The sequence below is a fragment of the Eretmochelys imbricata genome, chromosome 23 (genome assembly GCF_965152235.1).
Source record: "Eretmochelys imbricata isolate rEreImb1 chromosome 23, rEreImb1.hap1, whole genome shotgun sequence".
Classification (NCBI taxonomy): domain Eukaryota; kingdom Metazoa; phylum Chordata; order Testudines; family Cheloniidae; genus Eretmochelys; species Eretmochelys imbricata.
The window spans coordinates 2,429,178-2,570,264 of record NC_135594.1 but is presented as its reverse complement, the minus strand read 5'-3'; the positions used below and the strand labels follow the sequence as shown (position 1 = coordinate 2,570,264).

The 141,087-nt window shown below is 55.9% G+C and overlaps 2 protein-coding genes across 10 annotated transcripts in view; both read right to left on the bottom strand.

Annotated features, from left to right (window-relative positions):
- Positions 1 to 43,700: 43,700 nt before the first annotated feature.
- Positions 43,701 to 98,413, bottom strand: SLC8A2 (solute carrier family 8 member A2). Of its 9 annotated transcripts, none has more exons than XM_077840279.1 (7): positions 96,588 to 98,413; positions 55,263 to 55,366; positions 54,070 to 54,087; positions 47,715 to 47,839; positions 46,724 to 46,823; positions 46,140 to 46,415; positions 43,701 to 44,077 (listed from the first exon to the last, which is right to left on the bottom strand). In XM_077840279.1, the coding sequence occupies exons 1-7, from the start codon at positions 98,378 to 98,380 to the stop codon at positions 43,701 to 43,703; spliced, it is 2,793 nt and encodes a 930-aa protein (XP_077696405.1). In that variant the 5' UTR covers positions 98,381 to 98,413. The 9 variants fall into 9 exon arrangements, with proteins under 9 accessions (XP_077696405.1, XP_077696407.1, XP_077696406.1 ...); XM_077840281.1 differs by lacking the exon at positions 54,070 to 54,087 and adding an exon at positions 49,742 to 49,763 and having other exon boundaries at positions 47,715 to 47,877; positions 55,227 to 55,366; positions 96,588 to 98,164; XM_077840280.1 differs by lacking the exon at positions 54,070 to 54,087 and adding an exon at positions 53,482 to 53,512 and having other exon boundaries at positions 47,715 to 47,891; positions 55,247 to 55,366; positions 96,588 to 98,164.
- A 26,679-nt stretch (positions 98,414 to 125,092) lies between these two features.
- The window catches only part of KPTN (kaptin, actin binding protein), a 16,585-nt gene continuing 590 nt past the window's right edge, over positions 125,093 to 141,087 (bottom strand). The window contains exons 2-12 of the mRNA XM_077840537.1: positions 139,380 to 139,462; positions 138,251 to 138,335; positions 135,188 to 135,242; positions 134,053 to 134,128; positions 132,945 to 133,018; positions 132,324 to 132,433; positions 131,082 to 131,177; positions 130,512 to 130,578; positions 129,886 to 130,021; positions 127,744 to 127,953; positions 125,093 to 125,730 (exon numbers count right to left, since the gene is read on the bottom strand). Coding sequence (XP_077696663.1) covers positions 125,599 to 125,730; positions 127,744 to 127,953; positions 129,886 to 130,021; positions 130,512 to 130,578; positions 131,082 to 131,177; positions 132,324 to 132,433; positions 132,945 to 133,018; positions 134,053 to 134,128; positions 135,188 to 135,242; positions 138,251 to 138,335; positions 139,380 to 139,462 — 1,124 coding nt within the window. The 3' untranslated portion in view covers positions 125,093 to 125,598. The remainder of the gene's footprint in view (positions 125,731 to 127,743; positions 127,954 to 129,885; positions 130,022 to 130,511; positions 130,579 to 131,081; positions 131,178 to 132,323; positions 132,434 to 132,944; positions 133,019 to 134,052; positions 134,129 to 135,187; positions 135,243 to 138,250; positions 138,336 to 139,379; positions 139,463 to 141,087) is intronic.

Genomic DNA, 141,087 nt, shown 5'->3' with positions numbered 1-141,087 from the left:
TTTTCAATTAAAATCTGACGTTTGCCAGCTCGCTTGCCAGCGCTGCCAAATTAATGTGTGCAGAAACAGTGATTTTTTATTTTTTTTGAAAGGAAGAATAGGAAATTCAAAAAGGATGGATGGATGAATACAGAGATAGAGAGGAGTGTGCATTGGGATGGATGGATGGATAGATAGATAGATACCATTTCAAATAAAATGGATTTATACTGGCAGATCCACTAGAAATTAAATAGCCAGATCCCATTAAAAATAAAATGGATAGATAGACCGACGGATCCACCAGAAATTAGATGGGCAGATCCTAATAGAAATAAAATGAATAGATAAATCCCACTTGGAATCAGATAGACAGTGAGGCCAACCAGAAATTAGGTGGGTAGGTAGGTAGATAGAATAGATTTAGGAGAAAGTTTTCTATTTCTCAGGTCTGCAGCTTTGTGCCTTTATAATTTAAGGAGAAGAAAATCTCATTAGAACTGTGTTGAAACCAACCTTTTTGTAAATGTGTTAACTTTGTGCCATCCAGAATGAGGGTGTTTGGGGAAGTTTGGTTTATCTGTTAGATTGATTTGGGAAGGGTGGGGGGTGGTTGTTTTGAGTCTTGATTGAGTTTTATAAATTCTATCCCATTTGTCTTTAAAGATATCGCCACCTTCTCGCTAAAATCCAAAGCTTATAAACCCTCCCAGACTTCTATCCGCTGTGTTTCTACAGATACCATTTTATGTTTCTATAGCAGCTTTGCATTTGTGGATCTCAAAGTAATTTAGCAATGTGGCAAATAACATACACGCCGTATATTAAATATCTATTTGCCATGATATATCCTCATGTCTGTGTGCCTGCAGAGACACATATGCAGTTAATTCAGGGATAATGCCACTGATAAATTAAGCAAACATGGGCTAAAGAAATTTATCTGCAATTTGAGTTTATCCATTGGTTGTTTGAAATAACATTGGTTAAAGCAATTTTCCCCTTGGCTGATGCAAAAACGACGCTAAGAGCTGGAAGTTGACCTCCTTTTTTAAAAAAATCAAATCTCTAGAGGAAAGTTCTTTGGGTATTTTAAGTATTAGATTCCAAAGCAAGCCACTGGTATCGGATCTAAAGTTCAAAGGCCTATGTCCTTGGTATGGTAAATAGATCATGTGGACGCAACAATGTGATAATCTCCTTCCTTCTCGAAAAGGAAAGGGGAAAGGAATGAAAATGATGATTAGGGTGAAATTTCAGGATCAAATGCATTTTCCAGAGTGGCCCTTTAGGACAGATTTGTTCTTAGTGTGTCTTGTTCAGTTGTTTGTTTCTAAACCCTCTAAAAGCCTTTAAACACAAATATTTGCTAGATACAGATTAAAAACTGAGAAAATAGGCCCCTGGGTTTTGCTAACTTGCCCAGAGCAGCCCTGGGAAGTTTGGAGAACATTTCTTTTTTAATGTCCAAAAAGCGGGTTTTGAAAACAATATTTCAGAATCCTCATTACAGGAAAAAGCACCCCAAGATTTCACACACACACACACAAACCTTCTGCTTTCAGGATTTCCCACCGAACACAACAGACCTGTTTGTCTTCAGCTTGCAAACAAATCGGCCGGCGTGCAAAAGATTTGCCAAGCACACAGTGCAGAATCCAACTGCAATTAACGAGGACTCTGCAAACCGGTGCCACCGTTTCTGGTTTGAGTCCTTCTGACTGTGTGGGCTCTTTGCCAAAGTTGGATCGTGTGTGTGTGTGTGGGGGGGGTTGTTTTGTTTTGTTTCAAACAAAGTTTGGATCCTCTTGTAAAAGTGACTGATTTTAAAGACAGACTCAGGGAATCCTTTTTAATGAGGATTTAAAACCCCTCCACTGTGGCTTCCAGAGCAAGAACAGGGCATGTGGAGGGTGAAACAGACAGGCCAGTTTTAGACTATTTAAAGAAGACAGTTGCATTTTTCTACCTCCCCTTCCTTAAAAAACAAATGAACAAACAAGGTGGGTTTTAAAGCAATCTGGCGGGGGGGGAGAAAGGGATGAGAGAAGCAAAGGAGAACAGAAGGTGCTTATGCAAATAATTCATTGGAACAAAAGGGACACACACACACCCCCGCACCCCCAACGCCTGTAATAAAAGGCTGGAGATTTTCAAACAGGCGGGAATGGGGGTGGGGAAGGGTGGATGGGTGAGAGAGACACCGAGAGAGCTCTCCCCAGCCCCTTCCGTTCTGGCGAACCCACAGAGATCTGCTCACTCTGGCAAGAGGCCGGTTTTCAGGGGTTGGGTTTAGTTGCTGGGTGCTGGCTGGCCTCAGTGCTACCCAGGAGGGTGGACAAGATGACCCGCTTCCAGCCTTCAAGTCTATCTTTCTTCTCCGCCGGTTGGCTTTAACTGCCTCCCTATTTTAAAGGCCGTGCGTGTGCGTTTCCAGCACAGGGAGGGGGCTGGATTCAGAAGTTGGGGGATATTTTCCACGCCGGGGCTTGGGAAACTCAGACATGATTTGGAGCCGGGAAAAAATAAACTTCCGAAAATAAATCAGTCACGCCTGTTGCTTCATATGCTCTGCGTCTTTCCGTGCCAGGTGGGGCCCAGGCGGAGAGGTTGTTCTCCAGGGGTAACAGCGACCCGATTAACTGCATGGTGCTTAGAGGGTTAGGACGTTTAACGCAGCACAGACGTAGCTGACCTCTGGCCCTGGCTGGGATCAGAGCTGCAGCAGCAATCCTTTGCAAAACCCTCCAATTTGTTTTGAATCCTGCATCTCTTCCTAGCGTTTTCCAGCCACCCCCCACCCAGGGTTACCCGTGGTTGTGTTTATTATTGTAGGGTTAGCTAGATTACTTTGCTCTGAAGAGGAAGGACAGAGGTTGAGGCCTTGACGGCCTGCTTTGTTTTCCTATTTATCTAAGGCACCATCCCGGTTGAGGTCATTGTGAGGTCAGATCTGGCCGTGTAAAGATCAGCAGATCTGCAAAGATGCCCCCTTCTAAAGCTCTAATCTCCCCCACAACACCCCCCACCCACCACCGCATGCTGCCTGGAAGCATTGAGGGGAAGACGAAGGATTCAACAGTTCTGTTCGGGAATGTAGATCTGCCATCTTTCGGTCGAAACCCCGCAAATCACCACCAAGGAGACCCCCATCCAGGTGAAACATACAAACTGCCCGCTCTGTCTGTGAAACAATTTCCCGGCTTGTTTGCTCTTCATCCACCCTGGCTAAGCTGCTGACACACACTCCCCCCGCCCCCGTGCAATCATTTACATCGGTGCAAAAATACAATGTGTGCCCAGAACAGACTGGGGAGAGCTTGGCTGTGGGGAGAAAGGAAAGCCCTGGGTGCATGGCAATGGAGAATCGAGTTTGTTGTAATTAACCACCGCAACCCACCAAGGGTCAAGGTGGATTTCCCATCACTGGCCGTTTGTCAATCAAGTTTGGGTGGTTTTTTATTCTATCTGTTGTAGGGCACAAGGCGTTACTTTGGGGCAGGCTTCTGGCCTGGCCGACAGCAGATCCTTCTGCCTTTGGAAGCCGGGAAGTTAAGTTTTCCAGAAACTGAGGGGGGGAGAACTTGGCTCATTTGTGTCTCTGTACTCTGAGTGTGTGTGTGCGGTGTTTTAAAAAAATGTTTAGCGGCTGTTCACACACACACACGCAACCCCTAGACAATGTTCACACACACACACAACCTCGAAACAATGTGTTCATACACACCCAATAACTTTAGACAGCGTGCACGTAAACACACACACACGCAACCCCTAGACAATGTTCACACACACACACACACACATTTATCTCACTGTAGCCTGACACCAGTCAGCTTTTGGGACACACCCACTCCGCTTGCTTCAAGTTTATTGTGCTTCATAAAATTTGCAAGAGAAGCTTCAGCATATTACATTACTCAGCTCCCAGCGTTTGTTCAGCGGGGCAGTCGGGGAGGCGGGGGTTGATCTCCAAAGAGGAAGATCCATTACACTTCAGTATTTCCCTCCTGCTTCTTTGGTGTGGTTTTTACTTATTTATCCCTTCATATGTCCAGTGTTGGAATGTATAGATCTTTCCAATGCCTTGGGGAGGGGGGTTTATGTTTCATGCCTGATGAGCTGCTCAATAAAGGTGCTTTTCATGTCACATCCTGAAAGGCAGGCAGGCAGAAAAGAGTGAGAAAAAGAGAAAGACAAAAGGAGGGTAAAAAAAATGAAAGAAAGAATAGAGTGAGAAACTGAAGGAAAGAAAGAGAAAGAAAGCGAGAAAATGAAAGAAAAAAATAGTTAGAAAAGGGAAGACTAGAGTGAAAGAAAAAATATGAAAAAAGAAATAGAATGAGAAAATGGAAGAGACAAAAGTAGAAAATAAAATAAAAACACAGTGAAAGAAAAAAGAAAATTAAAAAGAGAGAAAATGAAAGAAAGAAAAGACTCAATTGGGAAATGAAAGAAAAAGAGTGAGTGAAAGAAACAGCAGAGTGAGAGAGAGAAAGAAAGATCAAAAACAGAGTAAGAAAATGAAAGAGGGAAAAACCTGAGAGAGAGAAGACGAACAGACTGAGAAAAAGAAGAGAGAAAAACAAAGCCCATGAGAAAAAGAAAGTAAAAGTGAGTGGGGAAAAAGTAAAAGTGAATGTGAAAAAGAGAGAAAAACAGAAACGGATAGCAAGAACAAGAAAAGAAAGAAAGGAAAAGGTGAGTGAGCAAACGAAAGAAGCCAAGAGAGAAAGAAAGGAAGGAAAAAACCCACCCCCACCCCCCAGCCTCTCCGGGGGCCAGTCCCAAGGCTGTGGAGCGGGCTCAGGGAGCTACTGGGGGGAGAACTGGCTCTTACGGAAGGGGCGGCCCGTGGGCGGGGTGCGCCGGTCCGGCTGGCTCAAGGGGGGGCCTACCACAGTCCCAGCCTGCAGGCCGGGGGCTCTAGTCACACCCAGTGTTGGGGTTCTCAGGGACTGGGGCTTGTTGTTTTGAAATGGGATTCGCTGGACTTTTGGCTTATTGTGAAAGTGGGGAGGCTTATTTACCGCCTGAAAGTTGGCAACTGTGCCCCTGGGTGTCTTTTCTGCCCAGCTCTTTTTCTTGCTCTGTTTCCAAGTCAGGGGGAAGTTTCCGGGTAATGGAGGGATAATTGCAGCTTCTCTGCCAGGCCAAGGCAATTAGCAGCGATTGTGGCTCACACCGGGAAAGATTGGGGGGGGGCTCGTTTTGGAAGATAAAATGCCTTAACACTCAATTAATTCCTCAGATCCGGGGCTGATAAAGCAGTGGGAAGTTACAGCCAGGCGATTAAATAAACAAGTGCAGGAGCTTTGGGTTCTGGGGGCAGAGAGAGCAGGTGGGGAGGGGAGTGGGAGGCAGGAGAGACTGGGGGCAAAAGAAGAGCAGGAGAAAAGAGACTTTGGGGAAGTTGACTAGAAGTGCAGAATACAGGACCGGTAGCGAGTGCCCACAGGGGCGGCAGAAGGGCTGAGGGATAAATCCAGAGCAAAGAGAAGAGGGATCTTTCCCAGGAAACAATATATTCAGGCACTGGGTTCAAAACAAGTGTTTTCTTTTAAGCAGGTTTAAAATAGTCATAATAAATAACAATTAATTCATTAATAATTCCAGGATCCTTGCAACTGGCTTTTGCTTCTTCCTCGGAGGCCCCTGCAGTCAGAGAAGAATAAAAAATAAAAGCCAGCAGGAGAGAGAGAGAGAGGGAGGGATTGAAAAAGAAATAAATAAGTCAGCGCTAAATGATGGACCTGTAAAGAACTTAAAGCCCAGGGAGGTGATCTGGAGGAGCAGGAAGAAAAGCAGGCTTTGAAGGCTGCTTACCCAGAACAAGCTTCTTCCACAGCAGCACAGAAGGGCAGAGTTAGCTGGAGGTCTCTGAGCTCTCGGTTATTGGGATTCCTCTTGGAATCCGGGGGGCTGGTTTTTTGGCTAGAAACTGGAGGTCCTGCTCCTGGCCTAAAGTCGGTGGAAAGCCACGCTGGGCTCTTTGGGGGAGACGGATGAGTTCCCTCTTTGCCTGACCACAAAAGAACAGCCCTAAGTCTCTTTTTATCTGGGCTAAGTTTACTTGAAAGATTTAGAAAGTAGATTGAATTTGATCCAGTGAAGAAAGAAAGACAGAAAATATACTTCCAAGACTATCCACAGTGCGCGTTAGAGCCGGGCTGGCCATTGTAACGAGAAAAGCACAATAGGAACTGCCAAAGCGCTCTTAGGAAGCCTGGGATTTGTTAAGGTGATCAAAATTTTCTTTTCTTCTTCACAGCCTGGATTTATTTTACAAAACACACACAGTCCATTTAGTTTCTCTGCTGGGACCCATAAAGTTAATTCAACTAGAAACAGATTTTTTTTAAAAAATCCTCGCACTGTTAATGGCAAACTAATTGCCCCGGATAATATTTTGATCAACAACTCCCCTCTTCTGGCTCGCAATCTGTAGGCGAGTCAAAATAAACTTTAAACAGCAAAACAGTCTTAACGTGTGAGGACGAGGGGCCTTGTAGCTATCCAATTATGAAACGAAAAGCCATGCACAATTCAGATTGATTCAGCCGGGTGGAAGTTTATCAGTAAAAGTAAAAGCAAAAGGGAAACGGATTTACTTTAAAAAAAGAATATCCTCCGCCCTGGCTGCTTTCGTCTGGTGTTTCCGTGGTGGTTTGGGGTTGGCTGCCCAGCGGGTCTGTTAAATGTTGATCAGATTTGTTTGTTTAGAAAGTCGATCAGTGTCAGCTACTTCAGACAAATAAACTCTCATGAGGATGGAGAGAGATTTGGGGGGAAACAGGGGAAAATAATACAGAGCAAGAAATTTCACGACTGAAAAGATCGCAGCCTTGCTCCGAATGAAATATTCTACAACCTGACCGGTCAACCGCCCCCCTCCTTTGGATCCAGAAGGACGCAAGCAGGCCGCAGAGACCCCCCCCCCAATAAAGCGAATATCCTACAGTGCTGTGTTAAATGTAAACTACTAAAAAAAGGGGGGGGGTTAAAAAAAGATTTGAGGAGGGAAGGAACCTGTTTCTGTGCTTGCTCCGTTTACATTGAGGTGGCTAAAAGCAGCCCTTGTCTTGTGCGCAGGGACGTTTCAAAGCCGCATTAAGTCGGGGTTCAGTTGTAAACTTTGGGCAGAAGCCCCCCAGCTTCTTAGCGCCGCGGTTCCAGGGCGCGGCCAGCGATCGGTCACCCGCAGGGCGCTTTCTGCCTAGAGGAGAGGGCGGGGGGGCACGTTTTATAAAAATAAGTTGGCCCAAGACCTCACAGTCACGGGGCCAACGGGGTATAACTAGGGTGGCAGAATTTGATTTTTTGGGGTGCGGTCTCGACACAAAAGATTGATTATTTGTAAGCATTTATTTTAGATTTGTATCTACTTAAATTTTCACAGCTGCCGGAGATTCGGGGGGGGGGGGGTCAGACAATTATTTAATTGCGGTAGAGGCTGAGGCTGGAAAGGTGAGAGCTTGATCAGCCGTTAAAACGCAAACAGTCCACGTCGTGTGTCAAACTAGGCAAAGTAACCAGCCTTAAATCAACCACCCCTGCCCGGTGTCAGGGTCCGTTTGCTGCCCCGCTTTGGGACCTGCCTCCTTCAGCACTTGGACCCGAATATGTTTTCAAGCCGCGTTTTTCTTTCTTTGCCTCGCTGTTGCCGATGGACTCGCCCTTCGCCGGGGTCTGTGCGTCTCCGGGGACACTGACGTTCCCCGGCACAAAAGTCTAACCCTTCCCAGCCGGGCTACAATCTAACGGAGGGGACGAGCTGTAGGTAACCGCCTGGGGATCAGGGTTTCGGCTCAGCTCACCCAACGGTAATTTAGTCCCTTCCCAACTTGCAAAAGCTCCCTTTGCTGCTGGTGCTTTGGGGCAGGAGACGATCCCCCGGAATGGTTTTGGTTAATACGTTTTTTTTTTTTTTTTTTAAATCCGGATTAATAATAGAAAGCGACAACGAGCCCGAAACGGACACACGTGCAGTGAGAGAAAGGAGTCGGAGTGGATGGGGCTGGAGCGGGCTGGTGGGAGAGACATTTACTAGTTGTGTGGATTGTCCCACGCATATATTGTACTACACACCAAGAGCCCGATCCTGTGTGCATCTAGTGTGTGAAGACGTGTGTAGGCTATAGGCATGTATGTACACGTCTGTGTGATGTGTCTGTAACATGGTGCAAACAGAGGACTGCCCCCTTTTTCTTTTTCTTTCTTTTCTTTCTCCATACACCTCCTCAGTCTATCGATTTATCTATCCCCATACACCCTGTCTGTCGGTCTATCCCCATAGACCCCCTCGCTCTATTTATCTGTCCCCATACACCCAGTCTGTCGGTCTATCCCCATAGACCCCCTCGATCTATTTATCTAGCCCCATACACCCAGTCTGTCGGTCTATCCCCATAGACCCCCTCGCTCTATTTACCTATCCCCATACACCCTGTCTGTCGGTCTATCGCCGTAGACCCCCTCTCTCTATTTATCTATCCCCATACACCCAGTCTGTCTGTCTATCCCCATAGACCCCCTCGATCTATTTATCTATCCCCAAACACCCAGTCTGTCTGTCTATTCCCATAGACCCCCTCGATCTATTTATCTATCCCCATACACCCAGTCTGTCTGTCTATTCCCATAGACCCCCTCGATCTATTTGTCTATCCCCATACACCCTGTCTGTCGGTCTATCCCCATAGACCCCCTCACTCTATTTATCTATCCCCATACACCCTGTCTGTCGGTCTATCCCCATAGACCCCCTCGCTCTATTTATCTGTCCCCATACACTCAGTCTGTCTGTCTATCCCCATAGACCCCCTCGATCTATTTATCTATCCCCATACACCCTGTCTGTCTGTCTATTCCCATAGACCCCCTCGATCTATTTATCTATCCCCATACACCCTGTCTGTCTGTCTATCTATCCTAGGCAATGGTGTTACAAGCCCTGCTTATAATATGGCCCAATCAGATAGAGAATGATAGAAGTGGGTATATGGGGTTAGATGGATGGATAGATTAGATAGAGTGTGTGTAAATGTAATGTACATTGTGTGTGTTTGTTGTGTGACACTGTACAAGAAAAAGTACCCAGTCGCGTGTATGCATCTAGTATATACATAGTGTGTATGGCTGTATTTGATTAAAGGGCTCAATCTAATAAATAGATGGATAGTGTTTGTGTAAATGCAGTGTACATTATACGTGTCTGTGTACGTACACTGTGGGTGTGTGTTGCTAGACAAGTAAAAGTACCCAGTGCTGTGTGTTCATCTATTATATACGTGTATATATGATTGTGACGTGTGTACCTATAGACATACCTGACTATACTCTGAGGGTCCTTTGTATGTGTAGATAGATGGGTGAGTTTGGGGCTGTGGAGAGAGTTGGTATGAATGTGGCGTACAGTGTGTGTGTGTTTATAATGAATATACATGTGTATAATCTTACACAAATATAGATGCATATTCTGCACACACGAGTGCGCTGCGTGTGACATGCATACACATAAGATGGTTGAAATACGTCTGTCGTTCTGCGATACGTGATGCATATGTTTGTGAGTTGCTGTATTTATCCTGTGTCTGTTACACACATTCACACCACGCTGGGGTGGTCTATTGCATGCGGCTCTGTGGCGTTCCTCTTGCAGTCGTGGGCTGGGGTACAGGCTCCTGAGAGCCTTCGGTCTTTTCTCATTGGTAGTCAGGGGCGGGGGGAGTTTGATTTTTTTTTTTTTAAATTACAAATACCCCCTATGTCTGCCCGCTCTGCGAAAATTTCCATTATTTTCGTGGTAGCATCGGGAGGCCAGGTTTTATTGTATTAAAAATAAATACAACTTGATTTATCCAGAGGGAGGGAAAAATCTTGCCACCAGATTTCTGAATGATTAAAATCATCCAGGGCAATAAAATTTGATCAAAGGTGGGGGGAAGAACTCCTGAAGGAGATTCCCCTCAAAAACCAGAATAGCCACACTGCTCTTGGTTTGTTTTGTGTCTATACTATGGGGCTAGGCCGGCATAAACTATGGTGACGGCCCGGTAATGTAGACATGGCCTTTGACAGAGATGCAGTCCAAAGTATTGGAATGGGGTATAACTGGTCAGGGAGGGGCTAATGAGAGGTCAATCAGCCCCAGCCGGCTATACCTCGGGAAGGTGTCAAACCAGGAGGGGGAAGTTAAAAGCCCAGCTCCGTTACGGTAGCCAGAGAGGAGGAGGGGTTCTTTGGAGTTAGTTCTGTGATGGAAGATCCGGCTGGGGCCAAGGTATCCTGGGGGTGGGCAAGCCTGGAGCAGGAACTTTCATTCCCTGTAACCAGCTTGATTCCCCTTTGTGGGTGGCTCTGCGGAAGAATCAGCCTGTACGAAACTCCTAGCTGCTGGAAGCAGCCCAGGGATACAGCAGAGGGTCTCAACAAACAGCCCAGGGTCTAGGCCATGTGGAGTTAAGACCCCATAGATAAGGGCTGGAAGGTCCCAAAGCCAGGCCGAAGCTCTGGCGTGGCGCTGCCAGGGTGTTGGTGAGCGTGACTCAGTTTACCCCCGAAGGAGCAGGACTAAAAGGGGCTGGCGGGCTTGGTCACAGGAAGAGCCAGCCAGACCTGCCAAAGGAGAAGAAGCTGCTGCACCACACCCAGCCCCGAGGGGGCGCCCTGGCAAGGCCTGTAAGCCCTGCACTAAACTACTCCTGGGGGAATTCTGTGCCACTGCGCATGCGCAGAATTCATGTCCCCCACAGATTTCTTTGCTTCCCCACAGAAAAATGACTTTCTAACAGGGAAGCAAAGGGAAGCTGCAAGAGAAGTGGCACACCATTCCCTAACTGCACAGGTACGTCGTTTCAGGCACCCGGAGCAGCCAGCGGAGAGGTAAATCACCGCAGGGCTGGGGACACCCCTGCTAGTGGCTCCTACCCTGAGCAGGGATAACAGCTGCTAATCCCGGCTGGGCTGGAGACAGAAGAGGATGGGACTTCCTCTCCCCCTGCAAGGACCCAGAAACTTCCCCCAGCTGCAGGAAGCTCAGAATCCTCCCCCGCTTCCTGTCCCATCGCTCCTCAGCAGTGCGGCGAGGGGTCGCTGTATGGGGAGCTGCTCCCCCATCCGCCCAGCCCCTGTGCTTTCGGACCTCCCATACCCAGACACCCCTGCCAAGCCTCACCCGGTACACCCAGAACCCCCTGGCCCTCCATACCTGAACCCCACCCCACTGAACCTCAACCCTTGCATCTGGAGCCCCCTGTTCCCAGACCCCCTGCCTCCGACCGCTGCACGGAGACCACCCCCCACTGAGCTCTCTGCACTCAAACCCCCACTCTGATGAGCTCCACACCCCTGCACCACTCTGAGCCCTCACATCCAGACCCCACACCACTGACCCCCAATTAGTTCCACTCAGACCCCCACCCCACCAAGCCCCACTCCCCCAGGACCCAGACCCCCTCTGCTGAGGGCCAACAACCTTCACCTGGAAGCCCCTGCAGAGTCCCATTGCTCCTCCACCTGGAACCCCGCCCCCCAATGAGCCTCTGTGCATCCAGATCCCCCCACACCGGGACCCCCACACACACTGAGCTGCCTGCACCCAGATTGTCGCACGCAGAATCCTCTCACCCCACACCTGGATCCTCCCCACACTTCGATCCTGCCTGGGGGAACCTGCCTGCCCCACACCTGGTGCACCCGGCACAGAGGGGCAGGGCCCCAGGGTGTTTCTGGGGCAGGCCCAGGCCTTGTGCTGTGTCAGGGTTGGGTGCAGCCTCACCACTGAGTCCATGTCCCCGGGATGGGAAGGTTGCAGGGTGATCTCCCACCTTTGTGCACTGCCGTGTGGAGTCTCTGCATTTATTTATTGACAAATAAAACTTGCAGAATTTTAAAATATTGTGCACAGAATTTTTTTATTTTATTTTTTGGCGCAGAATGCCCTCAGGAGTAACTAAACTCAACAACTGACAGTGTTGGATTTCCTCTCTCTCTGCTTCACAGGGCTAATAAATGCATTCAAGGGTTGTGAAGCACACAGATGCCAAGGACTGGTCCATGTGGGGGCTGGCAGGAAAACTAATCTGAATTAACTAAAGGTTCAACTGCGTGGGAACCCCCTGTGTGGACACCCTCATTCAGAATTCCAGGGGCCCTGATTCGGGTTGAGTGCTGTAGACAGAGATCTGTTAAAACTGACCTGCATGAGCTCTATGGAGTGTGTGTTTCTTCCATGCGGGTGAGGTGAGGCTGGGCATGTCCCCTATTTCAGAGGGGAACTGCTTTACGGCTGGGCTGTGGAACTTGTGCCAAAGCAACCCCCACCCCACCCCTGGGTTTCTTGTCTACACTTAAAAGTTAATTTGGATTAAGGCCGTGTGTGAAGTCAAAGCCCACTAGCTAGGCCTGAGCATCTCATGTGTTGATACGCTTATTGTGGAATAGTGCAACCTCCAAAGAGAGCTCCTGAAATTGACCTAAGCTGCAAGAACATAAAAGTGACTCCAATTTTGCAGGATCTTTGAACAACCGCCGCTCCCCGCCCCCCCCCCCCGCCTTTGGTGAACTTTCTTTGAACCTCCTCCTCCTTGCTTTCTCTTTTTGTGAGCATGGACCGTGGGAGGCATGTCTGTCCTGCTAAGGTAAGGCAAAGAAGCCTTGATGGGAGCAGGAAGGTGTTTCCTTACAATCGGCTACTCCACAAAGGAACCTGAGAAGCCTTTTCCTTAAACATCTGTCTGATGCTCACCTCAGAGCAAAAGCCCCCCGGCTGTTTTATACCTTGTACTGCCCAATGTAACAGGAGTGCGGGGAAACGAAGTGGGATACACCTTTACCTGTCCTTTTTCAGCCAGAAGCCTGTAATCCAGCCTTCTGTCCTCCTCGTCTCCCATTGTTGGCTTGCTAACGAATAGACTAGGGCTGTCGATTAATCGCAGCTAACTCATGCGATTAACTCAAAAAAATGAATCACGATTAATCGCCTTGTTAATGGAATACCAATTGAAATGTATTAAATTTTTTTGGATGTTTTTCTACATTTTCAAATATATCGATTTCTATTGCAACACAGAATACAAAGTGGACACTGCTCACTTTATATCATTATTTTTGTTACAGATATTTGCCCTGTAAAACTGATACACAAAAGAAACGGTATTTTCCCCTTCAACTCATACAAGTGCTGTAGAGCAATCTGGTTAGCGTGAAAGTGTAACTGACAAATGCAGATTTTTGTTGTTGTTCCCTAACTGCACTCAAAACCAAAACCATGTAAAACTTTAGAGCCTACGAGTCCACTCAGTCTTACTTCTTGTTCAGCCAGTCGCTCAGACAAACAAGTTTGTTTACATTGACGGGAGATAACGCTGCCCGCCTCTTGTTTACAATATCAGCTGGAAGTGAGAACAGGCGTTCGCCTGGCACTGTGGTAGCCGGCATTGCAAGGTATTTACGTGCCAGAGATGCTAAATATGCCTATACCCCTTCATGCTTCAGCGACCATTCCGGAGGACATGCATCCATGCTGATGATGCTCCTTTAAAAAAAAAAGAAGTGTTAATTAAATTTGTGACTGAACTCCTTAAGGGAGAATTGTATGTCTCCCGCTCTGCTTTACCCGCATTCTGCCATAGATTTCATGTTCTAGCCGTCTCGGGTGATGACCCCGCAGATGTTGTTCATTTTAAGACCACTGTCACTGCAGATTTGACAAAACGCAAGGAAGGTACCGATGTGAGATTTCTAAGGATAGCTACAGCACTCGACCCAAGGTTTAAGAATCTGAAGTGCCGTCCAGAATCGGAGAGGGAGGAGGTGTGGAGCATGCTGCCAGATGTCTTAAAAGAGCAACACTCCAATGCGGAAACTACAGAACCCAAACCACCAAAAGAGAAAATCAACCTTCTGCTGGGGGCACCTGACACAGATGATGAAAATGAACATGCGTGGTGCCTCACTGCTTTGGATCCTTATCGAGCAGAACCCGTCATCAGCATGGACGCAGGTCCCCTGGAGTGGTGGTTGAAGCATGAAGGGACATATGAATCTTTAGGGCATCTGACACATAAATATCTTGTGACACTGGAGACAAGAGTGCCAGGCAAACGCCTGTTCTCACTTGCAGGTGACATTGTAAACAAGAAGCGGGCAGTCTTATCTCCCGTCAGTGTAAACAAACTTGTTTGTCTGAGCGATTGGCTGAACAAGAAGTAGGACTGAGTGGACTTGCAGGCTTTAAAGTTTTACGTTTTATTTTTCAATGCAGTTTTTTGTACATAATTCTCCATTTGTAAGTTAAACTTTCATGATAAATTGCACTACAGGACTTGTGTGAATTGAAAAATACTATTTCTTTTGTTTTTTACAGTGCAAAAATTTGTCATCAAAAATAAATCGGAAGTGAGCCCTGGACACTGTACATTCTGTGTTGTAATTGAAATCGATATACTTGAAAATGTAGAAAACATCCAAAAATATGTAAATCAATGGCATTCTCTTATTGGTTAACAGAGCGGTTAGTCAAACAGCCCTAGAACAGACATCTCACATCCCAGCGGCATCGCTTCAACCGGCCGCCCTGAGTCTGGCCGTGTAGACGTTCCCTGGGAGTCAGGACTTCTGGGTTCTGATCTATAGGTGGGAGTGTGTGTATATACGTGTTGCAGTCCTGGAAAAATGCTTCCCCCCCAACACAAAAAAAATGTTTTTTACCCATTTCCATGACGCATTGTGCTTTCCACAGACCGGCCCTTTCCTGGTGGAGAAACGCCCCTTTGGGACTTTCCCGACGGGTTCCCCCTTGGCAGCGGCTCCCGGCGCGTTTGGCGGGTGGCTCGGGGCCGGTGCGCGGTGGCGGGCGCTCCTTGCGCGGGGCGGAGGTTAACGCCCGAAGAACCGGAGAGGCAGATGAGCCCCTAGCTTTGAAAAGGCCCCGGAGCCCGCTGGCGGTCAGCGCCTCTTGAAGGGCTGCCAAGCCCTTCGCGCAGACCTGGCTCGCTCCGCTTTGGCCGGGGCGCGGGGAAGAGGCCGGCCGGGCTCATGAGGGACACTGAGGGGCTGAGGCTCGTTCACGGTTCCCCTTTATCACCAAATGAGCAACATCTGCCAGCGGGCCTCGCGCGGCGCCGGTTCAGGGCTGACTTGGCCTTTTCACACGAGTCGGGAGACGCCGGTTCGCGTCCTTCCTCCCCTTCCTTCTCTGGAGGGACAGCCCAGGGCTGGGGAACCAGCTGAGGATCTGGGCCGGGTGCGTTTTTTAACGGATCATTTAAAGCAACGAAGTTCGTGTGAGGCCAGTGTCGTGCTGTCCTGGTTTCCCCCGGCCGGGGCTTTCACGCAGTGTTTCTCCCCTGGCTTTACACCATCGGGGTTTACACCGTCGGGGGATGGATCTGTCCCTCAGTAGCCAGAGTTTCTGTTTGAAAAGAGTCCCAGATCTGGTGGCGGATGGCTGGGGCCGGTCCTCTGTTGCCCCGCACCTTGCACGGTCAGGATGGAAAATGCTCCCTTTCCACCTGCCGATTCCCCTTTCCCTCCGGTGTGAAACAGGAGTCGCCGGGCAGAAGTCAGAGCCCGGCGCGCCGCTGGGAAGCCAGAGTGAGCGAGAGCCGAAGTGCGGCCTTGATTCGGTAGCCCGCTCACGCCCATTTTGGACCTGGTGTAAACTGCACAAGGCGTGAGCCAATGGAGAATCGGGCCCCTTCCGTGGAATTACTCCTGACTTGCGTTAGTGCCAGAGGTGACCTAGAGCCCCCAGCTCTCTAAACAGGGTAGCCCCGGGCTGCAAACACCTGGTACCCGAACAGGAGTGAAGTTATTCGGGCCCAGGCCTTCAAAGGGTCTAGGCGCCGGATTCCTCTGGGAATCAATTCCTGGTTGCACCTCCCAGGGAGATCCGAATCTGGCCCATTGAGTTAAAGGTAGGGGTGTGTCTCCAAAGATCTTTTTTCAAACTCAGTGAATTTAGGGCCAGATTAACGCCATTGATCGCGGATTTAGGACCACGCTCTGTGCTGGTGTAAATCCGGAGTAACCCTGGCCGTCTTCAGTGACGGCGTCTCGCCGCAAAATGCACCCATCAGGGTAGAGCCCGGAGAGATCATGAGCCAGGTTACTCCAGATAAGGATCTCGGGCCCTCGGATCGGAAGCCAGGTCTGGGTCCCAGGGTCGAGGTAGGGCTGAGATCCCCCCGATGAGCTTCCCGACCCCCCTGCTTCGCTCCTGGCTTCCCTTCCATCTGGAGTTTGGGCTGGTCCCACCTTCGCTGTTCAAACAGCTTTAAGGTCCCCGTGGCCGGAGCCTGAGGCGAGAAAGGTGAAGCAGGGACCGATTCCCCGCGGCCCCCGCTCCCTTCCCACGGGGGCAAAGCCTCTTCATTGCTCAGCACTAGACTCAGCCTGATTCCCCAGCACTGCCTTCTTCCAACCCCGGCCCACCCTACACGCTGGCAATCAAGGGCCTGAGCCCAACACAGCGGGGCCAGGATCTGTAGTCAGCCCCCAAGGCCCGACCTGCAAACCCATCTGGGGCTTCCCGGTTGATTGCAGGGCGCAGGCGAGCAAGACGCTCTGGTTGGATTCATAAACAGCAGCGCTTGTCACCCGTAGGTCTCCAAGCCCTTTACGAAGGAGGTCGGAGTCATTACCCAGATGGGGGAAACTGAGGCGCAGAGCGAGAGGAAGCAACTATGCCCAAGGTCACTCATTCGGCAGAATCAGGAATAGAACCCAGGCGTCCGGAGCCACAGTCTGCTCATTAGACCGCACTGCGGCTGACTCTGCGCGGCTGGACCCCTGGATTTCTGGGGGGCGGGGGGGAGGGGGCGTCGGCAGGGGGCGAGGGGGTCTGGTGATCGCTCTGCCGCTGGGGGTGCTCGGCTCACTCTAGGGGGAGCCGGGGGGCGAGGGGCCGGCACAGAGGCGCTGCGTGCGGCTGTCTCTACGCCCGGTCCCGGCGGGGTTTGCCGCAGCCTGGGTCTTGCCCTGACGCGGCTACGCCTCCGTCCGAGGGCAGCTGGTTGATCCCGGCGGGAATTGCGGGGTCAGCGGTTTCTTTAAACCCACCGCCCCCCAAAAAAATATTAAGTAAACTTTCGGCATGTCCACTTCTCCACTGATAATAATAATCAAAGAAGCCCTGCCAATCGCCCGGCGCTCCGCGCTCCCGGGGACCGCTCCGCTTGACGGATGTCCCCCTGGCTCTATCAATAACGCACCGGGTTATCCATCACCCGGATTGATTTATTACCGGCTAAGCGGCGGGGAAATGAGATACCGGCTGCTCTGCGGAGCTGAGAGGCGAGATCCGGGGGCCTGATTCGGAGCTCCTGGGCGCGCATCACCCGGGCGTGCGATCCAACGGCCTTACTCCGGATTCGGGCTGCGTCCACACGAGGCACCAAGTATATGAGTCCCCTGAGGGTGCGCGCCCCAGTTCTCATCACGAGTGTAAACAGCCGTGGTACCAATCAGAGACACCTGTGTGGGAGAAACAGGCCCAGGGAGATTTGAACTGGGATTTAAGGACGATCAATATGTCCCTGACGCCCAGAGGCTCCCAGGGTTGGTAACTGGAGATTAGCTGCCTGCAGGTGAGGGGCTGGCTGCTTTGGCGAGCAGAGTGATTAGTCTCAAATAAAGTCCCGTTTACTCTGGATCCGCAAGGGGAGCGGATCCGGAAGCGCTGTGGGCTGCAGAATAACTGAATCCACCCTGACTCTTCCCGTCCATTCCCCAGCACAGAGAAGGCCGGGGGGGGGGGGTGTCCTGCTTTGATTCTATGATTCTCAGAGTCCTGTGGGAACCGATGCAGAAAGTTGGAACTCCTGGGTTCTCTTCCTTGCGCCAGAGAGGGAGTGGGGTCCAGTGGTTAGATCAGGGATTGGCGTGCAGGACTCCTGGGTTCTCTTCCTTGCGCCAGAGAGGGAGTGGGGTCCAGTGGTTAGATCAGGGATTGGCGTGCAGGACTCCTGGGTTCTCTTCCTTGCACCAGAGAGGGAGTGGGGTCTAGTGGTTAGATCAGGGTTTGGAGTGCTGGACTCCTGGGTTCTCTTCCTTGCGCCAGAGAGGGAGTGGGGTCCAGTGGTTAGATCAGGGATTGGAGTGCAGGACTCCTGGGTTCTCTTCCTTGCACCAGAGAGGGAGTGGGATCCAGTGGTTAGATCAGGGATTGGAGTGCAGGACTTCTGGGTTTTGTTACCAGATGTGTGCAGGGGGGTTGTCTCTTGGTGGGGGTGGGGTCAGGATTCCTGGGTTCTCTTCCAAGTTCTGGGCAGGGGTATGATCTACTGGCTAGAGAGGGGGACTGGGAAGCTCAGGACCCTGGGTCCAGTCATGGCCTCCTAGTGTGACTGTCAGCAAGTTGTTCCCCACCTTCACTGTGCCTCAGTTTCCCTGCCAAGGGTCATTCTCTTTGTCTCCCTTTTCCAGCCATCTCCCCTGGCACGCCACAAACCCTCTCCAGCTCCGCAACGGAGATGCACACGCCCCAGCTTACTTCGAAGTCTGGGTCTGTCCCAGGGAGCGTCTAGCAGCCACCATTTCATTAAAGGCCTCCCGAACAGACTCCTATTAAGCTTGACAGGCCGGTTGACAAATCGCCCAGGCTGGGCCCGTTCCCTGCTCAATGACATCATGGCCTTGTGGCTGCAGCTGCCAAGCCCCGGGAATGGAGGCCAGGCCGCTGGGCTGCGTTTAACCCATGCCACCCCCCTGTGGGGTGTGCGGCTGAGCCTGTGGGCCCTGAGTCTAATCCCTTAGTATTAGGGGTATATTACAGTAGCACCAAGGAGCCCAGCTCATGGACCAGGACCCCCTGGTGCAAGGGGTTGTACAAACACAGAGCCAGCCCTTTGCCTCACATCCCCTGCCCGCGCCTCTCCACTGCCCAAGCTCCTAGATAGTCATTACCAGCTTCCCAATGTGTCTGTGGACAAAGCAGGGAGGGGCCCTGATCTCGGTCAGGGTCTGTGTAGCACCCAGCACTCCGGGGCCCTGATCTCGGTCGGGATCTGGGGCCTTGATCTCAGATGGGTTCTCTGCAGCTCCTGGCACAAAGAGGCCCCGAGAGAGATCAGGGCCCCAAATTGCTACTGTAATAGGCTGAAACTCTGGCCAGTGAATCTATCTCATTAACCCTCTGATCTCTGGGGAGTTGCAAGCCTGCCGCACCTCCAAATCTCTCTCCCGCTGCTTAGGGCTGGAGGTTTATGAAGGCCCAACCATGCCTTGTGGCCCCCTGCCCTCCCCCCCCCAAATAAATACCCTTTTATTTCCTGGGCCTGCGGAACTGGTTGCATCAAGATATTAGGGAAGCGAAAAAGCTCAGCACTGACCAAGGGACTCAGTGGTTTCACGGCTAATAAGGGCGACAGCTGCAGGGACGCTAGGGAGGGTAGCAACGTAGACGGGATCTGAACCCTTCTTCTTTGGGGGAGGGGCCCAGCGCTTACTGACGGGACTGGGTCAGGGAGTCGGGGGTTATCAGGCTAGCTGGGGACCACTGGTCTGAGCTGGGGGGGGGGGAAGAGAAGTGGGGCGGGGGGGATATCAGCCTAGAAATGTCTCCCTGTGGGGCTGTTAGTGCAGAATTCAGAGGGGCTCATGCTTTCCTCTGAAACCAGTGGTGTCGGCCACCAACTCACACTCCCCTCCCGGAGCCGGGGAGAGAACTCAGGAGTCCTGATTCCCACACCCCACCTCTGACCTCTAGACCCCACTCCCCTCCCCTGGGCCCCTTGACGAGTCACTTCCCTCACTGGGTCCCTCGGTTTTCCTGCTACCTTTTGTTGGTTTAGACCTGAACGCTTTCTGTAGACCCATGTGCCAACCATGAGGAAACTCCACTGAAGTGGAGTAAAGCTACCAAAATTCTACCCTGATGTGAATCAGGAGTAGCTCTATGAAATCAATGGGGTTTGCATGGTGTAAATCAGGACTGAATCTGCTGAAGTCAGTGGTCTAAATGAGTAGGTATGCTACCAAAGATAAGGGGGTAACGTTGATGTAAATTAATGAGGTCACACTGGTGTAAATCAAGAGTTACACCATTTACTTCAGAAGACAGACACCAATGTCACCTCCACTGACTGAAGTGGAGTGACTCCTGATTGATTCCAGCGTCACCACCACTGGCTGAAGTGGAGTGACTCCTGATTGACTCCAGCGTCACCACCACTGGCTGAAGTGGAGTGACTCTTGATTTACACTACTTACTTCAGAGGAGTGTGAATCAGGAGTCACTCCACTTCAGTCAATGAAGTTACACCAAGGTCAAACTAAGGAGAGATCTTTGTCAGGTGTGGAAATTCCTGGCCCCTTTCTCCCCCTACCCCTGCCCTGGTGTCTGCCCCACTTCTCCCTCCGACCCCCCAAGATAAGCCAGCAGCCGCAACAGAAAGCTGCACATTCCTCCAGAGACGCGGGGACAGGGCCCCGACTTTAAAATTCATGTGAACCACCCGCCTGCTCCCTCCCTGGCTTTGATTAATGATCAGAGCAGGGAGAGAACACAATAAATATCGTAGGTGAGTGGAAAACACTGGGGCATGAAGGAAGCCTGAGTTAACCCTTCCCCGGCTGGGCTGAAAGCTGCAGGAGCCTCGTTGGTTCACTTGGGGGTGGGGAGAGCCTTGGTTCCCGCCCCCCGAGGTAAACTGAGGCCGGATGCGACACCTTGTGCCGCTGTTTACATTAGATGGAGCGATGGCCTTTTTCACTCCCATATTGCACTGCAGCAAATGGCGGGGGGGGGGGGGGTCTAACCATTGTCCTGGGACCCTACACAGCACCAGACTAGAAACCCCGAGTCCTCAGTCCGGTGCCTTTAAACCAGGCTTTGTCCCCAGGCAGGGTGAGCCCCGGGTCTGGCGCGGGGGAGGCTGCGATCTCCGGGCATGGCTGGCAGGTTCCGAGCTGCAGGGTGTTCTCCGACCCCCCCACCCCGGCGCCCGCGTTTGCCCCGCACCAGCCTGCAGCGAGTTAGAAAAACAGGGGTCTTCCCCCCTCTCGATAAACAGTGGCTTACAAATCAAAGGTGGGCGTGGAGTGAAAGGCAGCTACAGCCCGGCTGGACTCTCTCAAGGGGAAGGGCAGACCCCAGGGGTTTGAAAAACATTTGTGGGGACACACACACACCCCAGCTCTGGTTGTGGGGAGGTCTCTCTCGGGGGAAGAAGCACAGCTGGGACAGCTAGAACCCAGGAGACCTGAACCCAGTTTGCTGATCTAACCACTAGACCCCACTCCCCTCCCGGAGCTGGGGATAGAACCCAGGAGTCCTGGCTCCCAGCAACCCCCCCGCTCTAACCACTAGACCCCACTCCCCACCCAGACCAGGAGAGAGCGACACAGGCAGGGTCTCCCGGGCCATCCAGAGGAGGAGGGGTGAGGCTGGGGGGAGCAGTGGGGCTGTCTGTGGCAGGTCCCAGCCTCGCCCCCCGAAAGGGTTAAACTAGGATTTAATCAACGGCGGCTAATTAATCCCCTGGCTGACATCAGAGCGCGGGCTTCACGGCCGGGGAGGGGGGATCTAATTCACTCCGCTGATTTCTCCGGGGAGCGGGGGGGGCGGCTGCAGCCGCAGGACCGGAGACAACCCACATCAATCACCGCGCCCGGGAAGGGGGCGAGGCGCGCGGGGGCTGCGCGGGTGCGGATCTTGGCGCGCGCGGGCAGGTCTCCCTCCCCACCCCCATCCCCGTAGGTCGCCTATGGGGGGCCACCCCCTCCATCTGCCTGGGCCTGACACCCGCGGGCCCTGGCTTGTTGGGCCTCCTTCCCCATTGCCCTGCCCAGCTGGGTCTGCCAGCCCCAGGGGGCTCGGGGCAGGCGCGCCAAGGGGGTGCAGCCTGCCCCCTGGCTTCCCAAGGCCCCCCACAGTGGGGAAACCAGGACTCCTGGGGTCTCCTCCCAGCTCTGCCCGGGCACTGGGCTCTGGAGGGAAGAGCGGTGGGGTCGGGAGTCGGGACTCCTGGGTTCTTTGCCAGGGACTCCGCCTGACCTTGGCCTGGTAGGTGCCTCAGTTTCCCAATCTGTACAATGGGGGTGTGGTGTGTGCAGTGCTGGGGGGGTTCTTTATTTTCCCTCCACCTGGCTTCATCCCAGCAGGGCTGCTCTCCCTTCCTCAACAGCCGGTCCTTTCATCCCCCCACCCCCAGGCCCTAGCTGTCCTGTCCCCCCAAACTCTGCCCTTGGGAGCTGGCTTGGCCCTGGGAGAAATGGCTTCCTGGGCCAGGCAGGATTGGGCAGAAGGAGCAGAGGGAACTGGGGTGCTTGTTTCCCCATGTGAGCGGAGGCGATTGGAATGGGGAAGCTGGGGAGATCTAGGGGCTGGGGTCAGTTTCAGACTCCATCTACCACCCCACACCACCCCACCCCCCCTTCATTCCTGCCTCCTTCTATTAGGAAGATTTATGGGAACCTTTTGATCTGCGGAGAGCAGTCCCTGGAGATAAAGCACCAGTTTCCCATCCATCACGTTGGGGGGCTGTCACGGCTGGGGGGGGGGCTGGCAGACGCGGGGGTGTGTGTGTGGAGAAGCGTGCTCCTAGCCATTCTGCCTTGGAAGGGTTAAGTAAATACACTTTATTCCTCCTCTACGGCTGCGTTCAATCCCCCCCCCCCACCTCTCTGCCACAGCCTGGAGACCCCGAGCTGGGACCCATCCATCATGTGGGCCGAGCCGAGAGCCGGCCGGGCGTGTGTAAATAAACCAAGGCAGCGCATGGGAACGGGGGGAGAAGCAGGAGGTTTCCATGGGGAAAGGAGCGGGGCAGGGCCAGTGTCCGAAGTGGGACCGAGAGATGTGGATGAGAGAGAGAATAAGAGAGAACCCAGGAGTCCTGGCTCCCAGGCTCCCCCGCTCTAACCACTAGACCCCACGCCCCTCTGAGAACTGGGAACTGCGGTGCTAACGCCCATTTCACTATGTGGCTAAGGTGGTTTCTAAACAGAGAGATGGATAGCAGGGTGTGGGGGAGCCAGGACTCCTGGGTTCCATCCCTGGTTCTGGGAGGGGAGCGGAGCCTAATGGTCTGGGGTGGGGGAGGCGGTGCTGGAACCCAGAATTCCTGGGTTCTATCCCTGGGGTCTTGTGGTTAGAACAGGTGGGCTGGGAGCCAGGACTCCTGGGTTCTAACCCCACTTTGGGGAGGGAAGTGGGGTCCAGTGGTTAGAGCTGGGGGAGGGGAGGGCTGGGAGCCAGGACTCCTGGGTTCGATCCCCAGTTTGGGGAGGGGAGTAGGACCCAGTGGTTAGAGCTGGGGGGGGGGGGGGCTGGGCTGCAGGACTCCTGGGTTCTATTCCAGTTCCGGCTCTGACTTTCTCAGGCAAGTCCTTTCCCCTTTGTGTATCTGTCTCCCCCTGGCCCCAGGGGGATGAGGGACGTGGCCCAGGTACTTGGCGCTGCCCCATGCCTTGTCCCTTCCTTGCAGACGCGGGATGGCACAAGACTGGGGGGGGGATTGTCCTGGTTGCCACGTTCCAACAAGAAAAGGTTTCCCGCCCCCACCTCCTTGAATTGCAGCTCGCCCTCCCCTCTGGCCCGCAGCCAGACCCCGCATTTCCCCGAGAAGCCAGCCCGGGCCCCGCCAGCCCGCGGCGGCCACCCACACCCCGGTTATTTCCTGCGCCCGCGGCGGGCGGGCGAAGCCGCTTCAGCTCAGGGGACTTGGCCCGGGTGAGCGTGTGGCTGGGAGACCTCCGGGGGCAAACCCGCAGGGCAGGACTGGGGCTCGGTAGGGGGCGCCCTCCCCGCAGAGTCAGTGCTGGCCTCTGCCACCAGGGGGCGCTGTGCGGGAGGGGGTTGAGCGCAACACCGGGGGGCGGGGGAGGGATGGAGCCCCCCAGGTCCTTGGCTGGCTTTAATCCTCCACCCCACCTGCTTGGAGGGGAGTAACCCCAACCCTCCCCCATTAGAGCAGGCCAAGTCTCCCCCCCGCCCCCGGTTCTGCTCCCTGTTTTCCCAGCGTTGGAGGGGGGGATTATAAGATATTTCAATAATAAGGGGGCTGGGGGTAGGCAATCAGCTGGGGGTCCTGGGTCCAGCAGGACTCTGCTGCTATAAGGGATGGGGGGCAGCGCCTGAAATTGGAGCTGGATTCCACCCCCTGGCAAGGGACTTTGGGTGCCGCTGCTCCCCCCTCAGGGGGGTCCTTATCTCCTGCTACGGACTCAGCAGGGGGAGTCCCCATTTCCTGCTCTAACCGCTAGATCCCAGTCCCCTCCCATAGCTAGGGATGGTAGATGGAACCCAGGAGTCCTGGCTCCCAGCCTCTTCCTGCTCTAACCACTAGACCCCCCTCCTCTCCCACAGCCAGGGATAGAACCCAGGAGTCCTGGCTCCCAGCCCCCTTCCTGCTCTAACCACTAGACCCCACTCCTCCGATAGGACCCAGGAGTCCTGACTCCCAGCCCCCCCCCCCACCTCCCCTTCCAGCGCCAGGAATAGACTCTCCGAGCCCTGACCCCTAAGCCCCACATGGCACCTACCCCACTGCATCCCTCCGCAGCCAGGGAGTGAACCCAGGAGTCCTGACTCCCTCCCGCAGCTCGGGGCCAGTGCCCGTGGAGACCTGGCTGGCTGGGGCGAGCCCCCCCCCCCCCCCCACCCCAGGTCCCCTCCTTTAAACCAAACAAATCTGCTACTGTGTCCGCAGCCCCTAAATCCGCCGCGGGGACGGAGCCGCGCCCAGCCCAGCCCCGCGGCGAGGGCTGGGCGCTGGGGGAAACATTTGTCTTCCCTCCCCCCGGCCCCCGGCCGGCTCCCAGTCGCCGCCCCGCCGGGCCGGGCCCCCGCGCAGGGCCCGCAGCCATCGATTGCCGCCCGGGCCATCCATCAGCCGCCAGAGCCGCCTTCGCAGGCCTCGTTTGTCATCCGCCTTTCGCCCGCTGCTCATGGGATTTTTATTCAGATTTAATTTGTTTTCGCTCCTATTTCCCCCCCCGCCGCCTTCCCTCGCCAGCTCGGCTGCTCCCCGCCCCGCGGGGTCCTGATGCTCCCCGGAGGCGCCCAGAGGCGGGGGTGATGGGCCCCCGAGCAATGGCTGGGGTTGGGGGGCACGGAAGGGCGTCGATGCTGTGGGGGCGGGGTCGCTAGACAGAGGGAGGCGGGGGGGTGCCCATGGATTCGCTAGAGGGACCCGGATAGGGATGTCCCAATTTTATAGGGACAGACCCGATTTTGGGGTCTTTTTCTTATGTAGGCTCCTATTACCGCCCTCCTGGTTTTTCACATTTGCTGTCTGGTCACCTTAGTAGGGACAGGTAGGTCTATAGCGGGGTGGAGGTGGAGAGCTACACGGGGGTGTAGGGGAAGGGGGGCACGGATAGCTAAATAGATAGAGAGGTACCTATGGGGATGGTTGAGTAGAGGGGTGTGTATGGGGAGGCAGGGACTGTGGGGTGTGGGGAGGGAGGGAGGGATGGGGCTGTGTATGGGGATGGGTGGGTGGATAAAGGAGTGGGGGGGGTGTATGGGGAGGAAGGTGAGGACGGCGGGGTGTGGGGAGGGAGGGGTGTGGGGGGGATGGATGGATGGATGGGGGTGTGTGAGGGGATGGATGGATAGAGGTGGGGGGAGGTAGGGAGGGGTGTGTATGGGGATGGACGGATGCTGGTGTGTATGAGGATGGATGGGTGGATAGAGGGAGGGGGGGAATGAGAGATCACAGACTATCAGGGTTGGAAGGGACCTCAGGAGGTATCTAGTTCAACCCCCTGCTCAAAGCAGGACCAACCCCAACTAAATCATCCCAGCCAGGGCTTTGTCATGCTGGGCCTTAAAAATCTCTAAGGATGGAAGATGTGAGGGCAGGGGGGATGATGGAGGGTACGTTTGGGGATGTGGGGAAGGGGAGATGGTGGGTGTGGAGAGGGAGGGAGGGATGGGGGTGTGTCTGGGGCTGGATGAGTGGATAGAGGGGTGTGTTTGGGGATGAGGGATGGGGTGTATGGGAAGGAAGGGATGGAGGGATGGGGGGGTGTGGGGGGAGGGATGGGGGTGTTGGGATGGATGTGTGGATAGAGGTTGGGTGGGGATGGGGGATGGAGGGATGGATGGGGGTGGGGGGGAGGGAGGGATGATGGATGCGGGTGTGGGGGGGGATGGATGTGTGGATAGAGGTGTGTGTGGCGATGGAGGGATGGGGCGTGTGTGGGGATGGGTGGGTGGATAGAGGAGAGTGGGGATGGGTGTGTGTGGGGATGGATGGGTGAATGGGTGGATAGAGGGGGGGTGGGGATGGGGGAGAGAGGAATGGGGTGTGTGAGGGGAGGGAGGGAGGGGTGGATAGAGGGGTGTGTGAGGGGATGGGAGAGGGAGGGAGGGATGGGTTGTGTGTGTGGGGGGGTTGTGTGTATGGGGAAAGAGGGATGGAAAATCTTGGTCATTCGATCTCCCCCCCACCAGGCCGGCCCCTTTCCGGTGTCCAGCGGGCCTCAGCGCCGAGCTGTCCAAGGTGGCTTGCCGGGCCCTGGCTTCCCGAGGGTGCTGCGCTGTGCGTCCAGGCCCGGGACGGCCGAGCGTGTGTCTCTTACACCCTCTGTGCGCAGGTGTAAACGACTCTCCCCGGGCAGGGCACTGAGGCGACAAGTCTCCCCTGGGGTATTGCGGGGGTGTGCAGGGGCCAGCCTGGTCCCCAGTGTAACTCAGAGCACTAGGACACAACAGGGCCTGATCCCTGGTGGGTGTCAATCGTCCGTCACTCTGTGGGAGTCAGTGGGGCCTGATCCCCGGCGGGTGTCGCTCCGTGGGAGTCAGCGGGGCCTGATCCCCGGCAGGTGTCAATCGTCCGTCACTCTGTGGGAGTCAGTGGGGCCTGATCCCCGGCGAGTGTCGCTCCATGGGAGTCAGTGGGGCCTGATCCCCGGCGGGTGTTGCTCCGTGGGAGTCAGCGGGGCCTGATCCCCGGCAGGTGTCAATCGTCCGTCACTCTGTGGGAGTCAGTGGGGCCTGATCCCCGGCGAGTGTCGCTCCATGGGAGTCAGTGGGGCCTGATCCCCGGCAGGTGTCAATCGTCCGTCACTCTGTGGGAGTCAGTGGGGCCTGATCCCCGGCGAGTGTCGCTCCGTGGGAGTCAGTGGGGCCTGATCCCCGGCAGGTGTCAATCGTCCGTCACTCTGTGGGAGTCAGTGGGGCCTGATCCCCGGCGAGTGTCGCTCCGTGGGAGTCAGTGGGGCCTGATCCCTGGTGGGTGTCAATCGTCCGTCACTCTGTGGGAGTCAGTGGGGCCTGATCCCCAGCGGGTGTCGCTCCGTGGGAGTTAGTGGGTCCTGATCCCCGGCAGGTGTCAATCGTCCGTCACTCTGTGGGAGTCAGTGGGGCCTGATCCCCGGCACGTGTCAGTAGGCTGTATCTATGTGGGAACCGATGGGGCCACATCCCCAGTTGGAGAATCTGGCCCAACGCTCCCCCTCTATGCCCACTTTGTTCCAAACCCGCTGTCTCCCCTCCCTTACACCAGTGTCACTTCCATGGGGTCTGATGCTCAGGGCCCCTTTCCCCGGCTCTGGGCAGCTCCGTGGGGCTGTAAAGTAGGCATCCCGCTCAGTCTGCTTGCCGACGTGGTGGAAAGGGACCCGAGCCTCAAGGCTAATCCGTCCTTGTGGCTTGAATGGAGTCGCCTCTAGTGTGGGCCAGAGGCCAGGCCAGGCCTGGGGGGTTGAGCGACTGGTGTTGGCCTGGCTGGCCGTGCCGGTAAAAGGGACTGAACATGACGCGGGAGCGGGTGGCAGTGGTAGGGGAGAGGTCTGGCGCTGGGTGCTCTCTTGGCTGGGTTTTTAAGGATAACGATCCCATTTTCCAGGAACTCGTGGGAGGCGCGGTGATAATTATTAATTATGCCCTTTAATGGAACAAAAGGGGAACTCGGAGTGGCTGAAGGTCACGCCAGCCTCTCATGTGCCATCCACTTGGAAACTGGAACAGAGCTTGCTATTGCAGTGACCTTGCAGTTCTGGGAAGGAGGGGAGAAAGCCGGGGGGAGGGTGATGGAAAAGAGGATGATCAGACGAAGCTAAGGGTCTAGGTGGCTACCTATGTGGTGCAGTGGCTAGCACATAGGGCTGGGAGGCAACTGACCTGGGCTAGTGCCACCTCTGTCTATCATTCTGGGCAAGTCACTTCCCAGCACTGTGCCTCAGTTTCCCCCACTCTGTGGGGCATGGGCTGTCTCTTGCTCTAGTTCTGTGCACGGAGGGGGCCCTGATCTGGCCCAGGGAGAATTTGCTCTCAGCTCGTTATGGGAGTTGCTGGAAATGGGGTTTCACAGCAGGCACGTTGAACAGAACGGGGTGAGGCTTTCCAGGGGAGTAGCTGATTTGCCAGAAAAGGCAATTTCAGGTTGGCTGAAACTATTCACAAATTCGGGTTCATTTCGGGCGGGGGGGGGGGAGGGAGTTCAAAAAAGTCATTGTTTTTGTTTTGCCATTTTCAGAACGAAACCTTTTCGTTTTGTTTTTTTGTTTCCAAACGCTGTTTCATTTCCACCCGTCACTGGGTGTGTTAAGGAAACAAAAAAGGTGAAAAATGCCCAAGAACTAAACGAAAATAAAAGAACCCCAGAAAATCAAAACCAACACATGAAAACAATATATATATATATATGGGGTCAAACGAAGCAGTTTGTTTGACCCAAAATGACATTTCGGGGCAGTTTATTTGTTTGGGTGAGGAAAACAACCCAACTTCCCCTTTGGGGTTGACCCAAAATGAAATTTGGGGGGGGGGGGGGGATTTTTTTGGTTTGGCCACCAGGGCGGAAAAACAGGACGCTGGGCCTGGACGACAGGGGCTGGGTCACGTCACCAACTGCCCAGGCCTGTTCGTTCCCTCTCATGCACCAGCCGCTGTGGGAAGAGGCCACTCGGCTAGCTGGACCATGGGGCTGACCCCCGTGGCCGCTCGGCTGGTGGCCGTGGCTGGTAGGGGTTGGCAGCTCAGGCCTTGGGGAAGGAGAATGGAGCAGTTCTGAGCCCCGCAGGCTGGATGCCCCATTGGCCAAGGTGCAGCCAGGAAAGGACGGGCAATTTGGGCTGCATTTTGCTGGTGTTACGGGGGGGAGCACGGGCCCTACTAATTGCCTCTTTCCCTTCCCCACCCCCCCTCTTGCAGAGAGGAGTCCGCTGGGTACCATAACTCATCCTCTGGCTCCCAGTCTCGTCCCCTCTGAATCATCCCTCCTCTCTTCCCCTCTCCCTCTCTCTCGCGCTCGGTTTTAATTTTCTAGGTTGTGCTCCACTCCTGGGTCAATCACAAACATTTTTCTTCCCCATTGTCAGCTGAGCCGTCGCGCTCAGGCAGAGAGCTGCACAACCCAATCAGCCGCTCTATGGATTAAAATCGTTGTTTACGGGCCGGGACCATTGATCACCTAAATGGTTTTATGTTAATGAAGGTGGTTTTCACTTCCATTTTTCTTAGCCAGACTCTGAAAGCCTTGGACAGGTGCTGCAAAGCTGGAGGTTTTTTTAAAGCCACAGTGTCCCCTCTTTCTTGTCCTTTAATAAAGAAGAAGAGAGCAAGGCTCCTTCGCTCTCAGGCTCAACAAAGAGCGATAAATCCGGAGCACAAGAAGGATTCTGCAAAGTACTTGGGGAAGGTGGGAGCTGAATGGGAGAGAGGGGACGGATTATATCAGCCTGGTGACAAACGAGCGAGAAAGTACAGTGGCAATGGCAAGCCAGCCCTTTGGCTTTAGCTGAGGGAGAGCTTGCAGGCCCGGGTATCAAACCTCAGTGCCGTTCAACAGGCACAGGGGCAGAGAGGTAACATTTGGACTATGGTAGCACCCAGAGACCCTGGATGAGTTCAGGGCCCCTACTGTGCCAGACGCTGCACAGAGCCTGACCGAGATCCGGGGTCCCCCTTTGTGCCAGGCGCTGCACAGGGCCTGACTAAGATTGGGGTGCCCCTGTTTGCCGAGCGCTTCACAGACAGCTCCTGTCCTGAAGGGCCGCGATCCCCCTGTTATCAGCAGAGGAAACGGGCACAGAGAGCCAAGGTGACATGACCAAGGTCATACAGAGAATCCACGGCAGGGGAGGGAATTGAACCCAGGTGTCCTGGACGAGATGCACTGCCTTGCCCACAAGGTTACCCGCCCTTTTGGTGAGCGCCTGTGGGTTGCGGGCCTGCACGCCGGCTGTGTGGCTACGCGGAGCTGCCCATCACGGCTGGGGGGAGGGATAGCTCAGTAGTTTGAGCTATTGGCCTGCTAAACCCAGGGTTGTGAGTTCAATCCTTGAGAGGGCCATTTAGGGATTTGGGGCAAAAACTGGTCCTGCTTCAAGCTGGGGGTTGGACTAGATGACCTCCTGAGGTCCCTTCCAACCCTGATAGTCTATGATTCTATGATCACCCCGGCGTCTGACTCCCACATGCGATCACGCCCCTGAGCCCCCTCCCCTCTGAGGGCGCCTCTGGAACGAAATAACTCCCCTACGGCCTAAATCCCCTTTGACAACGAGACTTGATGCCTCCGTCCGCCACGCGCGGCAACACCCATGCGCCTTTAACCGTCCGGGCCGGGGAGCCTGGTTCTTGCTCTCTGCCCCCGGGCCCTCGGTGCGCGTCATCACCGTTCGGCTGCACTGGGGTTTTCATGCTGGCTTTGCCCAGGCGGGACGGGCTGCAGGTGGTGAGCGGTGCCGGTGAATCGGCGGAGCGGGGGCGGGGCCAAGCTCGGACAGGCCTTGGGGCAAGGAGAGGGGCCTCGGGGCAGAGGGCGGGAAGAGCAGAGGGTGGGGCCGCAGTCCAGGCACCCGGGCCCACAAAAGAGTAATCTGGCCCCTATTTTTTTGGGTGGGTGCTTGAACCCTGGCACACCCATGGATTCAGCGCCTGTGGTTGCAGCCACTCTGTCTGCTCTTTGCATGTCCCCTGCGGTGTTAAGTCCCCCTCTTGGACTAGTGACAGACAGAGCGATTCCTCTGTCCCCCACCCCGGCATGTTCGTCTCTGCATAACTTTAGAGCAAAAGGTTGTTAGACCCGGGCCTTGTTACACATTCAGCCCCTTTAAGAGCAGTATTCCTTCCACCACCCCAGGCACATGCTTTGGAAGTTTCATTATCCCCCTTTTACAGATGGGGAAACTGAGGCAAGGAGAGCAAAATGATGTGACTGAGGTCTTGGCTGGAGCCAAGAACAGAACCCAGGCTTCCTGTCTGCAAGAATGATTAGAGGCCTGGTGTGTTATCCTGTTACCCTGGGAGGTTTCAGTGGCGTGAGTCCTCGGCCCAGCCAAAATCCGAAAGGGAATTGGCGCGGGGCCGGTGCCCCGTCCCTACCTCAATTACAGGCTGTTTGATCCCCCTGAGAAAACAATCTGGAAAGAGCTTATGGGTGGAGAGGGCAGCTGATTAAGCCCCAGGGAATTAGGCTGGCCAGAAGCCAAGGAGCAGGGAAGGGGCGGGCAGGGAATGGAAGGATGCAGAGGGGCTCGGGAGTTGCTTGGTGCGGGTGGCAGGACGAATCCGCCTTGAATTTGGTTTATTTTCACTTCTGAAAGAGGGGGTGGGCTTCTGGGGCAGGGGTGGGGCAGCTGGGGCTGGCTGGGAGGGGCCTAGGCTGGTGGTCGGCTCCCCCCCGCCAGCAGTGGGTTTAAAGAAATCAGGTCAGTGGGTCCAGCTGGTTACTAAACAGTTCGCTGCCTGCGGGCCAGGATGCAGCTAAAATGGGCAAGTAATGGGGCCCGTGCTGCTCTGGGAGGCGCACTTAAGTCCCCGGCACGAGGACAAACCCCCATGGGGAACAATGACATGCCCCTGAAATGGCCATTCGCTGGGGGGCGGGGGGGAGCTGCTTTTGTTGCTGCCTAGCTGCCAAGCTCCTAATGCCATTTAGCTTCAGCGAAGGGAGGGGGTGAGAGGCTGGAGGCATCACCATGCTCACTGGGTGACCTTTCTCCGGGTCCCCCGGGCAGGGGGAATCTCCCCAACTGGGCTACCCCTATCGGCCCTGGATTTCCGTCGCCTTTAACTTAACACAACCAGAGAAACCTGAGCGAAGTTACTGTTGTTATCTGAATTATGCTAGCACCTAGGGGTGCCAGTCATGGACCAGGCACTAGGCGCTGTATATTTTTATTGCTATTAGTTGTATTATGGTAGGGATATACAAAAATACTGCCCAGAAGAGCTATTAGGTCCCTATAATAATAACCCGCCCCCCCCAGCTCTTCTTCAGCTGGAGACCTCAAAGCGCTTTGCAGCCCAGTGTCATTATCCCCTTTTACAGCTAGGGAAACTGAGGCACTGAACAGGGATGTGAGTTGCACCAGGTCACTCAGCAGCCCAGTGGCAGAGCTGGGAACAGCTACTTGGAGGATCGGTATAAATGTGCTGTGTATTAGAATATTCCCAAGACCATCATAATGGTGCCTTGTCTAGACAGCACTTCTCGGTGTACCAAAAAGATGTTGTGTGTATCAGATACTTCTTGGAGCATCAGCCGCATGGTGTGCGTGACAGGCCTGCTCTAGGGAGCGTAACAGGGCTGTAGCTTGTAACCATCCTAAGAGTAGCATAGCGCTGTGTATTAAATCCTCCGAAGGGTAAGTGACCCAAGACAGCAGTGTCTTACGGTGCTATATAGTACAATACTCCCGGGGCTCGCCGAAGGGGCTGGGTGTGGAATACTCCCCGGAGTATTACTCTGAAGGATGCTGTGTGTAACAATACTCCCGGGGCTCTCCTAAGGGGCTGGGTGTGGAATACGCCCCGGAGTATTACTCTGAAGGATGCTGTGTGTAACAATACTCCCGGGGCTCTCCTAAGGGGCTGGGTGTGGAATACGCCCCGGAGTATTACTCTGAAGGATGCTGCGTGTTACAATACTCCCGGGGCTCTCCTAAGGGGCTGGGTGTGGAATACTCCCCGGAGTATTACTCTGAAGGATGCTGTGTGTAACAATACTCCCGGGGCTCTCCTAAGGGGCTGGGTGTGGAATACGCCCCGGAGTATTACTCTGAAGGATGCTGCGTGTTACAATATTCCCGGGGCTCTCCTAAGGGGCTGGGTGTGGAATACGCCCCGGAGTATTACTCTGAAGGATGCTGTGTGTAACAATACTCCCGGGGCTCACCGAAGGGGCTGGGTGTAGAATACTCCCCGGAGTATTACTCTGAAGGATGCTGTGTGTAACAATACTCCCGGGGCTCTCCTAAGGGGCTGGGTGTGGAATACGCCCCGGAGTATTACTCTGAAGGATGCTGCGTGTAACAATACTCCCGGGGCTCTCCTAAGGGGCTGGGTGTGGAATACGCCCCGGAGTATTACTCTGAAGGATGCTGCGTGTTACAATACTCCCGGGGCTCTCCTAAGGGGCTGGGTGTAGAATACTCCCCGGAGTATTACTCTGAAGGATGCTGCGTGTTACAATACTCCCGGGGCTCTCCTAAGGGGCTGGGTGTGGAATACGCCCCGGAGTATTACTCTGAAGGATGCTGTGTGTAACAATACTCCCGGGGCTCACCGAAGGGGCTGGGTGTAGAATACTCCCCGGAGTATTACTCTGAAGGATGCTGTGTGTAACAATACTCCCGGGGCTCTCCTAAGGGGCTGGGTGTAGAATACGCCCCGGAGTATTACTCTGAAGGATGCTGCGTGTTACAATACTCCCGGGGCTCTCCTAAGGGGCTGGGTGTAGAATACGCCCCGGAGTATTACTCTGAAGGATGCTGTGTGTAACAATACTCCCGGGGCTCTCCTAAGGGGCTGGGTGTAGAATACGCCCCGGAGTATTACTCTGAAGGATGCTGTGTGTAACAATACTCCCGGGGCTCTCCTAAGGGGCTGGGTGTGGAATACGCCCCGGAGTATTACTCTGAAGGATGCTGTGTGTAACAATACTCCCGGGGCTCTCCTAAGGGGCTGGGTGTGGAATACGCCCCGGAGTATTACTCTGAAGGATGCTGCGTGTTACAATACTCCCGGGGCTCTCCTAAGGGGCTGGGTGTGGAATACACCCCGGAGTATTACTCTGAAGGATGCTGTGTGTTACAATACTCCTGGGGCTCTCCTAAGGGGCTGGGTGTGGAATACGCCCCGGAGTATTACTCTGAAGGATGCTGCGTGTTACAATACTCCTGGGGGTATCACAGCAGTGGACCCAGGGGTCTAGGAGGAACCAGCCCCTCGCCCTAAGTGGCTGCCGTCCCAAGCACTCGCCCCATCATTGCTCCCCCAGGGCGGAGAACCACCCCCCCGCCTGGTGCACGGGGACCCTGACTGCACAATAACCCCATTGAGCAGGGTTGGGGGGATGGGAGAGGTGGGAGCTCTTCCCTTTGCAGGATCCCCCCTCCCCAAACAGCTACCCCACTACACCAGTTACGCCGCCCTGTCCAGGCCGTTCAAAGGGGCTCGGGTTTCAGGCTCCGTCTAAATGAGGCTATTTGTCCTGTTTGGCTCGGCTGTTAAGGGGGCAATTAAGGGGGCAGGCCAGGCAGGAGGTGGGCCCCTCAGGTTGTTCCCAGGGCTCCTCGCTTGACCCCACACTTCCTGTATTTAGTCTGCCCCGCTGGCTCCGCGAGTGCAGGGCAATTACTGCGCTGCCTCCTGGAGACCGGCTCGTTAGGATGATGGCTTAACACCAACCCCGCCCCCCCCAGCCCACCCAGCTATAGCCCCCTTCCCGATTTGCCCACCTTAACAGCCAGCCAGCCACCCTCTGTCTGCTAGATCATAACACCCTCCTTTTACATAGGGAAACTGAGGCACATGGTTTGCCCGGGGTGACAGAGCAAGAAAGTGGCAGAGATTGGACTAGAAGCCAGATATCCTGGTTCTTAGTGCCCTGCTCGAACCATTCATCCCCTCCCAGAGCTGGGGACAGAACCCAGGAGTCCTGGCTCCCAGCCCCCGCTACTCTAACCACTAGACCCCACTCCTGTCCCAGAACCAGGGACAGAACCCAGAAGTCCTGATTCCCAGCCCGCCCTGCTGCTCTTACCCATCAGATCCTGCCAGGATTTTACCCTGGTAACTGTAACGGGTTACTTTAAGCCAAACTCAGTGAAAACCCGGTAGCAAGAGCTGCGTCTCTCGTGCACATCTGGAGTCCATAAATACCACATGCTGCGGAGGTGAAAGGTCAGATCCGTGGTCTTGTGACAAACCGGGGGGCACGGCCTTTCCAATTCCCCATGGCGTGACCCTCAGCCCCAGGCTCACCCCAGTCCTACATGCCCATCGCAGGATTCTGCTCAGCTGGTGTGAATGGGCAGCGGCCTGTTGCTTTTCCCTGCCTAGCGACTTTAGTGGGAAGCAGGACTGGTCTTCCACGTAGGACCATATCTGATACTTAGCACGTCCCGTCCACAGATGTCAACGCAATGTATCATTAGCCCCATTTTTTCATTCCAAATCAGAATGAACATCCAGACGTTTGAAACGTGCCGCAGAATGAAAATTCAAACACTTTTTGATTCAGAGCCACCCGAACGTGCCCTTTCCGTAAGGGTGAAACCTGATCATAGCACGTAAAACTCTGACCTGACATATCGCCGTAGAAAAGACCTGTCAAAGGAATCCAGTTAGGCATCCTCCCCCCTGCCCCCCCCCCCCCCAAATATATGGCTGCCACTGCCATGAGCCTGCGAAACGGTTCGGTTTGCAATGGGAAATTGTCCCACGAAACATACTCAGGGCCTGCTTGCTCAGGAGAGAGGCCGCGAAGCAGAGCTGTAGCGGCCGGGCTGCATTTCGGGATGCGCACCGCGCTTGGGGGAGGGGTTACTGGGATTTGGGGCGGGGGGCGGGAGGCAGGGTGAAAGGTTGATTTAGGGTCTATCCTGCCTGTGCAAAGACAACCCTGCAAGAAATCAAGGTCGGGTCTATTTCCGCTATGAGTTGGCTGGCAGTGCTGGGTGGGATCCAGGCCCGTGCTAAGCCGGGCAGGTGATCACAGTGGTCCTGAATGTCGATGGGAAAAGAACCCTCCAGGTGCTCCGCCCCGAAGGAGAGGGACGAGAGCCCAAAGGTCCAGCTTGGTCTCAGAGTGGGGTCCCTCCAGGGCGGGGGGGGGGGCGCACATTGGCGGGGGGCCACGTTGCGGGAAGCGTGCCCCATCCCCAGCCATGCTGGGCCTGTGACAGGGAGGTCAGAGCAACAGATACGCCTGGCACGCCTGGTACTACGGCGATGGATGGAGTATTTGGCTTTTCCTGCCCCCCAGGGCCCGTAGGGGGCAGAGTGTGGTTTAGACCCCCCGTGCAGAGATTCCTTCGCCCCCCCTGCCATAGACAGCTCTACCCCACCTCTGGCTGGTATCTTTTTGGCCACGGGTCACACTCCAGAAGTGGCTGCAATTGGTAACTGATGCAATCAGGCCTTATTGGGTGGTAATTCTCCAGAGAGGGACAAGGCGTGTGGGACCCAAGGATGGGACCTCTTCCCCCCACCCCAAATCCTCAGGGATTAAAGGGTTCAAGATGGCGGGGGGCGGGGTTCCACCGTTCCAGTGAACAATTCCGCCATGTGTGATCCAGCCCCACCAGCTCTTCGGAGCTGGCATCGTTCTTTATTACGCGCCACTAAGGGGCAGCCTCTCACCCTGGTGTCTGGGCGCTGGGCCTCCCTTGCACACACAGGGAGTAAAGGTGCCTTTGAAAGCCAGGCTGCAAAGGGGCCGTGCTTTCCTGCCCAGAGCGGGGAAGTGCCCGCCACAAACGGGAGCGTGAGGCTCAGGGAAGAATGAGTCATGGGTGGGTAAAACTGGGGTTTGCTCCTGACGCGCCCCCCCCGCTCCGCAATCCTCCCCCTGACTTGGTGCCCTCAGGAGCCCAGGAGTCTCGAGTTCCAGTCCAGAACCCATGTCGGCCTGGTGCAGCTTCCTGACCTCACGGAGAGGGTCCGTGCTGGGACTGCCGGGGATAATCCCTTTGCTCTCCACGCTCAAACCTCGGCCCTCTCTGAGGGCAAACGGGACCCTCTTTCGTGTCCTCGCTCCAGCCATGGAGGGTTTGTGTTTTTTAAATGCTGCTTTTATTTTTAGTTGGGGTTAAACCCTGCGCCGATTGGAAGTTTCCAGCCGAACAATGGAGGGGCCTTTAATCAGGTTTGCGCCAAAGACACACAGGCCAGCTTTGAATGCAGGGTTTTAGCAGCCGGGTGGGGAGCGGGTGAGGTGGGAAAGCAAAGCCGCATCAAAGCCGAGGTCCCTTTTGAAGTGGCTAATCCCCTTTGGAAATCATATTCGGGGCATAAAAGGCACACAATGAAAAGAGCCGCCAAGGTCAGACCCGGAGTGTCGGGGGGTCGCGGATCCGCAACGACGTCTCTATTATCCGCCCGGCTCGGATGTGGATCCAAATCCCACCATTGTCGGGGGAAGCAGCTGAGCGCGTTAGCCCAGCCATGGGCGGGGCTGGGGGGGACCGGGCCGGGCCGGGAGAACCGACTCCTCGCAGCCTGCAGCCGAGGACAAAGGGAAGGACAGATGCTGGGAAAGGCCGGAAGGTCCCTTCCCCGGCAGGGGGCAGCGCAGCGCTCACAGGATGTGGGTCATGGTAGCATCCCAGGGCCCCCTTTTGCGCCCGGTGCGGCACAGACCCAGATCTGAGCCAGCCCCTGCCCCCAAAGGGCTGGCACGTAAAAGGGGGGAGAGACCCTGTGACCCGCCTGAGGTCCCACAGCAGGGGGAGGGGCAAAGCCAGGACTGGAAGGAACCCAGGAATCCTAGTGCTCACTCCCCACTCCTCTAGCCCCCTGCATACCACTCCCCTGGCCAGGCATAGAACCCAGGAGTCCTGGCTCCCAGCCCCCTGCTCTAACCACGAGACCCCACTCCCCTCCTGGAACCAGGGAGAGAACCCCGGAGTTTATTGATTCATTTTTCTTTTCCTCTCCTGCTTTCCCTGCCCCCCTCCCGGCAAGCCCCCGGGGTTTAATTTGCACCACAGCTCAGCTGGGCAGGCTGTGCTGGGGGTGGGACGGGGGGGGGCTCAGTCGCTCCTGGCTGGGCGACCACTGGGAGGTCAGGCCCCCGCTGACACCGCGGCCTGGCCGAGCCATCCATCACTGGCTGCTCCTGGCAGGTCAGCGGGGCCGCGGCGAGGCCCGGAGCCGCCGTGGATGTGTCTCCACGCTGGCTGCTAATGCCAGGCGTGCAGGGCCGGGGGGCGGGGGGTGGCCACACGCCATAGGGGCTGGATGTGGGGCCCGCCAGGGATCAGCCAGGGGCTCTGGGGAGACCCAGCCCAGTCACACGTGGGCAGAGGCGGAGAGACGTGGGCAACACACACACACACAGAGCTGGGCTCTGCCCCTCCAGCAGGGGGCAGTGTCTCACACACACACACACAGAGCTGGGCTCTGCCCCTCCAGCAGGGGGCAGTGTCTCACACACACACACACAGAGCTGGGCTCTGCCCCTCCAGCAGGGGGCAGTGTCTCACACACACACACACACAGAGCTGGGCTCTGCCCCTCCAGCAGGGGGCAGTGTCTCACACACACACACACAGAGCTGGGCTCTGCCCCTCCAGCAGGGGGCAGTGTCTCACACACACACACACACACAGAGCTGGGCTCTGCCCCTCCAGCAGGGGGCAGTGTCTCACACACACACACACACACACACACAGAGCTGGGCTCTGCCCCTCCAGCAGGGGGCAGTGTCTCACACACACACACACAGAGCTGGGCTCTGCCCCTCCAGCAGGGGGCAGTGTCTCACACACACACACACAGAGCTGGGCTCTGCCCCTCCAGCAGGGGGCAGTGTCTCACACACACACACACACACACACACAGAGCTGGGCTCTGCCCCTCCAGCAGGGGGCAATGTCTCACACACACACACACACACAGAGCTGGGCTCTGCCCCTCCAGCAGGGGGCAGTGTCTCACACACACACACACAGAGCTGGGCTCTGCCCCTCCAGCAGGGGGCAGTGTCTCACACACACACACACACACACACACACAGAGCTGGGCTCTGCCCCTCCAGCAGGGGGCAGTGTCTCTCTCACACACACACACACAGAGCTGGGCTCTGCCCCTCCAGCAGGGGGCAGTGTCTCACACACACACACACACACACACAAAGAGAAACCGGAGGAGCCCCCCCCCCCATTCCTACTTGTAGCTGCTGGGGGGGGGGGTAGCACCTGCTGCTCCAAGGGGACTCCTGGGTCCGCAGCACCTCCCTTCTCCCCTGCCCCCCCCCCCCCGCCCCCGCCCCCGCCCCCGCCCTCCATCCCGCCGAGCGCTGCCCAGACCCGGCGTGCGGGAGACGACTGGTGTTGCGTAGGGTGGCCACGCACCCCACACCGAGCCCCCGCCCCACCCCCCTGCAGCCCAGCGCCCCCCGCCCAGCCCCCGCCCCGCTCCCCGCAGCCCAGCCCCCCCGCCCCCCGCAACCCAGCGCCCCCTAGTGCCACACTGGGGCATTGGGCCCAGCACTGACTGCGGGGAGAAGCCCCCTGCTGAGCCCACCCACTATTCCCGGCTGCCCTCTCTTTGGGCTAGATTTGCCCCTGGCCATTTTGGCGGGGGGGGGGTTTCCACTGGCCAGGCTGTAACCGCCCCCCACCAGCGGCTCCACGGGCTGGTCTCTATTCGCTCCAGGCCCGCGGGCACCAGGCGCCTCGCAGGCCAGCGCCGCCCGCCCCACGGCTGGAGCAGCTGCGCCACCTTGTGGCAGGAAGGGAGAACTCGCTGCATGGGTAGCGTAGAGCAACCCCCGAAATAGGGGCTGCTGGGACCCGGGAGGGGGGGGTCCCCGCTTAACACCGGCCCCCCCAAAACCCCCCCCACAAAGGACTAGAGCCGCAACGGGAGTTGGGGGTCTCACACCCGTTTGGGCCAAGCCGCTGGGCAAGCTGGACTGAGTTGGGAGGGGGGGGGGCATGATTATAGGCAGGTCAGGACTCCTGGGTTCCATCCCTCGCTCTGCGGTGGGCTCGTGGTTAAAGCGGGGGTGCTGGGAGCCAGGACTCCTGGGTTCTATCCCTGACTCTGGGGGCTAGTGGTTACAGCAGGGAGGTCCGGGGTGGAAGCCAGGACTCCTGGGTTCTTTCCCCAGCGGTGGGAGGGGAGCGGGGTCTAGCGGTGAAAGCATGGGGGAGAGGGCTGGGAGCCAGGACTCCTGGGTTCTTTTCCCAGCGGTGGGAGGGGAGCGGGGTCTAGCGGTGAGAGCGGCGCACCCCTTAAGCAAGGCTACATACAAACGCCTGAGAAAATGCAGAACACGCAACCTCAGGCCACAGCTCGGTTTTCGGTGGTGGAGCGTCCTCTCGTGGCCTCCCTTGGTAATGACACCCCGTGTACTTGGCCAGAAAAGGTTTGTACCTCTCCATTACTCACCCAGGACATGGGGCATTTGGAGGGGGGACGGCACCAGCCTAGCGGGTCCATTGAGCTGAACGAGGGTGGAAAGGGGGGCAAAGATAGTGTGTCAGATGAGCCCCTTGGTCTGATTGTGGGTGTCCGGAAGGGGCAAGGGAGACCAGGTGAGACGGCAGGGGGGGAGCCCCTGATTGGGGAGTGGGGGCAGCGTGGGAACCCAGCCGAGCAAGAAAGCGACTGTCCCCCTGAAGTCAAAACACAAAGTTCTCGTGTCTCTTTTTTTTTTTCTTTTCTTCAAAATAAATGTATTCGGCAAGTCAGCCGGCCGTCCCGGAGGGTGGCATGCATGTTTCCCCACCGCGCTCTCTCGGCCACGAAGACGTTAACAGGCAATATTCAAAGGTTTATGGCAATTCGTACAGAAAGAGACCCAGCGTCTCAAAAGGTGACGGACAAAACTACCGACAGAGAAGAAAGAGACTAGAAAGAAGGGGCAGGAGACGGCCTCTCTCCCCGCCCCGGCCCAGGCCGGCAAGCTACAAAATCCCTGGTCTGAAAAGTGTCGTCGTCCAAAAAACCGGGACATGGTGGTAAGAAATCCAGGTTAAAAACCCTGCCCTCTGCATGGGGCCAAGTCTCCCCGTGCAGCCCCAGCCACGTGGCTCGTGGCCAGGGCCCACGGAGGGTGACCATATGTCCCGATTTTATAGGGACAGTCCTGATATGTGGGGCTTTTCCTTAGATAGGCTCCTATTACCCCCCAGCCCCTGGCCCGATGTTTTACACTTGATAACTGGTCACCCTATGCCCACGCCTCGCCTGTGCAAAAATTACAAGGCAGCCAATTGCGAGGTGCTTAAAAAAACCCAGGGCATTTGACAAAGAATACACAGCGGGGCCTGGAAGGGTGTGTTCGTTTTGTCGTCTGGCAGTGGACCTGTGGAGGCTTTTCTCTGCAGCTAGAAGGGCTAGAAATGTGTGTTTTTTAAAAAAATATTAAAGCCAAGATTCTCAGCTAATTCCCCCCGTCCCGGAGCTGGGGTTTTATAAACCACACCCCGCATCATGAGAGCTGGGAACGCTGGCTAACAACCAGCCAGGTTGAAAAGGACCCATATTTCCTCTTCCCCCCCCCCCCATTTAATAAGGCTTTTTTTACTCCTGGACTTTGGGGATACTTCTCAGAAAGAATAAAACTCAATGCTCTAGCGAGGAGTTCCCCCCACCCCAGCTTTGAAAGACACAGACGCCTAACGGGGAAATGACCCAATTGCACCACCCCGACCAAAGCCACCGCAGGCCCTAATTAGGGCTTGTCACCCAAACTGTTCTTTAGACAATTGGGTTTCTGACAGACTTGGCTGCGTCCTGCCAAAAACGTCCATGTTTTGGTTTAACACTCCCTCCGAATGCCCCCAAAATGAACAATTTTCCAACCAAAATGAAGATATGTCCCATCTGATCTGCTGCTGGGGAGCCCCATGGGAGCTGTAGTTTGGGTGCCTTCCGCTCCCGTTCTCTATGGGCAGGGCTCCCCGGCCAGACTTCACTTCCCATGTTGCACCGTGGCCAAGCCGGAAGGCTGTGGTGCTTCATGGGAGATGTAGTCCAAACAAGCAGCCCAATTAAGAATGGGGCTGGGAGCTGAACTACACTGCCCATGCAGCGCTGGACTGGCATTTCAGACTTAAAATAGTTCTGTTTGCAGCCAAAATATTATAATTTAGGGTTTTTTTCACCAAAAACTTGAAATTCAGCATGGAAAAAAAACCCATTTTCCAGACCCCCTGTAATTTTAATATATGCATCTTCCATGCAGCCCCCACCAGCCGCTCCTCTGCCCCCTCCTGCTGGAAATTCTGGAGTGGCCCTTCCTCATCTGGGCCTACTTTGCCTCCTCGCCAAGCTCCGACGTGCAGCCAGTGAGCAATGCGGACCTTCAGCGGCTTTACCTGAGCCATTGGCTTTACTGGAGCTCTCTTGGGAAAGCTCAGCGCCGGGCGAGGGCTCCCTGTACAAACAGCTGCTCTGTCCCACCCCAGAGGTGGCTGCATCTCAGCGCCAGAAAAAAAATCCCTGCTATTCGAAATGATGTCACGTGCCCCCACCCAAGCCAGTTGGCATCACACAGCAGGGATCGGACCCTCTGTCCCCCTTTGCAAACAGCTCCCATCAATGGCTTGACCCAGGTCTGTGGGGGCAAGGACAGATCACAGCATCCCCGTGGGGCCAGGCCCCTGGGGTTCGGGGGTTAATGCAATTTGGGACTTTGATCTCCCCTCAGCTCCACATGGTGACTGACGAGCTACATGGCTGGATCAAGGGACAACACCCCCCTCCCACACAACCCCCCCCCAGCACCACCATGGGGCGGGTCATGCCCTGCCCCATGGAATGATGACGCCCCATGGCCTGAGGGGATGTGCTGTGGGCCAGGCCCTGCCCGGTGGAACGGGGTGCACGAAGAGGCGCTGGGAGAGGGGAATGGTGGAGCAGTGGGGGTGGGTGGCTGGGTGGGCACACGCGGGGTGGGTGGGTGTGTGCACGGTGCGTGTGCATTGCACACACACACACACGTCTGCACCGGGGCGTCAGACCAGGCTGAGGAGCAGGTGGCCCCCCCGTCCACGCGCGGGCGGCCGGCGGGCGGGCGGGGTGCGGAGGGCACACACCACCGGCCTGGCTGGCTGCCGAGCCCCCCACTGCGAGCGGCCCCCTGTTGCAGGCCGACATGGGGGGCGGGGGGGGGGGCGCTGTTCTTCCGCCGCAGGTGGGATCCGGCGGCTGGTTCTTGCACCTCTCCAGAGCCGGGGGTGGGGTGGGGATCGAGTCACTCCCGTCCGTTCTACCGCCCCCCAAATCGCCCCGCCAGGCCCAGCCGAGCAGCTGCTGCCGCTCGAGTCCCTGTGTCCGGCCGGCCAACGCCCCAACCCGTCCCCAGACCCGAGGAGAAGAGCACGAGGCTGAACAAAACAAGTTAAACGAAAACGCCATGGGGGTGGGGGGGGGCTGTTGTGGCACTCCCCTCCCCCGTCTCCCCCTTCTCCTAAACCTCCCTGCCCTCCGATCCCCCCAAACCTCGCCAGCCCTAGGGGTCACACTCGCTTCCACGCACCCCCTGTACGCTGAGAGGGATGTGCCAGATCCGATGTTCATGGGGATTGTTCATGGGGGGGGCGGTGACATCAATCGGGTGCTAAAAATTAGGGGCGGGCTTGTCCCCCCCCATATAATGGCTGCACCCATGACAGACTGGGGAGGGGGACGGCTCCTGGTTCCACACAGACCCCACAAAAACAAAAGAGGACACTCAAAGATCTGGGTGCTGGGATGGAGCAGGACCCCCCCATTTCCCCCCAGGAGGTGTCTCTGGGCAAAGGGGACGGTGGGGGGGGGCAGCGTCCCCCCCGTCCCGTCCCCCCCCGACGCCGGCTCAGAAGCCCCGGATGTGGCAATAGGCCTCGAGGCTGGAGAAGAGGATGTAGAGGAACCAGAGGCCCAGGAAGAGGCCGGCGGTGAGGAGTTTGGCCGGCCGGGGGCCCCCCAGCTCGCCCCCGATGCCGGGCCGACGGCGGTACAGGAGCACGCTGATGCAGACGAAGGCGAAGATGGTGAAGAGGGTGACGGAGAAGGCCAGCGTGCCCGTCTGCACCTTGAAGTCCTGGCCCTGGGCGGCCCAGTAGATGGCGGCCACCGACCAGGCCACACCCAGCCCCAGGAACACGTTCACCGCGTTGCTGCCGGTCACGTTGCCGATGGAGGCGTCGGCGCACTGGTCCTGCAGGGCGGCCACCTTGCTGGCAAAGGTGTCTGCCGGGGGGGAGACATGGGGCATCAGCTCGCGGCCACGGAGCCGCCCATGCGGCCCCCTGGCTGGGGACTGGCCGGTGGGGCTGGCACCTTAGACCCCCAGCATCCCTGCTAGCCCAGCCCTGCCCCCCACCCAGCTCCGCTGGTGCCCCTCACTCCCGACCTACAGCCCCTGGTAGCCCAGCCCTAGGGCCCCCAGCCCTGCCGGTGCCCCTCACTCCCGACCCGCAGCCCCTGCCAGCCCAGCCCTAGGGCCCCCGGCCCTGCCGATGCCCCTCACTCCCGACCCGCAGCCCCTGCCAGCCCAGCCCTAGGGCCCCCGGCCCTGCCGATGCCCCTCACTCCCGACCCGCAGCCCCTGCTAGCCCAGCCCTAGGGCCCCCAGCCCTGCCGGTGCCCCTCACTCCCGACCCGCAGCCCCTGCCAGCCCAGCCCTAGGGCCCCCGGCCCTGCCGATGCCCCTCACTCCCGACCCGCAGCCCCTGCTAGCCCAGCCCTAGGGCCCCCGGCCCTGCCGATGCCCCTCACTCCCGACCCGCAGCCCCTGCTAGCCCAGCCCTAGGGCCCCCGGCCCTGCCGATGCCCCTCACTCCTGACCCGCAGCCCCTGCTAGCCCAGCCCTGGGGGCCCCCCCAGCTCTGCCAGTGCTCCAACTCTTGTAAAATGTCCCATCACATCTTTAATGATCTTGGGTGGTGAAGTCTTGGCTGAAAAAGCCACTGTCCCCTAGCGTCGCCCTGGGGCATTGGGGTCAGCCCTGCCTGCCAGGGATCGGAGCCACTCCGGAGCCCCCAACCCGCTCCCTGCCGCCCAGAGCCCCCTCGCGCCGCACTGCCCGGGGAGAGCGCCCCCTACTGAGCCCCCAACCCGCTCCCTGCAGCCCAGAGCCCCCTCGCGCCCCACTGCCCGGGGAGAGCGCCCCCTACTGAGCCCCCAACCCGCTCCCTGCCGCCCAGAGCCCCCTCGCGCCGCACTGCCCGGGGAGAGCGCCCCCTACTGAGCCCCCAACCCGCTCCCTGCCGCCCAGAGCCCCCTCGCGCCGCACTGCCCGGGGAGAGCGCCCCCTGCTGAGCCCCCAACCCGCTCCCTGCCGCCCAGAGCCCCCTCGCGCCGCACTGCCCGGGGAGAGCGCCCCCTACTGAGCCCCCAACCCGCTCCCTGCCGCCCAGAGCCCCCTCGCGCCCCACTGCCTGGGGAGAGCGCCCCCTACTGAGCCCCCAACCCGCTCCCTGCTGCCCAGAGCCCCCTCGCGCCGCACTGCCTGGGGAGAGCGCCCCCTACTGAGCCCCCAACCCGCTCCCTGCCGCCCAGAGCCCCCTCGCGCCCCACTGCCTGGGGAGAGCGCCCCCTACTGAGCCCCCAACCCGCTCCCTGCTGCCCAGAGCCCCCTCGCACCGCACTGCCCGGGGAGAGCGCCCCCTACTGAGCCCCCAACCCGCTCCCTGCCGCCCAGAGCCCCCTCGCGCTGCACTGCCCGGGGAGAGCGCCCCCTACTGAGCCCCCAACCCGCTCCCTGCCGCCCAGAGCCCCCTTGCGCCGCACTGCCTGGGGAGAGCGCCCCCTACTGAGCCCCCAACCCGCTCCCTGCCGCCCAGAGCCCCCTTGCGCCGCACTGCCTGGGGAGAGCGCCCCCTACTGAGCCCCCAACCCGCTCCCTGCCGCCCAGAGCCCCCTCGCGCCGCACTGCCTGGGGACAGCGCCCCCTACTGAGCCCCCAACCCGCTCCCTGCCGCCCAGAGCCCCCTCGCGCCGCACTGCCTGGGGAGAGCGCCCCCCACTGAGCCCCCAACCCGCTCCCTGCCGCCCAGAGCCCCCTCGCGCCCCACTGCCCGGGGAGAGCGCCCCCTACTGAGCCCCCAACCCGCTCCCTGCCGCCCAGAGCCCCCTCACGCCGCACTGCCCGGGGAGAGCGCCCCCTACTGAGCCCCCAACCCGCTCCCTGCAGCCCAGAGCCCCCTCATGCCGCACTCTATGGGCAAAGCACCCCCACAACCCCTGGCTTTCGCCTGGCACTGCCCAGCCCCAGCCCTGTGTAGCTTGCGGGCCGTGCCAGGCTGCATACCCGGGATGGAGGTGCCCAAGGCCACGAAGACCACAGCGTTGACGGAGTCCTTGAGGCCCACAGTGCAGCCGAAGTGGGAGGCCAGGTCGCCGATGAGGGCGGTGAGGAGCCCGATCACCAGGATGGAGATGCTGAAGCAGGCCCAGCCGTTCCAGTACTCGGTGGGCGGCACGCAGGCGAAGAGCACCTTCCAGAACACCGTCAGGAAGTGCATGACGTAGTCGAAGCAGGACGGGAGCTTCTCCTCCCGCCCGTCCTCCTCCTCTTCCTCGTCACCTGGCGGGGAACGGCAGCATGTCAGCCAGCGTGCCGGCCCCCAGTGCTGAAATGCAACCACTGCTGGGGTGGGGCAGGGGGCTGTTTATACAGGGATCCCTTGCCTGGCACTGAGATGCAGCCACTTCAGGGTCGGGGCGCGGGGGGCTGGTTACACAGAGACCCCTCAGCTGATGCTGGATGGAGCCACCTCTGGTGTGGGGCATGTGGGCTAGTTATACAGGGATCCCTCACCCGGTGCCGAGATGCAGCCACCTCTGGGGTGGAGCACGCGGGCTGGTTAAGCCCAGGCCAGCCCTGGCACCCACCTGCGCTCACGGTGATGGCGTCCAGGAACTGCTCCCTCCAGGAGTGGGTGCCAATGACAAGGGCCAGGTTGGTTTTCTTGATCAGCTTGTCCACGGTGTTCTGTCGGGGACGGGGCTCAGTCAGTTTCCAGGTACCAAATCAGGGGGGTGGGGGGAAGGGAGAGGGGTGGGACCAGCAAGGTCCACTCAGTGTGCCCCTCCACAAGATGAGTTTGCCAGATCTCAGCTCCAGTCCCAGCCTCAAGGGCGGAACGGGCCTTGGAGAGCCACCCCCCTGTCACCCCCGAGCAGTGGGTCCCTGCACTTGGGCACATTGGCAGGGGGGAGCCACACAAGCCCCGGATTCCCACTGTCGTTCCCCCCCCCCTCCCCGAATCATGTGGCCTCTCGGGGAGTGTGTTGGAGAAAGAAAGAAAGAAAGAAAGAAAGAAAGAAAGAAAGAAAGAAAGAGCGGCCACCCTGCTGTTCTCCCATAGTGTGTGTGTGGGGGGTCAGTTCTACCCCCTCCTGCCCTGCTCCCGGAGGACGATAGTCCCCCCAGTTTGCTGCTGCCCCCTGGGGGGGGTGGGAAGACCAATACACCCTATGTCTGCTCCCCGCCACCTCCTTGCTGGGTGCTGTCGATCAGGCGTGACAGACGCACGGTGCTGTACCGGGGGGATGGAGCAGCGTTGTGCCGGGAGCTTTGAGGCGGAGAGGCCTGGTCCCGTTTGGTGCGAGCCGGTTGAAACGAATGTCTCAGGAAGGAAGCACGGCCTAGTAGTTAGATCACTGGGGGGTCCGGATGCCCTTTCTCTGCTCTAATCACTAGCCCAGTGGTTCTCAACCGGGGGTACGCACACCACGACTGAGAGAGCTTCCAGGCGGTTCATCAACTCATCTGGAGACCCTCCATCCCCTCCCAGAGCTGGGGAGAGACCCCAGGAATCCTGACTCCCAGCCCGCAGCCTGCGGACCACGCTAGCCCGGCGGAGGAGCGCGGAGTCATTGCCTTAAAGTCATACGACTCCTCAATGATGACTTCCAGCCGGCAGTTCTCCCCCAGGATCGGCTTGCCCATCTCGGCGATCCTCCAGGCTTCCTCTTCCTCTGCCGAGAGCTTCTTGTCCCCGTCGACTGGACAGGACACAACCAGTGAGCCTCCCAGAAGCCGCCTCGGTTTCCCCATCTACCTCGCGCCTCAGGGACATCGCTGGCCCCCTCCCCACAGCATCTGAGTGCCCCACACACCTGTAACGTGTTTATCCTCCCCACACCCGGGGAGGCAGGGCAGCGCTGTTGTAATACAGATGGGGAAACTGAGGCCCAGAGAGGGACTTGCCAGGCCAGCACCCTGACCCCTACTCTGCCTTCCCTCCCTGGGAGCGACTCCCGTGAAGTGGACGGAGCCAGCACCGGTGTGAGCGGACCAGCCCCTGGTCTCGCCTGGGACGGGCTAGATGCGGAAGGTGATGCAGCCCATTGCCCGGGATGTCCCCTCCCGCGGGCAGGGCTCCGCCCCAAGGTCCCGATCCAAAGCCAACGGAAGCCAATATCCCCACTGCGCTTGGTCGGCTTTGGATCCGACAGCCCGACGGGGAAGCTGGGGACAGACTGGAGAGAAGGCACCGGTTTGTAACAGGGCAGGGAACCAGCCGCCAGAACAACTCACCCGGGGTGGCAGCGGGTTCTCCATCACGGGCATATGGACCCATCCATCCATCTCCATACGGACCCATCCATGCATCCATTCCTATATGGACCCATCCATCCATTCATCCCCATACGGACCCATCCATCCACCCATTCATCCCCATACAGACCCATGTATCTCTGCACCCATCCCCATACAGACCCATCCATCCATCCGTCCCCATACAGACCCATCTCTCTATCTATCCCTCCAGACGCTCCAGGAAGCCAAAAGCAGGGAGGTCGGCGCCACCAGCCAGCAGGGGGAAATCGGAGGCCCATGCAAGCAAGCGGCCAGCAGCACATGGAACAGAACCCAGGAGCCCTGGCTCCCAGCCCCCCACCCCCTACTCTAACCACGAGACCCCACTCCCCTCCCAGAGCTGGAATAGGACCCAAGAGTCCTGCTCCTAGACCTCCCCACACACACTCCGCTCCCAGGAAATAGAACCCAGGAGTCCTGGCTCCCAGTCTCTGCTCTGATCAGAACCCAGCACTTGCCCCCTAAAGGTATACATCACGGCTCTGAAAGTTTTGTTCCAATATTATTCCTACATCAAATCCTTTTAAAGGGCAGAGCAAACACCGCTTGAAAAGTTTCGAATATTTTATGCCTCTAATACTTGGCCGCAGCCTGTTTCTTGAGCTGCCCAGGGACCGCTCCATAAACATCTGCTTTCTAATTTATTTTTCATCTAACTTAGCATGTATATAAGCTGGTGCGTGTGTATTTCATACTTCTATGTGGAGGTTTACAGATGTGTGTGTGGTTACATGTGTGTGCATGAGTCCATGCGTGTGAGGGTGGACAGGCGTCTGACAGTTCTGGTATACGCATGCTTTGTGTTGGCACGTGTACATATGTTCGCATATATGGCCATCTGTGGTTATGTGTCATGGTCTGCATGTCTTGGCACGTATGTATAGTCATGTGTTATGTGCTGGGAGTAGCCACTGACCTTCATATGAGACAGCCTTAAGAAGCTATTCAGTAGGGACCCTAAAACAGTAGCGTCCACTCAGAACATGAGCAGATGTCCCTGATGAAAACGCAGACACACGCAAGGCATATGTGGGCAGAGAGGACGCTGTTTTATGAAGGTTTGTGCATGCAAGTGAAAGAGAGGCTGGAAGACCAGAGACACGGAGAGAGGAAAGGAAGCAGTGTTGGTAGGATGGCCCGGAGAAAAAGCTGAGAGAGGATTTTTGGGCAATGTGCTGCCTGGAAAGGGGCTTGGAACTGCGAGCAAAGTGGCTGTCTCCTGTTATTTGATTCCCTCCTGTGTTTCAAGGGAATGGGAGTCTATATGCTCCTTGTAATTAAACAGGACTGCATCAAAGAAATACCTGCCTCTTGCCTCCATTTCTCCTCTTCCCAGAAATCACCCCCCAGAGCCCCAAGTTTTGGTTACCGAACTGGGTCAAAGAAATGTGTGTTTTGCAGGTGTGTTCTGCCTACGTCTGTATGTGGGTTACTGTCAGCATGCAGAGCAGTGCAGGGGTGCGTGGGTGCGTGGGTGAGTGCACACCCACACCAGTGCTGTACTGCAGGGAAAACCCATCCTGACGGTTTCCAGGAAGGAAATTAACATCCAGCCATGTGTGCCATTCACCACGGGAGATAACGACAATCTGCTTCCCTCTCTAATTACAATCAGCTTGGTGTGATGTGTCCCCTCTCAGTAGCCATCTAAGGGTGATGTTGCCAAGGACACTTCAGGGGGCTGGCACCCTCCCCTGGTTGGCTGGCACCCTGCCCCGCTGGGCTGCCAGCTCTTCCTTTCCTGTTTCGGGTTTGGTGCAATTTCAAAAGAATTCAGGCCGCCACTGAACCTGGCCGAACAGTGGGTTTTCCTCTGGTGACTCATCTCCCAGCGCCTGGAACGACCTTTCTAACCCAGAAAGCTGGGGTTGGAGACCAAGTTTAAGTGACCCAATCAATGGTCCCAGATCCCCAGCTGGGGTGAACTGGCTTTTTTGAAAGCTGCTCTCAGGCTTTGTGACACATGAGGGGAGCCTGTCTTTCCACCTCCGCCTGCCTAATGCCACGTTTCCTGCTCTGTTATCGTCCCGTTTCCATGACAGCGACATCTTCCCTGTATATCGTCTGCTGTCCTCCTCTTTGCCATCTTCCGCCAGGTGGCATCCACACAAGGGCGTGTGTAGAGACGCGGTTTTTTGACATCTGTCCAACATGCCCAAACCACTTCAGTCTTCTTCCTGGAATCACTGGCTCTCATCAGCACCGGTTATTTTACGCCAGTTCTTTGCAAGCGTCACGGAGGGACTGCCTTAAGCTGCCCGCCGGGGGTTTCTGGCATTTGCCAAGTTTCAGAAGCAGGTAACCACGTGGGGTTCACAACAGCACTGCGTGACTTTCCACAAGAACCTCAGAACTGCCCTACTGGGTCCGATCGGGGGCCGTTCTTCCAAGTGCCCAGTCTCCGACGGTGGCCCGTACCAGAGCTACACACTTCTCCACGACACACACACACACATCACCACAATCCACACACCCAGACCCACAACACACACACACATCACCACAATCCTCACACTCCCACGCTCCCTCCCACTCACACACGCTCTCTCTCACACACACTCCTTCAATTGCTCTCAGTCACAGCCTGCCTCCCGTCCCCAGCCCTGGTTTCCCTGCCTGCAAAGCTCTCTGCACTATGCAAGCAAGCTCTCCTGGGCAGCCCTCTCCCAGCCCGGCACCCGTCCACACCAGGGTGCGTTACTGCAGAGACCCACGGTCACTGGGTTTGAGCTGATGGACTCTCCCCTTTCCTTTGCTACCAAGCCCAGCCCAGCAACACTGACATCACCAGCTGCTCCCTGCAGGATGGAGTATTTTATCTGCCCGGGGGTGCCGGCCGGCGGGCAGCTAAACACACAGCCCGGGGGTGCCCCCTGTTAGCAACCGCAGGACGAGGCCCGAGCAGGGCTGGAACGTTTTTAGGGTGAATAGGGAATTGTCCATCCAAACTTTCCTCCCTGACGGAAAACTGGCAAATTGTCCGAAAGAAAGCCCAGGAAATCGCCTGTTTTTTTCCAATCCGATAATCAAATGCTTTAAAATGGAACATTTTCAGCTGAACATGGGATATTTTGCAGTTTGGGGCCCACTTTTTTTGGTGTGTGTGTGGGGGGGAATGTTGGTCACTTTTGGTCAAAACGTTTGCTGTTTGGGGCTCAAGAGGTTTGGGGTTTGGGGGCTGAAAACGATTGGGGGGTTTTGATGACCAATCAACGTTTTCTGCTGAAAACGGCCCCCGGCTGCTGTCAGAGGTGAGACAACGGGCCGGGGGGGCTCCTATGTTCCAACAGGCTGGATAGGGCGGTACCCACCTCTCCTCCACCTGGGTACATCTGCACTGCAGAGTGAGCCTCCCCAGGGCTTAGCTGACGTGCATGCCGACTCACGCTTACCATGCCCGCCTGCAAGGGTCTGCAACTGCACATGCCCACACCCGGGTAGCCACGTCCACACTGGCACTGCCATGACCTGGGTTTGGTGCTAGGATTCGGGGGGCGGGGGCATATCCCAGGGTTCTGAGGGCCTGGAGCTGCTCTGGGAATTGCTTTGCAGTGTATTATGGGAGAACTTTTCTGTCCTCCCCAGACCCCTTTACTGAAGTGTTCTTGGCCCACGCTACACGTAGCTGGCTTCCGACTGCGCACAGACCTCACTTCTGTCTGTGCCAGCTGGTGCCAAGCCATGGAGAACATGCGGTAAGCCTCACAACACATGGTAAGCCATAGGGAACACATGTGAAGTTATGGAGAACAGGTGATAAGCCATGGAGAACATGCGGTAAGCCTCAAAACACATGGTAAGCCATGGGGAACACATGTTAAGTTATGGAGACAGGTGATAAGCCGTGGAGAACATGCAGTAAGTCTCACAACACATGTAAGCTATGGGGAACACATGTGAAGTTATGGAGAACAGGTGATAAGCCATGGAGAACATGCGGTAAGCCTCACAACACATGGTAAGCCATGGGGAACACATGTTAAGTTATGGAGAACAGGTGATAAGCCGTGGAGAACATGCGGTAAGCCTCACAACACATGGTAAGCTATGGGGAACACATGTGAAGTTATGGAGAACAGGTGATAAGCCATGGAGAACATGCTGTAAGCCTCACAACACATGGTAAGCTATGGGGAACACATGTGAAGTTATGTAGAACAGGTGATAAGCCATGGAGGACATGTGGTGAGCCTGGAAACATGTGTTAAGCCATGGAGGACACATATGAAAGCTGAATTATAGACATTCCCACCCCAACTTGTTTCTACAAGGCCTGAATATACAGGTAATTAACCAGTGGGAAAACGTATCCAGGGGCGTGGTGGACTCTCCATCACTGGCCATTTTGAAATCAAGATTGAAAGTTTCTTAAAAAGGGTCTGCTCTAGTCCAAACAGCAACTAATTCGGGGAAGGTCTCTGGCCTGCCTTAGAGAGGAGATCGGACTAGAAGTCAAAACACCCTTCACAAATTCAAGAATTGGTCAGAAATCAACAAGAGGAAATTCAATAAGGACAAGTGCAAAGTCCTTCACTTAGGGGGGAAAAATCAAATACAGAACCACAAAATGGGGAAGGATTGGCTGGGGGGGTCGTACGGCTGAGCAGGAGAGTGGGAGTCAGAGTGCATCACAAATTGAATATAGTCAACAATGCAATGCAGTTGTGAAAAAGGCGCGTGTCGTTCTGATGTGTGTGAACAGGAGTAGTCATATGTGAGACCCGGGAGGCAACTGTCCCGCTCTGCTCGGCGCTGGGGAGGCCTCAGACGAGCCCTGGCCCCCGCCCCCCATGCATGGGGCTGTCCTGTGCCCTGACCCTCCTGCCCCCTGCGCATGAGGCTGACCTGAGTCACTGGCCCGAGCCAGCCGGCTCCCTCTGGGGGGCTAGTGTCACTCACCGCCCTGCACTTTCCTCTGCGCTAGGGGTGCCCGCCCCACGGTTTTGTGCAAGTGGGCGTTTGTCCCATTGGCTCTTGCCAACTAAATGCCCACTTTTGCCAAAAGGTAAGTCAGGATGGCCAGGACAGGGCTTAAAAAGGGGACTGGCTTGGCCCAAACAGGGCGTCTGGTCACCCTTGTGGATGCCGGGTGCCATTCTGGGGACCGCAATTTAAGAGAGAGATGGGGGCAAATTGGAGAGAGCCCAGAGGAGAGGGACAAAAATGAGAAAAGCTTTAGAAAGCCTGGTCACGGGAGGGTTTGAAGAACAAGTTGGACAGATCTGTCAGAGACAGTCTAGATTGGCTTGGTCCTGTCTCAGTCCAGGGGGCTGGATTTAATGACCAGTCAAGGTCCCTTCCCACCCGACATCTCTATGAGTCTATGGTCAGAATGATCCCGTCAGGCCTGGGAATCTATGACGCTACTCATCTCTTTGTTACATATTTCCCTTCCCAAGCTGCTGTACGTGGAACTGTAACAGAAAGCGCGAGCATGGACTCGCAGGCCTCTCCGGCACTTCCCACTCCCTGGGAAACGGCATGAGTTCTGCTCTTCCGATGGGCGGCCGACAAGGCTTGGGAGTCCCATGCTCCTGGCCCCCTGGAGACACCCGCACTGGGGCGGGCTGGGGGACAGATGGGGGGGAGGGCAGAATGGAGGAGAGGACAAGATGAGGAGAAAGGGTCTTACCTTGAGTTAGCAAGAGAGCTGCAGAGAGAGAGAGAGAGGGAGAAAGAACATCTGATGAGCCCGACCAGCAGATCAGAGAAACGCAGAGGGGAACCAGAGGGAAGATCCTGGCTGAAGGCAGGAAGCCGGGCTCAGAAGTGGGGTGAGTGGGGCAACCGCCCATAAGCTGGGCTTTTCCCAGCTGGGTTCCTGCCCGCAAGGAACCAGGCTGAGACCTGGCAAACTTGTTTCACTGAACGGGCAGCGGGTTGTAATACGAGTTAGTCACAACTGGCACAGTAACCAGAGATGCATCCCCGTCCACTGCACTTCTGATCTTTCCTGTCCCATTAACAGGAAGGTTTCTCTAGCCCTGTCCTCTCTCCTATGCTGGGGCTGGAGAAGCTGGATCCGATAAACTGGATTCATAATGCACACACATCAGAATCCATGGGCAAAGCCTCCGGCCAGGCGGGATGCGAGCGAGGGTTGTTCTCCAAGCAGAATTTCTCACGTTGCTCCTTAAAGAAATCTGACACATTTGACGTCTCCCGCTGTGCCCCACAGCCCGGCTCAGCCTGCCCTGCACGATGTCCTGAAATCATCATCACCGCCACCCACAACTGGCAGCAGGACCCAGGAGTCCTGACTCACACTCGCCCCGATCTAACCACTAGGCTCCCCTCCCCTCCCAAGAGCCAGGAATACACAGAACTCAGGAGTCCCGACTCCCGGCCCCGACTCCCACCCTGTTCTACCCACTAGACCCCACTCCCCTCTCAAAGCCTGGGAGAGAACCCAGGAGTCCTGGCTTCCCCTCCACTCCCCCCACCCCATGCCATTACCATGAGATCTCACTCTTCTCACAGAGCCAGGGATATAACCCAGTAGTCCTGGCTCCCAGTCCCCCTGCTCTAACCACTTGACACCACTCCCCCCTCCCCCAAGAGCTTTGGATAGAACCCAGGAGTCCTGGTTCCCAGTCCTGCATTCTAAGCAATAGACCCCACTCCCCTCCCTACACCAAAACTGGAACCCAGGAGTCCTGACTGCGATGGCCCCCACAATGGGACATGCCCCTCTCTTCGCACAGGGACAGGGAGCTGGTGGCAAACTGACCCACCCCGGCTTTAGACCAGGAACACGTCAGGTGGGCGGAGAAGCAGGGATCCCCCAACTCCAGTGTGGCGATGGAAGCAGGTACCCCCCCTTACCCGAGATGCCCCTTTTCAGCCAGCGCGGCTGCCCCAGCTCGATGAAGAAGTTGTCCTTCTTCTCATACTCCTCATCGTCCACAATCTTCACCTGCAGGCTTTTCCTGGAGAATGTGAAAGCAGTGTCAGCAAAACAGGAATCCTGGGCAGCAGGCAGGGGAGAGACAGGCGGGGAGGGAATTGCCGCCTCTCCGGGGCCACCGGAGCCCAGTGGGCTAGTTTGCTTCATTATATTTACTGCTACCGTAGCCCAGTGGGCTGGCTTGCCATTATTACATTGACTGCTTTGCATTATATTCAGCAGTAATGCAAGAAACCAACTGGCCTGTATCCCGTCAGATATTAGCTTCAGCGAGTTAGCATAAGGCTGGAGGCCTATGAACTCTGCACAGAGAAATGGCCCAATGGGAAAACCCCAAATATTTGAAAGCTGAAAATAGAGTTTAAGGAGAAGTTCTGATCACCGGTAAATAATTCAACCACAGAAGAGTCCTGGCAACGAACTGACGTACGTAATAGGTACGTGAGATACATTTAAGGCTCGCCTGCTTGCTTGCCTATATATATATATATATATTGCTCTTATAAGTTTCTTATTTTCTTATAGGTTTATTTGTTTGATTATAACAGGGTTATATTAGGGTATATTTTGGCTGTAACACAAGGGATCTGCGGGCCACATTCTGTATGATCCAAATACGGCTGCAACCTTTCACACAGAGGATGCGTTAAAGCAGGTTGGCAGAGGGGCTTTCCTACGTTCAGACCCTTTCAGCTTCTCAGGTGCCCCACAACTTGGAACTTGGAAAGAAGCGAAAGAACCAGTCAGGACAGAAATAGCCAACGTGATACCTAGCCACAGAAGGGCCGTGGTAATGAATGGACATGTGTGATAGTAAGTTGAGATCATTGACATACCAGCCTATCGGAAAAAGACAGCCCAATGTTCGTGAGGTGAGGAAATACAAATAAGGGAAAGGGGGAAACTCCCCTACTGAATATGCATCGAACATAGCGGTGTCCGCGTAACGTGGCATCCCAGCCCAGGGGCGGTAGGAGAGAGAGCTGCCGTCCTTGGGAGCCGCCAGGGTGATGGGCACTGGTGAGGATGAGGAAGGTGATGGCAATGGCTGACATTTCAGGCTGTTCTAGAGGAGATGGGGTGAGGAGCTGGAAGTGCAGACGGACGTTGTGTCCTATCTCAATCGGCCTTACTGCGTTGGGGGGTCGCAACTGTGCTGTATGTCTTAACACACGACATTTGTTATGATAAAAGAGTTCCCATCGTGGGAGCGGTGCACCTGTGCACGTGGGGGTTCCCAACGAGAGAATAATTTAAATAACACCGGGCCTGATCTTGGGACAAGAACCTGCCAACCCCCAAGGTGATAGTGGGGATTCTTAAGTCATCAATATAACGAACACAGAATCTAAGCTCAGGTTACACCACGCCGTCTTGGTTGCTACTGGCCTGGGCTTTGCTCAGTGCTGCTCAGGATTGGCCCAGACTAAGGACTGGGTCGAGGGTGAGATACTTCAGTGGAGCAAGAGGGTTATTGTTAGTTAATCAAACTGTGGGTCAGGCCCCAAAGTCAGTCTCTACCCTATTTTAATGGGTCACCAGGGCCGGCGTTAGACTTGCTGGGGCCCGGGACTGAAGCCAGTTCCTGACCCCCACCACCGGGAGATGAAGGCGATGCCTGAGGAACCGCTGCACAGACCCTGGCCGAGATCAGGGCCCCGTCGCACCAGGCGCTGCCCAGACCCTGACCGAGATCAGGGCCCCGTCGCACCGGGCGCTGCCCAGACCCTGACTGAGATCAGGGCCCCGTCGCACTGGGCGCTGCCCAGACCCCAGCCAAGATTGGGGCCCTGTCGCGCCGGGCACTGCCCAGACCCCAACCAAGATCAGAGCTCCATTGTGCCAGGCACTGCCCAGACCCCGGCCGAGATCAGAGCCCCATCGTGCCTAGCACTTGTGATCTTTCTTGAGATATTTGCTGTCTCTTCCTTCCTTCACAGCGCCCCACTCCCTTTGTTCCCGGGACGAGCCTGTGAACGGTTTGCCAGAGCGGTACTTTAATATTCCACAGGCCCAAGATCTCGTTCGGGAAGCATCTCACTGCGGGAGGCAAACAAACATCTGGGCTAGCAGTTAGCTCCTCGCGATCCTGTGCACCAAACCCTGCCCGATGGGATGTGCGATATGCAGGTGCACGCCTGGCTGGGTCAGAGGATGGGATTATACATCGGAGGTTTTGGAGGCTGGCCAGCGAGGGGAAGTGTGCTCAGCCTGTGTGCTGATGCACCGGCAGGAGCGGGGATCCCCAGCCCATCTCCCCCCACCTTCAGCGCGCCCAGGTCGGCACGGGAGAGATCCGCAGCCCAAATCCACAAGGGGGCTGGGACGCTGCAACGCTGAGCATTGCAATGCCGGGCTCCGAGGGGCCGAGCCCCCCAGTAGAATCCACAAAGCCGGCGCTGGGCACGCGGGATCTCCAGACAGCAAATGGGACAGGGGCGGGAGACAGACCCCTAGGAGCCTGATCCAGAAAAGCCGCCCCGCTTGGCGGGGAGCCACCCAAGCTAGCCAATAGCAGATGCCGAGGGGAGGGGTTTGTCCTACGCCCCACCCCCTGTGGGGAGTTCAGGACCATGCTACTGTCCTGGGGAGGGGGGCAGTTGTGCACCACCGCCACCTACTGCGTGGAATCAGAACTTCTCAGCCGCGTGTCAGGCCCCTATGCCGCCAGGGCGATTCTCCTTTAGCTCAAGGCCCGGGGTCTGCTGGAGCAGGAAGGCCGGGAGTTCGGCCTTCTACTCCCCTCTTGAAAGCCACAAGAGCGAGCTCGGCCGAGGGATTCCCCAGGGCGCATTGGGGCTGGGGTGGTACCAGTCTCCCAAAGCACTGAACATTGCTTGCCCAGTATGGTTCCCGAGCAACCAGAAGCAGGAGTGGCCATGGAAACGGCTAGCGTCTCCCCCCACCCCCACCTCAGTCTGGTGCAAAGAGGGTACCTTAGTGGCTATGGGTCTGAGGGTCTGGGCACCCCTTCCCCATGCACGCTCCTCTCCTTTGTGCTCGGTGAGCTACACAACAGGGGGTGTTGCAATGAATCAGCCCCTGATCTTGGGGGATGCTGCGCTGGGGGCCCTCCTTGGATGAGCACTGTCAGCTGCCTCATCTGGTGTCACTCACCTTCCGCCCCGCCCGGGAAGCCAGTCTGATTAAGGGAAGGCTCATCTGCAGGCAGAACAATCTCCAGGCAAACTGGAGGAAGGAGATAATTTCCCGATGAATAATTTAATCTGCGGCTCTGAGATGAGAGTTTTCGGTTTATGTTTTTTCCACCCCAGAAGCCAAAGGGGGTGGGGGAGACTCTCCCTTTGCAAACCTCTTTCTTGGCCTTCTCAGAACTCTGTAAGCTCAGCGAGGCAACCCGGGGGGCAATCAGCTGCGGGGATTGGTGCTAAGCGGGGCAGGGGGGAGGCGGGCGCTCTTCCTGGGAGAAAGGGAAGGAGAAAGACACTAAATAAAGGAGAGAAGAAAATAGACCTTTCAACCCTCTGGGTTCCTCTGCGATAGCGGATTCTGATCCCCACCCCTCAAGCCTCTGCAACTGGCTCTCTATCACACTCAGACCCCTCCACGCGACTCTGGGTGGGAATGAGCCCCTGACAATCTCCCCCCACCTATGCAGAGGGCCTCTGGTGTGAGGACTCTGCTCCTGGCATAGGGGGCGGAACAGGGGCATGGCCAGCGCACACTGAACTGTGGCTATTCTCATGCCCATGTGGGGGAATGGAGCATGTGCTAGAGCAGCCTTGGGGCTGCTCTAATTTACACTGAGGGAGAGGGTGAGGCAGGGTGCTGCAAAACCACAGAATACTGTCAGAGCAACGGAGGCTTTAAGCTCCCACCCACCCTGTCTCTGCCCCAAGCACAGGAGCAGAGAATCAGGTCCTCTATTGCTATATTGTCGCTGTCATCCATTCTTTAAAGCAAGACCCCTTGCAGCTCCCCCTCCACACATGTATCCCTGTTGAACCAACCTCTGTGCTCCCGGAAGCACCATATCCCTGGCACCGCACTGGGGCATTGGGAGGGGAGAGCGACCTCTGGTGAGCCCCTACCCCCTGCAGCCCAGCACCCCTAGAACCAACAGCAATGGGAGTTGTGCCCCAGGACACAAAGACAACTCGGTGGCTTTCCTCCCTGCTTCAGGGCTAAGGTGCAAGAGCCATGACAGCCTCATTGTTAAGGCACTGGGCATGGACTCAGGAGATCTAGGTTCAGTTCTCACCTGTGCGATCTTGCACAAGTTGCTTCATGCCTCGGTTTCCTCATCTGTAAAATGGGAAGAATGACCTTCCTATTTAGACTGGAAGCTCTGCAGGACAGGGACTGGTTCTCAGTCTGTCTGTGCAGTGCCTGGCACAATGTGGGCCCTGATCTCAATCGGGGTCTGTGCAGCGCCCGGCACAACGGAGCCCTGATCCCATTTGGGTTTGTCTACGTGAGCAAATTGACCAGAATGGCTATTTTGCAATATCTCCCCACTCGGACTCCCTATTCAGACACAAAACAGAGTAATGAATCTGGAAGAAAATCACTTTTATTCCTGCAGAGAATGTCCATGTGGAGGGGTTATTCCCGAAGAGGTAGATTATCCTGGAATAGCCACACTAGTCCTTTCCCCGACTCCGTCAAGCCTCTAGTGACTGGATCTAGCTAGGGCAGCAAACTACAGATGTTCTGCAGTTCAGGAGAGCACTCCTTTCCTCCTGCATCCACTCTAACTCCCTGTTCATCCCAGCCTCTCTCATAGCCATCCATTCCCCCCAGATCCCTCTCCCATCCTATAACCCTCCCTTCCGCCCCCTCCCCCACAACCCCTCTGACTCATTTTCAGGTCTATGTTCTCTCTGCGGCTCGACAGAGTAGCTGCTTTTCGCGGTAATTATTCATTGCATCCCACCCACTGTTTGTTATTAAAAAAAAATAAATCGGGAACATCTTCATAGTCCTGAGTCATGAAAAACTGCCTCTTCTCCCAAGTGCACATCATTGAAGCAGCAAAGCGCCAAGGATTAGAGGCTGTGTGGTCTAGTAGGAAGGCCAATGGGCTCGGGGGTCAGGACTCCTGGGTTTGATCCCTAATCCGTGACTTTCCCCACTCTGTGCCTCAGTTTCCCCAGCTTTGGACTAGTTAGACCATGAGCTCAGAGCACCAATCTACCCTTGGCCAGTGTCCCATCTCCAGCCTTCCTGGAAAGGCTTAAAAATAAAACAGAATACACTGGGAACATTTTCTTTCCTTCCTGACCCCGGCCGGAGACTGGCCGCAGCCCTGAAGCATGAGATTTTGGGAACATAAAACATGGAGTGGAAGGGACGCCCATGTGCCGATTTCGCACCTGAGAACGCTCCAACTCATTCCAACAGTGGCAGAAGCTTGCAGCTCCGGCAGCCTGGATCTCAGCACTCCAGCTGCATCCCTTCGGGAGCGAGAACCCCTTCCCACTCCTTCCCCGCATGATGCCTTTGTGTGTTTGGATGTGGATCCATGAAGCCACTGGAGAGGGAGAGCGCCGATATTTCTCTCCGGCTGCACACCCACGCTGCCGCAGCAGGCTTCACCGCCCAGGCATCATAAACTCAAGCGGGGAGGCAAAAATAATCCAGTTTCCCACACGTAACATTTAAAGAGGCGCCCGAGGAAGCAACCTGGGGGTGCTAGAGGAAAGAGCTAGGCCCAGGCTGGGGTGAACCTCATGGGGATTCTCTATGGAGCCTGCTGGGCTCTAGACAGACCCCGGGGTTCTCTCTAGCTCCTAGATGGCACCACATGGGGGGCTGGGGCTGCATGGGGCGGGGCTCGAGTCATCTCTGCCCCCAGGGGCCCTGGGGGGGGCAGAGAACAGCCAGAGCGCAGTGCACCCCAGCCATGCCGCCGATGCACCCTCTAGGCAGGGATTGTGAGCCGGTTGGGTGCAGGGCCCCTTGAGCAGCTCCACACTGGCCTGGGAGGCCCCCTGCAGGGGGCAGGGGCAGGATTCTCAGGGTCTGTTTCCATTCACCGTAAGACCCCGTTTCGCTATGGGGACATGACAGAGAGCCGGGCTCAGTGTGGGGCTTTGAGGGCAGAGGGGCCCCTGCCGAGGGGTCTGGTTCGCCACTGGGCCCTGGCCTCCCTGCGATGCTCAGGATGCAGCCGGCCAGCAGCGACTCCGCCCCGGGCTTGATTCCCCAGCAAAAGAGCTGCCACGTTTGGCTTGGCTCTCGTGACGGGCCCCTGGGGGCCGCTGCTGGGTTCCCACAGGTGCCAGGCCCAGCCACACGCACCCCAGAGCACAGGGAGCATCCCTCGAGAGCTCCCAGCCGATTGAAACACGGCTCCCATTGTGGGGCTCAAGTCTGAAAAGCCCTGTAACAACTCCCCTGCTCCCGTTCAGCCTTTGTGTTCGCCAAAGCCATTTCAGTGGCAAACCACTGGATCACCCTGGCTCTCTTAAAACCCCTTAGTGGCAAGCGGCCAGCGTTGCCAGTCCATGTGATTTCACCGCGAGTCTTGTAGCGGTTGGTGTCCGGAGTTTCCACAAGGATCTCAGATTTTTTCTTTTTTAAGAAGTTTCCAGCCTTCTGGGTTGTGGGGAAAAGCTGGAAAAATATCAGCCCGCAGACTCAGCAACGAGAAAGCCAAGAAAAAGAACCCTGGGTGCATTCTGCTTTTAAAAAATAATCTCATGACTTTTAAGCCAGTCTCACGATTTCGGGGGCCAGACTCATGATGCCGTGACTCCAAACGCTAAGGCAGCTCATGAGCTTGTAAATTACCTCCCTTTGCCAGGGGCCAGCTTGCATGTTGGCTGCTACCCCATCCGTGACTTTTCGTCTCACTTAATTATCTCATTTCCTCCTCTCTGGCTTCCCCTCTCCCCCCGATTTGTTAGGTCACTGAAATCTGACAGAACGCTCATCAGCTCTGTCTGGAGACAGGTCCAGCCACTGAGGAGTTTGCCGTTTATTAGGTGGATTACAGCAGTCCTGAAAGGACCAAGCAGAGGATCAGGGCCCTATTGCGCCAGGCGTTGCATATACACAGTGCGAGACAGTCCCTGGTCTCAAGAGAAAGCAGACAAAGCAAGGAGTATTACCCCATTGCACAGATGGGAAAACTGAGGCTGTGAGAGATGCAGTATTTTGCTTGTATCAGCGGCAGAGTAAGAACTGAATTCAGGTCCCCATCTAGTGCTTTAACCACCATGCTCTGGGCCTGGGCTTTGGAACAACGATCGCTGCAGTTGGCTCTAGAGACTCCATCCCCGCGTTTACCCTGAGGACATGGCAGGACTTAGGGGGCTGGCCACTGAAGAGACACAACAGACACTGAGCCAGATCCTCCACAGCTGTCAATTGGTGTAACCCCTTCGACTCCAAAAGAGCGACACCGATTGGCACCGGCTGGAGATCCGGCCCCATTCATTGCCACCAACGGAGCTGCACCGATTCCCAGTGTTCGGCTCAGGATTGACCCCTCTGAGCTCACTGTTCTCGAGTCTCCAGCTGACGTACTGCTTGACTCCAATCTGTCCGGCGCCGCTCGATCTTCCGGACGCTTTCCCAGCAGGTCCTCAGGGGCTGGCGTACTCACTCTTGCCAGGACCGTCAGACCCTTCGTCTGATGCTAACGCAGCTCCCGCGCTTGGCTCTTAGAGGGGAGACAGAGTGTTCCCAGCTCCCACTCCCCAGAGATGCGCCTGGCCCCCTTCCCTGTCTGTCTCACCCCTGACGTTACCCAAAGACGTCCTTCTCTGCCTCTCCCTGCATGCAGGCTGCTCAGAAAGGGCTTTTCCTTCTCTTCTCTTCCTCCCGCTCTTCCCAGTTCATCCAGTCCAACCCCCATTATTATTAGTAATAGGTGTATTACCATTCTGTCTAGTGGCCCCATTGTGCTGGGCGCTGCCCAGACCCCGACCGAGATCAGGGCCCCGTCACACTGGGCGCTGCCCAGACCCCAGCCAAGATCAGGGCCCCGTCGTGCCAGGAGCTGCCCAGACCCCGGCCGAGATCAGGACCCCATTGTGCCAGGCGCTGCCCAGACCCCAACTGAGCGACAGTCCCTGCTGTGAAGAGCTCACAGTGTAAACAGACAAGACCAGGCAAAAGGTAGGAGGCGAAACAGAGGGGAAGTGACTTAACCAAGGTCACCCAGGAAGTTGGAGCCAGGAAAAGAACCCAGATCTCTTGACTAGTCCCCACTACCCACCTACCCCAGAGCACACTGCAGGCCTGATCCCGCGAGGTGACGAGCATCTTCATCAGCTGGGCACGTGTGTTTGTGTGAGCTGTACCCCTGCCCCCTACAGGATGTAATCAGAATTGCTCTAATGTGTGTCACAAGCCCTATACTGCTCGCGGGGGTTTCTCCTTGCGCTTAAGGAGCTGGGGGCTCTTGGAGCAGGTGGATCTAAGTTGTGATGCTGCTCTGAAGTTCCACCGGGCATTGTCAGCCCCTGGGTGCCTCACTCACTGCCTTTGCATTCCCCCGTCCCTTACAGATTTGGCCTCTCCGGAGCAGGAGCCGCCCAGCTCTGCTCCAACTGAGGGAAATCCAGGTGCCTGTAAACTGGAGTCTTTCCCCATCAGCAGGGAAGGATCGCCATGGCAACCCGCATCTCTCCTCGCTGACATTAAGCCCAGAGGAATCAATTACTGAAGCCGATCAGGGGAGTGGGACGGGGGGGGGGCCCATCAATTGAGGCTGTGGGGGGAGGGGAGAGGAGAAGAGAGAGGAGCGTGCTGGGGGTAGGGAGTGCTAGAACTGAAACCTGAAGGGGTGTGGAGAGACAGACAGACAGACAGATGGGCCACAGGTGAATGATTCATCTGTCCAACCCGCATCCCTGAGGCTAGGTGCTGGGGGAAGGAGGTGCTGGTGTCCTCCACCCCACCGTGCTCTTCTTCTGAATCCCTGCCCTCAGCGTCTCACCCCATGTGACTTTGCAGCCAGGCCAGCTGGAGCTTCCAAGTGTCCCCACTTTCAGCATAAGCCAGCGCCGCTGCTAGGCCCCTTGCCGGGCAGCAGGACCAAGGCAGGGGCATTGGACCAAATGGGCTTTTAATAAAGTGGGACCTGTCAGGGGCGTAGCCACTTAGCACCCCAGGCCTGCCCAGATCTGAGCAGGGGTGTGTCGTGTTGCTACAGTGGCCCGGAGCGCCACGCGGGCACCTGCAAGCTCTGCGCCCGCCCTTCAGAAAGCTACTCCCTGGCGGCTCTGCCGGGCCACGCGGGTGCCCAGCTCGGCAGGTGAAGCCCTGGGCCTGGGGCCCTAGGGCCAGGGAGAGGGTGCGGCGTCGGGGGAGACGCTGAGCTAGCAAGCGCTCGGGGGCAGCTCGTTGCCCGGCGGCACTCTCCGCACGGCTCGTCCCCTGCAGCGGCGAGGCCGGTCTCTCTGCAGCGCTCCCAGGAGAGGATGCACTGAGCGGGGGCGACACGGGGCAGAGTCCAGGGCAAGCTGCACGCGCAGGCGGGCCCCTGTTTGTGCCCCCCGTGGCACAGCCAGAGCCGACCCCGCACGGCCGGCAGGAGACGCAAGCCCCCAGCTGAAGGGCAGCAGCCCAGACCCCGCAACGAGGCCACGGCTCCCTGTCTTCCCCTGCAGCCAAGTCAGGGTGCAGCCCAGGGGATCAGCGCTCCCCGCCCCGGCCAGGCTGCACGGCACGGTCCATCCGTGCCCGTGCACCCAAAAGACAGCCCCCACCCAAATTTCCACTCCTAGCTATGCCACTGGGGTCTGCGCCCCACCTCTTTCGGAAAGACCCACCTGGCTCCACCCTCGTTGGAAGGCGGGGCTACATAGCTCCGCCCCCTTTGGGGAGGAGTCATACAACTCCACCCTCTAAGTGTCCTAGTCTCCAACCTCTTTGGGGGTGGAGTCATGTAACCCTACCCCCCCTTTGCGGAATGCGTTGTATGACCCCACCCCTTTGGGGGTGGGGCTAGGTGACTCCCCCCCTTTATGGGAGGAGGAGTTTAACCCCGCCCTCTTCATGGGCAAGGGCTATATCGCTCCTCCCCTTTGTGGAGGAAAGTCCTAGAGAGCCCCACCTCTTTTGTGGGTGTGGCTATGTAACTCCACCCCCTGTACAGGCAGGATTTAGTCCACCCTCTTTAGGGAAGGTCTGTAGTTTGGGTTGGTTATTACCTGATCCTGGGCTGGCCCCGCTGCTGGGTGGCTGCTGTGCCAGTCGTCCATACCATAGCACTGACCAGCTTCTGATCCGCCTGGAGGGGTGAGACCTACCCATTCCCCGCCTCAGTCCCCTGCCTTTGAAAGGCCTGTAGATTTCTGCCCAGCAAGCGTCATCTTCGCCCACTTCTCCCCCGGCTAAATCTCCACAGAGCAGCAACAGGCATCGCCTCCAAGGGCCGCCGCGCCCACCGGGATTCCTTCCTCGGCTCGCCAGCCTGGGAAGGGGGGTCCCGGGGCAGGGCCTGCCAAAAAAACCCCTTTGCAAACTCATCAAGGAGAAGCGCCGAAGCTGCTCCTGATTGGATCCAACCGTCCAGCTATGAGATTTGGGTGTGCAGGGCCCTCAGCTTTCACAGCCTGCAGCCGCTACGGGAGCGCTGGGCTTGCATCCCGTGTGCGCTCCAGTGGGAAGACGCTCAGGGAGAAGTGAGAGAGAAATGCACGATGGAGTGACAGAGAGAGATGAAAGGAGGAGAGAGATCTAGACAGAGAAAAAGGAGAGGGAGGCACTCACAGCAAAAGGAAGCGGCAGGTTCCACGGCAGCTAGGATCAGATGTCCCATTTTATAGGGACAGTCCCGATATTTGGGGCTTTGTCTCATATAGGCCCCTATTACCCCCCACCCCCATCCTGGTTTTTCACACTTGCTGTCTGGTCACCCTACTAGCAGCTGAGTCGCTCACAATCAGGGCACCCCCAAGCCATTTGGCTTTAACTACTGTGGGATAGGCAAAGTGAAACCGCTCCCCTGGTGTGGCTGGAGTTATACCTGGATAAATGAGCTTGTACCAATGTAGCAAAGGGCACTGGCAAAAAGCTTTCATAGAGCAGGCTTAATGGATGCATTGATCCTCGCAAGCCTGCCTGCGAGCTAGGGAAGCATTCTCCCCATTGAACAGGTGGGGAAACTGAGGCACGGAAACACTGATGTCTGTTCTTCATGCAGGCTTTGTCCAGTATCACTGTGTCAGGCTAGGGGTGTGATTTTTGTTTGCCGATACTGTTACACTGGTGGATGCCCTCACGGTATAGCTTATTCCCCTTCCTCCACAGGGAGGCAGTCTGGCCCAGTGGATAGAGGACTGGATAGAAAAGTGGGTTTTATTCCCAGCCCCATCCCGAGCTTCGACAAATCACTTCCTCTCTCGGGGTGTGTCTACACAGCACACTCAGCCTGGGCTCTGAGTCAGGTCTGAGCCCAAGCCCCACTTCCATCCACATGCAGATCAGCCTGACTCGGGTCAGGCAGCCGTCAGGACCTGGGTCCTCCTAGTGCCGTGGGTCAGAGCCTGAGCCCTGCTGTGACCTGGGTCCAAGCTGGCCATTCTGCAGTGTGGGCGCAGCTCAAGCCACAGACCCGAGGCAGAAGGTGTGCGTGGCACGGTATGGATGTGTCAGCACGGCTGCGAGACCCGGGTTTACAACACAGTGCGGATGTTCAAGCACGGGCTTGGAAACACTGAGTCCACAAGCCTGGGTCCCACAGACCCGGGTCTACAACGCAGTGCAGATAGACCGTCTGTGCCTCGGTTTCCCCATCTATACAATGGGTTTAACAATACCAACCTCCTTTGCAAAGCGCTTTGAGATCTGCTGATGGGTAGAGCTGGCGATGATTATTAGAGGCACATTTGTACAGTTATAACTGTGTCCAGACTCGGGAGACGATAGAGCAAGCAGCATAGTTACAGCAGGACAACCGCTGTGCGGAGGCAAAGCCTGAAAGGTCACACAGGAGCTAGACACACGGAGCCGTCTGTGCCAGAGGTGGAAAATCAATCCAGGTCCCCACGCTCCCAAGACACATCATAATCCCTAGCTCCCAGATAGCCGTGCATCTCAAAGCACTTTACCAAAGGGGTCGGGATCATTATCCCCACTGTACAGGTGGGGAAACTGAGGCACAGAGCTGGGAAGCAACTTGCCCAAGGTCACCCGGAGGGCCAGTGGCCGAGCCAGGCCTAGGACTCCCAACTCTCCTACTTTATCCACTAGGTCGCACTGCCTCCTACCAAGGAAGCCAGGGGCCGGCTGGACTAGAGATGCAGCCAGCCGCTGCTAAGCCGTCTCTCATTCCCACCAATGGCAATCTGTGTCCTGTTGCTTTAAATATCTTGTGATTAGTCACATCTGCTGTCACCTGTGGGGTTTTTGCTTAAACGCTTCCCAACAATACGGTTTGTTTAGGTGCCAAGGCACCAGCTCCTCCCCCCGGCCCCAGACTCCTGCAGCAGGCGTGAGAGCCCGCGACAGACACGCTGGGAGCGTGGGCGGATGCCACTGATTATTCCATTATTCAAGTGCCGTGTGGTCTGCTGAGATTTGTCGCTTTCACACACACACACAGAGAGCGCAGGGAGACTCACTTATCGGCGCGCCCCAGAAACGCAGCCTCACGGCGCCTGATAAGAGCCACCCTCATCTCCCGATGAACAACAAGCAGGGGGATAAACCTCCCCCTCCCCAGCCATCTCAGCCTGGCACTCGCTACCAGCCAGGGCTGAGGAGCCAGGCGATAAAGGGCTCCCTTGCTATGGATCCAAGTGCTAGACAAATGAGGTAGTGGGTAGTGCAGGGCTCCTGGGTTCTATTCCACCCCCCCCCCCCGAGAATCAGGACTCCTGGGTTCTACCCTGGGCTCTGCGAAGCACATGGGGGATCTGGGCTGGTACCGAAGGTGGGGTCTGTTCCCAGCTCTGGGAGGGGAGTGAAGGGACTGGGGGTCAGGACTCCTGGGTTTCATGCATAGCTCTGGAAGGGGGTGGGGCTGGGAGGCAGGATGCCTGGGTTCTATTTCGTGCGCTGGGAGAGCAGAGTGATGTCGAGTGGTTAGAGCAGTGGGGTGCACGGCCACGGAGGTCAGGGCTGCTGGATTCTGTTGCCAGCCCTTTCCTGACTCGAGGCACTTCCCTGCTCCGTGCCTTGGTTTCCCCATTGATACAATGAGGATGACACCAACCCACCTCCCAGGGGATGCTGTGAAGATCAATTCATATGTTCACAGACATCACTGCGTGTATCTGGGATTCAGGTGAATCTGGGATAGATACATAAAGGGACCGACAGACCGACCGACAGACAGACAGACCGACAGGGTGCTCTGAGATCGGCCCATAGAAGGGGCTCTAGAAAGGCAACAAGAAGCACAGATTGTGTTACAGATCAGTGCTGCACACGGTTTGTATCACCGGTAGAGGCAGCCAGCGACCCCAGACTACAACTGCTCCAGCACGCTCTAGAAACGCAGCCTTTGATTATCATGTGTATTACCATAGCAGCCAGAGCCGAGCTCAGGGCCCCGTCGCGCCGGGCGCTGCCCAGACCCTGGCCGAGATCAGGGCCCTGTTGCGCCGGGTGCTGCTCAGACCCTGGCCGAGATCAGGGCCCCGTCGCGCCGGGCGCTGCCCAGACCCTGGCCAAGATCAGGGCCCTGTTGCGCCGGGTGCTGCTCAGACCCTGGCCAAGATCAGGGCCCCATCGCACCAGGCAGTGCATAGCTGAGATCGGGGCCCCGCGTTATGACTGGGGCTGGGGCGGTCAGGACTAGTGGTGAGAGCATTGGCGGTCAAAGGCCGGGAACAGCGCCGAAGGTCAGAGCTGGAGTCAGGAGTCAGAGCCAGGCCCAGGGGTCCAAGGGCAAGCCAAGAGGCCGGCCCATCACTCCGGCCGGCAGGGCACCTAGAGGGCCTGGACCAACCAGGGGCCATGAGGGACGCTGTCAGTCCAGCTTCCCGGGATAGCGGTAGTCATCTCTGCGGCAACGCACACAGCCCTGCCGGGGCTGCCGGGGAGTGGTGCCGGCCATCCTGCAGACCCCCCCCATCCCCGGCCCATGTGATGCCAGCGACCTGGCTGGCATTTTAACCCCGACGCCTGTTGCCAGAGCAAGTCCCTTCTTCTTTGGTGTTCGGCTCCCCACTAACCAAGCGAAACGAGCCAGAGACAGAGCTCATGAATATTTCACCTCTGGCTAAAATACTGATCCGGGGCCCTCACCTGCTGCCGGCGACGGGAGCTGAATTGAGACATCGGCCGCGCCGGTTCTGAGACAGTCCCGGATTTCTCGCTCGGCAGCAGCGTGGGAGGACAGAGATTAAATCCGCGGTGCTGGACTCCTTTCCTGGAGAATCCTGCCTGAGATACTGCCAACCTGTCCAGAACAGCTGCTAGAGAGACTAGTCTCTATGCCCAGGCTCGATTCTCCGTCCTGCTCAGTGGATCGGGGATATGGCTGAGTTCTGAGCTGTAGGGCCCGTCAGGGGCAGCGTGGGAGTTGTAGGAAGTAGCGTCCTAGTGTCGGAATGCATTGTACGTGTGTAAGGGTAGGAGTTGTGTCTCGGGGTGTTGGGCAGGCAGGGGTAGCCTGCCTCTGTAGGATTGAGGGGTGTGATGGGTAGGAGTGGCCTGTGCATTAACATTAGGGCTAGCAAGTAGCAGGGTCACCGACATGGAGCGGAGAAATTACAGTGACTCACGCATCTCTCATCACTTTGTAATGGTCATTTCTGGACTCATTGGGCCTGTTCACTGCCCCCCAGCCCCCCACGAGCCCAGCTGCATTTGCAAACTCTTTGAACTGATGTGAACAATCACCCGGGGGAATTGCTAATAACACTCTGCCTCTCTCCCGTCCTCCCCTGCACGGCGCGATTCACTTCCCGGCTGAGAAGGACGATTGCTTTCCAGGCTCTGTCGACGGTGGCATAAAACCCGTTGGAAGCTGTGTCCCGGCTTCGGCTGGGTGAGACCAACGTAGCTCTTTCACGTAGCTCTTTCCAGCCCCGCAGTCATTTCGTTGATCCTCTCTCACCTCTCCAACCTCCCCTGGCTCACACACTTCAGTCTCCCTCCTTTGCTCCTTTTGGTCCCACCTTCCCTTTGGCAGGAGTCTGACAGCCCCTGGCCTCCATTAGCTCCCTCAGCGACGGGGAGCCGCAAGACCTGAGGTCAGAGGAAGCGTTATCGGCGCCAAATCCCGCAGCATGTCCCGTTTCCTGCCTGAGTCATTTTGGGGGGGCCCCTCCTTTTGGGGTCTTTGTCCCACGTTGCATCTCAGGCCTGGGTTCAGCCAATAGCCTCCCTGCTATCGGTACCCAAGTTAGCTAGATTAAAGCTAACTCGGGCACGTCTACCCGGGCTACCATCAATTCTCCGATGGCAGTGTAGACACACCCCTACGCCGTTATTTACCTCCTCACTTCTCCTGAGCTCCGTTCCCACACAAGGTTGCAAACTAACCAACCATCAAATCATAGAATCGTAGGACTGGAAGGGACCTCGAGCGGTATCTAGTCCAGTCCCCTGCCCTCATGGCGGGACTCAGTATTATCTAGACCATCCCTGACAGGGGTTTGTCCAACCTGCTCTTAAAAATCTACAACAATGGAGATTTCACAACCTCCCTGGGCAATTTATTCCAGTGCTTCACCACCCTGGCGGCTAGAAAGTTTTTCCTAATGTCCAACCTAAATTGCCCTTGCTGCAATTTAAGCCCACTGCTTCTTGTCCTATCCTTGGAGGTTAAGGAGAACAATTTTTCTCCCTCCTCTTGTAACAACCTTCTATGTACTTGAGAACTGTTATCATGCCCCCTCTCAGTCTTCTCTTCTCCAGACCAAAGAAACCCAACTTTTTCAATCTTTCCTCATCGGTCATGTTTTCTAGACCTTTAATCATTTTTGTTGCTCTTCTCTGGACTTTCTCCAATTTGTCCACATCCTTCCTGAAATGTGGCACCCAGAACTGGACACAATACTCCAGCTGAGGCTTAATCAGCATGGAGTAGAGCGGAAGAATTACTTCTCGTGTCTTGCTTACAACACTCCTGCTGATACATCCCAGAACGATGTTTGCTTTTTTTGCAGCAGAGTTACCCCGTAGCTTGTGATCCACGATGACCCCCAGATCCCTTGCCACAGTACCAACTAGAGAAGCACTAATGATGCAAAACTCTGAGGACAGCTCTGTTTCAATTTTTGCTCTTTGGTTCTACAATGTGTGGGTGGGGGGGAGGGAGGGGAGAATCAACCCACCTGCCCTAAGCAGTTTATACATTTGAATTAACGAATTGACAAGCCTCCCAAGGAGCTGACACTCCCCGCTCTTCCCTGGATAATTTTCCAAAGATAAAAACACACTTTGCAGGCGGGCGTGCTAGCTGGTGGCTTTCACATGTCGTTAATGTCTCTCTCTCTCTTCCTAATACCTGAAGTTCTTTGAGCTTGTCAACTTTAATAACTGGCGTCGGATTGCAATTTTTCTCCCCCTCTCAGAAGCCAGGCAGCCATTAATTTCAATTTGCAAGCAGGCGAGCCCGGACAGAAAGTTATCACTGAGTTATTTGCTCTGCCATTGAATGAGATCCAAGAGGAGTGAAATGCTGGAAATGTCATGAGGATGAGAGTGTGTGTGTGTGCTAGGTTGGAACTTGGGAAGCATGAGTTCAAATCCTCCCTGTTGTGCTGGGTACATTACTTTTCCTCTCTGTGCCTCAGTTGCCCACCTGGAAAGAGTTTAATTTGCATATCACGGTGACTCATGGGAGTTGTAGTTCACGTGCCTCGTGTCCCCATTCTCCTCTATGGGCTGGGCCCTGCCAGCTGGACTACATCTCCCATGATGCCTCTGCCTCTCCTCATAATCCCATCAGTGAAGCATCATGGGAGATGTAGTCCTGACCTACAGAGGAGACTAGACCTATGAGGCCCTGGAACTGCGACGCCCATGAGGGACCGTGGCAGCTCTTTCAAATCAAAATATTTTGGGATGAGATACTGACCAGAAATCAGAGGGGCTGAGAGATCATGAGCCCCCTGGGGACACTGAGTTACAGAGGGACCAGGTGACTTGCCCAGGGAGTCTGAGGCAAAGCAGGAGATGAATCCAGATTTCCAAAATCCCAGCCATGATCATAGCACCTTCCTTCCCTCTACCAATGCCCCCCATAGCCGCATGGGTGAGCCTTTCAAACCCCCCAAGCGCCCTCGGCCTGTTGGTTCCGTACAGCCCCACATGATGCTCCGTAACCAACAGAGCCACTCAGCATTTTCCCACGGAACGAGGCTCTTTCCCCCTCAAAAAACCAGGCGGCGTTCTCCCCGCTTGGCCACTATTTCTGATTTTCTGCGGGGAGCATCAAATTGGTTTTTCCTCTAAAATCCTTGGCTCTTTCGACTTTTCAATTCGAGCCAAGATCTCAAGAGCTGAGATTCCCCGTGGGATGGAAATGCCTAGTTTCCAGGCACCCTGGGAATACACAGCCGTTGCTGTCCATGGTGCTGAAAGGAAAAACCCAGCTCCCGTTAGATCTGCTACTGCCAAGGGCGACTTTTACCAGCGGAGACCCTCAAGTGACCCTCAGGGCTGCCCGGCTGGCTAACCCGTCCAGGAGACAGCTACATAGGAGTAGGTAATCAAGGAAACCCATCAATCTGATTCCACACCACACTTCTCCGGCTCGGCTAGACAGAGACCTAGCCATGGCAGCCGCTGGGCCTTTGACACACCGGCCCCATGGGGTGGAAGGGGTCCTGGAGTTGCTAAGTAACAGCTGGTCTTTGTTGCGGGGACTGGATATTTTGGGACGCATGTTCTGCAGGGAGATGGCAGCTACGGCAGGGAGTTATAGTCAAGGGGGTGAAATGTCTGGCACCTGGGGCTCTGTGACAACCAGCTCTGCTGGCCTGCTTGTTTCCATACACCAGTCTAGCACCATGTCTCTGCCTTGCTATGGAGAAAAAAAACATAGCTAGTGGGTAAGATTAGGGAGAGTGGACACCAGGACTCCTGGGTTCTGTACTTGGCTCTGGCAGGGGAGTGGGATCTAGTGGTTAGAGCAGAGGGAGATGGGAGCCAGGACTCCTGGGTTCTATCCCCAGCTCTGGGAGAGGAGTGGGGTCTAGTGGTGAGAGCAGGGAGGACTGGGAGCCAAGACTCCTGGGTTCTGTGGACAGCACTGGGAGGGGAGTAGGGTCTAGATTACAGCACGGAACAGGAGACAGAACCCTTGGGTGCTATTCTCCATTCTGGAAAGGGGTGGGGGGGTCTCATTATTAGGGTAGGGGGGAGATGTCTGGACTCCTGGGTTCTGTGTCCCTGTCTGTGTGAGATGGGGTACACAGGCTGGGCTCCCCAGAGGGCAGAAACAGAACAAGCCCGTGGAGGTGGCGACAACAAGGAAAGCCTTGTTGATGTGGAACCCCCAAATCCAGCTCCCAGACCCGGCCCGGGCTCAGAGGGCCCCGATCCCCGGGCTGCGGCTGAGCCATCCCCGCCTGGGAGTGCGAGGGGGCAGAGGGGTTTCCCAGGGCGGCAGTCTGAGCACCTCCTGGGCGCCTGCCTGCTTGGCATGTAACGAACGAGGCGGACATCCGACGTGCGTCTGCCTCTGAAACAAGATGTCAGCTGCAGCCAGCGCCGGGAGCGACGCCAGGAGCGAGTCGCTGATCAATCACGCCGCGGACGGACCGCCGTGCAGTCAATTTGTTTGGATTCGCAGCTACGCCCAGCCCCCCTGGCAGCACCGCGGGGCCTTAATGGATGCGGGGAGAGCTTCCTGAGCAGCTGCCACAGAGCTCAACACCAGCACTGCTCTCAGCCCCTGGCATAGGGGGTGGGTCAGGTGCATTGCACTGTGGCTATTCTCTGCCCCCCAGGGCCCATAGGGGGTGGATTGGGGGTATGATCAGGGCGCGCTGTGCTGTGGCTTTTCTCTGCCCCACAAGGCCCATAGGGGGCAGACTGGGGGTGTGGCTGGGGCTATTCCCTGCCCCCCAGGACCCACAGGGGGCAGACTGGGGGTGTGGCTGGGGCTATTCCCTGCCCCCCAGGACCCACAGGGGGCAGAGCTTTGGGCCTGCTCTAATTCCCACCGGGGGCCTAGCACAGCCCAGAATACAGGGAGCACAAAGGGGATCTGAGAGCCACCTGCCCCAAGCCCCAGGGCGGCATCACTGAGAATCAGGCCTCTGGTCCCCGGGGCGTCCTTCCCTTTACACCCCCTGGGCCTGGTCCAGTGGCAGCCGGTGCAAAGGCTCTGAAATCGGATCCTTGGGCAGCTGGAATCACAGCGACGTTTTCCCAGCAGAGCACGTGGCCACGCTGCTGGCTCCAGCCTGAGCTCTTGGGCTAGCCTCCCATCCGGCATTACTGCCACCGGGCTGGCTAGCCGCAGGTGCCCTCGCCCTGAGAGGGGCTCGCCACCCTGTTAATTACTGAGACACTTCCCACCTTCCCCGCCACTGCTCCCTCCGCCGGCTAGTCTCACATGTTGCCTAGAACCGTCCCGGTTTGATTTGGGGATCTGCTCCCAGCAAGCCACGTTCCGCCAGCCCTTCTGTGTTTTGGGCCATCGCACGTTCACAGCAGCCCCCAGACGCACCCTCAGCAGCGATGGATGGCGACACATACAGGCAAGGGCTCCTATCGGCCACGAGTGGCACCTTGCCCACCGGGGCTCCCAGATGTAAGTCCCCAGCCCACCCTTGGCGCTGGTTCCCTTTCTCACAAGCTTCTGTTTCTTCCCCCAGGCTTTTGGATCAGCCAGATTTGTTTGACCAGGTGCCACAGATCCACTGTCAGAGCAGAGATTAGATGGAGATCCTTCTTCTACATGGTCGTTACTCAGCCGTGGATGCCCTGGGGGTGGGAGCCTACGGGGCGGAGAACGTCAATACTAACCGTGCGAGGGCGAGCGACAGAGAGCGTCTGCACACAGCTGTGGGCTTGTGTGAGTAGCCGTGCTTGTGTGTCCGGCGGTGTCCGCAGGCGTTTCTGTGCTTGGGTGCGTCAGTGCGGACATGTGTGTGTACCCGTGTTGTGCACGCATGTTCCTCAGTGTGTGCATGCGTGGGTCTGCGTGCGCTCACGCGTGTCCGTGTGTGAGCAGGTGTGTGTATGTCAGTGTGTGGGGAGACTCCGTCCCACCCACTAGACCGCGCCCTGATCTCTAACAGTTGGAGATTGGCTTGAACCCCGAAGCCGGAGGTTTAACGTCCCTTCCAAAATGGTTTGCTAGCAATACTCTGATAACTCAGATATTCTTGAGATCCATAAAACTGTCCCATCAAGGTTTGAATCTTACTGAGTTCTCGGCCTCAACAATTTCATGTGATGGGGAATTCCACTGTTCAATTACGCAAAGTGTCCATTTGGAACGGACCCCCTTTCCACTTCCCTTTCGCTGCCTGGTCCCTCTGCCGTGTGTTGGGAGACATGGAAAAAGGAAGTTCCTTTCTCCCTTCTCTAGCCCAGTCATCATTTGATAGACTGTTCTCACGTCCCCTCTTCTTTGGGACATTCATGTAAGAGACTTTCACTGCTTTAATTAACTGGCAATCTTCTAGGGCGGAGGCATCTCCCCCGATTGGTGTGGCAAGGCAGAGGAGACAAAGGTTATCATTTTAATTTCAAATCCTATTCCCCTTAGTAACAAAGCATTAAGTAGACTCATGTTCAGAGGCCCATCGTGCTAACTTTGCACAAGGGCCTTTCCCCCTCCCCACCCCCTTCCTACAGCAGCTTTTCCTGTCCAATTAAGCACGACGGGGCTCTTAACACTCTTTTAATTGGACACCAGCCCTAATAGGAGCATCAGAGGGAACTGCGATCGGTCCCTCGCCAGGACAGTCCTTGCAGGAGTCTGCAGAGGTCGGGGGCTCATATTAAATGCTTTGCCAAGGCTTTGAGGATGGAGGCTTTCACTACCAAAGAAGCAGGGAGGATGTGGGGGGAGGGGGGGACCAACCTCATCATCTTTTCCCTGTTCCTGATTTGTCCTTAATTAGTTTTCGAGACTGGGGGCTATTGAAGCAGTGGTTACAATTTAAAACTTAAGCAGCTCCTTTGATTTATCGCCTTTATTGGAGGGGGAGAGAACAGATTTTTAATTAAAACAATAAAATAAAATAAAATAAAATAAAATAAAATAAAATAGGGCCTGATTCCCAGTCGTGCTCACGCTGCACTGGTAACATCGAGAGGTGGAAGTGGCCACTGGAGAGTGCCCCACATGCCGGGGGATGGTGGCATGGCCAGAATCCACTGCGCTGTGGCTATTGTCCGCCGCCGTGGGCCCATAGGGAGTGCCTCGGGGGCATGGCTGGAATGCCTGGCACTGTGACTATTCTCTCCCGCCCCTCCCCGGGCTCACAGGGGGAAGAGTACAAATTAGAGCAGCCTTGAGGCTGCTCAAGCTGACACCAGGAGCTGGGCAAGATATGAAGAGCCCAAAGGGAGCTGAAAGCCACTTGCCATTAGCACAGGAACAAGGCAGCTGGGAATCAGGCGCTTGGTTCTAATTAGGATCCAACTGAGGCCAAGCATTTAGTAGGATGCAGAAAACGATCAGACATTTATATGGAGGATGAGACCATCTAGCGTTAGAACAGGAGATAGTTAAACATAAGCCTAAGGTTACAAACCCTCATGCTCCAAGGCATGAGACAACCTCCAACAATTAAGGGTCAGGAGGGAACATGCCCTGGGCACCAAGCTATCCCTACCACTTCCCACTAGGGGGAGCACCTCGCACCTTGCTCTGAAGCAGCTGGTGCTGGTCACTGGGGAGCCGGGCTACCCGGCTAGAGGGACTGGTCTGATCCAGTGTTGCGATGGCTACCTTCAGCCGGCATTTTCTACCAGGCATAAATTCACCCCCCAGAATAACCAAAGGAATCCAGTGGCTCTGGTGAAACGGCCAGGATGGTTTTCACTGACTTTTGAAACATCTGTTCCTGGCATTTCCCAACGTTTGTCTCCCCAGATACGGAGTGGAACCAGGACCGGGTGTAAACAAACACCTCCCCCAACCCTGGATTGGCATCCAAACACGCCCTGACATCCGAATTCAAGAGTAACATGAACTGCACGTGGTGACTGGTGCTGGAATCAGCGTGGTAAGTGCTTTACATTCATACCCTGCCTTATTCTGGATTAACTGCCCTGTGTAAATGAGCCAGAATGCGCAGGGATCCCTTTTCTCTCGTGAAATCAGTTAAACCCGTGACCTGGGTTCCTCTGTTCAGGGAGGCAAAGAATCAAACCGCCACCCCTCTGCTGTTCTCCAGATCCGCTCTGCCCCCGGGAGGGATCCAGGCCCCGCCAGGACGGTGCTGTGCCAGCAGGAGCTGGCAGGGCCTGGGGACTAGACCGTCCTTCTCTGCCAGATGGAAGGCCCCCGGGTAGCAGATCCCAATAGGAAGAGCCATGGTGGACTCTAAGAGCATCTTCTTGTGGAGGGTGTCACAGCACTTCATGGAGGAGAGTGAATTCAGAACCACGGATCCCCCGTTAGATCCGTGTTATCTTCCCCATTCAGCAGGAGCGGAACCAGACGTGAGGAGTGTGGGAGTGGCTGACCCCAGGCCCCAAAGTAAGTCAGTGCCAGGGATAAGACCCAGGATTCCTGACTCCCAGATCTCCCTGTCTTTAACGCCAAGGCCACAATCGTGAGCCATGACATGCAATCCCCCTGTTCTAACCACTAGATCTCACTCCTTCACAGAGCCAGGGATAGAACCGAGGAGTCCTGACTCCCCATCCCCGCCGCGCTCTAACCACTAGATTACACTCTCTTGCAAAGGCACATATAGAACCCAGGAGTCCTGACTGCCTGGACCGTGCTGAAACCACAAGGCGACCCCTCCTAAATCTGCATTTCGCCTTTGAGTTCAACAGCATGATGGCCGATTCCCACCTGTTGGGGTGGAGTGCAGCAGCTGACGGTACAGGGACCCCTCACCCACCACTGAGATGCAGCCACCTCTGGGGTGGAGTGCAGCAGCTGATTATACAGGGACCCCTCACCCACTTCCACCATCCATGGATCCGGCCCTAGAAATCCTAAAGATGGGACTTACCCTGATTTAAGCACAACCTGATTGGAACCTGGCTGCTCGTGATAAGCCACAGGTAAGGGCCATTTGTGTGCCTCTGGGCTGCCAAAAACGTCCTCCCAAGGGGAGAGAAAAGCTCAGCTCTGCTGTGGGAAGCCCAGAGCTGGCCCAGCCTGGCAAATGCGGACGTCTGGCCCAGCAGAGTCTCCAGGCAGCTGGTTCTGGGTCGCTGGGAGGAGCCGGGCAACAGCCAGACCCTGGAACTAACGAGCAGGAGATTTCGCACCGTTTGCTAACTAACTCAGCCCGGCAGGGCCAAGGAACTGCGGGGTGAAGCGGCCAGGCTTTCAGTGGGTACAAATTGGCATGGCAGAGCTGATGTCAGTGCCAGTTTGTGCCAGCTCGGGGTCTGGCCCCATTGACTGAGTCACTCAAACTTGGGACTTGACCCCAGCTTTCTAGGTTAGAGAAATGTGATTGTGCAGGCACCCCCCTTCTCCATCAGTGAGATGCAGCCACCTCTGGGGTGGAGCACAGCAACTTTACAGGGATCCCTCATCCACCACTGAGATGCAGCCACCTCTGGGGAGGAGTGCAGCAGCTGGGAGCAGATCCTGGACTAAGAATCACTTGCTTCTCCTCTGGGTTTGCTGAAGAGGGAACTGCAGGTCAGGATGAAGGTGCAGCAGATCAGTGTGTAAGACTGGAATAGCAAGGGGGGGGGGGCTGTGGGTTGGCAGTGAGGGGCACCGGCAGAGCTGGGGGGACAGGTCTGGGCTAGCAGGGGCTGCGGGTCAGGAGCGAGGGGCACCAGCAGAGCTGGGGTGAGCGGCTTACACAACACCTACCTATTGGCCCCTCTCCAGACCCACCAAGGAGCTTTCCTGGCTCCGTTCCCTTTGCTTCTTCACCCTCCTGCTGCTCACTTGTGAGCCCCCAGGTGGCCTGTCCCTGGGTTGGGGGGCCAGGTGTCCCGCCAGGGAGCCGGCCCCAGTGGGAACGCGACCAGACAGCCAGGGCAGGGGCAGGGGCTGGAAGCAGCTACAGGCCTCTCCCTCGGCCAGGCGGGTGCGGGGTCTCCGGGCCCCCTTCCCCAGCAGCAGGGGAGAGATGCTTTTTAATAAAGGAGCGAGCGGCTGTGCTGAGCGTGTGGGCGGGTAATGGCTGGTGTGGGCGGCAGGGCTGGCGGGGACATGATGTCGGGTGTGATGGGGGTGGGAGAGAGTGGGTGTGTTACGAAATGTGTGTGTGCGTGTGTTAGTGATGGGGTGTGCAGAGAGCAGGTTGTTCTGGAAGAGGGGTGTGTGGGGGGATTTGGTATGCAGAGAACAGGTGTTAGGCAATGGGTGTGCAAGGGGGTGTGTGGAGCACAGATATGTCAGGCAATGGGTGTGAAAGGGGTGCAGGGAGCATGTGTGTCAGGCAATGGGTGTGAGGGGGGTGTGGAGCACAGGCATGTCAGGCAATGGGGGTGTGTGTGTGAGACAGGGTATGCAGGGAGCAGGCATGTCAGGCAATGGGTGTGCGAGGGGGTGTGGAGCACAGGCGTGTCAGGCAATGGGTGTGCGAGGGGGTGTGGAGCACAGGTGTGTCAGGCAATGGGTGTGCGAGAGGTGTGTAGAACACAGTTGTGTCAGGCAATGGGTGTGTAAGGGGTGTGGCACACAGGTGTGTCAGGCAATGGGTGTGCGAGGGGTGTGGAGCACAGGCGTGTCAGGCAATGGATGTTCAAGAGGTGTGTGGAACACAGGCGTGTCAGGCAATGGGTGTGCAAGGGGTGTGGAGCACAGGTGTGTCAGGCAATGGGTGTGCGAGAGGTGTGTGGAGCACAGGCGTGTCAGGCAATGGGTGTGTGAGAGGGTGTGGAGCACAGGCATGTCAGGCAATGGGTGTGCGAGGGGGTGTGGAGCACAGGCATGTCAGGCAATGGGTGTGCAAGAGGTGTGTAGAACACAGTTGTGTCAGGCAATGGATGTGTAAGGGGTGTGGCACACAGGTGTTTCAGGCAATGGGTGTGTGAGGGGGTGTGGAGCACAGGCGTGTCAGGCAATGGATGTTCAAGAGGTGTGTGGAGCACCGGCGTGTCAGGCAATGGGTGTGCGAGGGGTGTGGAGCACAGGTGTGTCAGGCAATGGGTGTGCAAGGGGTGTGGCACGCAGGCATGTAAGGCAATGGCTGTGCAAAGGTTGTGGCACACAGGCGTGTAAGGCAATGGATGTGCGAGGGGGTGTGGAGCACAGGGATGTCAGGCAATGGGTGTGTGAGAGGTGTATGGAACACAGGTGTGTCAGGCAATGGGTGTGCGAGAGGGTGTGGAGCACAGGCGTGTCAGGCAATGGGTGTGCGAGGGGTGTGGCGCACCAGCATGTCAGGCCATGGGTGTGCGAGAGATGTATGGAACACAGGTGTGTCAGGCAATGGGTGTGTGAGGGGGCGTGGAGCACAGGCGTGTCAGGCAATGGGTGTGCAAGGGGGCGTGGCGCACAGGCGTGCACTGGTTGGTGGACGTGTTGGGCAGCCGGGGGGCAGTCTGGTACAGCTGCCCAGGGTGGATAGCGCGCACAGAGACAGACAGATGGACACTCCCGACCTATCCCACAGGCCATTTCTCTGGGATCCCAGCGGGGCCCAGCTCATGGCTCAGCCCCAACCCGCTCTGACGAGCAAACAGCGTTCTCAACCCAACCCTCCCCTGCCCTGCAGCTGGGGGGGCGCCCGCCTCGGGGTACATCCAACCCCCCACGGGCCCTGCTCCATGTGCAGGTATTACAGACCCTGACCACCAGGGTTAGTGGGGTTTAGCGGCTAGAGCTGGGGGCTGGGAGCCAGGACTCCTGGGTTCTATACCTGGCTCTGGGAGGTGAGTGGGGCCTAGTGGTTAGAGTGGGGTGTCGGGGTGGGAGCCAGGACTCGTGCGTTCTGTGCCTAGCTCTGGCAGGGGAGTGGGGCCTAGCAGTTAAGGCACACAACTGGGATGGTGGCTTCTTCTTGCCTAAGATCACGTGGCAAATCAAAAGCAGGGCCAGGCGTCGCGATTCCCACTCCCCTGCTCCCAGAACCGGAAAAGAGACAGGACCAGAAGCCAGCCGTTCTGACTCCAGCCTCAGTGTGCTGGGCACAGCCAGTGTCCTTATCCCCCTTGCCCACATTGCAAAGCAGAGGCATGCAGCGGGAAGCCAGCCTGCCACGGGCCGCACAGCGGAAGTGCTGGGAAAAGAACCCCGGCGTCCTGCCTCCCACTCAGCCCAGGAGAACCGCTGTTTACCGACACAAAAAAGAGTCTCTGCCCCAAACAGCTAAGTCAGAGAAAACCAAGCCACTGGGGATCCCCTGGGCCACCTGGAGAGGTTGAGAGGGAGTTTGGGTGGGTGGCTCTTCCAGCCTGGGGCTCAGTGGACCACGTTAGTCCAGGGCCATTTTGTAGCGTGGTTCTTTGTCCCGCTAGAAACCGGCTGCTCCTTTCATCCAGGCCCCCAGCTAACATCAACATCCAACCAGAGAGGGAGGAACGCCTCTGATCGGGACTTGGGACACCTGGGTTCTATCGCCGGCTCTGCCACTGAGACACCGGGTGACCTGGGGCAAGTCACTTCCCCACTCCGGACCTCGGTTTCCCCTCCTGCCCTTTGGCTGCACGTACATTGGGCTCCGGGTTTGTCCAGCACCTTGCACACGGGGACTCCAGTCTCGAGATGGTACCGTAATGAAAGCTGGGCCATAGGGGAGCTGGGTTTGACTTTGGGCACTGTCCCAGCCAGGCAGCCTTTGAGACTGCAGCTAAATCATCAGTGGCTAGGACAGGAGCTGGGAGACCACAGGGGGTCCTAGAGATCCATTAAGCCAGTGGGTTCCCACTCCCCAGTCTATTCTGCAGGAAGAGTAACAGAGCTTGGAGCCAGCCCATGAGCAAGCCAAAGGAAAAGCTAAGAACGAGACTGAGACACGTAGCTGCAGTAGTTCCCCCAGGCTGCAAAATTTACACAGGCGATAACCCCCGGCCACAGCCAGCTACCCACCGCCCCAGAAGGGAGAATTCTTATATTAAAGCATTAAAGAATTAAAGCAGCAGCAAAAGCCAGGCAGTAATTTCTTCCCCGTAAGAGGGGCGGACGGACTAGATTGGAACGACCACCATCCCAGCCAAGGAACCATCAAGCAAAGACCCGGAGCTGCCCACACACAATCTGGCCCTTTTGCTGCTTAAAAAAACTGCTGGGGACAACCGATACATACTTCAAAGCTTTCTGTGTAGAGACTGTTCAAGCCCAAATCTGATTTTCGTTAGCTCATTCTCTGGGGGGTTCAGGGTCTGATTTTCACAGAGTTCTGAGACTCCCCGACCTGGAAGTGCAGACTCCTTTCAGGGGTCTTCAGTTGGGCCCCTCAAAAAAAAAACTACTAAGGATTCTTGAAAATGTAGAAAGAAAAGGAGTACTTGTGGCACCTTAGAGACTAATCAATTTATTTGAGCATAAGCTTTCGTGAGCTACAGCTCACTTCATCGGATGCATCCGATGCATCCGATGAAGTGAGCTGTAGCTCACGAAAGCTTATGCTCAAATAAATTGGTTAGTCTCTAAGGTGCCACAAGTCCTCCTTTTCTTTTTTGCGAATACAGACTAACACGGCTGTTACTCTGAAACTTGAAAATGTAGGTCTCTGCTAACATGGCTTGCCTCAGTTTCCCCACCTATAAACTGGTGGGTAACCGTGCTTGCCAGAGGCGGGGGAAGGTCATCCCGATTGAGTAGTTGAGGTCTACAAAGCATGTTGATGATAGAGGGGAAATTAATTTAGGTGCCAATTCACCGACCCATACGGCACTAACTACGAATTAGTATGATCATTTATCCCAGTAGTGCCTAGAGATCCTGGCCCAGATCAGGCCCCCCATTGTGCCAGGCGCTGCACAGACCCCAACCAAGATCTCAGAACGGATCCCCAATCCTTCACCCCAAAACTCAGAATGGACTCCCCAGCCTTGTTCCAAAGATCAAACTCAACTCCCAACACTCAAAAAAACTTCCCCAAGACTTCACCTCAAAATTCAGATCCCCTGGCTTCGAGGTCCCCTCCTTCTCTAATCACTCGACCCCACTCCTCTCCCAAAGCTGGGAGTAGAAGCCAGGAGTCCTGGCTCCTAGTCTCTTGCTCCAACCACTCGACCCCACTTTTTGGCCACATCTGGGAAAAGAACCCAGGAGTCCTGGTTCCTAACCCCCGTTCTTTAAACACAAGGGTAAGTCAAAAATGCGTGTTCCCTGGGACAAACATTTGTGGGGTATCCAGACTAGCATGCACAATCATGTTAGTTAACTCATGTTAACTGGCAATCAGTTAAAACAGGACCATAAACTCCAGTCTAGATGCGGCCCACACTGTGCCAGATGCCCAGATTTGGGTGAGCTCCTCTGATACCTTTGGCCGAGAGATTATAGATGTTGTAGGTGCTTGTGTGTCCTGCATATAATCCCAGAGGCCCCAGCTCCGGAGGTCACAGAAGAGCCGGTTCTTGGTTTTAATTTCAAATGATGTTTCTAACACTTGTGACTGAAAATAAAAGCTTGAACACGTGACCTGAGCTTAACCGATGCCCGTCTGAGTCTGCAGAGAGCCTGAAACGACAGCTCTGAGAAGTGCGAACATTCCATTGCTCATCCCGCCAGCCAATCAGAGCCCCCCAAAGGCTGTATGAATTGCTACGCTGTCAGCAAATCCGAGGGGATCCTGGCTGCTGATTGGCTGGTGGGGAGGCCACATGGTTTTGGAACAACGTTTCTTAATGCTGATGCAAAACCATCATCTCCATCCTCTGGTATCCCGCTCTTCCTCCTTCCCTGTGCATGCTCTGATGCCCACAGTAACTCCAGCTGGTGTTTCCGAACCCTGGCGGAGCCCGGCCAGCGCCATTCACTGCCTGGCAACTGGCATTGGTGGCTGCGTTACACATAAATTAAGTATTTAGGGCTGCGTCTGGAGGGAAGGAACCATCTCTTCCAGGATTTATTAGCCAGCAATCTCTACCAGTGCCAGGCCCTTCAAGCAGCTATAAATCCACTGGCTCCGGGTCCCGGCTCAGATTAAACCAAAGGCTCGGCTAGTTTGCCGAGGCAGCCTCTCACAGTAGCCAGCTGACTGCGACCCAGTTATTAGTTTTTAAGGAGAAGAGACGGGCAAAAATTGGCATCCAAACCTTTCTTCGGTGAAAAATGCAGATTTAGCAACACGAAGACATTCCGCAAACATAATATTGACTTTGCCAAAGTGTTTGGTTTGGGGGGAGGGGGAGACACCCAAAGCTTCCTCCCAAAACAGAAAGGTTCTATTTACACATTTTGAAGATGAAACAGTTCGAGTTTTCGATTCTAAATAACTTTTCCGCTCGAAAATGCCCTTCCGCTTTCGTTTAAATCCCTTACAAACATTTTAAAATGCTCAGAATTGAAACCAGCCACTTTCTTCAACCCAGGACGGACACATTTGCCATTCCCTGAAAATCTGCATTTTCAGTTCAACATGAAACACGTTTTCCCCAGAATTACCAGTTCTATCACCCGTCCCAAACTAGCCTCGAAACACTGGGCTCTGCAGATCCTGACCGAGATCCGGGCCCCGTCACGCTGGGCGCTGCCCAGACCCCGACCGAATTCAGGGTCCCGTCGTGCCAGGCGCTGCCCAGAACCCAACCGAGATCAGGGCACCGTCGCACGGGGCGCTGCCCAGACCCTGACCAAGATCAGGGCCCCGTCATGCTGCACACTGCACACACACATAGTCACAGACAGTCCCTGCCCCAAACAGTTGGAACTTGTCCCGTATAACTCTGTCGGGTCAGGGTATGATTTCTCACCCATGTCCTTGTACCCGTGCAAGCCCTGGTCGGGATGCGGTTATACCGGGATAAAGATGAGCCGGACTACAAACGTTTGCCAGCATAGCTCTGCTGGTCAGAGCGTGATAAGATGTGATCGCGGAGTGACGAGCTTTGTGCCAGCTAATGCCCCCAGTGCAGAGGCAGCTACGCCAGCGTAAACCGGTGCAAGCTGTGTCCACGCGAGGAGCACTTTGCTGGTATGGTATCGTGGGAAAGCCACACCGGCAAAGCCTTCCACTTGTAGACCTTGCTCCCCTTCCCTATAGCAGCAGAGCTAAAGCAGTACAAATTTCTAGTGTATACAGGGCTGCAGTAGACAAGACAAATAGTGGGTGGGGAAACTGAGGCACGAAGAGGGGCAGTGAGGGGCCCAAGATTACACAGAGCAGGGATCAGAACCAGGTATCCTGGCCAATGTTCCCTCTAATTTTTGACAGGCCGCGTGCAAAAAATTTCTTCTGTGCAAATTTTTGACAGGCCGTGTGCGCAAAAAATGGCTTCTGTGCAAACTGTTGTGCGCGCTGTGTTTCGCCGTGTGCGTGGGGTTTAGGATCTGTGTGTACGCGCACACGCACACAGCTTAGCGGGAACAGTGGTCCTGGCTCCTGCCTGCTGCACCCCACTGACTTGCCCTGAAAGCGCCAATTCTGATTCGACGGCGTTTTCCTCCCGTTTTAGGCCAGCCTGGGGGGCTAGAGGTGGCGCAGGACAAACGTCAGGCGTGAAGAGCGAACGGGGTTTGCTCCCACTCTGCAGACCTAGGGGAACCAACGCGCAGCGGAAACGGAATTTGATTTTTAAAGGCCTCTCGGTTTTCGTCACTGGAATCGCACAGGTAGGGAGTGTTAAGAGACGGGTTTTAATCTCAGAAAGCCCTTTGATGTGCATCCCCGCCCAAGAGACAGAGATGATCTTTCTTCCTCCTTCTTCTTTGGACTTTAAGGCCAACATTTTCCACAGAGCTCAGGGCCCTGATGGCACAAGGCCAGCACCCTCTAGCAGGGCCCAGCATGCCCACCTCTTTAGAAAATCTGGCCCTGTACCTTGGTGCCTAGCTGGAGGGTCGTGCTACGGGGTATTCCTGCCTGCAGAGCAGTGCATAGACAGTCCAGGCCAGGCTGCTGCAGGTTAGGGCAGCCGCCAGGGTTGCTCTAAGGCCACACACGCAAAACTGTGCCTTGCAAAGATTGCAGAAAAGCCCAGGAAACACAGCCCAGGGCCCATTCGCCGCATCTTTAGGGAAATTCAAGGTCTCCTAACGAGGCAGCCCAAATCCCATTGGACATCTGCAGGCTCAGATCTCATCAGCCAGCGAAGATGGGGGGAAATGACTGGCCTTTAGAAGGACGAGCCCAACTGTAATTAATTTGACTCCATTTCGTTTCGGCAAACAAATGGAACCAAATTTTGTCTCCAAAGTTGCCTCTCTCCCTCCCTCTCTCTCGCTCCTAATCCAGGAGGGAGGAACAGTCATTAATAAAACAGCCTGTCAGCACCTCTATAATACCAGGCATTAAAAATTCACGAGCGCCTTTTTCCCTCCAGCTCGCCATCTCCGCGATGAGTAATGCCAATCGAAAGGTGAGAGTGGGGGCAGGGGGGTGGAATGAGATGGAATGAAAAGGAGCCATCCAGCGCTGGGGGCTGATTTTCTGTAGGGCGTGAGGACGCAGGGCAAGGGAGGCTGGGTGGGGGATTGAGATCCACACGCCCAAAACGGCGGCTGTAACTCCAGAGTCCCCAGTGGGCAGGGAAGGCTGGTTAGATAAAGGGGCCGGCTCGGCAGAGCGATTACATTACATCGCCAGTTACTGCCCAGTGGATCAGACTCTCAGTCTGTCTAATTAAGGATTTTACAGAGGCTAATGCCATATGCTTCGGAGGAAGGTGCCAGCCACCCCGCACCCTGGGCCATTATGGAATAACCAGCCCTCAGGGAAAGACCTTCCTGACCCCAAGAGTTAGAGGTTGCTTTGTGCCCGGAAGCATGAAGGTTGCCACACTTTCATGCGACGAAAGGTACGAATGGCTGTTTCACCCAGATTGATTTTTCCTGCCTCTGATGGAGGAGGGGGAGAGGACTGAAGCAATGCTAAGAAAGTCTGGAAAACCTCTCTTGGAAATCACAGAGCCTGAAGAGAAGGGGAAAAAAAACAAAAAAAAAACCCCGCAAGCAGCAATCAGAAATGTCAGTGGCTGTACTATTTGGATGCCAGATTTGATGAAGGGTTTGCAAGACACGCACACAGTAATACATCCAGGGAGAGGATTAATTGCTGCACTGAGGGGCGGGAGGAGAATTACCAGCCCCCACTCGTCTACTGGCATCGAGACCATCAGGCGGGTGGGAATGTCGTCTAGTAGTTGGAATGGGGAAGTGAGAGGGAGGAGGGCCTAGTGGTTATAACGAGGGAACGGACCTAGGATCTGGGCTCTCGGGGGTGCCGGAGCAGGGGGCTGGGAGTCAGGACTCCTGGGTTCTATTCCCAGCTCAGAGTGGGGCTGATGGGGGTACCGCAGTGGAGACTGAGTCAGGACTCCTGGGTTCTCCTCTCGTGGTGGGGCTCCCTCATCGGCAGTCAGGGAGGAGGAGGAAATCTCGTGCCATCAGTTCAGCTCTCAGCTGCGTTCTCACAAGGCCGGCAGGTGCAGGTGGATCAGCAATCCTCGGAAGCCGATGCCAGGGCAGGCTGCTAAAGCTGAGCAAACACACAAGGCGGGGGGGTGGAGAAAGGCCCTTAGAGACAGGACAGGAAGGAGCTGGGAGCTGGATGCTAAAGGGACAATTCCTCTGTTCAACAGCAAATTTAACATTCACAGAGAGTGGTTAGAACAGGGGACTGGGTTCCATTGTCCGCTTGGAGGAGGGGAGTGGGGTCTAGTGGTTAGAGCAAGGGACTGGGAGTCAGGACTCCTGGGTTCCCTTTTCAGCTTGGGGAGAGAGCGTGATCTAGGGGTTGAAGGGGGACTAGGCGGCAGGATGACTGGGTTCTATTCCCGGCTCGGGGAATTTGGTCCTGCGGCCTTTAATGGAGCTAATGTTGATTCATAGCAGCCAGGGATCTGACCCTCTCTTCAGCAAGCCTGGGATTTAAGGACCAGCCCGATGCCCTTTGATCCAACTCTTAACTCCTGTGAAAATAGCGACTGCCCCGAAGTACCTGCTGCGCATTTTGACTCAGCGCTGGAATCTAGCCGAACACCAGCAGGGCGCCTCGGCCTTGGAAGCAGGTGGCCTGAGCCCAGGGAGAGATTTGCCCACGCACATCCACAAACGTCTCTTCTGCCCTGTGCTCTGAGGCGGCTCGGCAGGGCCTCGGGACAAGGGCCGGTTTGGAGCCTGCACCCAGGGAGCCATTCTGAAATACCTCCGCCCAGAGCCCGACCTTTCACAGCAAGAGAGTTTGTCAAGGGCTCAGTCTGTTTGGTTTATCAAAGAGCGGGTTGAGAGGGACTTGATTACAGCATAGAAGCACTTGCAAGGGAGGCCAATTCCAGGCACCCCAGGGATTCTTAATCTAGCAAAGGAAGGTACCACCAGCCGGACGTGAAAGGCAGACAAATTCCAATTAGAAATCAGGAACAGATCTGTATGCATCTGGCTTAGCCAGTCACGATTGCGTCTTTTCTGACACCGCTGGGAGCCCGGGGCCAGTGAGGCGGCTAAAAGCAACGCCTTAACCCGCCCGACACTGGCACGAGTTTGCCAGGTCTCGGGGCGACTGATCAGCCCACTCGCTTCTCCAGCTGTGAGGTTGTGAGGACGAGTCAGCCCCAGAGACAGACGCAGCGGTTTCTCTCTGTGCTGCTCTTTCTCCTGCTGCCTTATGTGTGTTTGTCTAGTTTTGTCTTCTGGGAAACAGGATCAGAGCTTCAACAGCTGCATCTGTCTCACTAACATCGTGTCCCTTCCCCAAAAAGGACAATTACAATGATGAGGACCTTTAATGCCATCTGAATGGCGATCAGACGGGGCGGGTCCTTATCAGTTCTCTCTGCAGCTAAACAAAACAAGGGCCGTCATTGGAATGAAACCCTGACTTAATGCTCTCTGTTTCAAACGCTTTAGCCGCTTTTCTGTCTTTTCAGGGATTATTCTGAAAAGGTTACAAAGACTTTTAATGGGGCTGTTGCCATGGGACGAAGCAGCCAAGGTTTCTGTATTCAAAACCCCACCCTTGTCTGACGATTCGTGTGGGACAGCAACGGGGTCGTGCTGATTCCCTCTGGGCCTGTTTATTCCCTGGAAGTTAACAGTTAGCAGGGAGGAAGAGGAAGACAACTTCTGATGTGCTCCATGCACTAGAGAGGGGATAAAGTGCCACGTAGCATGTTGTTATTCTTTATTATTTGAACTACCGTAGTGCCTGGGACCCCACTGTGCCAGGCGCTGTATGTTTTTATTGCTGTTCAGTGTATGACAGTAGCACTGTGGTGCCCCAATCATGGGCCAAGCCCCCACTGTGCAAGGCACTGAACAAAAACAGACCTAAGAGAAGATCCCTGCCCCAATCACGCTCTTACAGATGGGGAAATTGAGTCACTGAGACGCTTGCCCAAGACTATTCTGGGAATAAAGGTAAGGGGGAGGCTTGAAAGGCAGGTCCATCGGCAGTACGCAGGGAGCTGAGGTCAAGGCTCCGAATCCAGAACCACCTGGCTCCCAGGCCAGCACTCAGCAGAGCTTGTGGAAAAGAGTCCATCGAAAACAGCTTGTTTCTGTGTTTTCACTGAAAAGTTTTAAAGCTCGAAACCCGCAAAATTGCAATGGAAGCGCTGGAAATTTCTGAAGTAAAATTTTAGCAGAGACGGAAAAAATGATCGGTTTGGTCAAAAAACCGTTCATTCAGGAGAAAAAATAAATCTCTCGTCCGTCAGCGCCATTGCTCAGACCTCCCGCACAGCCTGGGCTTATTGTCACAAACCCTCCACCCCCACCCCCGTGGGACCAAGATCGCAGAAAAACATTGTTGCTCTGCTCCATCCCACACCCCACTCCCCTCCCCGAGTTATCAATAGAACCCAGGAGTCCTGACTCCCAGACCTCCTCCCTTGCACCCTAGCAAACTGCTGATAGACAGGGAGATGGGATGCTGCAGTGTTCTGAGCCGGGCTCTCAGGATGAGCGCGCTGGCCCGTGGGCAGAGCTGGGGCTGGGAGCTCCAGGCTGGGGGACAGCGGCTGATCTGCGCCAACACCTCTGGTGGGCAGAGCCTTTCCTGCGCTCGACCGGAGCATCTCAGCTCTGCCTGCAGCTTGCAGGGGAGTCCGGTCTCCCGGCCTCTCTGCTGAGATGCTGCCAATCAGTGCTCACGCTGGAGACCCCCAAACTCAGTTCGCGCGGACGGCCCAATGGCTGTCAGACGGCAACAGCTGTCCCGTGTTCGCACCCCGCGGCTGGCCGGAGAAAGGCAGGAACTGAGCATTCAGGCCTCTTGTCTGCACTTCCCCCTTTTGAAACAGCAGGTTCAGACAAAGCGCTGAGGCCCGTGTGATCTCCGGGCCCCAACAGCTCCTCCACTGTGCGTGGGGAGAGATACTCCATCACAGCAAGGACAGCCGGCCTCAGGCAGGGGCAGAGTGTGAACAAGGCCCAGCAGGAGGAGAGCAAGCAAAGGAAAACCTTGGGGACACTTCGTGACAGTCAGATCTGCGAGAATCGGCTTCCCCAGTGCTAGGAACTGGGCCGCGGGCAGGTGGCCTGTTTGGGTTTCCTGTGAGCTGCCTCTGTCTGAGCCTGCAGCACGGTGGGGACCCCAGTCAGAGGCACTGAGGCAGAGATGGGCCTGATCTGCAAAGCTCAGAGCCAGACCCCAACTTCTTCCCCTTCTCCCCTGAGACAGGAGCCACCCCTAGCCCTAGGCTGAGAGCTGGGTGCCCCTTGCCCCCCACTTGCCTTTGAGAGACAACAAGGGCTTGCCCCAGAGACAGACTCCTCCGGCTCTTGGCCCTGTCAGGCGCCATCACAGGGTGAGAGATCAGCCGATCAGAGTCGGAAAGCGTCAGTTTCTGGCCCTGAACTCAGCTGATCCCGGCTGGGAGCGCAGCTCCTGGGCCGCAGATAAATCCTCACCCCCCTGCTGCGGTGTCGCACTGAACGGCAGGTGCCAGCGGGTGAGCAAGGCACAGGCGCTGAAGAAACGCAGCTGGCGGGGTTAGATTTGTGCCGTCGTTGCTTCTCGGCGAGCTGGCGCAAACAGCACGAGACCTTTGCTCTTTGCCTTTCTCCTTCGCCCTCGCGCCAGCCCGGACGCAGGGGTCTGCCCGAGCACCGCTGGGGACCACCTCCGTTCCAGGACCAGCGCAACTAGTTGGACTAAGAATCTACCCAGCCTCTGCACGGCTGATTTCTCCTCCAGCGGGAAACTGTCCTGTAAGGCTACCTGTGATCTGCTACCTTCCTGCTCCAGGCCAGGAGGCAACTGCTCCTTGGGAGGAAACACGCTTATAGATGGCACCAGATCTCACGCCCCCGCCTCCCCTTGGAGCCTGGTGATGCAGCTGGATTGGGAGGAGCAGCCCCCTCCTTCTGTTTGGAGAAGCACAACCTCGGCACCCCTCCAGAGCCTCCCACCTTCCCTGCCCACGCAGCTCAGGGCTCGCCAGCTCCCGAGTATATTAACAACTCGTTAATTTCCCTGGCTTGTCAGCAGGGCCAGATGAGGCAGGGCTGATGAGCCGGACAATCAACCTGGGAAATCAATAGCAATTTCTTGGTACTCGCTGAGGCTGTACAGACTAGCTGATTGAGCCAGAATCTTCCAGACGGTGAGGGCCCTGGAGAATGGGGGAGCTTTGTGAGCCATGGGGCAGCCTGACTTCACACCCAATAAACAGGGGTTCCCCAGGTTTGTAGCACTGTCCGCCGCCCACCAGCCCGGTTCCCAGAGTGACTTGGCCAGCTCGGGGCAGAGAGGATTGGTGGGTTCTGCGCAGAGCACGCTAAACGGGGTTAGGCCTGACGAAATCGCGGGGGGGGGTGACGTCCCGCGTTGGTACTGAGCGCAAGGCAGCGTTAGTGGGTGCTGTGCTGCGGGGAGCTGTGCGGATGATACACTAGGGGGCGCTTTCCCTCCTCAGTCAGTGCTGCGGGAGCATCCGTTTTGCAGGGCAAGTTCAGTTGAGGTCATGGTTAGTAAAGATCCCGTGTTATAAGCAGCTGCCACGCCCCACCCCAGAGCTGGCTGCATCTCAGCGCTAACCCAGTGATCCCTGCACAAATAGCTGGCATACCCCACCCCACCAGTGGCTGAGTGATCCCCTAACTAGCCACCACCCCGTAAGACTTAGTTCTTCCGCAGGAAATGCTGCGTAAGGAGTGCAGGGTTCAGACCCACATCAATGAGAAGCCCCTCCGAGGGCTGACATTTCCAGCCCAGCAGGCAAGGTGGCGTTTGCAAAGGGGAAGCCACTTTGGCATCACTTCACTCCAGTGCAGGTGCAGAGATTGCCCGGTTGATCCATGTGCACAAGCAAGGAAACCCCTGGAGAATCAGTAAGTCTTTGCTAGGGCTCGGCAGCCTGTACTTGAGGAGGCTGAGAGGGCACTGAGGGAGGTGGGATCATGCAGGCACAAGACAGACAGGCAGGATGCAGGGCAGCGCACGGGCTGGGCTCTGGCTAGGGTGGCCTCATGGTGCTCTGGGGTTCACCGGGCCCTGGCTCTGCAAAGTGGGGCGAAACGCACCATCACCTCACCGCCTGGGGAAACTGAGGCACTGAGCCAGGACGCGCCTTGTCCCAAGCAAGTCTGTGATGCAGCCTGGAAGAGAACTCTGTCTCTAAGTCCCATGCCTTAATCAGAAGCCCATTCCTCCTGCGGTCTTTTCCATCTTATTTCTGTCATTCGCCCACACAAACGAGGCCTTCTCTTTGTTGGCAGCCATGGCAGAGAGAGGGCAAAGAGCGAGACCAACATTGACGCAGATCTTAGACAAGAATCTCCCCGGGCAGAGAGGAGGCCCCACAGAGCAGCTGGCCCTACTGCTAGCTACGTGGATCTGTGGGGACATCTGAGGCTCTAGATCTGACCTGACAGCAGCTTGGGCACTAAATACCTGTCGATCCAGCCGGGCAGTGCAACATAGCATTTTAAGGATGCCCGATCTCCGCTTTTGGTGACATTCCCCCCCCACCCCCATTTGTGGGTGGTTTGGAACAGCGCTCATGCGTCCTGACAGGCCACAGATCACAGTCGAGCCTGGGGAAGGGAAATCAGCCCTGGAATCAATAGAGTCCGAATGAAAACACCAGCAGCGAGCGTCCCCTAGCATGGTCAGTGCTGCCCGGGAATCCGATTTCCATTCGCGCCGCCCTAGAATCCCACTCGAATGCCAGCTGACTCGGGATCACCACCCTTTCCAAACTCTCTGATAGATAAAGGTTTTGCCCAGGCTACACTCCTGGTGCTAGATCCAAAGTAAGAGAACGTTGCCTTTAAAACTAGCCACTCCCAACCTCACCTAAAGCGTTTCTGAAGTCGCTCTATAATGAAAAAGAAATGTTTCATTCAAAACGAGAGCAAGAACGCGGCAGGAAGGGTATTAATTATGCCGTTAAAAATTCATTGAAAAAGGAGTTCCTCAAGTCGGCGCTATGCACACGGAAGCGATCATTTAGCGTTGGTTTTTCTAGGCAGCCATCCAGGGTTTTGCACTGGTGGGAGCGGTGGGATGAGTGAGCAGGATGGGACGCTGGCATTGGTGCATTCCAGAGTTTTTTAAACAGGAAATAGCTACTTACAAATAAAGGATTTCGGGAACGGGCATGGTGTGATTATGATGAATTATTTTTATTAGGGTAACTCCGAGGAACCCCAGTCACGGCCCAGGCCCGCTCTATGCTAGGCCACGGTGCTGTACATTTTTACTGCTGTTCGATGTATTATAGTAGCATCTCAGAGCCCCAGTTGTGAACCAGGTGCTGCACAAACCCAGAATGGAAAATCCCTTCCCCAAAGAGCTTCTGGTCTAAGGCCTTGTCTACACTAGACTGGGGCTGGGGGTGCAGGTATACCGGCACGGTTGCCAATTTTGCCTGGACGTATTCCTGGAGGTTTCATCACGTTACATGATCTTTAATTAAAGATTCATCTTTAGTTCCTGGAGGGTTGGCAACCCAATATCCCGCCCGAGCCTTTCATGTGGGGACAGAGCTTCTATTGGCAAAAGTGTGCTTTCTTTGGCACCGTTTAGTACAGTTCCCTGAGCAAAATCCGCAACCCTGGCAGAAGGACTTTTGGCTGCTGTAACTGCATCCGCCCTGGGGCTTTTGCTGGTATAAACACGTTGTCAAAAACTATCACCCTCCTAAATCGACATTCTCCTCCTGGCAGGAGATTTGGGCACAGACCAAGCCCGAGGAGGAGAGAAGAGGCGACAGCTGGAGACAGGCAGGCAGATGTAGGAGCACTGGGAGACAATGATTTCGTCTCAGATTTATATTCTAATGTGGGAAATCCACAAATTAGCCTAATTTCTATTCCAGTAGCACCTAGAGCCCTCAACTGAGATCAGGACCCTGGAGTCCTGGGCGCTGCACAGACCCTCACAGACCAAGATTGGGGTCCCCCCACTGGGCCGGGCATTGAAGAGACCCCCCGAACTGAGATCAGGGTCCCTCACTGGGCTGATCGCTGCACAGACCCCCCCAACTGAGATCAGGGTTCCCGACTGGGCCGGGCACTGCACAGACCACCCCCCCCTCCACGACGGAGATTGGGGTCTCCCACTGGGCCAATCGCTGCACAGACCTCCCCCCCGACTGAGATCAGGGTCCCCCACTGAGCCAGGCACTGCACAGATACAAGCAAGAGCACTGGGCCCAGAGAGCTCACAGTCTGCACAGACAGAGGAAGGCTGGTTCTCCCCGCGTTACAAGCCAGAGCCAGGGAGTGATTTGCTCGAGCTCCCAGAGTAAGTCTGGGGCAGTGCCAGGGCTCAGTCCCGGGCCAGGCCCCCCCACCACAGGAGCAGGCTGGTTACACCCAGTGCGAACAGTAGTGATCTGGGGGCGCGCTGCATGACAAGCTCTCACGGAGCCGGCCGAAAAACCCTAATAATACAGTCGAAGCTCAGAGGAGAACTGGGTGTTTCCCCGTGTCAGCCAGCAAAGGCAGACCCCAGCCCACCGTATCTAGGTTCTCCTGCCTTTGCTCTCTGAGCTCTGGCCCTGAGCGGCTGCTAAGCGGCTCCTTTTAGAGTCACGTATTTCATGGCCCTAGCACGAGCCCTGGGAATCTCCTCCCGCACCCCCTTTTCCTGCTGCAAACCCAGGAACTCTTCGGGGAATGAGGGTTTCTTTAGGGCACAGGGAGCTGAGGGCTCCCAGCCATTTGCACAATGTGGCACTCAGCACAGAGATCGCTATACGCACGACTCCCTAGATCGTCACACCTGCTGCATACCAGGAACTTGAGTGGGGCTTGAACCCAGATATAGCCCTTCTCCAAAATCCCAGCCCCCTGCGCTAATGGCAAATCCCCCACAGCTTTGGCAGTACAGGGCATAGGACAAACAAGTGAGAAGTTCTTATTTCCCCCAGCAGAGAGCAATAATACCAGCCAGGGCAGTGCAATGCTTTTTCTTCTCTTATCAAAGAGGACCTGGGAGCAGGAAATTGACACTGATGCCAGGGGACGAGTATTTACAGCTGATGTCTCCCCCTCCCCGACCCCACTCCCCAAAAGTCACCAGAGAGCCATAAGGAAGAGGTGGCCTTTAAAGAGCTAGAATACGAAGGGCCCGATTCTCCCTAGCTCTGCGCCTCCTTCAGACCCTGCGCCCAGCAGAAAGCGCTGCCAGATCTGAATTTACACCCACCTGCCACCGTCTGTAGCAGACCCACATCCTCAATAGCTCGGACACAGTGAAGCAATTCGATCCGCACTGAACCACGGGCTACAAGCAATCGAGCCCACGGCCTTGTCTGCACTGAAGATTTGCCCCAATTCCAGCCACTGGTGGGAAACCCCACATCTGGCACAGATCTTGGCTTTCCACAGTGGCTGGCCACTGAGGGGTGGCATCTCAGTATGGCCAGCCCCCATGCCTTCAAAACTCATTAGATTAAATATATATATATATATATATATATATACATATATATAGGCTGGGTTTTTTTCCCCACCTTCTGCATTTGGGGCCAGTAGGGGGTTGCATTTTCCAATATTTCTCCCCAACCATGAGGGCTAGAAACTTGCTTTTTTTAACTTTTTCACAATAATGAAAGCCAACATTCTCAGCTAATCCCAGGACTCCAGGAGCTGAGGCTTGACGCGCTCCTGCATGCAGGCACACCCTCACCAGGCTGCAATGCTGGGTGCATCTCCAAGGTGGACCAGGCCGACGGTTCGTACTTACACCGTCTCGTCGTCCTTGAATTCCAGCTCCCCGCAGGCGTCCTCGTAGTCGATCCCCGCTCCACGAGCCGTCCCCTCCACCGTCCGGTAGGGGACGATCACCGTCCCCCGCGCCCCAGAGCTCCGCACCACCTTCACCTCCATGGTGCCCTGGCACTCGCTGACACGCAGGAGCTTGTCCTGGAAGGTGAAGATGCCAGCGTGGTCGTCGTCCAGGATGGTGACGGTCGCAATCAGCGGGGCCACCAGCCGTCCCTTGGGGTGGTCGGCCGAGTCGGACTCAAACATGCCCTCGGCGTCCCCCACCCGCAGGTTGAGCAGGCGGACGAAGAAGTGCTCGTCTTCCTCGAAGATGTCATCGTCGATGATGCCAATTTTCAGCTCCTTCTGCGTCTCGCCCGGCTTGAAGATCAGCGTCCCCTCGCTATATTCATAGTCGGAGCCTGCCTTGGCCGAGCCATCCTCCGTCTTGTAGTCCACGTAGAAGGTGTGGTTGCCCTCCCCGCCCTGCTGGCAGGCCACGGTCAGCGTGACTGAGCCGCAGTTCTCCAGGCAGTGGTACAGGCAGGGCTCAAAGAAGATCTTGCTATAGTTCTCCTCCTCCGCCTCCGACGGCACCTCCAGGAGGTTGGACGACTTCTTGGAGAACTCCGAGACATGTTTCTTCAGGATGTTCCCAGCCCCGGTCATCATGCGGGTGGCTTGGATGCGGTAGAAAGCTCGGCTCTTCTGCTGGTGCAGCAGGGCATAGTAGTTGGCCATCTCCACCAGCTGCTCCAGCTCTTTGTCCGGGTGCTTCTGCTTGAGGTCCTTGAGGATCTGGATCACCTCCTTGCGGCTCTCGTCCAGCTCCTTCTCCTCTTGGGTAGAGGAGGCCAGGGCTGGGGACGCGGAGGCTGTCCCGTCCATGAAGATGTTCTCCCGGTGGTCGTTGGCCAGGAAGCTGCCATCCATCTCGATGTCCTTGGGGAACTCCCCTTCGGTGCCGATGATGATGCCACTCCGCGGATCGGCGCGGTACCTCTTGTAGACGTACTTGTAGAAGAAGAGCCGCTTGTCAGCGATCCAGGCAAAGACCACGCAGACCGGGAAGAAGACGAGTGTCAGCAGAGCTTCCCAGACCTGCACCACGCCCGGGGAGATGACCGCCAGGATCAGATAGAGCCAGATGTAGGCGAAGATGCTCCAGGAGGCCGTGACGAAGAAGACCCGCAGGTGCTTGATCTTGCGGCTCTCCCCAGCGGGGATGACGTAAACGCAGATGGCGATCACCACGAACATGTTGAAGGCGGCGCTCCCCACAATGGTGCCGGGGCCCAGCTCCCCAGCTTGGAAGTTGTGTCCGCACACCTCTATGACGGAGAGCATGATCTCGGGTGCGGACGAGCCCAGTGCCATCAGGGTCAGGTTGGAGACCGTCTCGTTCCAGATCCGCACCGTGCCGATGCTGGTCTCGCCGTTGGCCTTGGTGACGGTGATTTCCTTCTCTTTGGAGGTGATGACTTCGATGGAGGCCATGAAGCGGTCGGCGATGATGGAGACCCCCAGGAACATGTACATCATGGCCACAAAGTAGACAATGGCCCTAGCAGCTTTGTCGCCGAAGGAGGGGTTGTCCGGCTGCCAGACAGGCAGCAGCACCCCCGGCTGGCACGTGTTGGACCCTTGGCAGCTCACGTTGCTTTCCGGCACTGTCTCCAAGGCTCCCGCTTGGTGGAAGTTCTCAGCCAGGAGGACGGAGGCCAGCAGAGCCTTGGAGAGGAATTTGGGCAGGGGCTGCCGTGCCAGCGCCATGATCTTGGACGTTTCGGTGCGGCTGCCAGACCCGGCAGGATCTAGAGGAGAGAACGAGAGAGACTTGTGATAGCACTCCAGGCTCACACCTCCTTGGGGCTCGGAGCATCCCAAAGCACTCTGCCCTCCCAGAGCTGGGACAGAACCCAGCCCTGGCTCCCAGCCCTTCCCCCCCAATCACTAGCCCCCACTCCCCTTCCATTGCTGGGACAGATTGCGCCAGGCTCCTACACTAACCAACCGGCTCCCGCCCCCCCTCCCTTCAGCGCCGTGCTCTGCTCGCTGCGTCTCTCAGACCAGCTGCGAGTCGCTGGTACGCGACAGATGGATCCCCCCAAACACAACCTACGAGCTCGGCTCTGCGTCGCAGCCTTCCGGGCGATGCGTCGCTGTTTTTATGCCTTCTTCCTGTTCTGAACGCTTCTAGGGAGCTCGCTGCCCGAGGCTCGGGCGGGTGCAGGAAACCCGAGCGATTCGCTTGGGTTCTAGGGGGAGTGGATTTCAGGGCATTGCAGGGGCCGCCCTGGCAGGTTGGACCGAACAGGGCCAACGGTCGCTTCTCCTGGCCCTTTATTGGGGTGAGATCCCCCGGAATCATCCCTCCGCTATCCCAGCCCTGGGCTCCTCCTTCCCCCAGGGCCCCTCAGTCCTTGGCCGCAGCCCCCTGCTATCCCAGGCCTGCCACGCGCTCCCCTGACAGTGCCCTTCAGTGCTTCAGCCACCTTCCCAGAGGACAGGCCCAGCCACACCTGCACCTCCAAGACACCAGCAGACTCCCGCTCAGCAGAAACTGCTTCTCTCGCCCGGCCGCCTGCCACTTTCTGCCCCCCGCGGCCGTGCCCAGTGGGCACCGGGGCAGCAGGGCTAAAGGAGGAGCTGCAGCAGAAGGTCTAACCCAGCTGGGCAGGGTTCAAATCCAGCAGCTGGAGGCGGGCAGCTGATTCAGTTATGGTAGCTCAATAGTGGGCTGGGGCCGCAGTAATTGGCTACATCTGTGAAGTGGGCAGGCTGGGAAGGAGGAAAGGGATAACGGTGGCACTGGCCCCTGGTCCCAGCAGGTCCCGGAGGCAGAATGGGGAGCGGGGTGGGTAAGGCACTCCAGCTCCAAGCTGTAGGATTCGGGTGAGCTAAGTAGAGGCAAAGCTAGCCCCGGAGCAGGTAGGAGACACTTGGTTGCTTAACTGGAGTTACCCCCTCAGTTGCTTGCACCAGGAGTAAAACCCAGCCCCAGTGCCCTCTATTGGAGGGCATCAGGACCGTACCTCTGTGTCTCATGAACCCTCTACTGCTAACAGTTAGTGAGGATTTTCCTTTAGCTCTAATGGCAGGTGGCTTGGGCTTTTGGGGCTGGAGGGGCTGGGTTTTCCCCCCACTGCGTGCAGCAGAGCGCCCCAGGGCTATGGATTTGTTATCGGCCGCACACCGGGGGGTCTTGCTGCCCAAAGGGTGAGCCTTGGAGATGGCCACATGTCTGCAGGGGGTGGGGTGGGCTCAGATTTATCCCAAGCGACTAGTGATGGGGGGACACCTCAGAGACCCAGCACATGCGCTGAACATCGGGGCTCCCTTTAAGGTGTCTTCCTTCAGGCCGCCCAAAATCCCTGCCCACTTGTGAACAGCTTAGCTATGGGCCCTGGATCCTTCCCACCGAGCGAGCCCTGGGCTGGGTCCCACAGGGGAAATCCTGGGGACCGACTCCCCTCTCACTCTGGCTGGTGTAGCTATCGGCCCCCAGCTCCTGATTTACTGCAGGGCGAGCGAGAGGGAACAAGCTCCATTCACTGCCCTGGAGAGACTCTCAGTCCCTGGCTCCCGCTGGATCCCAGCCCAGCTACCATGCCCCATCCTGCGCGCCCACGAGAGCTCTGGGCAGCGCTGACTCTCTCCCCGGGGGCATCTCCGCCCGGCCCCATTCACGCAGCTACCCGCCACCCGGAGCCACCTTCAAAGCAGTTTTCCGTTCATTAGCCCCGGCGGGAGGGACGCGGCCCCTGACCAGCACCGCAGGATCGTGGCCGCTCCAGAAATGAACCACGGTGAAACAAGCACGGCTCTGCAGCTGCGTTCTCCTGGGAACAGACCGGGCCCGACCCTTTCCTCAACAGGACAGAGCATCAGACGGAGACTGCGACCGTCCCCACCATCTGCAAGCACTTCCGCCCCAAGGCACCGCGCGCTTAATGCCTGAGCTAAAGGGGTCCGCCTCTTAGCCAACGGCAGCCGCAGTAGTAGGCTGTTATCCTCTCCATGGCCCATCGAGGAGGAAACGCCAGACGCACACACGGCTTTGTACACACACACAGCACGCACACGGCTTTGTACACAAACACACACAGAGTGTGCCCGCACACACGAGCACTGTGCACACACGGTTTTGTACACCTGGCTCGCAGCCCACGCTTTCCTTTGGCCGCCCGCTCGGGAACAGTGGGATTAGCCAGGCGAAGGGGGTACTAGCCCTGCAGCCAGAGGCGGGCCAGCCTTCCCTGGATTGGGTCGTCCCAGAGAACAGCGGGGGGAACTCAGATAAGCCGCTTCCTCCCAGGGCGAGACACTAATTAGGTTTAGCAAAATGATGTAAAATCATGCCAGTGGGAGACACTGTTTTTTAACTGCCGTTCTTAATAAGAGATCATGTGTGTCTCCGGCTGCTGCCAGCCACATGCATACATCCATGGCGGAGAGGGGGAGGTAGAGGGACAGGAGATCCCCAAGCTACAGGGGGCCCCCAGTCTTCCCCCTCTCCCGCACCCACAGCAGGATGCACTCGGAGCAGGAGGCAGGAGAACCAGGGATCCCAGGGCTGGCGGGCAGCAGGGGAGTGGGAAGGAGAGAGTGAGTGTTTTCAAGCTGCCACGGACTGGCGAACGGGGCCCATCAGCCCCATGAGAGCCCCACGACTTTGCAGCGGTGAGCAGAGTTTGCCGGCTCCCTTGCCTGCCAGGCACCCTGAGATCCACCAAAAGGACCCTGCCAGCGACCGGCCGCCCTGGCATTGTTGGGGTCTCCTGCCAGCCTAGCACGAGTGGCTGAGCCGGGGAGGGCAGCGCATCCTAGTGATCACAACGAGCTGCCGGCAACACGTCTGTGGCTGCGGATTCCCGGCCCCTCAGGGGAGCTGACAGAGCCGATTCTTTCAGCCGGAAGGACCTCATTAAATCCAGAGGCCTCATTAGCACAGGTGAGATGAGAAATCCTAGGCGACTCTAATAAGGGGGGGAGTGAGCGGAGCTGGGGGGTACCCGGTGGCCAGACTGCTGACCAATCTGCAGCTCTCGCTGGTCGCAGGCCCCCGGAATTACTAGGAGCCAAGCCTGCCACATGCCAGCTGAGCCCGGGGGCCGCACCACGGTCGCCGTGCGTGGCTGATACAGAGACGGTGGCACCAATCCAGATGCCCGGGGTACAGGGCATTGTCCCGGCGCAAATCCTAACTTTGCCTAATCCCCGAAACCCCTGCCTCAGTGGGCATCCCTGGCCATGCTGCTCTGCCGGAACTGTGTTGTCCAGGAGCAGGAATGGGGCAGTGAGCCAGGGCTGGCACGAAGCCTGGGTTGGCAGTGGCCTGCTACAGACCCACCAGGATCTGCGCTTCCTAGCAACAGGTCACCTAGGGACCAGTCCTGCCCGGCCCCATGCGTGCGGTGAGCCCAGTGGTAAGCCGCCTCCTGGAGGTATTCTCAGAGCAGGGTTTGTAAGAATCGAAAACAGGCTTAGTGGTTAGCATGGGGTGGAGGGATTGGAGAGTCGGGACTCCTGGGTTCTATTCCTGGCACTGGGAGGGGAGTGGGATCTAGTGGTTAGAGGGGGTCAGCAGAGGTTAAGACTCCTAGATTGTATTCCCAGCTCCACCAGCGATTGCTGTGAGACCCTGGGCAAGCCACCAACCCCCTCCATGCCTCAGTTTCCCCATCTGTAAATCAGGGGTTAATGATCCTCTCCTTCTCTGGCCACACACTTTGAGGGCCCCGGGTGACATGAGCTAATTATGACAATGAATCTACAGGCCCAGCCAGCCAATGCTCCCCTCTACCCTGAGCAGCTTGAGTAGCCGCATGGAGCAACTTCACTGAGCTGTGTGAGCACCAGCCAGCTCGGCACCAAGAACGAGGGGAAGGGCCCAACACAGGGGAGTCAGGGCGGTGTCTTTACACTAGCTCTGCCAGATGCCCCCAAGCAGGTCTTGGCACACACCGGGCCTCCCAGCCCCCTGGCCCCTCCTGGCCCCGGAACCGGCCCAGCCCTGCACTGCTCTGGAAGGGGTTTGTTGTAAATAAGCATAGCAGTTAGAGGCAGGGGTCTAACCATGGGTTCTGTCTGGGAGGAGGGCAAGGCTGGGAGTCAGGCTTCCTGGGTTCTAGCCCCAGCTCAGGGAGGGGAGTGAGGTCCAGTGGTTAGAGGAGGCATAATCAGGATTCCTGGGTTCTATTCCCTGGTCTGCCACTAAACCACTGTGTGCACAAATCAAGTCATTGCTCCATACCTCAGCGTCCCCGCCCGTCTCACCCCCACACCTTTCAGGCACTGTGGGGAACATTAAAATCATCTGGTCACTTGGGCAGCCTTCATCCTTCCCCATTGTGCTGAGGCAAACTGAGGCAGAGAAAGATGAAGAGAGGCTCCCAGGGCAGAGCTGGGCATTCTGCTCAACCAGTCTCATCGCACAGGAGCAGGGGGGCACTGGACAAAACTGAAAGGCAGCACATTTAAATCCCACCAAAGGAAATATGTATGGCACCACTGGCCTGTGGGACTCCCTGCCACCAGATCTCAGTGAGGCCAAGAGTGTAGGAGGATGCAGAACAAAGGAGCAGCCACTTATCCGGACAATGAAAATATCCACAATTATAAGCTCTGATGCCTGGGGTCTCTTTTCTCACCAGGTTTCACTCACGTGACCCTGGGTACCACAAGAAAAACAGGCCCAGCTGCCAAATGCGCAGCAATGCACGCCCATGGCTCGGGGCAGGGGAGACGGGGAGGGAGGGGAGCGTACAGAGCTCCGTGGGGGGCCGGGGCCGGTGGGAGCCACAGCAATCTCGCCGGCGCAGCAGCTGCTGGGGACTGGGAAAGTCGTCTGCTGCTCTCGCTCCCGTCTCCTGCCTTCGTTGGCCAGGGGGCATTTCGAGATGCAATCTGCGCTGCACACAGAGGCATAGCAGAGACCTGCGGACAAAGGATGGTCTTTGCACGACCACAGGGGTCTGAAAGCATAAGGCGACTGCCGGCCGCCGTATGCGATTTCCTTCCGAGGGACAAACCCCCCAAAGCTCAGCGCCCCGATGTCTGGTCAATTGCAACCCCAGCTCCTGCACTCCCAGCCCCCTGATCCGCTGTCAGATGCCCAAGGGCTGGGGGGACCTGTCCTTCCCCATGGAGCGGTGGCGACTGGACACCCTGGGTGCTGATGACACAGGATGGCTTTGCACAGGCAGGAGGGAAGGGCTCATGGTTAAATCTCCCGCCAGGGACTGGGGAGGTCTGAGTCCAATTCTAGCTCGTGCTATTGGTTCCCGTGTGACATGTGGGGGGTGGGGTCATTTTGGGCCCCACCTCCAAAGTCGCAACACTGACAGTGGGGGTGGGGGTTCCCAAAGGGACCAAAATAAAGGCCAGATTTTCAAGCTAAGCCATTTAAAAATCCAGCACATTATCCCACTAGGCCTCAGCGGTACACTGGGGAAAATGAGCCTTCTTTTATGACGATTATTAATGTATTTGTATTGGGTATAGGGCCTCCTTGCGCTAGGCGCTGTACAAACACAGAACCAAAAGACAGTCTCATTGTCTATTTTGTCTAGTTAGACTGGGAGCTCTTCAGAGTAAGAACTGGCTCTCACTATCGTGGAGTGCTCAGGACAATGGGGCCCTGATCTCGGTCGGGTCTGGGCAGCACCTGGCGCGACGGGGCCCTGATCTCAATTAGGGTCTGGGCAGCGCCCGGCCCAACGGGACCCTGAGGTGGGTATTCTGTACAGCACCTGGTGCAATAGGACCCTGATCTTGATTGGGACAATAGGGCTCCTTCTCTGGGAGACGGGTTCAGTTTTCAGAAGTCTGGACAACACTGGGCTATGAGCAGCTTTTACATGGAAAAGAAACTTAAATCTCTTCCGTACAGTGGGCAAAGTGCCTCTGTTTCAGGTCTCCAGCCTTGTATATTTCAAAGAGTAAGTACCTAAAAGCCTTCCAGTGAAGTGATGTATTATTTACATGATGTGGTTTATTGCTTCATTTAAGGACATAAGAGATACCAGGCTGGGTCAGACCAATGCTCCATCTAGCCCAGTATCCTCTCTCTGACAGTGGCCAGCGCAGAGCTTCCGGAGGAGTGAACCAAACAGGGAAGCAGGAGTGATCCACATAAGAACGGCCATACTGGGTCAGACCAAAGATGCATCTAGCCTAGTATCCTGTCTTCCGACAGCGGACAAAGCCAGGTGCCCCAGAGATCAGGGCCCGTCATGCCAATTGCTGCCCAGACTCTGACCAAGATCAAGGACCCATCAGGCTGGGTGCTGCCCAGACTCTGACCGAGATCAAGGACCCATCAGGCCGGGCGCTGCCCAGACCCTGACCGAGATCAAGGACCCATCAGGCCGGGCGCTGCCCAGACCCTGACCGAGATCAAGGACCCATCAGGCCGGGCGCTGCCCAGACCCTGACCGAGATCAGGGCCCATTGTGGCAGGCGCTGCCCAGACCCCAACCGAGATCAGGGCCCATCAGGCCAGTGCCGCACAGACACATAGTAAAAGAGAATCCCTGTCCTAAAGAGCTCACGCTCTAATTAGACAAAGGGAGGGTGGGGAAACTGAGGCACAGAGCAGGGAAGCGATTTGCCCATGCTCAGTGGCAGAGTCAGGAACAGATGCCAGGTTTTCCAGTAGACCACATGACCCCCTCCCAGCCAGCGGGAGCCGTAGAACCAAAATATCTCAAGTCGGACACTGACAAACTTTAGCCAACTTTAGAGTTCACCCAAGAGGCGCGTGCTCCGAATTGGAGACAAGGTGCTTTTGCTAAGCAAACGCAGGCTCTTAATTTCCTCCCATCTGAATATCCCAGCGACTCCCCGCCAGGTTGTCCCCGGCAACAGCTGCTGTGCGGCAATTAGCGGGGACCGAGGCGCTGATAATCCTGAGGAAAAGAAATTGAGTTGCACCAGGCAATCGGCACCGCACCCGGCAGCGGGCACAGCCGGACGGGTGGGCAATAGCGCTCCTGCCAGCACATCTGGGACCACGCCGCCCACGCCCACCCGCCGCAGAATCCACTGCCTTGGTGCCATGCTGGTGGGCGAACGCTAGGCCCCTCCCATAGCAACGCCGCCGTTTCCATGGCAACGGGAGACAGGAACGGGCTATAAAAAGGCGAAAGAAACGAAGGAATGTGAAAATAGAAACCCTGATGGCTCACGGGACTGGCTACCCGCCGACACCTCTCCCGCCCCCCGTCCCTCCAGCGCGGGCCCGGGGCTCGCCCCCAGCATGGTCACCACTGAGCTTCCCGCTAGCTTTAATGTATTTATCCTCACAGCATGCTGGGGCCAGACCCCCGGCTGGTGTCAATCCGCCGTAACTCCATGGCAGTCCATGGGGCCAGACCCCCAGCTGGTGTCAATCAGCCAGAGCTCCACGGGAGTCCATGGGGCCAGACCCCCAGGTGGTGTCATTCAGCCATAACTCCTTGGGAGTCCATGGGGCCAGACCCCCGGGTGGAGTCAATCAGCCAGAGCTCCATCGAAGTGGACGAAGCTTTGCCCACTGACACCAGCTGCAGATTTGGCCCGGGGTCTCTCTCACCCAAGGCAGCTTCCCCCAAAAGCCCAGCCGCGGGGCTGTCCGGTGCTCCCGGAGCCAGGGAGCTGCCTGGGGAAACGTGGCTCCAGCCCCTAGCTGCGCTAGGCCCGAAAAACAGGCATCTCCGTCTCCAACGCCAACATTCCTGTAATTAATTTAATAGCCTCATTAACAGTGCTGGGGTGAAACATCAATTAAACAGTCCAGGAGGCTCATTCTGCGACAATGGGATTGTATTCGTTTTCCCCCTTTTGGAGTGGCGGGTTCCCGGCTTTTAATAGACGCTTTAATCAGGCTTTGTAACTCACACAAAAGGTCCCACTCGCACAGCCTCAGCTTCCCATCGGGATGTCAGGCCAGGCTCTCTGCACCATGAGCTCTCTGCTTGGGGCTGAGGCTGGGGGAGGGATGAGCTGCATCTGGTCCTATGCAGTGGGTGGGGATCCTGGAAAGCCCTGGAGAGGGGCGATGGGCTGGCACCCCGGAGAGCTGGGTCTGATGCTCAGCTGTGCCAGTCTTTGGACTGAAGCTGGGACTGGATTATGGGGGATGGATCACTCGATAATTGCCCTGTTCTGTTCATTCCCTCTGAAGCACCTGGCACTGTCAGGGACAGGATACTGGGCTAGACGGACCACTGGTCTGACCCACTATGGCCGTTTTTAGGCAAACTCCCCTATGTGACCTTGGACATTTCACTTCACTTCCCTGGGCCTCAGTTTCTCCCCCCGTAACATGAGGGTAATAATTCTCTCTTGTTGAGTTAGATTTGAGGCTCCCGGGGGCAGGGGCTGTGTCTCGCCATGTATCCGTGAAGCGCCTGGCACAGTTCAGGACCTGATCTCAGCTGAGGAGGATTAAGTAATAAAAGCCGCAAGTCACTGCGTGGGTAAGCGCAGGGGCTCCAGAGTTTAAGGAGGGTGTTGGGGGGAGTTCCTATGATCTGGTTCCCACCTGTAGCTTTAATGTGGCAAGGTAACTCCCTGGGAATGCACCTCCCTGTCCTATCCAGAGAGAGCGCCGTCCATTAACAGGTGCTCTGGGCTCCATCTGAGACACCAGGGATTCAAACATCCATTGCCCTGAACATCCCCAGAGCACATGTAACTGGGGCGGGTGGATCAGCGTCGCCGCAGGAAACCTGCTTCCTACCAGAGATCAATAGCTGGTCTCAGACTTGTGCACCATGTTGGACCACATCTTAATAGAGAGATCACCCACCCGCACAGTCTCCTCGCCAGCGTGAATCCACAACGACCTGTGAGCCACCAGGGATGGGGCCGAGACCCACCAAACTACTGCATGCAGCTGGGAACCTCCAACTCATTGCATCAGCTAAGAATCAACAAGGCATTGTATACAACTGGGAGCCACCAGCTGCTTCCCCTTTGACAGCTATTGTCTCATGCTCTCTGCAGACCCAGGCAGATGCTGCTGCACCGATTACACTCAAGGCAGGTCACATTTTCAATCTTTTCTCGACAAACATGAGGGCTAGAAATGTATTGGTTTAATGATCGTCAAGTGCCTGCCATAATCACGTGACTGCAGGAGCTAGGGCACTAGACAACAGTATAATGACCGTACATTAATCCAGCCCTGCCTCTAGTTATCTGAGACAGTAGCTGTGACGGGGAGAGCTGCCCCAAGTCTAACTGATGCAGGGACATTTGCCTGAGTCTGCAGAGAGCCTGAGACAACAGCAGTGTCATTAGATTGTGGGTTCCTTGGAGCAGGGATGGTCTTCCTTCAGTGTTTGGAAAGTGCCTGGCACATGAAATATAATCAGTCGTGATAATAATAATCATCGCTACCACTATGGACTAGTTAGTAAGTACATTCAGTATCGCCATGGTTACCATACCTCTTCCCTAGCAACACAGGGCCAGAATCTGCCACGCTTGCTCATGCTGAGAGTTACTTTTCCTCCTCAACTAGGGTACCAATCTCCTTGGGAAGACTCAAGAACTAACAAACCACTTGTTCTGAGTAGAGGCTGTAGAACGTGGCTAATAATAAGCCCCAGTTTTCTCCTGATTTGCTGCACGTGCCCCGTTACGACGGGCCGGTGGAACTCATTGCCACAAGATGTCACCAAGGTCATTAAAAATGGCTGTTGGTTTTGGGATGCCATAATTATTGGGTGAGCAAGATGGGATGCCTTAAAGAGGTCTGATTGTCAAAGGGTGGGCACCCAGCACTGCCTGGAAATCTTGAGTGGTTTATATTATAATCATAGTATTTAAAAGCACTTGTCATCAGTAGATTGCAAAGCACTTTCAAAGGAGGGTGATATCATTGTCCCCATTTTTACAGAGGAGAAAACTGAGGCCCAGAGCAGGGAAAGGACTCACCCAAGCAGGCCAGTGCTAGAACCCACATTTCCAACATCACAATCCAGTCCTCTAACCACTAGGCAACACATAAATCAAACGATGGGATAACCAGCCCCCAGCCAAGGCAGGTCCCCTCCTGACCTGCGATCGTTTGAGATCAGCCCATGAGCTGAAGCAGGGGGTTTTAGAGCCCCGCAAAACCTCTGGATTGAGTTGGTTTCTGGAATATTTACTGTTCTGGCTCTGAATTTCCTTGTTACCCATACAAACATCCAAACCTTGTTCTCAGAGCTGCTAAGCTCGTACACCATGATTTTCACAAGTGACGAGTGAAAAGACGCACGGGAAGGGGCCAGATATTCGGACTAGCCCTGGTCCTTTGCAGGACAGAGGGCAAAGAGCTAGGAGCAAACAATACTGACAGATCGAGAGCAGCGCCCTGGTTAAACCGCACTTGGTGCCCCTGGGAACAGCAAACCCGACGCGCTGTCAACTCCCTCCTTTTCCTCTCTAAAGACGTTGCCAGCGACGGACATCCTGAACCAGCCGGCGAGCTGTGGACATTAACGTTTCACTGGGTTTGAAAGCGTGCTCTCGAAAGCCCGAGTAGAACTTGCCGGTGTATTTATAGACTAGGGCGGGGCGTGCCTCCTGCATGTCATGCCAGTTGTGATACCGCCTGCTGCTGGCTTCTTTTCCTCCAGCTTGGCGGTAGCGGCCGGCCTAGTAGCCCAGGAAGCAGACACGGGGCAGCAGCAGTGCGAGGCTTCTGCGTGCAGTTAGACCCTCCCGTCGCAGGGGGATGCAAGAGGACATGCTTGGACGAGCAGTCACCTGCAGGGAGTGAAGCTGGGACCGCTGGATCCAACAGCGCGAGGCACCAGTGCCTGGCCTCAATGCCCCGGCTTCTACAGCGCAACGGCTGCAGTGGACTTGTAAACCTCGGCCAGCCCCTAGAGGGGGACAGAGAGGCACACGGTGTGAATGCAGTTCACGCATGTCCCCCTGGCCGGGGAAGGATCTCTGTTCCTGGATTAGCCACCAGAGAGGGATCGAGAGGAAGGATGGTGCAATGGTTAGAGCACCAGCTGGGGACTTTCCTCGGCTCCAAGGCCAGAAGGAAGCGGTGTGAGCACCTGGCCTGACCTCCTGCGTCGCATCGGCCATCGGAGGCCCACAAAATAATTTCTGGAGCAGATCTCAAAAAACATCCCACCTGGATTTAAACGTTCCCTGGGCTGGAGACTCGACCACGGTGCTGGGTAAGTTGCTCCATTGGGTAATTCCCCTCCTTGTTAAAAACGGACAGCTTTCCTGTCTGAATTTGTCTAGCCTCAGAACTATACATATACATATACAATGATGGCTGGTAACAGCTAATTTAGACCCCAAAGGAGAGATCTTGGAGTCATTGTGGATATTTCTCTGAAAACATCCACTCAATGTGCAGCAGCCGTCAAAAAAGCGAACAGGATGCTGGGAATAATTAAGAAAGGGACAGATAATAGGATAGAAAATATTATAACACCTCTATATAAATCCATGGGACGCCCACAGCTTGAATACTGCGTGTGGATGTGGTCGCCCCATCTCAAAAAAGATAGACTGGAATTGGAAAAGGTTCAGAAAAGGACAATAAAAATGACTGGGGGTATGGAATGGCTTCCATATGAGGAGAGATTAATAAAACTGGGACTTGTCAGCTTGGAAAAGAGATGGCTAAGGGGGGATATGATAAAGGCCTATAAAATCATGATGGTTGCGGACAAAGTAAAGAAGGAAATGTTGTTTACTCCTTCCATAACACTAGAACTAGGGGTCAATGAAATTAATAGGCAGCAGGTTTAAAACAAACCAAAGGAAGTATTTCTTCACACAACGCACAGTCAACCTGTGGAACTCCTTGCCAGAGGATGTTGTGAAGGCCAAGACTATAACAAGGTTAAAAAAAGAACTAGGTAAGTTCATGGAAGACAGATCCATCAATGGCTATTAGCCAGGATAGGCAGGGATGGTGTCCCTAGCCTCTGGTTGCCAGAAGCTGGGAATGGGTGACAGGGAATGGATCACTTGGTGATTCCCTGTTCTGTTCATTCCCTCTGGGGCACTTGGCACTGGCCTCTGTCGGAAGACAGGACACTGGGCTGGATGGACCTTTGGTCCGACCCAGTCTGGCCGTTCTTATGTTTTTCAACTTCCAGCCACTGGGACCTGTTAGATAGAAGAGGCCGTGATCAAATCTTGACAGGCCTGAGTTCAAGTCACCTGCTTCCTGGGTCACCCTGGCCAGGTCTCTTCCCTGCCTCAGAAGGGGTTGGAAGGATAAATACGGTAACGGTTGGGGGCTACTCAGATCCTGGGGGAACATGGGCCATTGAAGTACCTTTGATTAGTGGGGAACAGCTCCCTGGGGGGATGCTCTATTCTGAAATGAAAGTGACTTGATTCTGGAATAATTACTCCCATCACAAAGCTCTGATGGAATTGCGTTCAGAATGGAGTGTCCACATGGAGGAGTTATTCTGGATTAGCATTGCCGCTCAATTTTCCCTGTGTAGACAAGCCCCGAGCGTTTAAAGTTTGACACCCTTCGATCTGTTGGGAAACCCCGGCCATTCGATCTGTTTTAGAGCTAGGCAAACTGAAGTGCAGAGTGAGGGGAGTGACCGGCCAAGGTCACATGTGGCAAAGGCAGGATGGAAACCTAGATCTCTTAGGGCCCAGGGCCTTAATTGCAAGGTTGTGCGTTTTTATTCCCAGACGTTTCAAAACAACAGCAAGTGGGAGGGAGGGAGGGAGGGAGGGAGAGAGAGAGGGAAGGTGCGCGCCCGGGTTCCTGCAGCGATTTATTGTAGGAGCTACATTTTTCATGCACTTTGCAGGGGGGAGAGGAAACACTTCTCCCTGACAGCTGTTCCTCCCTCGAGCCAGTGGGGGGTCCAAATGTACATCAATTGATGCTCCACAGAGGATGAGCGTCCTAATGGTCAGAGCAAGGGACCTTCTTCTTCATTGTCTTGCACCTTGTGCAGCCATTTACCTGGGGGCAAAATGCTCCCGGAGGAACTGGTCGCTTCAGCCCGCGCTCTGCACCAGCTCAGGGCAATGCAGACTCAGGGCCCAGAGGCTGGGTGCTGTTCTGGACTCTTGGAGGGAGTTGTTTATAGCAGAGGACCAGGAATCAAAGCCCCTTGGTACCATTCTGGCTACGAGAGGGAAAGAGGTCTAGTGGTTAGAGCAGGGGACTTCTGGGTTTTAGCATCAGGTCTGGGAGTGCTATCTAGGAGTAGGAGCAAGGGAGGGTTTGGGGAGACAGGACTCCTGGGTTCTGTTCGTATCTCTGCCATGGCAAACAGCTTCCCAGCTCTGGGAGGCTGGGTGGTCATGTGGTTAGAACAAGACGGGGACTAGGAGTCAGGACTCCTGGGTTTTAGCTCCAGAACTGGGAGCTGGGCGCTGTCTAGGAGTTAGAGCAAGAGAGGGTTTGGGGCGATATCCCCACTTCAGTAACGAAATAAGCACCTTTCCGAGACCAGGCACTCTGAAAATCAGCCAGCGCTCAGTCTGTTATTCACGCTCCTGTAAACTGTTCCTCAGCACCCTCTGTGGAGAGAGCGCTTGTTGCCCCCTTGACTAGCTCTGCTCGGACTCCAAAGCCGCCAGATCACCGGCAGATCCTTCAGTTCGTCCTGATCGCAGCACGACTGCCGTGATCGGCTGGGTGGAAGGCTGATTTGGAGCTCAGTCTCCTGATGCAGCCTGCGGTTAGTTTTGGGGGAGCAGGCGCAGGATGCGGGGGGGGGGGGCGCGAAGGTTTAGGCAGGGAAACCTTTAAGCCCATTTGGATCAGACAGCTGGGTGCCAAGCCAGAGGGACCTGACAGCATTTCTCCAAGCACCAAGGTCTAGTCTATAAGGGGCAACTCCACCTTGGGTAGGGACTGAGCTAGGTGGGACTTAATGGGGCTAATTTCCATGACGAGTGGCGGGGGTAAATGAAAGCCAAATTTGGCCTTGGGCGCCGGCTGCTTCGCCCTTCCCTGGTGGGTTTCAAGAAGTGTGTGGGCAAAGCAGGGCGGGATCCTCTCCTGCTGGAGGTCTGATGGGCCACAGGCTGCCTGGCCATGGGGCGTGGGAGCCTGGCTTAGAGCCGAGGGAGTATTACTGTACCACAGCAGCCTCTGTTGAAAAGAGACCAGCTGAAGTGCTAACCTAGGTTTGATTAAAAAGGAAAATAGGGTAGGAACCTGGATTAATGCAAAAAAGCCAGTTGCACTAGATACAACTGGGGCCGGGGCCTGGAACCGTGAGGAGCAGCAGCCGTTCCGACCTACACCTGCCACCCCTTCCCCCTGCCTCCCTGCTCGCTTGGGTTACTGGGCTGGCTGCCGGGGTAACTGGGCGAAATTCCCTGGCCTGTGCAATGCAGGTCAGCCTGGATGATCCAGTGGTCCTGGCTAGCTTCATAAGCTACGAAGCCCATTGGGAACGGTTCTGCACCTTGTGGAATTATCTGCACCAGCCCACTTGGGACAGGAGGAACCGGGTTCCAGCCCTACTGCACAGTGGTCTGAGGGGCTGTGCAGCGTGGACCGGGGGGAGATCAGAGCCCCCGGCGAGTGCTGTCACTGATAGAAGCAGGAGAGGAAGTGGAGGAGAATTCCCATGCTCCGGGAGGAGGGGAATACGGGGAGGCAAAGCTAACTCTGAGATGTGGGGATGGGTCGTCGGCAAGGGGGACTGCACCCACCACCACCGCATCTCAAAGCACGAGAGGCTGAGCTGAAAGAGCCAGCTCCCACTGCTCCACGGCAGGGGGTGCAGAGTCCCACTACTGCAATTTACCATCATCCCGGGGACACAGGTGAGGAAGTATTTTGATCTTGACTGTGCCTCTTTAAAACCATGCTTCTGCAGCATAGGACTGCCTCGCTGGGTGCCCAATTACAGCCGGATCCTAGGGCTCCAGGCTACTGTAATATAACTAATGAGGGCCCATAATAATGACCGGTTAGTACAGGAGCCTTTCCCTACAGCCCTTGGCACAGTCCTGTTTTATGAAGGTTAAGAGGCGACTTATCCCAGGCTGTAAGTACCTAGACGGGGAACAGAGATGTGATAACCGAGGTCTCTTCCGTCTAGCAGGGGAAGGATCCAATGGTTGGAAGTTGAAACTAGCTGAATTCAGACTGGAACTAAGGTGCAAATGGTTAGCAGTGAGGATACGTAAGCCATGGAACAACCTACCAAAGGCTGTGGCAGAATCCACTTCTCCCTCACTGGGCCTGATTAAATCAAGACAGGTTGATTTTCTAAGAGATCTGCTCTGATTCAAACAGGAATTAATGCTGGGAAGTCGTCGGGCCTGTGTTATATCTAGGCCCGGCAGAATTCCATTTTCGTTTTTTTGCAATTTTGGCAGAGAACATGGATGTTTATTTCTAAACAGTTTTCTGTTTTTATCAATTTAAATGTTCACAGTTCCAGGAAACTATGCAGGGGGGAGGTCAGACAATTATTTAATGGCAGTAGATGTGGAGATTCAAAAAGTAAAGGGCTTTATAACCGTTAAAAGACAAATTGTCAACACATCCAAAGTAAATCTCCTTTGGTGAAACCCAAATAAGTTTTCAAGCAGCATTTTTCTTCCTTTGCCTCTCCATACATTTCTTTGAAATATTTGTCCTCAGTTTGTGTGGATACAGTGAAATCGACACTTACTGACACCAATAAAAATCTAATTTTCCAAGGCCAGTGATACAGGAGGTTAGAGTAGATGATCCCAGTGGTCACTCTGACCTGAGATAAATCTCTCAGAGCATGGGGTTTCCACCCCAGTGGAAGAGACTTCCTCCGACACCCGCTCTACGTATTCCCTGTAATGCAGCTGTTACGAGTCCCTGACACAGCCATCATCCCTAAGGCCTGGCGTCTCAGCTAAAACGCTCTGGCAGAGTCGGACTTGCCCACACGCAGACAGCGACAGGGCTAGCTATTCCAGAGTAGCTCTCCCTGTGGATGGCCTAGTCCAGATTCATTCATGCGCTTCCAAAGCGGACCAGGCGATCTCCTGGAACAGAGTGTCCACTCGGGGGAGCTATTGCAGAATGGCCTATTTCACAACGGCTATTCCAGTCGGTGTCACCCTGTAGACAAAACCTTGCCACTGAGAATCAGGTCCCTCACAACACACTCGGATTATGAACACTGAGCTCCTTTAATTCCCTGCCCTCACCCCTTAACCACCCTGGGCTCTGTCCTCCTAGTACCCCCAGTTTGTCTCCAGCTTGTGTAGGCCAGTGAGGAGCCCACAAGTGAGCAGGGTATTACAGGGGGCGGTTACCCCAGAGAAGGGGCCAACACCTCCACACCCACAAATCGCATTGGCCTTTATCGCATCACACACTCAGATCAAATCTGTGCCCCAATGTCCCACCATGAGTAAAAAGCACAGGTCCAAACCCTGACACTGTCTGTTCTGCCGCAGAGGACCCCCGGGGTGTCACAGAGAAGCCAGCGGATGGATTTCACCCAGCGTTGGCATCCGATTCCTTTCCTGGTTCCGCTAACTCAGGATAACACTGTCCCCCGACACAGAGCAAGCCAGATGCCAATCAGCAAAACAGGCTCTGGTGGGGCCCCAGGATTTTGAAGTAGCTGATGAAACGTTAGCTGCCGATTAAATCAAAGTGTGAAAATGTTGCAAGGACCTGGCTGTGAGGGCAAGTCGCACATATTACACGTGCACAGAATTCAGTGCATTACCATGCCCATGAACCCAGGTCAGTACGTTACACACACGCACACATGAATCCAGTTCTTTATAATACGCACACATCCATAAACCCAGCTCACGGCGGTATTATATTGTGTACGTGTGGATTCACGAGCATGCACACCACTGCTCTCTACCAGACAGAAGCAGGGCAGCTCGGAGGTGCACCGTAACCCCCGTGCTGCTAACAACACCCCCCACGTGTCTCCTTGAGCTCAGGCGGTCGGGCCGGGACTTTTAGAGCCGAAGTATGAGTGCCCTGTTCCCGCTGGCACTGGGTCTTTCCCACAGGCCGCAGCATGTCAGCGGCCACAGATTTGCTACCATACTTTGCGGGGCACGGCAGGAAGAGGGTGGGTTATTTGACTTCTTCTGAAGACAGCTTGAATCACTAGATGTAATTGCACAAAAAAGGCTCCCACTCTCTGAAAACACATCTGCCCCGATTCCAGCAGCGAAGGCTCGTTGGCTGGGGGGGCCGTCAAGGGGAGTTTCCCACAATCTTCACCTCAAGGGACCAAATGCATCACTGGTGTAATCCCAGTGGCGTCAATGGGGGCCAGATCCCCAGCTGGCACACAGCGGTTTCGCTCCCTTGCCAACAATGGATCCATTGGAGCCTGTCTGTGGCTCTAACCCATGATGTTACTCAGCTGTTGCTCTTTTGAGGTCAATGGGGCCAGATCCCCGGCGGGTGTAAATCAGTGCCACGCCGCTGAAGTCAACCCAGCTGAGCCAGTTTACACCATGATTTGGTCCAATGGCTCTAAAACCGTTAGCCCCTACAGGAGCGAAAAAGACCTTTAGCTGTCACCACCGAGTGACAGGTACAGGGCTGTCCCTCCTACGCATTTCCAGCTCCCTCCTTTCCGGTCCCCAGGGCGTGGGAAAGAGCTGGCCTCTCTTCCCAGGCTTCGGAGGAGAAGAGGAGTACACTTCTGTTTCAATTCCGGGCGACTCTCTTTGCTAAGCTGGGTACTATTTTTTATCTAGCAACGTGGATGTACTTACAGTGAGAGTCAAGCCCATTGCAAATAAACACACAGGCTCAGGCCCGGCTCATTCCTCCAGCGGCACCCGCCAGCCCCAGCCGAGATCAGGGCCCCGTCATGCCAGGCACTGTACAGGCGGAGTGAGAGAAAGAGCTCCCAGGCTAGCCAGCCCGCCACGGAAGAGACAGCCTTGAAAACGGGATTTCTGGCTGATCCTGCCGTGTTACCAAAGGAGAATCTCGCCCAAGTCCCACAGACTCCGGGATAATGTCTGGAGACAATGTAACTGTATTCTTAATTCAGGTTGAAGGTGGCTTCCTAAGGTAAAACCCAGTTTTCAGGCAGCCTAACTTCTACCATGCTGTGAAATGTTACCGCCCTCTATCTTCTCACCGTGTAAATGATACGCACGGGGCCAGATCCTTGGCTGGTGCAAAGCCGCACTGTTGTGCTGGTTTCAATGGCACGATGCTGACTTACATCGGCCGGGGGATCTGGCCCCACTGACTCCAGTCGGGTAACACCAAGTTACACCCGCTGGGGATCTGACGCGATTGACTCGAATGGAGTCAGATCCTTTTCACACCAGCTGCGGCTCTGGTCCCACAGACTCCATGGCGTGACGCCAATTTACACCTGCTGGGAGCTAGCCAGCAGCAAATAATTCAAAGTTATTTCACCTGCTGGGCTTTCCCAGTGCATCTTGGTTTCTATCTTTTGGAGCGTAACCCCTGGAGGGTCGGGTCTGCTGCCTACCACACGCTGTCAGCACTTTAATCATCATCCTATTTCTTATGACGTGAATTTCTAAAGCGTGCACCGCGGCAGAGGGGAGGAAACCCATCGGATCTCTTCGGCTACGTTTTCAGAGCTAAATCCCTCTCTGGCCCAGTTCAGCCCGGCCACCACTGACATGGACGGCGCCACTTTTTGCCAGCTGAGGATTTGGCCCCTGCCGGTTCAAAAGGGCGTTTCGCTGCCTGGGAAATCAAGCCGATTCTGGCAGAACACCTGTCCCCAAACATAACGGGCACGCTGCGGGCCTGCCACGCCGCTCCGTCCCATTCAAACTGCCCCTGTTCCAAACACAGGAACCCTTCTCTGGGGCAGCAATATGCACTTTCCAATCAAACGTGCGCGCTTGCATCCCGCTGGCGAATGCAACGAGAAGACCCACGGGCTGCTGGCATTGGCTGGCCCCCTTCGGAGCAGGGCACAGACTGGACATGGAGCGGGCGGGTAAAGGCACCAGGTGGGTCCAGGAGCCGGGGAAGACAATGGAAGTTTACAGGGGAATTTTAAAAAATGGATTCTGATTATTAAACGGTCGGGAGGAGCCCTGGCAGGATCCATCCCAAGCCGGGGAGGGAGGGGAGATGGTGGGGGATTGTTTTCTGCCGAGGCATCGGTTGCAAATCTAACACTGCACAAGACGGGGGGGGGAGGGGGGGGAGGGCAGGTTCTCAGGTGGCGTCAGCTCCCTTTGTGCCAGCTATAGAATCTGCTCCCCCCCCCCCCCCCGGGACTGTAAGGAGAAACCCACTGAATAGGGGAGAGTGGGGGGGAGGCGGTAGGTTGCAGGAGGTGGGAAAAGGAGCTGAGATGTCAAGGTAACGGAGAGACAGGGGCACGCAAGTGATTTGCTGGTGGAAAATCCAGCACACCCCCCCCCACACACACACACAGGGCAGCTGCCCCCCCAGCCCACTCCCCCCCCCATACACACCCTGCTCCCAGAGCCTCCAGCAAAGAAGCCAGAGGGAAAACCTGCAAGCACCATCCAGTCACCAGCACCCGCCCCCCCACCATGTGTCCAAGCTGCCCCCCCGCCCCCCCCGCATACCTGGGGGTCTGCTCCTCTCTCTCCTCCCCACCTCGAGCCTGGGGCTGACCGCGAGCTCCGAAGGCATCAAGTTACTTCTCCATGATCGCCGCCTGGCAGGGCTGGGGCTGCGTGCGGGGGGGGGGGGGGGGGCCGCTCCAGCTGCCGGCTCGCTCCGAGACGCGCCCCCGCCCCCCAGCCCCCGCCCTTGCAGCCGGCCGGAGCCCGCCCAGTGTGGGGCGGAGCGCGGGGCGGGTCCTGGGGAAAAAGGGGGCACGGGGAGAGCTTGGACAGAGGCCGGGCGGCCAGCACCCAGGGGCGGGGGCGGGGGGGGGGGCGATGCCCAGCACCCAGGGGCGGGAGGGGGCGATGCCCAGCACCCAGGGGCGGGGCTCCCAGTCCCAGGGAAAGGGGATCTTGGCAGAGAGGGGGCCCGGAGCTCCCGAGAATTCAGCACCTCACAGTGCAGGACAGCTCCCGCCCCCCCCCCACACACACCCCGCCAGTGCAGGACACCTCCCCCCCCACACACCCACACACCCACCGCCAGTGCCGGACAGCTCCCCCCCCCCCACACACACACCGCCAGTGCCGGACAGCTCCCCCCACACACCCTGCCAGTGCCGGACAGCTCCCCCCCACACACACACCCCGCCAGTGCAGGACAGCTTCCTCCCCCCCACACACACACACAATGCAGGAGAGCTCCCAGCTCCCCCCCCCCAGTGCAGGACAGCTCCCCCCACACACACACACACCGCCAGTGCCGGACAGCTCCCCCCCCCACACACACACACAATGCAGGAGAGCTCCCAGCTCCCCCCCTCCCCCCCCCACACACACAAAATGCAGGACAGCTCCCAGCTCCCCCCCCACACACACACACACACACCGCCAGTGCCGGACAGCTCCCCCCCCCCCACACACACACCGCCAGTGCCGGACAGCTCCCCCCACACACCCTGCCAGTGCCGGACAGCTCCCCCCCCCACACACACCCCGCCAGTGCAGGACAGCTTCCTCCCCCCCACACACACACACAATGCAGGAGAGCTCCCAGCTCCCCCCCTCCCCCCCACACACACACAAAATGCAGGACAGCTCCCAGCTCCCCCCCCCCAGTGCAGGACAGCTCCCCCCCCCCACACACACACACAGTGCAGGACAGATCCCAGCTTCCCCCCCCCCCCCCCACACACACAGTGCAGGACAGATCCCAGCTCCCCCCTCTCCCCCACACACACAGTGCAGGACAGATCCCAGCTTCCCCCCCCCCCACACACACACAGTGCAGGACAGATCCCAGCTCCCCAGTGCCCGAGCTCCAAGGCACCCAGCGAACCACGCCTTCCCTGCAGCTGGGGACACTTCTGATTCATAGAATCATAGAATATCAGGGTTGGAAGGGACCCCTGAAGGTCATCTAGTCCAACCCCCTGCTCGAAGCAGGACCAATTCCCAGTTAAATCATCCCAGCCAGGGCTTTGTCAAGCCTGACCTTAAAAACCTCTAAGGAAGGAGATTCTACCACCTCCCTAGGGAACCCATTCCAGTGTTTCACCACCCTCTTAGTGAAAAAGTTTTTCCTAATATCCAATCTAAACCTCCCCCACTGCAACTTGAGACCATTACTCCTCGTTCTGTCATCTGCTACCATTGAGAACAGTCTACAGCCATCCTCTTTGGAACCCCCTTTCAGGTAGTTGAAAGCAACTATCAAATCCCCCCTCATTCTTCTCTTCTGCAGGCTAAACAATCCCAGTTCCCTCAGCCTCTCCTCATAAGTCATGTGTTCTAGACCCCTAATCATGTTTGTTGTCCTTCGCTGGACTCTCTCCAATTTATCCACATCCTTCTTGTAGTGTGGGGCCCAAAACTGGACACAGTACTCCAGAAGAGGCCTCACCAATGTCGAATAGAGGGGAACGATCACGTCCCTCGATCTGCTCGCTATGCCCCTACTTATACATCCCAAAATGCCATTGGCCTTCTTGGCAACAAGGGCACACTGCTGACTCATATCCAGCTTCTCGTCCACTGTCACCCCTAGGTCCTTTTCCGCAGAACTGCTGCCTAGCCATTCGGTCCCTAGTCTGTAGCGGTGCATTGGATTCTTCCATCCTAAGTGCAGGACCCTGCACTTATCCTTATTGAACCTCATCAGATTTCTTTTGGCCCAATCCTCCAATTTGTCTAGGTCCTTCTGTATCCTATCCCTCCCCTCCAGCATATCTACCACTCCTCCCAGTTTAGTATCATCTGCAAATTTGCTGAGAGTGCAATCCACACCATCCTCCAGATCATTTATGAAGATATTGAACAAAACCGGCCCCAGGACCGACCCTTGGGGCACTCCACTTGTTACCGGCTGCCAACTAGACATGGAGCCATTGATCACTACCCGCTGAGCCCAAGTTTGATTCAAGTTTGCCGGCTTCCCTAGTTGGGCCATGAGGGCAGGAGAGAAACCCAGCTCCCTGCTCCCCTGGCAGCACCCCGGCTCTAACCCCACTGAGGCAAGGCTCTGCGTTCAAAGCAAAGACCCACCCTCCCTAAGACAAGCCTGGGGCACTTAACACAAAAGGGTGGGGGGAACTAGTTCATGCATTTACCCTTTGTGTGGCTACCTCCTATCCCAGTAGGCATATTACAGTAGCACCCGCAGGCTCCTGCTGAGATCAGGGCCCCACGGGGCCTGGCGCTGCACACAGGTGGCATGAGAGACAGCCCATCTCGAGGAACTCACAGTGTAAAGAGATAAAGGGAAACTGAGGCACAGAGCAGGAAAGTGACTTGCCCATGCCAGGAGTAGAACCCAGGTCTCCCAGTCCAGTGCTCTACCCACTAGGCAACACTACCTATAACTGGAGCCCTACACACATTATTTAGGGCCAGGATGGTCAAAGGCACCTAGGGAGGGAGGAGGGGCATTTCCAAAGGGGTTGCCAACTTTCCTTCTCTACATTTGCTTTAATATCTGTTGCCTTGTTTCCATCCCCACCCTGCCTCTGATTGCCAGCTTTGCTGTGGCTCTGTCCAGCGGGCAAAGGAAGCAGGCTGGGGGGAGAAAAACAGCAGAGGCCATCTCTAGAGGTTGTTGGGGGAAAATGTTCCAACCCCCCCACACACACACACACACACACTTCCTTTGGTTTCCCGGCCACACAACAATCCGCCTCATGAATATGCAAAGTGCCCAGAGTTTATTGGTTCCAGGCACCGCATGTGTCAAGCGGCGGAGCAAGGGGAAGAAAGCCAGAGCCAATTGGCTCCGCGCAAACTGCATATTGATTATGCTCCATGAAACCTAATGGTGAGAAGGGCGATTAAAATGAAACCTGCCCATTTAAAAGAAAAAATCCTCTTGAGTAACGGGTCCAAGCAGGAAAGCGTAAGGGGACAAATCTCCTTAAAAGAACAGGTCCATTTCCATGTGCCTGTACGAAACCAGCTGGGAGAGAAATTCCATTTAAACACCACCCTGCTCGATTTATTTTTAGCACCGCTTTCTATACCAGTCAATGGTGCAGGAAGTTAGCAAGATGCCTATGGAAAGAGGAAATTAAGATCTTTCACCAATTACTAAAGACTGTTGCCTTTTGTTTTTCAGGTGCACTGCATAACTCGGATTAAAATATACAAAACTCTTCCAGCTTGGCTGCTGAGGCGAGAACATGAAGAGGGGAGGAAAAAGCAAGAGAAATTCAGTGCTAGTAAGAGTCAATGACTGAGAGCAACTCACACACTGCTGATAATGATCATTCACCTCATTCTAACGAAGGCCAGGCCGCATTGTGCCAGCCGCTGTATGAGACACAGTCCTTGGCCTATGAAACTCCCAGTCTAGCTAGACGAGACTATCCCAGGGGAGAAGAAAGGAAGGGTGATTTATCCCATTTCACAGACGGGGAAACTGAGGCCCAGAGAGGCTAAATGACTTACCCAAGCTCTCACAGGAAGTCCACTGCAGGACAGGAACTGGTCCCAAATCTCCTGAGTCCCCATCCAGGGCTAAGCAGCAGGACAGCCCAGAGATAGAGAAATAACCCTGGCCTTTGTCTGGCACGGTACAGACCTCATGGCGCTTTCAGTAACTCCACCCCCTGCTCTGTATTTATTGGTGGTTCCCAAACTTTGGCCCCCCCATGACCCCTGCTGGGCCCCGAGAACAGCTGGCCATGCCCGTGGGGCTAGTCCACCCTCCGTCTGACTAGCGGGCGCTGAAGAGCATTCAAAGCAGTGTAAAATTTAATAAACTCTCCCCAGGCATCACTGTTCCCTGGCAATGTGCGTCTGCAAATAGGGGCAGGGGGCTCTAAAATGAAAAAGGGAGAAGGTGCAAGGGGTGGAATGAAAAAAACCCACCCCCACCCCGCTTGCAGCCCCATTTGATGGAAGAGGCTAGAGGACACTGACTCCAGGGGGTGCAGAACATTTTCGAAAATCCATCCCTGTGTGTTCAAAGTCTTACCCCAGCCTCAAGCCATATGCTGCAGAAAGCTCCTGCCAGGTCCCAGCGGCTGGCCAAGGGAGGCCACGCTGGAACTCAAGCTGGTTTATCTGTAGTTAGCAGCTGGCTTCTCACTAAAGAGTTTGGGCCCCATTTCAAGAGCCTGGCGATCCGCTGATTCACATCCCCTAACCCATCACTGGGGACTGGAGCAGAGGGCAGCCACCAAAGCCCCAAGATTTGTATATTTCATCATTTGTGTTACTGCAGCACGGGGAGCCTCGGCGAGCACCGGACGCACACCTGGGACAAGACGGTCCCTGCCCCAAAGGGCTTCCATCGTAAGCCAGGCAAAGACTGGGAAAAGGAAAGCCGGGTTCCGAGATGGGGCGTGGGCACCAGCAGCAAAGGCAAAGAACAGAAACAGATTTTCCAATCCAGCGTTCAGCCTGCTCTGGCCTGCACCAGAATTCATCCTGATGTTAAAGCAATTCTCACTCTCTCTTTCCTACGCACTCCCCCTGCCATCCCATCCCCTCTCCGCCCCCACACCTACCTGCCATCCCATCACACCCCACCAGCTGCCATTCCACCACAGGGAAAACTGGGGGTGGGAGGAAAGAGTGTCTATCTGGCAGCTCTTTTTAAAGACTTGGAGGTGTGGAAAGAAAAGAGAGAGACCGTACGCTGGAGCCGGGGAGGAGAGAGGGAGGAAGGGCAGGACCAGTGTGGAAGGGGATGGGAAGGGAGACAGGAAGAGGGAGAAGGATTCGGTCTATTAAGGGAGGGAGGCTGAGATAACAGCTCGGCTTCATCCTGGTGTTTCACGTGCCATCTGAGAGCCGCCCACAGAAATCAGAGCAAGGGCAGGAGAAATCCTGCTGAATAGCAGAAAGAGCTTTTCCCAAAGCACGGGGGCTGACGGCTGCAAATGGCCACAGCTCAGAGATGCTGGGTTTTGCCGAGATCACTACTCCCACATCCCTGGACGTTATCGGTTTATTTGTAGTGTATGAAGTGACCGTGTGGTCTAGTGGTTAGAGCTCTGCCCCCAAGCCTGCTTGGCACGTTCCTTCCCTGCCCTGTGCCTCAGTTTCCCCACCTGTAAAACGGGGTAATGAAGCCAAGCTGTTTTGTCAAGTGCTCTGTGATGCACCTGAGAACGGCTTGGTGTCGTGACAGGAGTGCTCCCTAGAGGCCATGCTGTACAGATCTGAGGTAATGAGACGTGCCCGAAGAGGTGAGTCGCGTCCTGAACACAGGACGGAGAAATGGCTCCACGGGTGCCTCCTGTCCAACACCCAGACACGTGCGTAGCCCTTTGCAGTGGAGGGTCTCACAGCATTTAACAAGCGTTTGCAAATTCAGCCTCACAGGTGCCCGGCCTCCTGGGTGACAAGCTCCCCATGCTACTGTGTGAGTTCACGGCAGCGCTGGGAATAAAACCGACATCTCCGGACCCCAGCGCCTCTAACAAAACTTCTCTTCCCCCTTCCGCCCACTCATTCGGCCCCACTGCCTCAGACTGGGCAGCTAGAGAACCCCGACTCACATCTCTGTCCCTAGCTGCTTCCAGCCTTTGCCAACCCCTGCAGACCCCAAAACCCCACAGAGGAGATTCAGAGGGACCCAGCTTAGAAAGAGTCACACAATCCCAATAATTCAGCTCGGCTCAGCAGCAACCACGGTCGACTCTCCCAGCCGTCTGGGAAGCACGCTGCTCCCTCTTGGCTGCATTGGAGAAGGCAGAACTCCCGGGTGCCCTCAGGGAAATACGGAGCCCAAGGCCTGCGTGCATCATGCAGGAAATTAGTCAGATATTCCCTCCCGGCAGGCTTTGGAACTGACAAACCCTGATGCTTGCCACAAGCTGGTGTCTAATATTAAAGGTGATTTCTTCTCTGGCAGGGGTATATGGGGCTGCTGCTCTGACAGATGGTCCTGCCTGTCCCTGGCACCTGTGGCATGGCAGGCTGTCAGGTGGTGAGCCAGGCCTCCTGGGGAGCTACTCCCTGCTCTCCCCCCTCCCCTGATTCACGGGGTGACCCCAGGCACCCCCTTCAGAAACTGACCAATGTCCATCTTCCTGCTAGTCGGGGGTTTGCCCCCCTGTTCCGTTCGCGAGGCCACTCCGGAACCCACTTGACGCAAAGACAGCACGTGATGGCGAATCCAGTGCCTCCCTGCATCGATTCTTCCATGGGTTAAAGACCCTCACTGCTAAACACAAGCCCATTTCTAGTCTCCACTTGTCTGGCTTCAGCTCCCAGCCACTGGCTCTCACTGGCCTTTGCCTGCTTAACCAAGGGGTTCTCAGAAATCACTTCCCACTTGCAAACCGCTTACCCTTCTCTGGCCGGGGGACCTGCTCCAAATTGAATGCCCAGGAGCTCCTCCATTAAAGGATCACCTCCAATTTATAAGGGGAGAGCCCCAAATGTGCCCTGAAACGTGGCCTGCAGCCCTGTTAGCAGGGACCTCCAACTAGCTCCACACCCCCTTACCAGGGGGGACACAGATGACAGCAAGACACTGGGTGCATGGGAACTTTTACTGGACCGGGCCGGGGCGGGAGGGGGTGTTAATGTAAACATCCATCCAAGGCAGCTGTGGCCCTCGGTGTCACCGTTCAGGGTCTCTTGTGCCACGGGCTGGCCCCTGGTTGGCTGGCACAGCGTGGGCAAAGGGACTGGAGAAGTCCGATCTTCGTTCTTTGCTCTCCCCAGCAGCAGGGGAGCGCCTGGCACGTGCTGCGTGTACCAGGCATATGCTGCATGGAACTGGCACACGTCCACGTCAGGGAGGCTACAGCACAGCTTCCTGGTTGGCTGTTCCACTCTCACAGACAAAGGTCCGTTAGGGCTGGATCCTCTGTCATGTCCTGATCTCGCCCTGCCGCCACCATCATTGTCCCCCTGGCCCTTCCCAGGGCAAGGGGCCTCTCTGACTGCCAGCCCTTCCCGGAGCTCCTGCGGAGAGCAGGATCCTGCAACCAGGCTGGCCAGAAATCAGCTGCGATGTGGCGAGCGCAGGCCATGCCCAGTTATTCCTCTGTTGCTTCCCCGTCCGCACTGGCATCTCGCACCCGCTGGGAGATGCGGCTGTGGCTCGCCCGCCGTGCCACCTTCTGGCGAAGCCTCTCCAGAAGGCACTGAGCCGTCTGCTTCAGGCTATGCTGTGTGGGAGGAGAAGGGAGAGAAGCAGTGACCTGGTGAGCGGGACGGGCACAGAGAGGTTACAGCACGGCTACTGACAACCCCAACTTCCTTCAGGAGCCAGCTCATATCGCCCACCTGCCGGAACTCGCTTCAGCCAACCCGACAGGCCTCCTCTCCCGCCGCTCGACTGGCCTAGCGCTCGCTTCTGCTAACCCTGCACATGCATATGCACAAGAACCTTCTCCTCTGCAGTCCTGCCCGCCTGTCTCGCTCCATGTCATGTCAAATCTCCCAGGCCGTGAGCCTGCTAGGGCAGGGACTGCCTTGTGCGTTCCTTGTCTGGACAGCTCCCATCACAATGGGTTCCTAGGTGCTGGCAGAATGATAACCAATCTCCGCTGAACGGATCTGCTCTTTCTTTCTCTGCTAGTTGTTCTGTATCCTGGCTCGTGTCTTTAACTCTGGCAAGCAGCCTGGGATGCATCGTGCATAGAACGCACGTTGCAAAATCGTCTGGCATTTCTGACTGCACCCCGATGTCAAACTGCGGGACTCAGGCCTGGCACCTTTCCCTTGTGACAGCTGGGTTTACAGGCGGCGTTTGGGGCTGTTCTTAAGGCCGACCATGGGGAGCCGGACTAGGGCAACTCAGACGTTTGCCTTTTCTCAGCCCTAGAAACAGTCTCCCTCTTCCTTCCTACAGTCAGCAAGGGCAGAAACTCCTGCCTCCGTTTACGAGGCTGCGGCTCTCCAGGAAGATTCTCCGAGAGGACAAAACCTGCAGTACAAGGACCATGGGGCTAGGGCGGCCCTCCCAACCCTGGGCAGCTCCTGTTGGAGCAGTGCCTGGTATGTAAGCTCCCCATTGCTGCATGAAACATTCTGGCTGTGCTCTGCAGCACCTGTGCTGGGGACATTTGCCACCACTTGGAAATGGGGTTTTTACACCCCCATTTGCTGCCCTTCTCTGTTCCCCGGCATGCAGGGGCTGGCGTTTCTATTTTAAATGAATCGTTAATAGGCAAAGAGCAGAGAGGAGAAGGGACTCAACTGAGCTATGAATTCTGAGCTCGTTACCCTCAGCCTATACAAGCGTCGGTGGATTCCCAGCAAGGTAAGGCCCAGGGAATCTAAACACGATAAAAGGAAATACTCCTTCGTGTGGTGGGAAGGTACAGGAGGTGGTGTTCACAGCACAACGGATCAGAGAGTCAGTTATCACGACGCTTCTATCACCAATAACATTTGCGGCTAAGATAGGAAGAGCCAAATCTACTGCATCAGCAGATCACTGCAAGGAATCCCCCCTGTCTTCCCATATCGTTGGCCTGTGACACTATCAGGAGTTGGGAAAGGTTTTTTTTCTAAATCATCTTCTGTACCCGGCACTGGGCACTGCTGAATGCTGCACCTCCCGACTGGATGGACCAGTGACCAGAGCCAGTACAGAAAGAGGCAGGAATACCCAACTAGATGGCTCAACAGTCTGCAGAGGTCAAACAAAACCAGCTTCCTACATCCCTCCTCTCCAGCCATGCTTGGCATCCCCAGAGTTCTGCAGTATGGATCTTATCAGCTCTGGGAATTCTGGGAGACTCCCGATTGGCTAGTGAGAGGGGCAGACTCCCTCAGGGTGGAACATCTCACAACTGCAAGGGTGGGAGACCCGATTCCCAGAAATAGGGACCACAAGGATACATCAGAAATCTAACTTTAAAATATTACTCACACATTTCTTGCAGTATATTTCTTCCCCAAAGATTGCAGAGGATTTAAGCCACATATGCAAGGATCACTTCACCTGCCACAGGCATGTAACCACCTCCAGGCTGGGATGTGGCAGCTCTTTAACATCTGCATAGCAACCCCACGCACCAGTTTAGGACAGGAAGTGAGGCAGAACCCCGTGTCCAACTAACAGGAGAGTTTTCAGCCAGAGAGAACGTCATTATCGTTCTCCAGGACACTGGGACAGCTAAAGTCGGAGGGCTACTGAGATCTGCTTGGCCTTCTCGGAGGGGCCAACTCACCTGCAGAACATGCAGCCCCTTCAGACACACCACAGCCAGCTCACAGAGCCCGTCGCAGGTCAGGTCTGCGTACTCCATGGACAGCAGGGGGCTGGGGAAACTCCGCGTCCAGAGCAGCTGAAACTCCCCAGCGGGCTGCGCCGAGGCTTCGGCCCCTGCTGCACCAGCTCCGGTAGCTCCTGAGTGCCTGTACTCGTAACAGAGCAGCTCCTGCAACGGGGGAAGAGAGAAACGTGCCGGGAAGCAGGCAGGCAAGTCTGCAGGTGGACAGATGGGCCCTGCTAATGATGGCCAGGCTGCGCGGGCAGGGGGGGCGTGACCCAGCGGGACGCAGGCGCAGTGTCAAATGATCAGCATCTGCAAAAGAGCCAGGGAGCTCCTATCAACCCCCATTTCTGAGCAGCCGTCCCGCCTCCAGCAGGCCTGGCATTTACTGGCCCATTTCAGCAGAAGGCATGCACAGGTGCACAGGAAACACACACACACAGTTTAAACCTTGTTAACCAGTAGAACTCCCTGCCACTTGATTTCACTGAAGCCAAGAGCTTAGTGGGATTCAACGAGGGATGTTTGTGTGATTAACAAGAAAATACGGCGTTAGAACAGTGAGGATTTGGCAGGGCTACGGATTTTCCTGCTTTGGGGCATGAGCTGAACTCTAGCCCCTAGGGGGTGTAACAGGGTCTCGCCTTATCTGGTGCTCAACCGGACACTGCCTCAGTTTCCCCAATTTTGCAGCCAAACAAAATCACCACAACCTGGGGCTTTGTACTTTTTATCCTAAGACAGTTCAACTTAAAACCAGGCACACCCAACTTCTGTCTGCAGGCTCACCAGCTCAGGAGACCCCTCCCAACGGCTCCCATCCTCCACACAGACCAGCTGCCACAGCTCCCCCGCTCCTTTGAATCTTTCTCTGAACTCCGGCTGCCCTTTATATCTGGCTAGGGGGTCATATGGCTGAAACAGAGCTGAGGGTTAGAGGGGATCACAAATCGAATATCTGTCAATCACGTGATGCAGTTGTGAAAAAAGTGAATAGCATTCCGGGGTGTGTTAACAGGAGTGTCGCACATAAAACCCGGGAGATAACTGTCCCGCTCTGCTCAGTGGTGGGGAAAACACTTTACTAAAGATGTGGACAAACTGGAGAGAGCCCAGAGGAGAGCAACAAAAATGAGAAAAGGTTTAAAACACCTGACCTAGGAGGAGAGGTTAAAAAAAACTGAGCACGTCTAGTCTGGAGAACAGAGTGAGGGGGAACCTGAGAATAGTCTTTAAGGCTGGTACAAAGAGGATGGTGATCAACTGTTCTCTGTGTCCACTGCTGGTAGGACAAGGAGTAATGGGCTTAATTGGCAGCAAGGGAGATCTAGATTTGGATATTAGGACAAACTTTCTAACTCTAAGGACAGTTAAGCTCTGGGACAGGTGACCCAGGGAGGTTGTGGATTCCCTGTCACTGGAGGATTTAAGACCAGGTTAGGCAAACCCCTGTCTGGGTTGGTCTAGGTTCACTTGACCCTGGCTCAGTGCAGGGGGCTGGATGCAATGCCCTCTCGAGGTCCCTTCCAGCCCGACATTTCGATGATGCTACGGTATGATTCTATGATCTCCCAGCAGCCCTGAACCTGAGTCACATGACCCAGGGCCAGCAGAACCAGGAGGTGAAAATACTGTGGGAGCACCATCCCAGTGTAAACTCATGCATGCCCAGCATGGAGGTGGGGGACGATGGAGGCGAGTGGGACCTAGGGAAGTGTCACAGGCCAGAGAGCAGGTAGAAACCTCCAGGACCCCCCTCCCTTCCCTGCCTGGAGCCAGCTGACCCTCTCCCCCACCTAGCAGAGTCTCAGTACCTCCCCTAACTCCCCCTATTACCCCTCTGCCCCCCATTTGCAGGGAGCTTCTGCCCCCTGGACTCAGCCTGGTAAAAGGGCCAGGCCACCTTCCTCTGAAGCAGCTGGGACTGGCCAATCCCTCGGTGCCCCTATCACAGATTCACACAGCGGATCCCACCTGACACATGCTCTCGCTCCCTGCCTGGGGTCGGCCCTAGACCAGCCCGTTTCAGTGGGTTTCACCATGCAGACAGGGAAGCAGCAGCCCACCTCCAGCAGCCTGCCGTGCCCCTCCACCTACCTGTCCGTATGTGCCCAGGAGTATCTCGGGCGCTCCGTCGAAATCGATGTCCGTCACCAGGGCACAGAGCACGCTGTCATGCCGGTCACTGGCTGGCAGGGTCAGCTGGTCTGCCAGCCCATGGGTCAGGACATTCCTGGGGGGCATGGTGGGGGAAGTTACCAAACACAGAGCAGGGATCTCCCGAGGCCCGGCCCAGCCCCCTACGCGCTCGGCCACACTGCATCTCAAACCACACCCCAGGTAGCCTGGGTTAGGGTCAGGACTGAGGAAGGCTCCTCGGGGGGGACCCTGGCTCCAGGAAAGGCTGCCTGTTGCTGGGCTAGGCGAGCTGTTCCCCTCCTGGTCACGGCCTCGTCTCCAACGGAGCTGGAGGGGAGCAAAGGCCGTGCATTCCGCGTTCGTAGGCGCACACGAGACCGGGGATCCTGCCGATCCAAGCTGCAGGTGAGCTGGCGGGAAGGGACCTGCCCCCAAGCCAGCCAGGCTGCAGCGGCTCTCCAATGCTCAGCCCCACGCTCACTCTGCCCTCGTGACACGGTCATCCCCAGCCAGGGTGTGGAAAGGGCCCCATGGTGGGATGCCGGCAAAGCGCGTCTTGGCACATCCCAGCCCCCAGCACTGACCTGTATACCACGGACAGCTCGATGGTGCTAGTGACAAGAACACTGTAGCCCTGGTCGCCTGCATTACCTAGTGGGAGCAGACACGGCAGGTGGTGATGGGGAGACACACCAGCCAGCGGGCTAACGCTTGGCTCCCAGCCATTGCAGAGCTCGGGGCAGCTTCCCTCTCCGCATCTGCCAGCCAAGCTCATCTGGGCCCTCCTCGACCCCACTCCACCTGCTGCCTTGCTTCAACCTGACTCCGTTGCTGGGGACAAGTGAAGCGGGAAGCAGGACTCCAGTGGCCTGAACCACCCCGAAATGTGCCCCCCAAGACTTAGGGGCACAGAACAAGTGGCTGTGAGCTAACCCACCTGAATCCCAGGCAGCCCCAAAGGACTGGAAACCGGAGCGAGGAAGGGGGCTGGGTCTGTTTGCGAGGGCGAGGGAAAGCATTCTGTACTCTGCGCTGCAAGGGTTAACGTGCATCAGACCCCACAGAGCACCCCATGAGTTACAAATGAACCCCCCCAATGTCCGCTTGGTCAAATCTAAGTCACGCCTCCCACCCCCAGCTCCCTTCGCGCTTACCATTCTGGGCAGGGTCACCCCCGGGGGACGGCAGCGTGAACAGCAGGACCTTGGAGATGGGGCCGTCCTGCTGAATGCTCCAGCTCTGCAGCACCTCTGCAACGGAGAGACACAGGGCGCTGAGGGCAAGGCGGGCGACCAGGCGACAGCTGGGTGGGACTTTTTGGACAAAATGTTCTCCCACCGGGTCACCAAAACCATTAGCGGGAAAGGATCAGTTTTGACGAATTTCCCGACTGAAAAAAAAGTTAAAACGTTTCAGAAAAGTTGGGGCGTGGGAGAGGGGGTGTGGGTTTAAAATTTAACGTAGTTTACACTAAACAAAGGGTTTAAAAAAAAAAAAAAAAAGGTTGTAATCTAAACGTTTGGAAATTAACAAAACGTTTCCACTGACCTGAATCCAGATTCATTTTGGTTTGTCGGGCTGTAAAATCTGGGGGAGGATTTTGACTTTTTGTCCCAATTCGGGATGGAAACGGCTTCAAAATCTCCAACTCCCAGCAGAGATGGGAATGCCCATCAGATCCTGTCTGGCCAAGCCCCTGTCCCGAGGGGTATAGCAGAAAGCTCCCACAGTCCACTCCCCAGGGCTGTGCAGAACCTCGGTTCAGATGAGTTCCCCTCCTTCTCGAGCTAATTCATATTCAATCTAACTAGTGTGTTAGACAGTTTGCGTTTTTGTTTATTTACTAGGTAACCTGCTTTGATCTGTTTGCTATGACTTATAATCACTTAAAATCTATCTTCTGTAGTTAATAAGCTTGTTTTTGCTTTATCTAAACCAGTGAGTTTGAGTGAAATGCATGGGAAAACATAGCTTAAGGGACAAAGGCTGTTGCCTAATCCTCTCCACATTGAGCGGGAGGCGAACTGGATAATAAAATTCATACTGGTTGGGGTTTGGACCAGGGCAGAATGGCACAGCCCTTGGATCCTAGCTTGGGAAGCTGGTGGTTATTTTGGCTGTAGCCTTTCTACTGTTGGTTCGTGCAGTGGCTAGCCAGAAAGCCTGCAGGTAACTGCAGCTGGGTGTGTCCCTACCTGTGTGAATGCTGGTGGAAGTGTAGGGCCAGGAGCAGGTCTGCAGCTTGTCACAGCAGCTCATAGAGAGAGGGAGCCCAGACTGGTGGGTCAGAGGGCTCAGCAGTACCCCAGTTCCAGGTGGCACCACGGGGGGAACCCATCACACCCGGCTCACCCACTGATGTCTTACGTGCCCTTGGAAGGGCAGCCCCGGCTCACCTCTGCTGGCCTGCTCCACCTGGGCCACCCGGACGTAGCCACTCTGGCACCCAAAGGCTGTGAGACGCCGGCCTGAGCCAGGGATGTTGCAGACGTCCAGCCACAGCACGCTGCGGGGGGAAACACAAGACGTGGGGCTGTGCACCGCCGCGGGGAGGGAACGCTGCCCCGAGGAAGAGGAGGTGGGAGAGGAAAGGAAAAGGCAGTGAGAGAGAATACGGCGGGGAAGGAAGAGAACGTGTCGGGGGGACCAGGGGCCGCAGGGCTGAGAGTAGCAGCAGGAAGCCCTTGCATGTGAGCACTAGGCTGAGCCATCTTTAAGGGTGGCCAACAGCACAGAGTTCGCGACCACACTTCCCACTTGCTACAGCGGGGGAGGAGGTCCAGCTAGGTGGGGCGGGCGACCGAGCGTGGGAAAGGCTGGGAACCACTGGTGTTATCGGGGTATAAACCGTGGGTTAGAGCCGCAGCTGCTGTCAAATGGAAGACTCTGCTCCAATGGAGTGACACCGATCGGGGGATCGGGCCTCTGCCCCGCCCACGCTAACACAGACACCTCCTCCCCCACCCTGCCGCTCAGCCCCCCGGGAGAATGCACCCCTAACAAACCATTTCTCCTACTTGCTGGGCAGCTCCTGGAGCTCCGGGAAGAGGTTCTGCACGGGCTGCTCCTCGAACTGGTGCAAGCCTTCATTCTGCAAGGGGAAAGCGGTCCCGTCATCAGTCCAGGCCCAGCCAGAGACTGAGCTCAGATACACTGGGGGCCAATCCCAGTTACTCCCATTGAACTTGCCCCAGTGTGCCTTTGAGGCAGCATGGCCTAGTGGTTGGAACACCACACAGACTCAGGAGACCCGGGATCTATTTCCAGCTCTGCCTTGGCCTGCTGGGCGACCTTGGGCAAAGTCACCTCTCTTTCCCTGTGCCTCAGTTTCCCCATCCCAAAAGGGATGATGAGACCAACCTCCTCTGTAAAGTGCTGTAGGATCTACTGACGGAGTGTACTAGGCAACACTTTGCTATAACCACATGGAACTTTTTTTTTTTAAAAGGAATAGCGCACACAGTCCTTCCCCAACGCAGATACGAGAGCCCTGCATCTCTGGGAAGGAAGTGAACCTGCACCAGGTGTCACACAACAAGCCCCCGGCCGTGTGAGGCGCCAGGGAGGGGAAGAGAGCCACAGGGTGCAATGCAAGTGCAACAGAGCAGGGCTCTTAGTATTAGAGAAGCAACGAAGGGTCATGGTGGATTCTCAGCACTTGGAGTCTAGACAGGACATCTCTTCCTAAGAGCTCTGCTCTAGCTCAACCACAAGCTATGGGCTGGAGGCAGAAAGAACAGGGGGAAATTCTTCAGCCGGTGTTATGCAGGTCAGCACAGAATCCCCCATTTCCTGTCCTAAAGTGCTGTACAGATGGCTGGGGAACAGTTGCCAGACCTCACCCCTTTGGGAGCCACATTTGGCACTGCATGAGCGAGTGCTGCCACACCCCACTCCAGAGGCAGCTGCATGGCAGCCCTGCGTGAGGGATCCCCATGTTATCAGCTGCCCCACCCTATTCCAGAGGTGGCTGCATTTTAGTGAAGGTAAGTAATCCCTGTGTTGGAAAGGAAAGGTGCCAGGCCACACAGGAATCAATTTTTCTCCAAGTGACCTCCAGAGCACATGGCTCTGTACCAGGGCAGAACCCAGCAGCAGGCGGCTCCTCCTGGGCACTGATCTCACCTCTTTGTACAGGTGAATGCAGGGGTCGTTCCCACTCAGCAGAAAGACTGTCTCTGGCTGGTCTCCAACATGGACTCTAGAAGAGCAGAAAAGGAAAATAATTACCAGGAGAAGTGGCGATTCCACACACTTGAGGATCCAGCTGTGGGAAAGGTGCCGCTGGAGGAAAGACTTTGCTGCCGACGGATCCCAAAGCACTTCGCATGGGCCTGGTTCTGAATGGTGCTGAGCACCCTGATTCTCAGGGACTTCAGCAGGACTTGAGGTTGTTTAGCACTTCGGGATCCAGCACACACAGTCCACCGCCACTGCAATGCAGCCAGCTCTGGGGTGGAACGCTGTAACTCTTTAACAGTGAATGGCAGTGCCATTAGGTAGGTTAGGACAGGGGGAGGAGAAATGAAATTGCAAAGGGAATTTAGGAACGCAGAATGGAATTTCCCTGGGATGGAATTTGGACTGGATTCCGCCCAGGGCTGACACGCCTAACTCTTCTCAAGAAAAGTGCTATCAGATCTTTAAGGAGCATGAACAATCCTAGGTCTGGTTTACACCTAAAAACATAGGTTAAAGTAAGCTGCCTGCATCATCCTATTTGCGCACGTGTCTACACCTCCATTTGTCTCTGGCTGTCATAAACGCCCCGTTACAGCAACGCAGTCCAACCACCTCCCCAGGCAGTCTGGCATGATGGCCAACCTACCAAGATCGAGGCAGGGCGAGCATCGACACTGTGTGACCTGCGCTAATCCTAACAGTCCTCCAGCCGCTGTCCCACAATGCCCCATTCCCTGCATCAGTGACCACTCTGGTCACAATTGTAAACTCCACTGCCCAAGGGTCACGGAGACTGGAAGCCACCCCTGCGTGTTTCTGAAATGCCTTTCCTGGATCACCCGCCTTGTTCTGCACAACTGCCCAGCCGACCATGCCCGTTCCACGTACTAGACACACCCGGGCCCCGAAAGACAGGATGGCAAATCCCAGAGTCTTCAATGTCTTTTTTACAGCTGATGTTTAAAGCAGAGAGGGGCCGGGGGGATGGACGGTCATGCCACGTGGAGCGGTGATTGCTAGTGTGAGCTCGCAGGCTCGTGTATGGGAAGAAAAGAGAATGGCGGAGCGATATACGTACTCCGCATGGTACAGCTGGAATGGGGTGAACTGCAGCTCCAGGTTCAAGCAGCTTTCTGGAGGGGAAGAACAGAGATGAGTAAGAAGGTAAATCGGACACAGAATTACCTGCCGGTTCTCTAACAAAACACCACCACAAATCACACCACAGGCTCTCCGAGAGTCAGAGGCTGCGGCCCAGAGGACCTGCTTTGAAGGTTAGCATTCCTGAAATCGACGCTTTAACCCCCATCTCCAAGGAAGCAGTAGATGCCCGTGTGGCCAGGGATCTAAGAGATCGGCACTCAACTCCCAGGGCTGCCACAGGTTCACTGTGTGACCCTGGCCAATCACGGCACCTCTCCAGGCCTCACGCCCTCACTGGAGAGCAGTGACAGGGCAGCTAGAGTTAAGGTTACAGTCAGCTTTCTGTTTCAAGCTGGACTCTTCTGTGGCCTCTAAAATCGGCAGGGGAACTTAGATTGAACAGGAATGTGGTGTGCCTCATGGGGGCGCAAGATAGGCTAGTGAGCCGTATTGGGGGTCATGCAACAAAGGGGTTTCTGAGACACAGACACCTCCCCACCCCTCGAAAGAGCTTTTCTTAAGGTTCACAGATTTTTTCCAATACGCAACAGGGTTCAAAGCGGGTTGTGAAAGGATAAAATGAGGGTGACAATACTTCCTTCAGCTTACTGTTTGGCTGCCCTGGCTGTTAGCCTGTACACTCTTTGGGGCAGGGACTGTCTCTTACTAGGTGCATGTGCAGCGCCCGGCACAATGGGGGCCTGATCTCGGTTGGGGTCTGGGCAGCGCCTGGCGCAAATGGGACCTAATCTTGGTCAGGGTCTGGGGCAGTGCCTGGTACAATGGGGGCCCTAATCTCAGTTGGGGTCTCTAGGCATACCATAATATTCATAATTCAAATTAGGCTGGGGAACAGATAGTCATTCTGTCAATCTTGCACTGCCCCCTGCCCTCCTCCCCTAGCTATGGGCTAAACGGGACGTAGCAGGAATTAAAGAGGGGAGAGGAACCTACCCAGGATTCTAGGAAAGCTGAAGGGCCTAAAATTTAACAAGAGCCTCCTGATACTATTTCCTTTTTAACATGTTTCCATAGTAAGACGACAGGGGGACCCGAATAAATCCATAAGTATCTTCAAGATGAGGATTGCAACAGTGTTAAAATCCCGGCCACCCAGCTCAGTTCTGCAGACAGTACATTTAATCTGACTGAAGGATGCGTGCACTAGCAAAAGTTACACTAGGCAGCCAATTCTAGCAAGAATTCTCTGAAGTAACTTAAAGATCTTCATCTCTGGAACAAAATCTTCATCTCTGGATCATTTTTCAGCACCTGTCAGCCTGCAGAATCCCCAAGGGTAACTCACCTACTGTTAGGATAAAGATATTCAGGCCTGTCTGCAAAGGCCTGTACTTTAAGAATTTAGGTGTATTCTTATCACTTGGCTAGTTCTAGAGGTATAAAAGAAAGAATCAAAATCACTGTCTGCCAGTGTAAGGGCCTTCTCTTACTGTGACAGTCTGAGGCCCTGTTCTTAGGCTAAGGCCTTTGGCTAAGCAGCAGAGGCAGCCATAAGCTGGGAAGCGACCGGTCACCTCCTCACATTCCAAACTAGTCACACTGAAATAAGGTGCTATTGGGCCGTTAGGCACTATCAGGACAGGATTGTATTCCTATCACCTCCAGAGAAAGGGAAGTGCCTAGAAAATGTAAAAGGAAACTTAGTTTGATAGCATCCAGTCTGGCAAGAACTCACTTATCAATAGCTGGGATGTGAAATCCTCACTTCTGTATTGTCTTGTCATTATAGTTCCCACTTTGCTATTGTTTGTCTGTATAATCTCTGTCTGGTTCTGTGATTGTTCCTGTCTGCTGTATAATTAATTTTGCTGGGTGTAAACTAATTAAGGTGGTGGGATATAATTGGGTACATAATCATGTTACAATATGTTAGGATTGGTTAGTTAAATTTCAGGTAAATGATTGGTTAAGGTATAGCTAAGCAGAACTCAAGTTTTACTATATAATCTGTAGTCAATGAGGAAGTGAGGGGGTGAGGGGGTGGGTGGGGGAGATGGGAACAAGGGTGCAGAAATTGGAATCATGTTTTGCTAAAGGGGGAAATGGGAACAGGGAATGGGGGTAAGAAAATTGGAATCATGTTTTGCTAAAGGGGGAAATGGGAACAGGGAATGGGGGTAAGGAAGTTGGAATCATGTTTGGCTAAGGGCAGGAATGGGAACAGGGACACAGGTATAAGGCTCTGTGGTGTCAGAGCTGGGAAGGAGGATACTAAGGAAGGAAACTGAAATCATGCTTGCTGGAAGTTCACCCCAATAAACATCAAACTGTTTGCACCTTTGGACTTCGGGTATTGTTGCTCTCTGTTCATGCGAGAAGGACCAGGGAAGTAAGTGGGTGAAGGAATAAGCCCCCTAACACCTACCACTAAAATGCAGCCACCTCTTGGGTGGGCTACAGCAGCTGTTCAACAGCACACAGAACTGCCATAGCATTGCAACTGTTATTTGCGGTTTATTATTTCGATTACAGCAGCACCCACAAGCCAGAGCCCATCATGCCAAAGGCCGTACAGACATACAGGAAGGGACAGTCCCTGCTCGGAAGGGCAGAAAGTTCCGCAACTGGAACAAACGTGGGAACTTTAGGAAGACAATACCATTACTCACATTGGCCAGGACCCCAGGGATGACAACCAGAGCTTTAGGGAAAGCGTGGGGGGACCTTTTGCAACCTGTAACTGGCCAGATTTCAGTTAGGTCTTCTCTGAAAGAGGGTGCCTCACAGGGGAGAGCGCCCACCCTTCAGAGCACTCCCAGTTGAGTCATCAACACCACTCCCTGAAGCACCTGTGTTTTCCCTAGAGGTCCCCCAGCTAAGTACTGAGCCAGGCTGATGCGGCTTAGCTTGTAAGATGTGACAAGATCGCAGCCCTTGGGTTGACTGCAGGAGGCCAATTATATTTACTCTCTGCTGCCCCGCTCCCACCAGACAACAGCACAGAGGTCAGAGGTCAGACGTTAGCTTGGTTACTTACGTGCGATGGAGTCCAGGTTATATTCCGATCCAGGCTCATAGTCACAATAAATGTTCAGAAACGGACTCGCTTTATCTCCAGAGTCCTGGAGAGAGAGAGGGAAAGAGGAACCCGTCTGAGGATCATCAGCGATGTTAGCTTAGGGAGTAACAGAACCCGTGAGGTTCATTTCAAAGCACAACATTTTTAAAAGGACACATTATCATACCATTTCCGTAAGGGAACGGACAGTTCTGGGGACCAACAATGGAGTCTAAATCCTAGCCCTCTGCTATTATTTATTATATAGGACCCCTGGTCATGAACCAGCATGCCACGGCGCTAGGCAGAAACTCAGAACAAAACCACACTCCCTACCCCACAAAGCTTACAGTCTAATTATCTCACTAGAGACAACAGATGGACCTGGACTGAGGAGTACAAGGGAACAATACCTGCCTGTAGAATAGGCAGCTAATCAGGGGCTCAAAGCTGTCACTGTCATGGGAATAACAGCTGGTTCAGTGGCCTATGTAACGTCAAGCACTTTCCATCAGTAGATCTCAAAGCACTTTCTAAAGGAGGGTGGTATAATTATCTCCATTTTACAGAAGGGAAAACTGAGGCACAGAGCAGGTCTCAGACCTCTTTCATGCTAGCTGTCTCAGCAAAGAAGCCAAGAATTTGGGCTGAGATTTTTCATATGAGCCTAAGGGACTTAGGCACCCAAATCCAATTGAAAGTCAGCGGCAATTGGGCATCTAAGTCATTTAGCCTCTCTGGGTCTCCACTGCCTATCTGTACACTGAGGATAATAGCATGGATCTACCTCAGAGGAGTGGTGTAAGAATAAGCACATTAAAGACAATGAGGAGCTCAGACACTGCAGAAACGAGGATCATATTAGGTCGCTAGATTAGACAGATGTGCATGGAGTTAGTTAGATTAGATCTGCACCCAGGACACATGGCAGGACTGTGTACGCAGTGTAGAGGTTTGCCCTGCTGCTGACTGGGATGAAGCAGTTTTGTTGCTCGCTACATCCTCAGGGATTTCACTTCAGCACCTTCCACAGGCCTACATGCACTTTAAAATGCAACAAACTCCATCTGTTGAAGAACGCAGAGGGCAGGAACGGAAAAGCAGGTACCTTAATGAAAGTTATTCCCACCACGAGACCCCTCTTCGGCGGCGACTTGCTGAAAGTGTCAATCGAGACAATCTCAGCATCAACTGCCAAGAAACAATAAATCATTGACACAACTGGTTACTATTATTTGTACCAGGGAACAGGTCCCCATGGTGCTAGGGTTGTACAAGCACAGACTAAAATAACAGTCCCTGCCTTGCAGAGTTTACCATTTTAGATTAACAGTTTAAATTTTTGCCAAAGGTCACAAAGTTTAATGCAATAATAATAAACTTTGCACAATACTTGACTCCTGTTTGCAGGCCTTATACAAACAAAGAGTGTTTTTCCATAACCTCTCAGGTGCCTTTAAAAACAATGGCTACATTTCACCAGAGGGAGGATCTCAAAGCAATTTACAAAGATCAGTCCCATTATCCTCATTCCAGAGACAGAGAGAAACTGAGACACAGGTCCAAGGCCACACAAAGAATCCTCAGGAAAGCTAGGAACAGAACCCAGGAGTCCCCATTCCCTGTTCTAACCTCAAAACCTCACTCCTCTCCCAAAACCCAGGAGTCCTGACTCCCAGCCCCCTGACCTAACAATGACTACCAGACCCTCCCTCTGCCCCTAATCTGACCTCTCTCACCAAGGAAATAACTGAAAAGGTCCCTGTCACCCACCTCGGGTGGACTCACCCCAACCTGAGTGTGCTCCCTAACCCCTCTCCCCAGGAATGGAGGTGAACTGAAGCACCCCCAACCCCAGAATGACCCCCTGACCCCTCTCACCAGGGGTATAGGTGCACTGTAGTTCCGATGAAGTGAGCTGTAGCTCACGAAAGCTTATCCTTAAATAAATTTGTTAAGTCTCTAAGATGCCACAAATACTCCTATGTCCTTTTTGCAGTACCCTTGGCCACCCACCCCTGCGTGACCTCTGGCCCCTCTCACCAGGGATGTGGGTGAATTGTAGCCCCCTGGCCACCCACCCCTACGTGACCCCTGACCCCAGAACGACCCCCAGCCCCTCTCACCGGGGATGTAGGTGAATTGTAGCCCCCTGGCCACCCACCCCCGCGTGACCCCTGACCCCAGAGTGACCCCCGGCCCCTCTCACCAGGGATGTGGGTGAACTGCAGCTCCCTGGCCACCCACCCCTGCGTGATCCCTGACCCCAGAACAACCCCTGATGCTTTCACCAGGGATGTACGTGAATTGCAGCCCCCTGGCCACCCACCCCCATGTGACCCCTGACCCCAGAACGACCCCCAACCCCTCTCACCAGGGAGGTGGGTGAACTGCAGCCCCCGAGGCCACCCACCCCAGGTGACCCCTGACCCCAGAACAACCCCTGGCCCCTCTCACCAGGGATGTGGGTGAACTACAGCCCCCTGGCCACCCACCCCTGCGTGACCCCTGACACCAAAGCGACCCCCAACCCCTCTCACCGGGGATGTAGGTGAACTGCAGCCCCCGGGGCCACCCACCCTGCGTGACCCCTGACCCCAGAGTGACCTCCGGCCCCTCTCACCAGGGATGTGGGTGAATTGTAGCCCCCTGACCACCCACCCCTGCGTGACCCCTGACCCCAAAACGACCCCTGGTCCCTCTCACCGGGGATGTAGGTGAATTGTAGCCCCCTGGCCACCCACCCCGCGTGACCCCTGACCCCAGAGTGACCCCCGGCCCCTCTCACCGGGGATGTGGGTGAACTGCAGCCCCCT

Excerpts from the sequence above, each read along its gene's own strand:
- SLC8A2 (XM_077840279.1), bottom strand. The coding sequence starts at position 98,380 with ATGGCGCTGGCACGGCAGCCCCTGCCCAAATTCCTCTCCAAGGCTCTG. Across the intron at positions 55,367-96,587 it reads TTCAAGGACGACGAGACGGT|GAAAAGCCTGCAGGTGAAGA; the intron begins GTAAGTACGAAC and ends CACATTCTCCAG. Across the intron at positions 46,416-46,723 it reads CGCCATCACCGTGAGCGCAG|GTGACGAGGAAGAGGAGGAG; the intron begins GTGGGTGCCAGG and ends GTTCCCCGCCAG.